The 144,179-nt window shown below is 36.3% G+C and overlaps 3 protein-coding genes and 1 long non-coding RNA gene across 4 annotated transcripts; 2 read left to right on the top strand and 2 right to left on the bottom strand.

Annotated features, from left to right (window-relative positions):
* Window positions 1–36,472: 36,472 nt before the first annotated feature.
* On the top strand, window positions 36,473–37,346 carry LOC133829816 (uncharacterized). The gene is made up of 4 exons (XR_009891878.1): window positions 36,473–36,671; window positions 36,764–36,794; window positions 36,881–36,928; window positions 37,286–37,346. It is a non-coding gene; the product is annotated as an uncharacterized LOC133829816 (long non-coding RNA).
* Window positions 37,347–41,043: 3,697 nt separating this feature from the next.
* LOC133829817 (probable glycerol-3-phosphate dehydrogenase [NAD(+)] 1, cytosolic) lies at window positions 41,044–45,638 on the bottom strand. The gene is made up of 6 exons (XM_062259621.1): window positions 45,441–45,638; window positions 44,251–45,097; window positions 43,601–43,822; window positions 41,823–42,070; window positions 41,512–41,651; window positions 41,044–41,396 (listed from the first exon to the last, which is right to left on the bottom strand). The coding sequence occupies exons 2-6, from the start codon at window positions 44,909–44,911 to the stop codon at window positions 41,273–41,275; spliced, it is 1,395 nt and encodes a 464-aa protein (XP_062115605.1). The 5' UTR covers window positions 44,912–45,097; window positions 45,441–45,638; the 3' UTR covers window positions 41,044–41,272.
* Window positions 45,639–60,107: 14,469 nt separating this feature from the next.
* Window positions 60,108–65,022, bottom strand: LOC133828796 (cytokinin dehydrogenase 6-like). The gene is made up of 4 exons (XM_062258895.1): window positions 64,091–65,022; window positions 60,943–61,331; window positions 60,600–60,862; window positions 60,108–60,499 (listed from the first exon to the last, which is right to left on the bottom strand). Exons 1-4 carry the CDS (start codon window positions 64,722–64,724, stop codon window positions 60,172–60,174), a joined length of 1,614 nt encoding a protein of 537 aa, XP_062114879.1. The 5' UTR covers window positions 64,725–65,022; the 3' UTR covers window positions 60,108–60,171.
* A 46,005-nt stretch (window positions 65,023–111,027) lies between these two features.
* Window positions 111,028–112,146, top strand: LOC133831814 (uncharacterized). The gene has a single exon (XM_062262225.1). The coding sequence runs from the start codon at window positions 111,028–111,030 to the stop codon at window positions 112,144–112,146; it is 1,119 nt and encodes a 372-aa protein (XP_062118209.1).
* Window positions 112,147–144,179: the final 32,033 nt, after the last annotated feature.

Genomic DNA, 144,179 nt, shown 5'->3' on the forward strand with positions numbered 1-144,179 from the left:
TATCATAACACATAATACACTTATTATAATGGCCATTATTACTTGGGGTCCCATAGACTAAACAAGCTTATGCCCATGAGATTAGTGGGGTCCTACCAGCTAAATAGGCATATGCCCACAATCTTTTTGGGGTCTTGTTAGTCAAATAGGGCATAAGCCCAAGCCTACAACAAACACATGCACAACATATTCATAACATACTCATATCATATCACAACATAACACATAAGATAACATAAACATAAACATATAGATTCTAGCCTATTTTCCTTACCAAAGTTACCGGGATAAAATGGACTGAGTTGGGACTTTTTGGAACACTCCTAAAACCATAATGAACAAGAGTGAGTCTAAAGAAAGGAGATGAAATGAAAGAGAATAGGAAGACTAAACCATTAAAAGAAAATATGCTTACCACAACTTAAGTGCTTACGAACTTGGATTCCCTAACCAAAATAAGAATGAGGTTAGGAAATTGAGTAGAAGACTAAGAGAAAGGAAACATAATACAGAAAGGAACTAGAGTTTTGGTTACCTCAATGATTTGCAAGATCAATCTAACCTCCACCGAAATACTATAGAACTCACTTCCCAAAGTGTTTGATAAGCTTATGATGTTTAAGCTTATAGTTTTTCCCCAAACCAGGTATTTACACTCTCACACTCACTTAACACTAGCAGCTTCTGAACTTAGAGCAAATGGTGAATAATGGCTGGGTACTAGGTCCTATTTATAGAGTTTGGGAATGAAAGTATCTTGATTTTACTTGAATAAAAATAATGGCTTTTTAGATGAAAATCATTTGAATAATCGTTCAGCAGAGGCTGAAGACTCGTTCAAAAGATGCTGGACTGTTGAAGGAGTTTGAATGGCTGAAAGGAAATGAATTCAAAAACATTTGAAAACATACTGGAGGAGGCGATATATCGCCTGGGCCAGTATGCCCGAGGCGACCGTGCATCGTTTCGTGTTTTCCGTATCTACGTGCTGCGATATATCGCCCCCTATAGCTGCGATATATCGACACATGCTGAATATTTAAACACGAAATTACACATTTTTAGCTAAGTTTGAATGGAGTAAACAGCCTTGACTAAGCCCTCAACGTACTCAAAGCTGCTGACTGACCCTATAACATTCAAACTTTACCCTTATTTAATTTAATCCTCCAAAATACTTAATCCTTAATTACCATTCATAACATGTGCTTAAAATCCTATTGGTTGATGTCTAAACCTTATAATATAATAAATATAATCCTTAATATCAGTCACATAATCAAACCTTAGGTTATATTTAATATTCTTAAACTATAGGTTAAACTTAGAAAATCTATAAGTACTACTATGAGTGTCCAAATAATTCCCGGTCTGAACCAAAAATCCATAGTAACAAAGATAATGCTATAAATACTATCGTACTATTATCTATCTTAGCTAAGTAAAGTTCTTGGACTCTACATGTGTGTGGTAAGCTGAACTTGAAGGTTCTGTATAGTAGTTGGCTTCAGAGGGTTCCGATTGATTTTGCAAAGGTAGTGTGGTGTAGACTTACTATCCCTAAGCATCGTTTTATTCTTTGGCAATCGGTTCTTGGCCATTTGCTGACTAGAGATAATTTGATTCTGTGCCAGATTTCTGTGGACTCTAGTCTGTGTCCGGTTTGTGAGAGAGTCGAGGAAACACATCATCATTTGTTTTTCGACTGTATCTTTTCTCAACAGGTTTGGGAGTTGACTAAACTTTGGTTAGGTTATGGTATATGGCCTAAGCAGTTTGATGAATGGAAGAAGTGATTAGATGGGAAGCCTAAAAATATTATGCATCACATTGCTGTAGCATCCTTGGCAGCTGCTGTCTATGGTATTTAATGTAATAGAAATTCCTGTATTTTTGCTCATTGCTCCTTCACTCCTCATCGATTAGATAGTATGATTAAATTGAGTTTGAAAGCTAGATTACTTGGTAGTTTGAGTCAAAAAGTTATGGACAAGAATAGAGCTCTTGCTGAGTTTGTTAGGAAGATGTAAGCTGGTGTTGTTTTTTGCTCTGTTTTTGAACTTGTTGATGTAATTTTTGTTTCGGTGCAATATATTCTATTTTTTGATAAAAAAAAAAGGTTACCAAACCGAAACCTTCATATCCTATAATATTATAATTTACTATAGTCAAATAAAGGAAAAAAAACATAAATAATAATAAAATGTATATATATTTATATAATACAAAAGAAGAGAAACCGGATAAAAAAATTACATACCAAGTACTTTAATTTCTACAAAATCAGTTACGAATCTTGAAAAATCACCAAGAACATTGAATTTTTTGTCAACCATTGTTGATCCCGATATTGGACATGTCACTACTATAAATATATACTTTCTATGCGCTTTTTTTTTCAACTTTAAATAAAAAGCGCAGAGAAAAGGTCCCTATGAGTCTCAAATACCATTTTATTGCGGTTTTTTAAAAAAAAAACGCAATCTAAAGTTCAAAGATTGGGGAGGCGGAGACTTTTCTCTACGGTTTTTTGTATATAACCGTAGAGAAAAGTACCACTAACCCTACAAGATGAACCCGAGCCTCATTTCCCTCTTTATTTTTCATTTCACAGAGGCGAAGAAAGGAACGGCACAACCTTCGTCCCCAGCCACGGTATGGTCCATTTTCACTATTTTTCATTGTTTTTTTTGTCATTTTCTTGCAAATTAACGCTTTAAATCATGTAAATATACATAATATTGATTTATTTCGAAGTTTTAGGGCAAAAATAAAGAAATATTGTGTGGGTTTAATGAGATTTTAATGTATGTTTATATTGTAGTTTCAAGCTTTTCTATAATGTTTTTGAACGTTTGTGGAAGATTAGAAGACATTTTTATTGTTCAAAATAGGAATTGATCACTAAAACTTGATTTTTTTTTAATATTTAAGATTTTGGGTATTTTTTATATTATTTGCCTAGTTTATTTGTATTTTAATAATGTTAATATTAATTATGTTATATCTTTAAAATGTATTGTATTTTACTTAATTTTTTATATTATAATATTATTTTTTACATAATTTTTTTTATTATTTACATAATGATTTTTAATTAGATAATAATTTATTAAATTATGTTATTATTATATAATATTTTAAAAAAATATATAATCGGAATTGAATAATTGTATATAATCGGAATTGAATTATTGAAAAAAATATATAATTAATAATTAATTTTTTTTAAAAAAGGCTTTCTCTGCGGTTATGTTGAAAGTACCGCAGAAAAAGATTACTTTTCTCAGCAGTAGTATAGAAAAAACCATGGAGAAAATTAATATTTCTCTACGGTTTTTTCAACACAACCGCAGAGAAAGATGTGGCTTTTCTCCGCGATTTTCGCAGCACTTTTCTTTGCGGTCGAATACACTGTGCTTTACACTACTCCCAAAAAACGCAGTGTATTAAGTAAAAAAAATCGCAGAGAAAAGCTTTTTTTTATAGTAGTGTGTAATTTGCTCTAAGAATAATTAGATTAAAAATAAAATTAATAATATATACATATATATAGGTGAATCATGGAAAATATGAATAAATATTTTAAGAAAACAAAATCAAGATAGCAGAACATACCATAATCAACTTTCTTGTGAGAGTCCGTCTTTGAAAAAAAGTAGGAAAATGTACTTAAGAAAATGTTTGTTGAAGCAGTGGCGGAGCCAGCCACAAAGTACAGTGGGGGCAAAACAAAATTTTTGATGTTATAAAAAATATTGAGAAATTCTCCTATAAAAGGGACTATTGGTGTACCATTTGTGCTTTTAGTATATAGATATTTAGAATCTTAATTGTTTTTATATGATTATATATATTGTAGTCATAATATACATTACACAATTTTTTTAGAAATTATGAATAATTTAAGGTACCGAAAACAAGTTTCAAACATTTATGTTAACACACGTGTTTGTTTTTTTTATACATGAGTGCAACAAAATATTTAAAATAAAAAGAAACAACAAAATTAGGTGATATATTTTTTTTATTATTTTGAAGTGTCTCATAATTCAACTTTATACCAACATATAATAATATTGGTTGATCAAAGTTTTTGTTTATATACCAAAAATTAAAATACTTATATATATATGTATTGTACATATATATATAATATATTTTTTAACTTATATGCAAAGTAGATAAAATTATTTATTTGACCCCACTATAATTTATGTATATATTTCAAAATAGGTTCAAATTCCACTTTAAAAAAATTGTAAAAGTTGAGTGGGGGCACATGCCCCCACCTCCCTCCGCCACTGTGTTGAAGAGCCAATTAAGACAACTATAACTGATTTTGTATTATATAGAACGTTGTATGTAAGGTTTGAAATTACTGTACTGACCCTAACTGCATTTACTATTTTACCCGTCACTTTTTGGGCACGAAAATCTATTTATTTAAATTAAGATAAAAGAAAGAGCTAAGCTAGTTATAGCTTGCATAATGCCACCACATGAATGAGTAGTGAACCAGCAATGTTGATTATCAACGTAAAGCATTGTTTTTGTAGTTTTAATTTGTTATACGACTCGTAGTATTAGTTTTCCATTCGATGTTCAAACACTGCCATTTATCATTTAACGTTGTTAAGCCCCGTTGTTTATTATAATTATTTAATATAGGATTCGATCTAATTATACATTACAATTATATGATTGTAATGTATGATTATATGTTATTATAATTATATGATTATATGATTGTAGTCATAATATACATTACATAATTTTTTTAGAAATTATGAATAATTTAGGTTACCGAAAACAAGTTTCAAACATTTATGTTAACACATGTGTTTGTTTTTTTTATACATGAGTGCAACAAAATATTTAAAATAAAAAGAAACAACAAAATTAGGTGATATTTTTTTTTATTATTTTGAAGTGTCTCATAATTCAACTTTATACCAACATATAATAATATTGGTTGATCAAAGATTTTGTTTGTATACCAAAAATTAAAATACTTATATATATATATGTATTGTACATATATATATATAATATATTTTTTAACTTATATGCAAAGTAGATAAAATTATTTATTTGACCTCACTATAATTTATGTGTATATTTCAAAATTGGTTCAAATTCCACTTTAAAAAAATTGTAAAAGTTGAGTGGGGGCACATGCCCCCACCTCTCTCCGCCACTGTGTTGAAGTGCCAATTAAGACAACTATAACTGATTTTGTATTATATAGAACGTTGTATGTAAGGTTTAAAATTACTGTACTGACCCTAAATGCATTTACTATTTTACCTGTCACTTTTTGGGCAGGAAAATCTATTTATTTAAATTAAGATAAAAGAAAGAGCTAAGCTAGTTATAGCTTGCATAATGCCACCACATGAACGAGTAGTGACCAGCAATGTTGATTATCAACCTAAAGTATTGTTTTTGTAGTTTTAATTTGTTATACGACTCGTAGTATTAGTTTTCCATTCGATGTTCAAACACTGCCATTTATCATTTAACGTTGTTAAACCTGTTGTTTATTATAATTATTTAATATAGGATTCGATCTAATTATACATTACAATTATATGATTGTAATGTATGATTATATGTTATTATAATTATATGATTATATGATTGTAGTCATAATATACATTACACAATTTTTTTAGAAATTATGAATAATTTAAGGTACCGAAAACAAGTTTTAAACATTTATGTTAACACACGTGTTTGTTTTATTTTATACATGAGTGCAACAAAATATTTAAAATAAAAAGAAACAACAAAATTAGGTGATATTTTTTTTTATTATTTTGAAGTGTCTCATAATTCAACTTTATACAAACATATAATAATATTGGTTGATCAAAGTTTTTGTTTATATACCAAAAATTAAAATACTTATATATATATATGTATTGTACATATATATAATATATTTTTTAACTTATATGCAAAGTAGATAAAATTATTTATTTGACCTCACTATAATTTATGTGTATATTTCAAAATGGGTTCAAATTCCACTTTAAAAAAATTGTAAACGTTGAGTGGGGGCACATGCCCCCACCTCCCTCCGCCACTGTGTTGAAGAGCCAATTAAGACAACTATAACTGATTTTGTATTATATAGAACGTTGTATGTAAGGTTTGAAATTACTGTACTGACCTTAAATGCATTTACTATTTTACCCGTCACTTTTTGGGCAGGAAAATCTATTTATTTAAATTAAGATAAAAGAAAGAGCTAAGCTAGTTATAGCTTGCATAATGCCACCACATGAACAAGTAGTGAACCAGCAATGTTGATTATCAACGTAAAGCATTGTTTTTGTAGTTTTAATTTGTTATACGACTCGTAGTATTAGTTTTCCATTCGATGTTCAAACACTGTCATTTATCATGTAACGTTGTTAAACCCCGTTGTTTATTATAATTATTTAATATAGGATTCGATCTAATTATACATTACAATTATATGATTGTAATGTATGATTATATGTTATTATAATTATATGATTATATGATTGTAGTCATAATATACATTACACAATTTTTTTAGAAACTATGAATAATTAAAGGTACCAAAAACAAGTTTTAAACATTTATGTTAACACACGTGTTTTTTTTTATACATGAGTGCAACAAAATATTTAAAATAAAAAAAAACAACAAAATTAGGTGATATTTTTATTATTATTTTGAAGTGTCTCATAATTCAACTTTATACCAACATATAATAATATTGGTTAATCAAAGTTTTTGTTTATATACCAAAAATTAAAATACTTATATATATGTATTGTACATATATATATAATATATTTTTTAACTTATATGCAAAATAGATAAAATTATTTATTTGACCCCACTATAATTTATGTGTATATTTCAAAATGGGTTCAAATTCCACTTTAAAAAAATTGTAAAAGTTGAGTGGGGGCACATGCCCCCACCTCCCTCCGCCACTGTGTTGAAGAGCCAATTAAGAAAACTATAACTGATTTTGTATTATATAGAACGTTGTATGTTAGGTGTGAAATTACTGTACTGACCCTAAATGCATTTACTATTTTACCCGTTACTTTTTGGGCAGGAAAATCTATTTATTGAAATTAAGATAAAAGAAAGAGCTAAGCTAGTTACAGCTTGCATAATGCCACCACATGAACGAGTAGTGAACCAGCAATGTTGATTATCAACGTAAAGCATTGTTTTTGTAGTTTTAATTTGTTATACGACTCGTAGTATTAGTTTTCCATTCGATGTTCAAACACTTCCATTTATCATTTAACGTTGTTAAACCCCGTTGTTTATTATAATTATTTAAACAAGTTTTAAACATTTATGTTAACACACGTGTTTGTTTTTTTTTATACATGAGTGCAACAAAATATTTAAAATAAAAAGAAACAACAAAATTAGGTGATATTTTTTTTTATTATTTTGAAGTGTCTCAAAATTCAACTTTATACCAACATATAATAATATTGGTTAATCAAAATTTTTGTTTATATACCAAAAATTAAAATACTTATATATATGTATTGTACATATATATATAATATATTTTTTAACTTATATGCAAAGTAGATAAAATTATTTATTTGACCTCATTATAATTTATGTGTATATTTCAAAATGGGTTCAAATTCCACTTTAAAAAAATTGTAAAAGTTGAGTGGGGGCATATGCCCCCACATGCCCCCACCTCCCTCCGCCACTGTGTTGAAGAGCCAATTAAGACAAGAATAATTGATTTTGTATTATATAGAACGTTGTATGTAAGGTTTGAAATTACTGTACTGACCCTAAATGCATTTACTATTTTACCCGTCACTTTTTGGGCAGGAAAATCTATTTATTTAAATTAAGATAAAAGAAAGAGCTAAGCTAGTTATAGCTTGCATAATGCCACCACATGAACAAGTAGTGAACCAGCAATGTTGATTATCAACGTAAAGCATTGTTTTTGTAGTTTTAATTTGTTATACGACTCGTAGTATTAGTTTTCCATTCGATGTTCAAACACTGCCATTTATCATTTAACGCTGTTAAACCCCGTTGTTTATTATAATTATTTAATATAGGATTCGATCTAATTATACATTACAATTATATGATTGTAATGTATGATTATATGTTATTATAATTATATGATTATATGATTGTAGTCATAATATACATTACACAATTTTTTTTAGAAATTATGAATAATTTAGGATACCGAAAACAAGTTTCAAACATTTATGTTAACACATGTGTTTGTTTTTTTTTTATACATGAGTGCAACAAAATATTTAAAATAAAAAGAAACAACAAAGTTAGGTGATATTTTTTTTTTATTATTTTGAAGTGTCTCATAATTCAACTTTATACCAACATATAATAATATTGGTTGATCAAATTTTTTGTCCATCCAAGGAAGCGCTGCCATTGCGGCTCTAGCACTCGTGCTCTGTACATCGACCATCAGTTCCTCGAACTACATGGCCCTCTCCGCCATCCACATACAGACGATAAGTCCTTACATCAGAGCGGCCCAAATGCCCTGGACTATCCCAGAGTTCCATCCTTAAATGGGTCGCCACCAATTCCGGATACATCCGTTAGTTTAAATTCTCAAAATGAATTATCCAATTCACCAAACCCATTGTTCTACACGGTGGTTACTCTATCAGTCCAAACCAAACTTATAAGTTCACCAGTATCCACAGTTCAAATCATGTCTTTATAACCTCTTCTATCAATCATCATCTGAGTTCTTTTCAGCCCATTAAGCCCGTACTTCAGCCCGAGTACCATTTCCAGGCATCTCCCTGCCTCAACATTTAACACAACCCTCTAATCAGGATATCTCATCCCCTTAACCAAGGGTGGAAATAACTCTGCTCATCTATTGGTAAATTCCTTGTCAACTCGTACCTTCCTCAACACTAGAGGATAACACCCCTTACGCCTTTCATATAATACCCTTATCTGTCCTTACCTCACAGTAAACCAACACTGGTAACCTTACTGTTAAAACATCGAAATCAGCTATTTCCCCAGAGAAATCCGCTGTTCACTTATCCCATCTCAACTAACAAACTCCACAGCTTACTCACACACTAGTGACCCTCTGCTGCTGCTTTCAGGGATAACTGGAGATCTCAACTCCAACTTATATCTAAAAACCCCTCTTTAACACAATATCAGGTCCCCAAACCCTTCTAGGAACCAACAACTCGAGTTCATCCGTCAAAACCGACCAAACTCCTGAACTCAGAGGTTCATACCCTGAACCAACTCACAACTAAATCCAAATATCCACAGGTATAATGCACACACAAGCATATACTAGGTCAAATCCACAATGACATACATTTAGCTACCAAATTTAATCACCACTAAGTATATCCATACTCATCATGCTTTATACAAGCCAATATACAGATATAACATATGAATTTAATTCAGAAAATTAACCACATACGCTCAATATGCGAACCATTATGCCAACATTCATCCACATGCATAATAATATTATTCAGCGTGCATCAATCTCAACATGCAATAATCAAGGGCCCAGCCCAACAGCATCTCATGCATATATCATTTCATTCTTCATGCTCCAAATAGATAAGCAGGCAAACAGGGCATTCAAACATACATTCAGACATGTTAATCAATCATACCAACCAACCCTGAGTCGAGCTTGTCACTGACAGCGAGCGTACATGTTCGGTCGATCTCCAGAACCAATAAACCTTGGCTCGCTCTGATACCAAGTTGTAACGCCCTACTTCCTTAGAGCCGTTACTAAGTGAGTTTTAAGACAAAACAGTGCAATGAACTCGCTAACCGAGGTTTTGAAACAAAAGTGTGACTAATAAAAGTTAAGGCTGTAATCTTTGAAAATGCGTTGACTTAATAAAAACTGCTAGTATTAAACAATTGGGATCCCAAAGTAAGATTTGAAAACTAATTACATCTTGAAATAAGTTTACAGTTGATCAATTCTAAAATCATAGAATTATTACAGCCAATTTCAAATAAACCCCTAACTAAAGCAGTCAGGCAGGCCAAACATGTACGCGTCGCTTCACGCTCTCCGTACTCATGGTTGGTTGACTCAGCCATTGCCCTTACCTGCAACACGGAGCACCCGTGAGCCGAGGCCCAGCAAGAAAACTCATGCAGAGCATAACATATGCAATTTATACAGTTTCTCTTAACAGATAATCCACATATAAACAAGTCAACCATTAGACTAAACAAATACGGCCATGCCGCCCCCGAAGCCTTACCGAAGCCTGGGGTCTCGGTCTTCACCGTAGGGATACCACCCGTATCCCCTGGGTCCTACCCTGACCATAGCATCCCATGTGCTAGGTGTTACTTCCGGCCCCGCTGCCGTTCTCGGCCTTGCCGCCCTCGGCCATAGCCGTTCAATTCACTATAATCATATATAACATAAATCAAACATCATTCAAACAAATATCAATCCATTTAAATCTGCACCCTAACATGTAATGCAATATAGGGCCGTGCCCTGCAATCATCTCATCATGCAACATGCAATATAGGGCCGTGCCCCGCAATCACACTATGGGCCCATGCCCCATCCTACGGGTGTTATAGTTTTCTTACCTGTATTCCGAGCCTCCTGATGCACTAAAGCCGCGAGCACGGTCCTCTAGCACGAGCCTCACCAACAACCTAGTCACAACACACAAGAAACATCCCTCAATACTAATCAAATCAAAAACTGCTTCCCGGGACCAATCCCACACTCTCGGGACTCCAAAATCCCTAAAACAATTCATCGGAAACATCCCCCGAACCCCCGGAGCAAAAGCTCAAAAATCGCCAAAAATGATATCCTGAAATTGGCCTTGTGCCGCGGCACAAATTTCTTGTGCCGCGGCACCCAGCAAGTCAAGGGCTCCTTGCCGCGGCACGCAAAAACTGTGCCGCGGCACGCCTTCGCAGGCCCAGAATTCTGGGTTTTCCTTCGCGTTTTCACCGAGTTAAAACCTTCCCAAATCATACCAAACCAATACCCAAACCCCAAAATCAATTTAAGACTTTATATGGACCATCTAACAACCCATAAACACTAGATTCAAGCTCAAAACACAATCACACTCACAAATCCACCCAATTGATTTCAACTTCAACAACTTAAACCCATAGGCCATAAACACAAACCCAAGCTTGAAAAACCTAAACCATACCTCAAAATCTTAAACCACAACAGATAAAACTCTTAAAATTGTCTAGGATCCTTACCTTTAAGTGGAGAATCCACCCTTTGCTTCCTTGAATCCATCTCCAAGTCTCCAAAATCAGCTCCTTCCCCTCTTCTTCTTCTTCTTCTAGCTTTTTCCCTCTCCTTTTTCTTCTCTTCAAATATCAAAGCATCAAATGACTAAGTCCCCAAACCGTGTACCCCTTAATACCCAGCTGCAAAATGTCAATTGCCCAGCCAAATGACCATTTTACCCCTTCATCAAAACCCTTTGCTAACTACACCTCAAGGGCACTCTAGTCCTTTCTCCTATATTGCAATTCTCCCATTTCTTTCACCTAAACTTGTTACTCTCAGCAGTAACTAATGGTTACCCAGGTTACTAAATCTCCAATAACCATTAACCGCAAATTCTCTACTTAACCATAAAATTCCCGTGGTACCCCTAGGCTCCTCCCGAGCCGGGTATAGAAATCCCGTTGTGACTCTTAAGTTAACTAGCTCTCTAGGACCGTCGCGGCACGTGCATCACAATAATAACACCACACTCACGTGGTACAATTCACAGAATACAATTATCACATATATGCCCTCAGCGGGCTAAAATTACCAATTTACCCCTATCGTGCAAACGGGGTCCACATGCATAATTATTTCACCTAACATGCATACTAACCACGTAGTCATGCATCTCAATGTTCAATTAGTCATATAACATGCTTTAAATCATAACCATGCATTAAACTCATAAAATCACACATAAATCCCATCGTGCCCTCCTGGCACGCTAATCAAGGCCCTTAAGCCTTATTAGCGAATTTGGGTCGTTACATCTCCACTCAAGGCTAGGTGAGTTTTTCTTTCCCTTTACCTGCACCACATAGCACCCATGAGCCAAAGCCCGGCAAGAAAACATAATACTTTTCATAAACATTATCAAATGATTATCATTATAATCACACTGAACATAAAGCTTTCGAACAAACGAGTGAACATCACATGATCTCAGCGGGGGAGAGTGGCTGCTAGGTAAGCCATTAGCCTCCAAGCGCTTATTTCATTCATCGACCCTCGGGGTCGGTCTGGCATTAATGCTCTTTGAGCCATTCAATGCCAATAGTCGATTAGATCTAATCTTTGCTGGCTTGCGTGATCCACGCTAAGGCTGTCCTGACTAATGAGTCAGCGCTATGTGACCAGTGTCCAGTATCACTGCCGAACCTGACTAATAAGTCACAGCCTCATAGCTGATACTAACACCTTTGCCAATTTTGACTGATGAGTCAGTGCAATGTGACCAGTGCCCAGTACCACTGCCGAACCTGACTAATGAGTCATAGCTTCGCAGTTGATACTAACACCTTTGCCAAATCTGACTAACAAGTCAGTGTTATGCTTAAGTGTACAACATATGCTAAGCATTCCATATTCAATCCATGTCCATATTACTCAACCAACATGCCTTACAAATATCCATGCATGTCACACTCGGGGTGCAGTTTTCTTACCTTCGATTCGAGCTAGAATGAACAAAAGAACGACCCTTGAGAACGGTTTAGCTTTTAGTCCTTTAGTGGTTACCTAATCACAACACATATGGGATACCATCAATAATCAAGATAATCAAGGGTTCTCAAACCATTATCTAGCCTCCAAGAGACCAATCCAAACTAATCCAAGTAGTAAGGACACTCCCGAGGCCTAAAACTAGGTTCCCGGGGTCAAAACAAGCAAACGGGGCGAAAATAGGGCAAGGGCTGCGGCCCTAGCACCTTGGGCCACGGCCCCCAGGGTTCCCAGAGGAAAGGGATGCGGCACCCAGCAAGCACAAATTCCTGACACCTGCTTCATCAAACTAGGGTCGCGGCGCTCAAGAACAGGGCCACGACCCCCAACCCTGGGCCATTCCCAACCGCGTTTTTAACACTCCAAAGCCTCCAAAATCATACCTAAACATTCCCCAATCATCAAATCAAAGTTCCAAAGCTTCCCCATGCATCAAAACCCTCAAAACCCAAGGTTTAAACGGATCGAAAACTCAACAATTCGCAAAATCAATTCAAAGCTTAGAAACTCGAAAAAAATCAAAACTTAAACTTCGATTACCTTTAATTGGGTTGTTTTCCGTCGAATCATTCGGTTAAGAAGCTTCTAATCTTTCCTAGGATCGCTATGCCTCGACCCTCGCTTGATTCCGACTCCTAGAACTCAAGTTTTCGTCAAAAAGGCTCAAACGGTAAAACGGACTTTGAAAAGGGAGAACGGGAAGTTTTCTTATCGTACGTTCTATCTGACAGCTACTTCAAGCTTAAGTAACCTAAAATAAAACCTAATGCTCGGGGTCCCGAAAACACCCCCAGGGACATTATAGCCAAAACCTCCAGAATTTCACCCTGATCTCAAATATTCCCAATTTATCATCAAATGAACATTTCTATTACCCCAAAATTGACCCCGTTATGACAAAACCGCTAATCCACTAAAAATAACCGTCTCATGCCAAATAGCTCGAATATATCTCCATAATAATGGAATCTCATTCACAAACCAAGTTATGCACCCAAATACACAAATTACCCTCAACGGGTCAAATTATCATCACACCCCTGTAATTAAAAATATGGACTCACATGCATGCATTTCACATCATATCATAATATATTCAACATATACATGCATTTATCATATAATAACATAATTAAGCAAGTATGGCCCTCCCGGCCTACTATTCACACCGTTAATGTAACGCCCCAAACTCCAGGGACCGTTACAGTGTGCCTTGTAAACAGTGCTAAACTCGCTAATCGAGTCATTTGGCCAAAACCTGTAACTAAGTATGATTAGCGGTTTAGGGTTTAAACATTTTGGTTAAGATGTAACGTTTCACTAGAACGTTTAATATATACATTGGGATCCCGAAAATATAATTTCAGAGTTTATTACAGAAAATATTTACAACAGGCCGTTCTAAGCGGCAAAACAGGGTTCAACCCTAGTTCCACTTTAAACCTCGGCCGTGGCGGACGAGCAGCTGCATATGTACACGTCATCACCTGAGCTCTCCAACTCAAGGATGGTCCAGCTTCCTCTTGCCTTTACCTGCACAACGTAGCACCCGTGAGCCAAAGCCCAGCAAGAAAACACAATAAAGCGTGACATAGTCTTAGCAACGATCATAGTAACCATGTAGGACTATCAGTCCAAACAAATAGGTGACAATAGCCAAAAGTCACAATAGTGAGCATCGCTCCTTCTAGCCATGTGACGATAGGGTCACCAGGGCTTAACTGACAAGTGATCCCTTCAAAAGTTTGGTTAGGACAGGTGCATGGTGAATGGTCACCAACATAACCTTCCTCCTGACCCTAGAGTCGTGCAATGGACAGCGTCCCTTGGCCATGTGACAAACAGTCACCGGGGTCATATACCTTGGCCATAAACATCTGGTCATAGACCAGGCAAGCGCTTATAGTTCTCATTGACCTTCTGGTCGGTCCAGCACTAATACCCCGTATGAGTCATTCAATGCCGACCTCGATTGGATCCAATCTTTATTTGGCCCGGCGTTTACAACGCACTGCCACCTCTGACCCTTGGGTCGGTAAAACACGACCAGTGCTCAGCCCGTGGTGAACTTAACTAATAAGTCACAGCTTCACAGACAGACCTGACACCATTGTCGATTCTGACTAATAAGTCAGCGCCACACACAGGTAAGCCATGCCACCAAACATATATCACATGTCCAATATCCATAAACAAGGTATTCAGCATGCTTACTTAACAGATATCAGTACAATTAGGACTATGCATTAACACAGAGGCTCAAGCTCTGAACAATATCATACCCAGTATACAAAGCATGTCCTAATCACACGTTTCTTATGCATCATATGCAATATATTCAACAATCCATCATGCGCCAATAACAGCCATGCATGTCACGTTTAATAGTCAACTAACATGCACCAAGAATAGCCATGCATGTCATACATAATAATCAACCGACATGCCTCAATAATAACCACGCATGTCATACTCAATAATCAACCAACATGCATCATAGTAGCCATGCATGTCACGTATACACAGGGTGCAGTTTTCTTACCTCAAATCCGAGCTAGAACCAATATAAGAACGACCCTTGAGGACGGTCAACCTTTAAGCCCTTAGCGGTCACCTAATCATAACCAAATATGGAACACCATCAATAACATGATAACCAAAGGTTTTCAAACCAATATCTAGCCTCTAAGAGATCAATCCAAACTAATCCAAGTAGTAGGGACACTCCCGAGGCCCGTAGCTAAGTTCCCGGGGTCAAAACGAGCAAACGGGGTGAAAACAGGGCAAGGGCTGCGGCCCTAGCACCTTGGGCCGCGGCCCCCAGAATTTCCAGAGGCAAGCGCCGCGGCGCCCCACACAAGGGCCATGGCACCCAGCGAAACAGAAAGGCCACCTGCTAACTCGAGCTAGGGCCGCGACGCCCAAGAACAGGGCCGCGGCGCCCAACCCAGAACCATTCTCCAACGTGTTTTCAACACTTCAAAGTCCCCAAAAACACACCTAAACATTCCCCAATCATCAAAACAAAGTTCCAAAGCTTCCCAATACCTCAAAACCCTCAAAACCCAAGGTTCAAACGAACCGAAAACTCAATGATTCACAAAATCAATTCAAAGCTTAGAAACTCGAAATAACTCAAAACTTAAACTTCAATTACCTTTGATTGGGTTATTTTCTGTCAAATCCTTCGGCTAAGAAGCTTCTATTCTTTCCTAGGATCGCTATGCCTTGACCCTCGCTTGATTCCGACTCCTAGAACTCAAGATATCTTCGAAAACGCTCAAACGGTAAAACGGACCGTCGAGAGAGAGAACGAGAGGTTTCCTAACGTACGTTCTTATCTGACAAGCTACTTCAAGCTTAAGTAACCTCAAATAAAACCTAGTGCTCGGGGTCCCGAAAACACCCCCGGGGACATTATAGTCAAAACTTCCAGAATTCCATCCTGATCTCAAATACTCCCAATCCATCACCAAATAAACATTTCTATTACCCCGAAATTGACCCCGTTATGACAAAACCGCTAATCCATTATATATGACCATCTCATGTCGAATAGCTCGAATATATCTCCATAATAATAAAATCTAATTAAAAAATTACATTATGCACCCAATTTACAAATATGCCCTCAACAGGCCAAATTACCAAAATACCCTCACAATAATAAATTCTCCCATATGCATGAATTTACCATCATATAATAATATAATTCACGTAAATATGCATATAATCATTAAATACTATAATAAATCAATTATGGCCCTCCCGGCCTCCTAATCAAGGTCCCAAACCTTATTAGGAAATTTGGGGCATTATAGTTAAACACAACGGAGAATTCGGGGCATTACATGTGTCCACACTCAAGTTTGGTAGGTGGGCACATTTTTCGATAGTGAAGTTCAAAAGTTTCATTCTCAGAGGATTCGAACCAACACTTTTAAGGGGGCAAAATGTTACACCCAAATTTTGAGAATAAATAAATAGCCTCGAAATGTAGGCTGACAAAGGTTAAGCTCGGGATCTACAAGTGTTAGCAATACACTTATATGAATTGTCAAATGGTTCTAGATCTGTTATTAGCACTCGAGCATGAGTCGCATCATTCGAGCCTAAGCTGCAGGCTCGAAGACATCAATCTTCTCCAATGAAGAAGCTCAACCGAATTAGTGAATGAGGAGGAGGCTGTAACTGGAACGGTGAGCTCGAAGCTTGGCTAGTCTTGAAAGCACGTCAGCATAACGATCAAGCTCATCGACGCATTTGTCACACGGAAAGGCTGTTAGGAAATCCCTATTTTGTAGGGATTCATTATTACCATGTACTAAATCCCTTTTATCATAGGATATTATATAAATAACGCATTTAATGTATTTGTTTCAAATTTAAATGCTTGATTGTAACTTCCCTGAATTGGGGGGAGATATTCTTACGACTAGGTCTATAAATAGTTCGGTCTGATTCATTTGTAGAGATGCACAAATTGTACTGGAGAAAACTTTGCCAAATTGCTTACATTCAAAGCTTTGAGAGACTAGTTGCAAGTTGTTGGCAAACTAGATTAAAGGAAGGATCAATGGATGGGGAAGGCCACTAACGGAGGATTTGGGGTCCTCTCACAACATTCTCCACGAAACCGAAGGCCCTCTTAATAGGCTCGAAAAGAAAATGCCCACTAGGGACCTCTTAAGCTTCAGGTGGCAGCACCCAGGCCTCCTCGTATATCCGAAAGTCCGAACATGAATCCTTGATTAATGCCCAAACGTGACTTCCACTAAGCGGTAGTTGTAGTATAGATGGACGGTCGATTCCACAAGGAGGTAAAGAAACAAAGAGACAAGTAAAATGGTTAGAAGGTAAGTAATATAAGAACAGTTTAAAAGAAACAATATTTTTGTAGCTTTGCGTTTGAAGAATAAAAATAAAAAGACAATAAATAATAAAATACTTGGTGAGGCATCAGAGTTCCACAATATATTTTGGTCACCAATTTGCTCTTGCAATTTGCAAATGTATTTGAGTAATGAAATATCATACTTGAAGTACATGCACATGTTATTGTAATGAGAAACCTAGAATCGACATAATACCGTTGACAATATGCAGTAAAAGACTACTCACAAAATAACAAATTAAGAACTCATGTTAATACCATTGCTATGAGAAATCCTATATCGACAATAAACCATTTTGGCAATAGTGTAGCAAATGACATTTCATAAAATAATAAAATTAATATAAATTACTTTTTGTAAAATTACATAGAAAAAACTTGACCGAACCTATATAAAATTAATAATAAATATTAATTACATGAACAAAATAATGAAAGAAATAATAAAACTCAATTATTAGGCTTTAAAAAATATTTATAAAATAAAGAGAGATTAAAAAATACAAAATGTCACCTCTAAAAAGTCATTCTCACAATTTCCATGGGGAATGTGAGAAGACTAGGCTTAGAGAAATATAGAGAAACTAAAGAAAGATTAAGAGGTTTAAGAGAAAGTGTAATGCTCTGGTTAGCCAAGACTGTTACACTGTGTATTTTAAATGGTGATAGGCTTGCTAAACAAGTCGTTTGACCATAAACGTGTACTAAACGTGATTAACGGTTTAGGGTTAAAAGTTTCTGTCAAAAGGAATAGTTATTTCCTTAAAACATTAAGTTGTACATGGGATCCCATAATAAAAGTTTGCAAAGTTGTTTACAATTTCAAAGGAGTAATTACAACTCAAAAATTACATCCAGCTGGCCTACGCGGCAAAAATAGGGTTTAACCCTAGTTCCTTTAAGAAACCTTGGTCGTGGCGGTCAAGTAGATGCATATGTACACATTTCCACCGAAGCTCTCCAACTCATGGCTGGTCCAGCTTTCCCTTTCCCCTTACCTGCACCACATAGCACCCATGAGCCAAGGCGCAATAAGAAAACTTAAACATGCTCATAAGCAGTTAATAACAAATTACCAAATCACAATAAGCATGTCTGGCAGTAATAACCCCACTCATGCATGCATACCATTCATATAAATGAACACAACGTCATATGGGGCTAGAAGCCCTAATTACATGATTAATGAATCATACCGGGGCTTGTTTCCCAAATCACATGATTAATAAATCACACTGGGGGCCCAGCCCTAGGATATTGGACTAATAAGTCACCCCGGGGCCCATTCCCCTATCCTTTGTATAACCAGCCTTGGAGCTGGCCCATCATACGTGGCGCTTAATTTTCCACGACCATTGGGTCGGACAAGCGTATGATGCGCTCTTGATTATTCCTAACCATATCGACCAGCGCTCAGCGCGATGTTTTTGCCCTTGACTTATAAGTCAATGCTTGCGACCAGTGCTTAACACACTATATTGTCGTTCTTGACTCATAAATCAAGTCTTTTCAATCAGATATGCAGACATGCATATATCTTATAGCAAATATCCAAATACAGAGCATTCAGCATGCTTAATTAAACAATCTTAGGCATAGTCATAATCATGCACATTCTCAGGGGCCCAAGCCCTAATCAAGTCTATATTCAACATTCGGGCCAAGCTCTAATCATGTAAATCATGTATTGGGTGCAGTTATCTTACCTCAGGTCCAAGTACAATGCTTATTAAGAACGACCCTCGAGCACGATCCTGATTCCGAGCCCCTAGCGATAATCTAGTCACAACCAAGTATAGAATCTCGTCAATAACGAGCAAACAAAGGCTTCTGGCCCGAGTCCTAGCCTCTAGGACATCGAATTCTACTAAATCAGGTAGTAGGGTCGATCTCGAGCCCTTAGGTTTGAGTTCCCGCACTCAAAACCTTCCTTGGCCAAAATCCTCTATTTGCGTCATGGTGCCCCCAATTAGGGTCGCAACGCCCCCACAATTAAAGTCGTGGCTCTCACAAATAGAGAGCCCAACCCCTAAATCCTCTGGACACGGACCGTAGCGCAACTCTACAAGCATCGCGGCGTGATAACGATTCAGAGAACCGCCTAGGCTCCTGGGTTCATGAGGGTCGCGGAGCAACCCCGCAAACCCAGCTTTCTCTGAACTGAATCCTCCCAAAACTCACCCCAAATCCGCACTAAACCCACAATTCAATCTTTCAACATCCCTAGAGTGTCCCAGGCAACAAAACTTGCCATTCAAATGGATCAAAAACTTGTTGAACCTTATAATCCAAATCAAAACTCAAGAAACATAAGGAAATAGAAACTCATAAATTCAAAGCTTAAATTATCTCTGATTAAGTTGTTTTCCAACTAAATCCTTCGGCTATCAAGCTTTTAATCTTCCCTAGAATCGTTATGACTCTAACCTTGCTTGAATTCGAGCTCTAAAGCTCGAGTTTCCTTCGAATTTGCTAATGAGCGTCAAGTGAGAGAACGGGAGAGAGAAAAAGAATGTTGAACGTATTTTCTATTTATGATAGGTTACTCAGGGCTCAAAAAACCTTAAGCAAATCCCAAGGCTCGCGGTACCCAAAAACGTCTCCGAGGATAAAATAGTCAAAATCCCCATAATTCCCTCCTGGTCTCACTAACGCCAAATATATCCTCGAATATTCATTCACATTACCCAATACCCCGGTAATGTGCTAAATACCCAAAATACACCTAGACTCACCCCGAGTCAAGTATTGCTCTCGTTGTGACTTTCTCGCTAACTTGCTCCCTAGGATCGCCTCGTGCCGAGTAACCCAAATTTATCCACATAATAATGTAGTCTCACACATATATCACATATATGCCAAATATACCCATAACGAGCTAAATTATGAAAATTGCCATTCTGATAAGAAACAGACCCACATGCATATTTAATACACCTAAACATGCATATCAAGTCATATAATAATATAACTCACGTAATCATATAATAATAGTCATTTATATCACATAAATACATAATTTCCATAATTTTCCATCATGACCCCCTAACCAAGGCCCTAAGCCTTATTAGGTAATTTGGAACGTTACAACTATCCCCTCCTTACAGAAATTTCTTCCTTGAAATTTTACCTGAACAGCTCGGGATACTGATTCTGCATATCTGACTCCAGCTCCCAGGTTGCTTCCCCAACCTTGTTGTTCCTCCATAATACCTTAACCAAATGTATAGTTTTGTTCCTCAGGACCTTTTCCTTCCTGTCTAGTATCTGGACTGGCTATTCCTAATAGGAGATATTTGTCTGAATCTCCATATCCTCACAACTCAATACATGAGTCACATCCGACACATATTTCCGAAGGGTCGAAACATGGAACACATTGTATACGGTCGACAGTGCCGGAGGTAAGGCCAATCTAAACGCCACCTGACCAGTCTTCTCTAGGATCTCAAATTGTCCTACAAATCTAGGGCTCAGCTTGCCCTTCTTCCCAAATCTCCTCACCCCTTTCCATGATGAGACTCTAAGGAAGACATAGTCTCCCACTTGGAACTCCACGTTTCTGCGTTTTGGATCAACATAACTTTTCTGACTGCTTTGAGAAGCGAGCATCCGAGCTCTAATCTTCTCAATAGCCTCACTGGTCCTCTGAACTGCCTCAGGATCCAAGTATTTCCTTTCTCATGTCTCATCCCAATGAATGGGTGATCTACATTTCCTACCGTACAACATCTCATAAGGAGCCACTCCAATGGTCGATTGATAGATGTTATTGTAGGAAAACTCTTTCAAAGGAAAAATACTTACTCCAGCACCCTTCAAATTCTAGCACACATGCTCGCAGCATGTCCTCTAATATTTGTGTCATCCTATCAGATTGCCCATTTTTCTAAGGATGATAGGTAGTACTAAACTTTAGTTACGTACCCATAGCCTTCTGCAAACTTCCCCAAAACTTGGAAGTAAATGTGGGATCCTGATCTGACATGATCGACCTTGGAGCCCCATGAAATCGCACTAACTCTCTCACATAGAGATATGCGTGCTAGTCAACTGTATAAGTTGTCCTCACTGATAAGAAGTGAGTTGATTTGGTGTATCGATCCATGATAACCCACACTGAATCATGTTGACCCACGGTCCTGGGTAACCCCACCATGAAATCCATCGTGATGTCCTCCCATTTCCACTCTGGGATGTTCAGAGGCTGTAAAAGCCCTGCTAGTCTCTGATGCTCATCCTTGACCTGTTGACATGTCAAGCACTTAACCACATATTTGTCACATCTGTCTTCATCCTAGGCCACCAATATAGCGATCTCACATCCTGATACATCTTCGTGGTGCATGGATGCAAAGAGTAAAGGGTAGTATGAGATTCATCAAGAATCTCTCGTTTGATAACATTGTCCATCAGAACACAGATCCGACCCTTATACCTCAGCAAACCCATATCTGACACTGTATAATTCCTAGCCACTCCAACTAGAACGTCCCATTTGATCTTTGTCAGTTGTGGATCACCCAACTGACTTTCCTTTATTTACTCCAACGGTGTAGATTCCAGCATAATGTTGGCCAAGTGGCCCACCAGCAACTCTATTTCAGCTCTGATCATATCCACTGCCAACTCCTTGGATATCTGTCTTGCACTGCACAATTGTCTCGGACCTTTTCGGCATAAGGCATCTGCCACCACATTGGCCTTCCCTGGGTAATACATGATTTCATAGTCATAATCCTTCACCAACTCCAGTCAATGCCTCTGTCTCATGTTCAGATCTTTCTGTGTGAAAAAGTACTTCAAGCTCTTATGGTCAGTGTATATCTCACACTTCTCCCCATAAAGGTAATGCCTTCATACCTTTAATGCAAAGACCACTGCCGCCAACTCTAAATCAAGAGTGAGGTATATTTTTTCATATTCTTTCAACTGATGTGATGCATAGGCAACCACATTCCCCAACTGCATAAGAACACAACCCAAAACATGTCTTGAGGCATCACAATACACTAAAAACTTTTCTTGATCTATTGGAAGACTTAGAACTGGAGCGGATTATCGTTGCTTCAACTCTTGGAAGTTGTTCTCACACTAATCTTACCACGCAAACTTCTGATTCTTGCATGCTAGTTCCATCAATGCGGTAGCAATCCTTGAGGACCCTCCCACAAAATGCCTGTAATAACCTGCCAATACAAGGAAACTCCTTATCTCTGGGGCGTTACTTGGCCTTGGGCAATCTCTGGCTGCCTCAATCTTGGCTGGGTCCACCTTGATCCCATCTCTACTGACAATATGACCAAGGAAAGTTACCTGAGGTAACCAGAACTCACATTTCTTGAATTTCACAAACAGTCTGTGTTCCCTCACAGCCTTTGTAGAACCAACCTGAGATGCTGCTCATGTTCTAACCCTGACTAAGAATAAACTAGAATAGCGTTGATGAAGACGATCACAAACCGATCTAGATAATCTTTGAACACCTTATTCATCAGATCCATAAAAGCAGCTTAGGCACTAGTCAACCCAAAGGACATGACTAAAAACTCATAATACACATACCTGGTACGACAGGCAGTCTTCAGTATATCTCCCTCCTTGATCCTCAGCTGATGATAACCAGATCGAAGATCTATCTTTGAGAATAATGTCTTACCCTGCAATTGATCAAACATGTCATCTATCCTTGGCAGAGGATACTTGTTCTTGATTGTTAACTTGTTTAGTTCCATGTAGTCAATGCACATCCTCAGAGAACCATCATTCTTTTTCACAAATAGGACTAGTGCACCCCATGGTGAGAAATTGGGTCTTATAAAACCCAAGTCTAACAGCTCCTGCAACTATACCTTTAGTTCTTTAAATTATGTTGGGGCCATTCTGTACGATGCCCTAGACACTAGCTCTATCTCTGGTGCCAGTTCAATAACAAACTCTATCTCTCTGCGTGGCGGCAACCCTATTAAATCCTCTGGAAACACATCCAGAAACTCACAAACTAGTCTAGTCTCCTCTGGTCCCACTAGCACGACATGAGTGATATTTACCACACTGGCTAAGAACCCTATGCAACCACCTTGAAATAGATCTCTATCCCTCAATACAGATATTATAGGTACACGGGGTCCATGCACAGTGCCAACAAATACAAAAGGGTCCTCACCCTCAGGCTTAAAGGTTACCATCTTCCTCCTGTAGTCTATGGTTGCCCCATACTTCACTAACCATTCCATACCCAGTATCATGTCGAAGTCATTCATAACCAAATCTATCAAATCAACTGACAAATCTCTGCCTTCCACTATCACTGCTAAGGATCTGACCTATATCCCGGATACTAATAACTCCCTAGTGGGCAATAAGGTCTCAAACCCCACAACATAATAATCACATGGTTTAAACATTCTATCAATAATTCTACTAGCAACAAAAGAATGTGTAGCACTAGAATCAATCAAAACAATATAAGAGGTTCCAGCACTAAAAAGTTGACCTATGACTACTAAGGGACAAGCCTCAGCTTCTGCCTGTGTTAGTGCGAACACTCGAGCTGGATCAAGCTGTCTGCCTTTCTTGGTTCTTCCTTTCTCGCTTTCGGGTAATCTTTCTTTAGGTGCCCCACTATCCCGCACAAAAAGTAGGTATTTTCCTGACACTCTCCTATATGGCACATCTACATCTGGCGTACTCTGAAAAGGTCCTCCAGCCCTCATTGCCACCCTGGCGGCCAATCTGAAGACCACGTGGTCTCCTATCAGGGCCTGGAGCTAGAAAGGCATCCAAAGCCTTCCTTTTCTGACCACTGGGGCCTCCGCCCCTACCTGAACTCATAAATGGAGGTCTCATCCTTCTAGTGTCTCTCCTGGCCGCATTCTTGCACCAGATTTTGTTCTCTGCGCTCTCAGCAATAAGGGCCTTCTCTACCACTTGTGCATAAGTCATCACCCCTGGCACGATGGTAATACAAACATCCAGGGCTATCATAGGTTGTAGCCCCTGAATGAATCTTTTCTTCCTTGTCCCATCAGTGGGCACCAAGTTTGCAGCAAACTTGGCTAGTCTATCAAATCTCAGTGCATATTCTGTCACTGACATATTCCCCTGAAGTAGTTTACTGAACTCTTCAGCTTTTGCAACCCTGATGGCATCATTGTAATACTTTTCATTGAGTAGAGTTCTAAACTCTTCCCAATCCAGGGTATTAACGTTTATAGTCTGGGATATCACCTTCCACCAGATTCGAGCATCCTCCCAAAACATGTATGTGGAACATGCTACCCTCTCATTACTAACAACCCTCATGAAGTCCAGGATGGTGGTAACCATGCTCATCCACTGTTCGGCCTTAGCCGGATATGCACTACCCTCAAAAATTGGAAAGTGTTGTTTCATGAACTTTCATAAAGAGGTTCCCATCTGTTCCTAGTCTCTGGTGGTTGTTCTACTGTTGGCACCATCACAGGTGGTGCCTCTGGCAAAATGTTCCATGTAGGAACCCGTTGTTGTCTCAGAAGGCAAATTTCTTCTTCCTTACTCAATAACCTAGCTTGCAAATCAGCAAGCACTTGCTGCCAATTCTCAGGAACTGGCGGAGGGGTCTGACCCTGATCATCATTCTGACCCTGTCTATCATTCTGGCCCTGATCTTCCTAGCCAGCTGATGACTCTATCTGCCATGGAAGCATACTTCCAAGCTTATACCTTGTTGCAATATTCAATTCAGGAAGTTAGGTAATAATAACTAAACCTCTTGCCGTCTCACGGTCCAAGACCAAACAAATGATCATTCACATTCAGCAGTCATGCTAATAAGCATGTCAATTCATGTTCATATCCAAGTATAGTGCTAATAAACACTTTCTTACATTCTTAACCAAATAACAATGTTAATAAACATTTTCTGGCATACATGTATCTATGACAGTGCTAATGAGCGTGTCCTGGCCTACATGTCCATATAACAATGCTAATAAGCATTTCCTTTGCATTCACAAGCAATGTCAATGCTAATAAGCATGTCCTTATCATTCATGCAATAGTTATGGGCCAAGCCCTATCAGAATATCTCACGCTACCTTATAAGGTAGACAGATAAGGCATTTATATCCTTTTTAAGCAGTTAAACACATAACCACATAATTAGTTACCAAACCCTTAGTCGAGCTTGTCTTTAGTGGCGAGTGTACATGCCCAGCCTGTCTTCAAGAACCCTTAACATTGGCACGCTTTTATACCAAGTTGTAACGCTCTGGTTAGCCAAGACTGTTACATTGTGTGTTTTAAATGGTGCTAGGCTTGCTAAACGAGTCGTTTGGCCATAAACGTGATTAATGGTTTAGGGTTAAAAGTTTCTATCAAAAGGAATAGTTATTTCCTTAAAATGTTAAGTTGTACATGGGATCCCATAATAAAAGTTTGCAAAGTTGTTTACAGTTTCAAAAGGGTAATTACAACTCAAAAATTACATCCAGCCGACCTAAGCGGAAAAAATAGGGTTTAACCCTAGTTCCTCTGAGAAACCTTGGTCGTGGCGGTCAAGCAGCTGCATATGTACACATTGCCACCGAAGCTCTCCAACTCATGGATGGTCCAGCTTCCCCTTCCCCTTACCTGCACCATAAAGCACTCGTGAGCCAAAGCTCAACAAGAAAACTTAAACATGCTCATAAGCAGATAATAACAAATTACCAAATTACAATAAGCATGCATAGAAATAATAACTCTAATCATGCATGCATACCATTCATATAAATGACTACAACGTCATATAGGGTCAGCTGCCCTAATTACATGATTAATGAATCATATCGGGGCCCATTTCGGGGCACATGATTAATGAATCACACTGGGGGCCCAGCCCTAGGATATAGGACTAATAAATCACCCCAGGGCCCATTGCCCTATCCTCTGTATAACCATCCTTGGAGTTGGCTCAGTGTATCTGGCACTTAATTTTCCACAACCATTGGGTCGGACAAGCATATGATGCGCTCTTGATTAGGCCTAACCATATCGACCTAACCATATCGACCAGCGCACAGCGCACTATTGCCGCCCTTGACTTATAAGTCAATGCTTTTAACCAGCGCTCAACGCACTATTGTCGTTCTTGACTTATAAGTCAAGTCTTTTCAATTAGATAATACAAACATGCATACATCATATAGCAAATATCCATATGCATAGCATTCAATATGCTTAATTAAACAATCTCAGGCATAACCATAATCATGCACATACTCAGGGGCCCAAGCCTTAATCAAGTCTATATTCAACATTCGGGTGTCCTAATCATGTACGTCGTGTATTGGGTGCAGTTTTCTTACCTCAGGTCCGAGTACAATGTATATTAAGAACAACCCTCGAGCACAATCCTGATTTCAAGCCCCTATTGATAACCTAGCCACAACCAAGTATAGAATCTTGTCAATAACGAGCAAATAAAGGCTTCTGGATCGATTCCTAGCCTCCGAGACATCGAATTCTACTAAATCGGGTAGTAGGGTCGATCCTGAGCCCTTAGGTTTGAGTTCCCGCACTCAAAACCTTCCTTGGCCAAAATCCTATATTTGCTCCACGACGCCCCTAATTAGGGTCGCTACGCCCCCACAATTAGAGTCGCGGATCTCACAAACAGAGAGCGTAGCCTCGAAATCCTTTGGACACGAGCCACAGCGCAGCTCCACAAGCGTCGCGGCGCGATAATGATTTAGAGAACCCCCCAAGCTCCTGGGTTCATGAGGGTCGCGACGCCCAAGAACAAGGCCACGACGCGACCCTGCAAACCCAACTTTCTCTGATCCAAATCCTCCCAAAACTCATCCCAAATCCACACTAAACCAATTCAATCTCACAACATCCCTAGAGTATCCTAGGCAACAAAACCTGCCATTCAAATGGATCAAAAACTTCCCGGACCATAAAATCCAAATCAAAACTCAAGAAACTTAAGGATACAGAAACTCATAAATTCAAAGCTTAAATTATCTCTGATTAAGTTGTTTTCCAGCTAAATCCTTCGGCTATCAAGCTTTTAATCTTCCCTAGAATCGTTATGACTCTAACCTTGCTTGAATCCGAGCTCTAAAACTCGAGTTTCCTTCGAAAATGCTAACAAGCGACAAATGAGAGAACATGAGTGTTGAAAGTGTTTTATGTTTATGACATGTTACTTAGGGCTCAAGTAACCTTAAGCAAATCCCAAGGCTCGGGGTACCCAAAAACGTCCCCGATGGTAAAATGGTCAAAATCCCCAGAATTCCCTCCTAGTCTCACTAACTCCAAATATATCAAAAACTCCAAATATAAAGCCCAACTGGTTGCTCATTAGAGAAAATAAAATAGTGTCTACAGTGAGGGCCCACATACTAAAATAGTGATATGGATCCTAACTGGTGGGACGATCCTGACTCTCCACCTAGGGTGCTGAAAATGACTAAGTGGCTACGTGGAAAGGAAGGGACCTAACGTTGCGAGTTCCTCATCCATGGCTTCGAGGAAATCCCATGAACAAGGAGGCATAACCATGGGAGGTAAATTACGAACCCCATCACCATCACTAGGACCGGGAGAATGACCATAAGTCGATGCTTCACCTGCCATAAAAGCGGCCAATTGTTAGTGGAGGAACTCTCGCCCCTAGGACGACAATGAGATCCAGCCCCACGACTATGAGACTGAGAAAGGCCTTTTTCTACCACACCGGCAACACCTACGTCAGCAAGGTGCACCACTGGGATAATGTCGAACCCCATCCACACAGGATGCTTCTGACGGTTAAGGAACTAGTTAGCACGAAACAACCCGCAATCTTGAAGATGGCTATCAACAAGAAGATATATGTAGGTCCTAAAATCTGCATGCATATTCTACAAATAAGCAAGGCTGCCCTTGTACCCTGTAATAGGACTCGGGTGGTTGAATTTTACTAGCGAAGCCAAAAGCAAGTAAAAAATAAATCCTCAAAAAAACATATATTAATAAAAAAAAGGAGTTTAAATGTGGAGATATTCACTTGGCCTCTGAAAAATACTATGGTGTGCGTTAATGTTCTTGGTAAAATTGGGACATTGTGGTGACCATGCAATAAGTAGAATCCTCAATCTCTCATGTCGGGGTTGAGCCAAATGTCCTAGAAATAATGAATCTCACATGGTGGTGGCTTCCCCCATCCCAAGTTGGGATATAGAACCTTGAGGCCTTTAAAGCTCGATACGCATTGGGTATGATCTGAAAGGATGCCACCCGAAGTATCTGGCGATATCAAGTAGATAAATGTCTAAAGGAAGCAGTGAAGCAGTCTCATAGCTAGTGACAAGGGCTCCAGGCCTGCCAACCCTTGAGAGGATGACTGGGTCGATCTCCAGGTGCGGACAACCGACACTCTATATGGCCTCGCAACTGATGAAATTCTATCATGTGCGCCAACTTAGAGTTAGTCAACTCTGAAGCTGGAATCGCCGACGTACGGGCGCTGGTACCCTTCAAGGCCAAAGGCATTTAATCAAAAATGTGCAAGTGTACATGATAACTCTATAAAAATAGAGTTATTTAAATCTTTTTGTGCATTAAAATAGTTTTGTTCTCAAGTATTTTTAGTTAAATTTAGTGACTTTTAATTAGTTTTTAATAAATATTAATTTTGACATTATTTAGTTTCCTATCTATAATTATTAATCTCAATTTTGTGTATTTTTAGGAGCTTAAATGGAAATATTTAAATTAAATGAGATTAAAGAACAATTGATGCCTCATTCAAAGTCTATGTACTCACCAAAAACCCAAATTGATTAGTGGTTATTTTAATTGGACACATTTCCAATTGGATTGGGCTCATGTAGACTTTATTTGAGATATCTTTAAATCAAAAGAAAGAAGAAGAAAAAAAAGATAAAAGATGAGCCATCACGTATTGGGCTTTGGAAAAGGGAAGTGACAAATGAGACCTTACATCATATATGTGTATATATGTGATGAAGGAAAGCAAATGGGCCACGTGATTAGCCTTGGACATTGCAACCAAGGGTATCATATGCATATGATATATATATCACCAAAGGAAAAGAAGAAGGGGCTGCTACAGAGGGGAGGCCGACAAAAAGAGAACAATGAAGAAAAAGAAGAAGAAAAAGAGAAAAAGAGAAAGTTTATTTGAGTGTTATTTAGGGTTTTAGTTTTGCATTTTAATTTTGAGATTGGCAAATTTTCAACAGAAGAAGAAGAGGAATTTGGAAGAAAAAATTAGAGTCTTGTGACAACTCTAAATTGGGTTTTTATTTCTATCTTTCTCTCTTTTTCAATTTTGTAATTTTTGCACAATTTATGTTGAGCTAAACTTTTGAGACTTGAATGATTAAAGACCCCCTTTTTCATGTATTTCAAGTTTGAATGCATTACTTAAGCTAAATTTCCATTGTTCATTCAAGTGAGCTTCATGTTTATTTACTGTTGTTGTTTGGAAATTAATGGCAGGTTATTAAGCTGGATTTAATACTGGAAAGGTTAAATCTAGTAGTTGGTACTTGAATGATGCAAGAGAACACCCATTTTCTAGGTTGTTCTTAGTAAGTAGAATAGGAATATTTTACTACCTTGCATAACTTTGAGAATTGATGATTAAATTATGTTCTTGAATGTGATTTAATATAAGAATATATTGGGTTAGATGATAGAACTTATTTTATGAGTTTTGGAAAAGTCTCATGGGCTTGTAAGGAATTCTAGTTAACTCTGTGCGTTTTGCTGAAGTAATGCTGTAACAACTGGGCAGATAAAACATAGGGGGGATTTAGCTATTCAAGTCTATCATTCCATAGATACTTTTTCTTGCAGTTAATTTTCTAGCGTTTGTAGCAATATTTTAATCTTGATTCCAGTTTAATCATTTTATTTTAGTTCACAACATCCAATCTATTTATTTTCTTAAAATTCCAAATTATTAAATAATTGGTTTTACATTAAATTTGACTTGCAATCCCTGTGGAGACGATCTTACTTATCACTTTATTACTTGTTTGACGATTGCGTGCACTTGCGTATACAATTTTCACAACAATTTTTTGGCGCCGTTGCCGGGGATTGTTTTTAGTGAAATTTTTCTTGTTAAAATCAATTGCTTTTCAATTTGGTTTTTATTTTTCATCTTTATTTTTCTTGTTCCTTTTTACGTTTTGTTTGTTTGATTGTCTTGCAAGGAGCTTGAGATGTCTCATCGGCAAGTTCTCATGAATTTTGTTTAACACGACTTGGAGCCCTTGTATGAATCATGGTGGAGATACAAGGCATTTCCAATGAGATTTCCATATCATGGGCTGTCCAAAGAGTGTCAATTAGAAGTATTCCTTAATGGGCTGAATTCCACAACAAGGGAATGGGTAAAAAAAGGAGATGGTACCACCAATTTCTACCAATTATCATTGGAGGAAGCCTATTGGATGTTGGAAGATATGGCAACATACAATGAATGGTGTTGTAATTTTCCAAACAATGACCATGTTTGGGAGGACAACTACAACAATTTGGAGCAAAATTTTGACACTTATACTCAAGGACCAAATGATGAGATTTTGGAAGATTTTCAAGAGTTCAACATAGAAGAAGAGCCTCATCAAATGGCTCAACCAAGCTCACTTGAGGTGTTGATGATGGAGTTCATGGCTAAAAATGATGCCTTAATTCAAAGCCAAGCTTCATCCTTGAGGAAATTGGAGAACCAATTTGAGCTTTTGGTCAATGAGTTGTGTGATAAACCCTATGAAACTTTGGGTAGTGATATGGAAAATTCAAAGGAGGAAGAAGAAAGTGAAAATGTCATTTTGAGGAGTGGTGATGAGTTGGAAATTCTTGGGGAAAGTTTTGAGCAATTACAAGAGCCCACTTCAATCCAAAGTAATGAAGAAAAGGATGAGGAAGCAAGCTTTTCAAGTTTGTCAGCATTTGTTGCTGCTCATAATGCTGCAGCATGTTCACAGCAAAATCACCCAGATTTTGACAAAATTCAGCAACAAAAAGATTCCATTCCTCAACCTAGTGAGTCATTAGTCATGGAAGCCTACACCTATAAAGATCCTTTTTGGCCACTACCTCCTCCTCCACCATTGGCATGGTACCTTGGCATCCATCATGTGCATTCATCGAAATCAAGTCAAGTTGAGCATTTGGCCTATTCAATTCCATATCTCGCCAAGCTTGAGGGCATCCACAACAAAGACCCATTTGTGAGGGCATATGCCACTCTCTATGGGCGGAAGCCGCTCTTTGACGAGTGCTTCTCAAAAAGTCAAGCCGACGACTTTAAATTAAGCGCTTTTGGGAGGCAACCCAAGCTTTCTAAACTTTGTCTTTGTTTTGTTTTAAATTCAATAAATATGCAATGTTAAATGGTTTTGACAATTGCATTGTAGTTTTTTCTTTCTTTCTTTTCTTTTTCTCTCTTGTAGGTGCAAGCATAAAGTCAAATGGAATTGGGTGCACTTATGGAGGTTGACACTAGCAAGTTTGCACATCATTGACTAGGGGAGTTCTTCTTTAACTCTTCTTTATTTATTTTTAAACTTGCTCACACATATTTGAGAATTTTGTGCTTAAACATGTTTTGGGAAACTAAATTTTTCTTTTTATTTTATTTTGCTTGTTTGAAAAAAATAAAATAAAATTGAGGCATATGTGCTTTGGTTTGGTGATTTTCCACATTCTAATACATGATTGATAGTGTGCATAGCTTGTTGAAAAATGTAAATATTGTTTGAGCTTGTGACTAGTTCTTGTGTTAGTTTCATTTTGATTGAGATATGTCCAATTTTGAGCACAAATGCCTTGATCTCTAAATTGTGTGTGATTTGGTGAAAGTTTATGTGAATATGTGATTTTGTGATCTCATAAGTCTTAGAATTTGTTTGATTCTCTCTTGAGGCGAAATCCTAGACGAGACTAAACCAAGGACATGATTTAGGCCATCTTTGGATCTTTTGAGCCTTTTAAGCCAACCATGATATAATTTCTATCCCTAGTCACCCCCTTGAGCAATTGATCTTTTTCTTGTTAGCCACATATTAGTCTAGCTTTAAAATAATCTTTCAACTTTTTCACCTTTACCTTAAGCACTTTTTTTTTTAGGCATATTTTGAGTGGTGTCATGTAGGGGAGGGTGAAAAGAAAGTTTGGAGATTTTTTTTATTTGTTTGTATAAAAAAAAAATGATGATGAAAAAAAAAAAAAGAGAAGAAAGAGAGATTTTGGTGAGAGGTTGCATTAGCTTCTTTTCTTGTTTTCAACATTGGGGACAATGTTGATTTTAATTTTGGGGGTGAGGTATATGTTTCTCATGGAGTCACTTCTCTTTGTGTATATATATTTTGTATTTAAAAAAAAAGAAAAAAAAAAGGAAAAAAAATTAAAATAAAGAAAGAAAAGAAGTGCTACACTCAAGTATTTCATAGCAAAAATATAAGTTTGGGTGTAGCATCTTAAAATATATATATATATATATTCAATAAAATGTTTGTGGCAAGAGAAGTGACAATAATTTTTGTGAGGTATCCAAGTAGGGAAGTGATTGTGAGCTCTTTATTTGGTCCTAAAAAGGATAATGTGCTTAAGGTGATTTGAGCTCAAATTTATATCTTTTATCATGCCTTCACCCAAGCCTAACATTACAAGCTTGAAAAAGTCCTATTGATCTTTGGTTTTGTGTTTGTCTACATTAGTGGAGAGAGAGATGAAGAACAAACATATGAGACTTTGTCATTTTAGAGATTTTGTGCTTAATTCATATTTGCATAAATTGATCTAAATTGCATGCAATAATTTGAGAAAAGGCATTTCACACACACACTTGGAGTAATCAAAATTGGAACGAAACTTGTTCTTGAACTTTTCACAATCATCGGACAATCTTTATATTTTTCTCTAAGCTATGTTCACTAATCAATCTCTAAGGGAAATTTGGAGATCACCAACTTTAGTGTCATATTGCCCCTTGCTCTTGTTTTATTTTGTTTATTTTTCTTTTTGCTTGAGGACAAGCAAAGTTTTAAGTTTGGGGTGACAATCAATAAGTAATATGATAAGTTGAGTATCGTCTCCACATGGATTGAATTAGCAAATAATTGTGCACAAATCAATTACCAAACAATTTAATAGTGATGAAAAATAAATTGAAAATGCTTCAAAATAAAATAAGATGACAATCTAAAAGCAATAGAAATTCAATTTGGTGAAATGGGCTTGAATTATTAAATTCCTCTGTGTCAAGTAACTTATCACGTTTGCTGCAGCAAAATTCCCAAAGTTAACAAAAATTCCAAATTATCTCATAGAACTTTCTCAAATCCTATGGTATTAATTCTTTCACCTAATTAACATATTCCTATGAAACCAAGTTTAAGAATTTAATTTCAAGCTTCAATTCACAATTGTTACACAAGGCAAATAACACATTCATATGCTATTCACAAAACATAATCTAACAAGATTATCTACTTGTGTCATTCAAGCTCATCCATTATATTCAGCCTTTCCAGCACAAATATAACTCAACATCTTGCCATTGATAGCCAAACAACAACAAGAATTCATCATTAAGCATACTTGAATGAACAATGGGTATTTTTGCTCAAATAAAGTGCGAGAAATTTAAACACTAAGACAAGAGTTAATTAATAATTCAGGCCTCAAAAGATTTAGTTTATGGCTAAATTCAAGAGCACAAATCCAAAATCAAAATAGCCCATGGGTATTTAAATAGAAAAAACTAAAGAAATTACAAACTTAAATGAGATTAAAGAGGAGAAAATAAGCCAAAGATGATGAATCAATAATCTTATCTTCCTCCTCTTTCTTTTATTCCTTGGATTCTCTTCTTCAAGCTTGTAATTTCTTCTTCTTCTTCTTCTTCTTCTTCTTCTTCTTCTTCTTCTTCTTCTTTTTCTCTCCCCAATGGCAGCTCTAGGATTCTCTTTTCTAAAATGGTGGCTGTCTTCTTTTCACTGATGCTAGGTGCCAATCTTTCTCTAATTAGAAGGCTTGCATCATTGGTCTCTATTTTTGGCCCAATCCTTTTTCTCTCTTCTGGAAAATGCTCCAAAATGTAGCTTTATGCCTCTGATTTTTGCCACCTCATCACTCCTTACCAACTCAATTAATGGCATGTCAAGTGTCTCTTCTTCATATGCTAAAAATCCCCACTTGAATCATGATAAAAATGCTCTAGCAAAATTTCCTTTGTTACAACAAAATCTAAATTTTAGCACAAATAAAACAACTTAGAAATCAATTTTCTTTCCATCTTTTTTCTTGGATAATTCATGCATAAATTCATTGTTTTCACACTTTCAGCTCTTAAAACTAAAAAGACACAATAACACACAACAACACAAAAAAAGAAAAGAAATTAACTAAAAATAACAAAAAGAAAACATCACTCTTCTTAATTCTATACTTATAAGCTTAAAAGTATAAAAAATAACTCTTTATTCAAGAGTTATCACTCATACTTGCTGGCAGACGAGACGATTTCCTCTACAACTCTGCGATGAATGTCGACAGAATCTGACTCCTCTATGATTGGGGGGCGGGCGACTTTCCTCCTCGGTCGGCTCGTGAGCCCGAGAAACATATGAGAACTCATAACGACTACAACTAGAAACGGTCTTGATGAACTCCGTTATCGGGGAACACCTGGAAAATAAAATACAAAAATGGAGAAGACTCAATATAAGATAGGCGCATCATGAAATAAGAGGTGCATACAAGACCGCGGTGTCACCAAGAACAAGCACAGGGCCAATCTTGGGGCGATGAGGTTTCCACAAGATCAAAATTCAACGCGAATCATAGCCCAATGATTGAAATATCAAAGATCAAAATGAAAAATTGTCCTCTCCAATGTTAGGTGGAACCACCACTGACAAACCGGACCACTCGCCAATCGGGGAGTAGCCACTAACCCATACTTCACAGATATGGAATTCACTCCTTACTTAAATGGAAGCTGTAGAGTCCAAGAACTTTACTTAGCTAAGATAGATAGTAGTATGATAGTATTTATAGCATTATCTTTGTAACTGTGGATTTTTGGTTCAGACCGGGAATTATTTGGACACTCATAGTAGTACTTATAGATTTTCTAAGTATAACCTATAATTTAAGAATATTAAGTTTAACCTAAGATTGATTAATATGACTGATATTAAGGATTATATTTATTATATTATAAGGTTTAGATAGACCCAATAAGATAGTAACACTTATGATATGTATGATTATTAAGAAATTATTATTTTAATAAGAGAAATATAAGACTTAGTCTTCACCAAAATCTGATAGGAGCATGACATTTATGACAATTTTATTTATTTGTGGATTAGGTTGATATTTAGATAATTAAATAGATTTTTCGTAACTTTAGGGTACTGTAACTTCCGACCTGTTTTTGACCCAGTTATATTAGGAATTTCGAAAAATAGTATTTCTTAAAAGTTGTAGATAATTTAATGAGCTTTCTAACGGTATAAAGAGAGTCCAAATCGGAGTTCTACAACTCCAAATATGTTGATTTTACTGAAGGGGAGTTTAGAGTTACGAGATTTAAGGAGTTAGAAGTTAAGATTCTATTTGTTTTTATTATTTTAAAATCAAGCTTTGAATCCTTAAATCTCTCTGAAAATTTTGAAAAATTCCTAAGCCTTTGGCTGAAGGATATTCAAATATTTTCAATTAAATTTTTTTTTTTATTCAAAGCCAAAAAAAATATTTTTATTCCTAGAACTCTATAAATAGGACCTAGCACCAAGCATTTTTCATTCATCAAGCTAAGTTCAGAGGCTGCAAGTTGCTAGGTTATTGTGAGAGTGTAAACACTTGGGTTGGGGATTATAAGCTTGATCATCATAAGCTTATCAAACACTTTGGGAAGTGAGGTTCGTTAGTATCTCGGTTGTGGTTAGATTGGTCTTTCAAGTCTTTGAGGTAACCAAAACTCTAGTTCATTTCTGTATTATTTTATTCTCTTTCTCATAGTCTTCTACTCAATCTCTAACCTTAATCTTCATTTTGGTTAGGAAATCTAAGCTCTTGAGCACATAAGTTTTGGTAAGTGTACTTTCAATGGTTTAGTCTTACCATTTTCCTTTTCATCTCTTTTCTTCTTTAGACTCACTCTTTCTAATGGTTATTAGGAGTGTTCCAAAAAGTCCCAACTCAGTCCACATATCCCGGTAACTTTGGTAAGGAAAATAGGCTAGAATCAATATGTTTATGTTTATGTTATCTTATGTGTTATGTTATGATATGTTATGAATATGTTATGATTGTGTATGTTTGTAGGCTTGGGCTTATGCCCTATTTGACTAACAAGACCCCAAAAAGATTGTGGGCATAAGCCTATTTAGCTGGTAGGACCCCACTAATCTCATGGGCATAAGCTTGTTTAGTCTATGGGACCCCAAGTAATAATGGCCATTATAATAAGTGCATTATGTGTTATGATATGTCTTTATGTTTATTACGAAATTTATGTTTATGACTATGTGTTAGATTTTCCTTGCTGGGCATTATGCTCATTCCTTTCTGTTTATGTGCAGGAAAATAAGCTTTAGAGGCGGTAAGATTCGTGACGCTTAGAGGATGTGTGTCGATGGTGGATGGAGTCAAGGAGCCGAGCGTTATTCGATTCGAGGATGTAGTCTTGTTTATGTTTTTATGGTTTTAAATGTATTTTCCACATTTTCTATGTAACTCTTTTTACTTTAAGTTATTTTTGTTTTAAAGACAATGGGTACCCATATCCTATTTATTTTATGAAAGTAACCTTTGTTTCTACAAGTTTCTAATAAAGTATGGTATTTCCGCAAAAATGTAAGTTTTATGTATAGATTTGTTAATGGACCAAATAGTCTAGATTAGTGGGTCATTACAGAAGCATGATAGTTGTTCTTTTTAGTGTTGATTCGGGGCTTGAACATAGAATTATCAATTTCTGTTAGAGAAAAAATCTTCATTCTATAATTCAATTTATAAAACAATGTTCAATAGAGAATTAATGGAACTAATTGATGATAAGACATAATTAGGGAGGTTAATAGACATTAAGACCTACCACTAATTATAAGAACAATTAGCGGGGGGTCATAACTCATGCAATGACTAAATCAATGGATGACTTTATAATTATAGCTTCTAATAATAGGAATATTTGCGGCAAAAATACCTAAGTTTTGCAAATTATGATACTTAAATACCTAACTTTTTTTTTGCGGCTAAAATACTTTCTGTTACACTTTCCTGGCACCCATTGGTACCTTGCCGTTAACTAACAGGTCAGCGCCTACGTGGCAGCTTCTGATTGGTCAAAATAAATAATTTTTATTTAAAAATTAGAAAATATATTAAAAATTAAATTTTATATAATTAAAATTTTTAAAATCACTTTAAAAAATAATATATATAAATTAAATTAAATCTTAAAACAAAATTAAATAAATTAAGATCTGATTTGAACTTTTAACTTAAACTAAATACTAATATAAATTAAATTCTTTCTTAAAAACAATAGTAATTTTTATTTCTCTCCCTCCCGATTCTTCATCTTCGTCACCATTCTTCATTTTTTTTCTTGGGTGCTGGCTTGGAGAAAATAGAGGCAAACTTTTTTTTGTTACATCTCATTCCTCTTCCCCTCTTCATCTTGTTCTTCTTGTTTTTTTTCCCTTTCCGCAGGTGGAGTGCAGATCTGCGTAAGTGGAGGAGGCTAGAACATTGTCGTCGTGCAAATCAGAAAATGTCGTCGGTGGGGGAGATGAGGTGAGAAACAGAATATGGGTTTGACAGAGGTTCTGGAGTCGCCATGCTCAAGGGTGGTCAGAGTTCTGTCTGAAGCTAGCCCCGTCGGCGTCGCGAATCCATCTTCTCCAGCCTAGATGCCGACTGCCGAGCTCCATCCAAGCAAGCCCATATCTGTGCTCTTTGTCCACCTTCGGTTGAAGCAATCCCAGCCTCGACATCCATCTTCTCCAACCGAGCAACCTAGAAAAAAAAAAAGAAGAGGAAGAACGGTGAAGATGAAGAATCGGGAGAGAGAAAGAGAAAAAGTGTATTTATTTTAATTAGATTTTTAGTTTTAGGTATTTTGAATAATGATTTTTTAATTTTAATTTAATTAAAATATGTTTTTTAAATAAAATTCTAATTTTTTATTAGATTTTTAATGAGTTTTATTTAATTTTTAAATATTTAAATGAATTTTTAAATAAAAACTCAATTATTAATAACGTGGACCAATCGGAAATTGACACGTAGGTGCTAACCTGTTAGATAACGGTGAGGTATCAACGGGTGCCAAGAAAGTGTAACGGAAAGTATTTTAGCCGCAAAAAAAAAGAGTTAGATATTTAAGTGTCATAATTTACAAAACTTATGTATTTTCGCCGCAAATATCCTCTAATAATATATGACAACAATTTTGAGAGTTCAACTATGAATTTTCTAGTAGAATAATTCATAGTTAATGAATTAATTAATGGAACTAAGAGTTGGCGAAATTAATTAAATTATTGGAACTTAGAACTACGAGTCCATATAGTCCTTATACTAGCTTGATAACACAGGTAGAATTTTAGTATTGAAATGAAATAATTAAAAATAATAAAGTATTATTTAAAATCTCGCAAAATAATATTATTTGTGAAATAATATTTGAAATATTATTTATGAAATAATATTTAATGGAAAATAAAATTATATTCATTATTTTGTGAAACTAATTTTTATTGAAAAATTAATTTAATCTTATTTAATTTTGTAGTATAATTGTATACTATATAAAATAATATGGTAAATGTCTAAAAAATATCATTTTATAAAGATAAAATACCACAGGACCTAATGTCCTACAAGTTGCGCTAACCACAGTCCAAATAGATTGTGGTCCATGCATAGGCCTGATAAGATTAGGGCGATGTCTTTTTTTTTTATTGTTCTATAATAAGAAGATAACAACAATGAGAGAAGGCAGAAGTGATTTCACATTATCTTACCAAGTGAGAAAAATAGAAAACTTTGTTCTCTCTGCTTTGTGAAAAGAACATTCTATCATATATTGAGATTCAATGTGTGTTCTTGTGTATCCTACCAAATAGCATAGACATCCACATGTGTTCTTCTTTTTATGCGAGACATAGTATGGAAGATGGTTGGTTAGAAGGCTTGAATGCTATTTGATCTACGGTGTTCTACATCTACAAAAATATTCGTAATTTTCAGTTTTATTCAGATTCATGTAGCATGAGAAAGATTTCGTTCTAGTTATGGTTTCATGAGTGATTCGATATCTCGTGCTTTAATAATTATTATTATCGCATATAAATTTATCTCATACTTCTGCTGCACTTTCAAACACATGATCAAAAATCAACAAAGAGATACCTTGCGATGTCAATGAGTACTACTACTATTAGAACTAGTTGTCAATCAGGTGAATGGACAATATATGGGGTTTACTTGTACCATGATGATGGTGATGAAAGGATTCCTACATACATAATTTCGATTGAGCAGTTGGGGATTCTTATTTGCAAAATAAACTTATATAATCATTATGGTATATTATGGATGGAACCGTATGCGATAGGGCCAAGTCCTTGTGTGATGTTGTTTGGCAATCAATGCGCAATTTTGAGCTATAACTTCAATACCAATGAGCTCAAAATTGTGCACAAAACTAGAGTGTGATGATTACAAGATACTTAGCTGCTTCTTACCTATTTTCACCATTCGCACCTGTCTTCTACTTTTTAGAGGGCTGGATAAGTGGAATATAAGGTGTATTCCATTGCATGAGGCATTCTCTAAAGTGTAAGATTTTCTTTTTCTTCTATAATTTGTACTTTTACAATTTTCAATATGCATACATGTAGATTAAAAGACACGTAAAGATGTTCAATAATGCATATATAATTAATAACTATTGACATAATTTTACTTATTACACAATCCTTTGTTTGTAGTCGACAATATCTAATATTATTTATTAAATAATAATTAGAGTGACATGATTTTTAAATTCATCAACTGAACTAATCATACTTATCAACCTATACATGTAGATTAATGATATAAGACAATATAAATTGTCCAATACACAAGAGGTAACATACTATGCGGTTAAATTTAGTACTAAATTTTACTAATTAAATTGTAATTTATTAAATAATGTCAGACACTGCATAAAAAAAAAATTGGACACTTTAACATGCTTTGTAACAATGCTTACTATATGTACATTGTTTGCATATACTTTGTATTCTAAACTATAATCCTGATTTCATCTAAAACTAAAAACTACTTGTATGAAAAGAACAATTTTATTAACCAAATGTTCAAAAACAAAATAATATAATACACTCATTTTTATCAACTCAAAATTTAAGATGGAAAAAATATATAATTCATGAACAGGAGCGTTTCATACTCCTCACAAACTAGCATGTATATATCAAATTTGAACCTAAACTAAAATGGTACATAGCTGCTTAAAATTAAATTTGTTCTTGAGGTGAAAATTGTAATTGATATCAAGGTTGGCCAAGAAGTGATGGCCTGTAGAACACATGAGTTTGAGCAATCTGGATACGATCTCTCGGATCATTCATCGTTTCGTCTCTTAATGTTTGAAGAATAGCTTGTGATGAAAATTCCCTAAATATGTAAATTAAAGAAAAAAGGATTATAAGAACTCACTATATAATGAACACAATTTCACCATTAAAAACTCAAATAAAAGAAAGAAAGAAAAATGCATCAATTAAAGTACCTTTTAATAAGAATTTTATAGAGCATTTTCAGTATAGGACAGAGCTCAACCGGAGCAACGTGCTTGTTTTCTTCGGGGTGTAAAACACTCAAGGATGAATGGCTTAGCAACTCAAAAAATGCTTTCACAGCAGAGACGCCCTGCAAGGTGAGTAAGGTTCAAGCTAATTTGTTCAACCATATATAGAAGCAAATGAAGTTTTAAACAACTAAGCAGTGTGAGTTTGACCAACTTTAAAACATTAGTCCTAATCTCATTTTTAAGTTATATCCACAAATTTCATTCCAGACAATTGGACGAAGATCCTTTACCTGAATCATACCCTTGCCCTTGATGCTATCACCCATTTCAAGGCTCAACTCCTTTTTGGCTAACTTTTGTCCATACCATGCATTACGACCCTTCAACAAGGTCACGTAAGTATCAGCAAGCAAAGGCCCTGCAAGTTTCTCTGGTTCTTCTGCCAAAAGATGTGTGATGAATATCATTTCAGATGTGCAGTGTGCAAAATACACTGATTTGCTGGTGGCACTTTCATTTGTTAGAGCAGCCACCATTCCTGCACAATCAAAATTAGAAAGATGGATAAGCAGACTGATACTTCGATAAGTGTTTATGTAAAGGAATTGAAAAAGATAATGAAATCGGGTAAATGGCGATCATTATTCAAGCAACAGAATAGAAAGCAGTCTATCATACAGAGGGACTAACTCAAGATATGAGATAATACTCTCGCAGAGGTTGATGTGCATACCAACTTGAAATTTGATGTATATTTTGAAGTAATTAATAAATTGACACAAAAAGTCTGAAATTGTAAGAGTGGCAGAAGGTGCAGGCAGTGCTTGTCCACTGATCAGGATTATGGAGCATGTTTTTTAAGGACAGTTTTACTCAGCAGAAACAAGAATATTGCAAGTTTCTAACTAAAGTTTTTATCGAAAATACTTTTCTCAAAGCAAGCAGCACCTTAGATTAATTATTTGAAACACTGGTAATTAATTTGTGATCTAATTTTGCTAAATTTTCAGTGTCTAAGAAATAAATAAAATATAATTAGAGAAAACAAATGAAAGCCTGCAACATCTCAAGTCCATACTCCAAACTTGGTGCGATCTTAACTTGACTTTACAATAGTCAGAACAAAACTAGGGAAGACTTGAAATTAGACCGAATGCCATTTCCTTACTGGCTTATTCTAATTTAATGTAGAAGCCTGTGATGTAAGGTTTCAAAAAAATTTGTCAACACATGCCAAAGGGAATAATGTAAACCATAAAAGTATATTGCCAATTAATTTATTTGGAGATAATTTTCAATAATCATAAACTTGAATATGGTGCAGCAGAAAATAAGGTGATGTTTGGCTAGGAGTAATGAAATGGAAATGAATCAATCTTCATTCAATTTATTTGTTTAGTTGCATTTTAGAGTATTAGAATGTCATTCCAATAGAATGGTTTCTCAGGAAAGACCATTCCAATGCAAGCTTGAAAAAAATTTAATAATTTATTTATCACTTTTTTTTCATATTAATTTTTATTCAGTTTCATTCCATTCCCATTCCTCCATTTCCGTTCCCTCCATCCAAATGGCACCTAAGTGACTTGAACGAACATAGGTGCCCAGTCTTTAAGTTACTGAACATCTAAACTAGTACTGTCTTGAACACTGTTAAAAAATTCACTTACTGACAGGCACATCAGCAGCATTAGAAATACAAAAAACTCCTGAATTATAAAAAAAGTGGTCCTTGAGTACTAACGAAGCATCTTATGCCAAAGCATAAATATTTTTCTCTTCCTTTTACACCCTCTCATGGTCTAAATCTCAAAGGATATTTCAAGCAGATTGATTCCCATATAACGTACCAATGAGATTATAAGCATGTAGATTACACTAAAACAAAACCCAACTCCGAAAAATTGCAAAGGATTGATTTTAATTTTTTTTTTAAAATCGAGTAGAGCACATATCATAGACAGACCATAAAGAAGAGGAGGAAACTGAAGGTTACTGCAAAATCAAATTGATTAGTATATAATTCTATCATGTCCAAGTTTCACAACAAGCTGAAATGGAAGCTTACCAGCTCCAATGGCATAGACGTTTTTTAAACCACCCATTACTTCATGCGTAACTAGATCACCATTGTCCCACACTATAAAATGGGGTTGTCTCAAAAATGTAGCCAATGGTTTTCTCCATTTTTCTGCTCCACATATCCGAGCATTAGCATATTCCTTGTTGTATATTTCTGAGGCAATATTAGGTCCTCCGAGATAGAGAATGTTTTCGATTGGAACTCCAGCTTCAAAGCATAACATAATAAGCAAGTTAAGGAAATCGAAAATATAAAAAGCATATGAATTGCCCCTTCTTTATAAGGAGAACAAGCTCAATTATCATACAGAAATCTAAACTTTACAGTGCTCTAACCAGACAAGAAACTAACATATAAGGTAGATCAACAACACTAAATACATAAAGCTGCCCTGAATTATAAAGAAACGGTGCTTCAGTTACTATGCAAGCATTTTGTTTTAAATAAATACTATGAAAGCATCTTAAGTCGAAACAAAAAAGGCTACATTATCCTCCTGGTGCATCTTTTATAGTATTTATCTCATAAAAAGTTCACATAGATTGTTTTCCAAGTTAGGTATCAAAGAGATTATAAAATTAAAATCATATGCCAGAAAACAAACAATGTTAAAATAACAAATCAGACAGTCTTACTAGCTCGATTGATCATTTGTGTAGGAGTAATAATCCGTGGCTCAAGCTCCAGTTCAGCCTCTACACCTTTAGACAGAGAAATGATAACTGGCATTGCTATTCTCTCTTTCCAATACTTGCTAATCTCTTCAAACACTTCACGAGTTTCTGTTGAGGGCAATCCATTTACCAAAATATCAGCATCCCACACAGCCTCCTGCAAGTTAGTGACAACCTTCAAGGGGCAAAGAGGGGTGTCAATCATATTTACACAAAATCCATCTTTCAATATCTCATCAGCATAGAGCGTTCGATCACCTAGTCTTGCCTCCACATATTTCAAATAAGCACAGCGTCTGATTAGTCTCCTGAGCACATCTTCTCTCGAGTTGATTATTTCAAATAAATGTTCAGCTGTGGCTTTATCAACTGCTCTTCCAGGTCTTCTCCAAATTCTTATCAAAACCTTTTCTCTTAGATGACCATAACAATCCTGCAACATGGCAATAAAGACGCTACCCCAAGCACCAGCACCTACACCAACTATCTTCAGGGGATCACCTTCAGCTTTGCCCAAAAGCCTACGGATCTCATCAATCTTCTCTTCAATTAAACCATTTGAATTATGTACCAATCCATTTGAATACTCATTATGAATCACACCATCAGCAGCCCCAACCATTTTCTTATTCCTTTTGCAAATATCCTCTGCTCAACTAGACTCTTTAAAAATCAACACTATTCAATAGCCACCACAATCAAAAAAGGAAGAATCTTTTCAATGGAGTAGCTCTCCTAAAGAGTTGAACAATAAAAAATTTCCTCCTCAAAGCCCCTGATCTATGCAGCCCACTTCCAACTTTTTCACCTAAAATAAGAAAATGACTTCAAAAACTTCAAAAGAGCTAGAATTATTGTTGGGTTTTCTACCAAAGTCAAAACCCAGCCGCCGTTAGACAGGAACTTAAAACTTTTCGACTATTATTACATAAAATAAAATAAATTTAACAACATGGGCATTACGGTTTCTCATTCAATCACCATTTCCAAACATAGGATTTCACCAAACATGCACATTAAAATTCTTGGAAGTTCAACCCTTTAAGTTGGGTTATCCACTTCCCACCAAATCCAATCGATATAGAAAGTCTTTTTTTAGTAATTAATATCAAAAAATAAACAAAGCGAAGGGAAATTGAAAACATATCTACCTGTGCGGATACTTCAATGTAGTGACATGGATTCCAAGCTTTGATCTTTTCAGTCCAAAACGTGGAGAGTAAGACTTAAGAAGGGTTTTGGCGTGTGTAAATGAGCTTCTTCGCTATGGTCGGTGGCAGCAGCCGGCCGGGCCTCTGGCATTGCTGATGTCAGCTTCTATCAAATCTGGGTCCCAATCTTCAAGTTGCCTGCCACTATAAAAGTTTCCTATTTTACTGATAATAACCTAAATTACCTAATTTGTATCAATTTTTTAGTTTTATCGTCGTTTATCTGAAAGTGTCGTTTGTTTTAAAGTATGTCGTTTTTATGCATTGTGTCGTACTTTGTTGTCGTTTTTACACTGATGTTTAACGTCGTCTGTTCAATTGTGTCGCTTCTTGTATTTCTTTGTAGTTCCCAATAATTGTATCGTATTTTAATTTTATTGTCGTTTATTACTCTGTTATTGACTGTGATTGTTTTTAAAATTATGTCGTTTTATGTGTTTGTTGTCCCGCTCCTGATCGTGCCGTTTGTTGACTTTGTTGTCCTTTACGTAACTTGTCGTGTATATGATTGTGTTCCTTATTAACTCTTTGTCGCTTATGTATAAGTGTGTCGTTTTTTCAACACAGCATGTCAGCATCTGTATATAATTGAGTCATTTTGCCAATTTATTGTAGTTTTTTTTTATATAGAAATGTGTCATTTTTTCAGCTTATTGTCGTTTTTTCAGTCAAGTTATTCTTGCATATAAATTATATTTAACTGCCCAAAATCAAAAAGACATTTTTTTTTCTTATTCTTTATTTTTTCCCCCCATTTGGTTCTAAATTTTGTATTGCATCTTACTATTTCTTTACTAGTTCTGAATATAGATATGGGTTGAATTTAAATATCTATGCATTAATTAGCATAGTGAGCTTGATTAGTTAATACTTTCAGTTTATATTGATTTGAAATTTGTAAAAGAAAAATGATAGTAAATAGCCCAAAATAATGATATCAAAAATTTAATGTCCTCATTTTTTTAATTTTTAGAGAAATAACTATTTTATATTGTTGAATAACTAAATTGTTATTTTTTATCATTTATTTATTTAGGAGCGTATGACTTTAATATAGTGGTATATGTATATTAGTTTTGTTTAATTAGTTTTTATTTTAAAGTTATATTAATTTTTATGGGTTGTTGGTACATTATTTTCCAACTACGGTATATGTTTTTTGTGGTACGGTATATTATTTTTTTATGATATTTAGTTTCTATATTATTATACATAATGGTAGTATATAATTTTGTATCATGGTATATATATTTTAATGGTAGTATATAATTTTGTTAGCATAGTATATACATTTTTAGTAATAATTTTATAAGTTTTGTTGGTATATTATTTTTCAACTCAGTATATATATTTTGTAGTATGTTTTATCATTCAACAATCCATAAAAAACCGGAAAAAAAAATAAAAATTAATTAAACAAAATTAATATACATATGCCATAATACTAAAATATTTAGAATAAAATAGTAATTTACTAAAGGGCATATTTGGTAATATGTAATATTAAAATGTGGTTATACTATTTTACCACAAAATTAAAAATATAGACATTTACTTACTTTCACACACCATTAAATATCATTTTGTACTAAGCCCTAATTTGTCAATGGGAAAATTTACACTTAATACATTTTTTATCTTAATTACAATAATAATGTGGGTTATTATATTTATAATTATATCTTTATTTTATATTGTTTTTAAACTTATTTCCACTTTCTTCTTACTGTTTTTCAAGTTTTTTTTAACGTTGTTTTCTTTCTCATTTTCTCCTTAACTTCAAAAATATTTTTCCAGCTACATCACTATTCGGTTGGGCTCAAGAGTGGTATCATCGTGACCTCCTCTTCAAAGTAATCATTTTGATATGTGGGAATGATATATTTTTTCGCTGTCGTCGGAGAAGATAATCAGAATAAAAAGTAATATTTTAGTTTCTTTTTTATATTTTGTTAACCAAAAAAATAACTAAATTTTAAATTTAAACAAAATTTAATATACTAAAATTTGTATTCTTATTTTACATTTAAATATATCATATGGTATTCTAAACAACTTTAAAGTTATTTTAGAAACATTTCAAGTAACTTTTTTTAAAATAAATACTTTAGGATATTGTTTGATAACTTTTTAAATAGAACATAAGACTTTTTTTTTTTTGTAAGTCACTAAGTTTGTTGGTTACTTTAAATTTGTGGCATACCCAAAAATTTAGTCATGTATCAAAATGTAACCAATTGGTATCTTAAATGATTTTACAAACAACGAAAATATATTTTTTAAAAGTAACTATGCAGTATACTAAATAATATCATTTTCTAATAAGCTATTTATGGTAACTTGAAATTATAGAAGTAATTTTTTATACTATATGATAATTAATTATTTTCTAAAATAGACTTGATAGTACCGTAAAAGTATCTTAAATAATAAGATATGTAAATTACATGAGTAACTAAAATAGTCTATTAAAAGTTATCGTGTAATATATATACAATAAATTATATGGTAACTTATTATACTATATGACAACTCATTAGTTGAAATAAGCTTGAAGGTTACCAAAATCAATTTTAAATAATAAGATACCATAATATAACATAAAAATAATTAATTGATATATTAAGATGTCTACAAATGAGTGTTGAAGGTAACTAAAAATTACAGAAATAATATGATCTAAAAATAAAACTTTTAATAAAAAAAGTGATTAATTGGTATCTTATCGGCATCGTAAGCAACTAAAATGTAACTTTTTAAAATTCTAAAAGCAGGATTTCCCAATTTTTTTCTTCAAAATTCGATATATTATGCTGACGTGGCATTAGTATTTGAGTAAATAATTTGGTTTAAGGCATTTTTGTAAATAATTTAGATTCTAGTATATAATTGTAAAATTCGCCTCAATATATGCTATGTACTTCTATGCATTTATTTGATCCAATTCCACTTATTGCTTTAAACAATTTACTATACCGATCTATTTTATTCGTTTTGGTTCTTTATTATTTGTTTGTATATACTAGTTAAGGTACGTGCTACAGGCACGTGTCACATGGTACATATATGTTTAAATTTGTGTTTGCTAAATAGTACTAATTTTTTTTATATTAAGAATTATGTAATTTGTGATGGTATTTTTATTTTTAAATATTAGTTTTTAATTATTTAAATAATATATTTAATTAGTTAATTAAAATTAAAAAAAACTAAGATTTTTATACTATGTTTTTATTTCAATTTGTGCTCAATTAGTGTTAATTTATTTTTTTGTATTATACATCATGTAATGTTATTTTTAATGGTATTTGTATTCTAAATTATTAGTTCTTTTTTATTATATAGTTGATCACAATTCATTTATAATTGTTAACATATTAATAATAATGACAATAATTAAATAAATATAAATAAAAAAATTAAAAAAGAAGCTTTAATATAGATATATAATTATATTTTAATATGTATGAATGTATAAAAATATTATTTGTATTTAATAATTATTACGTTATTAAAATAGAATATTTAATTAGTTAATTAGAATTAATTAAAATACTGAGATTTTTATACTATTTCTTTTGTTTCAATTTGTGATTTTCAATTAATGTTAGTTTATTTTTTGAATTATGTATTATGTAATTTTTAACGCTATTTTTTTGTATAAATGATCTTAATTTATTATAATTGTTAATAGATTAATTATAATGACGCAAATTAGATAAATATAAATAAAAAGGAGCTTATCATATATATAATTATGTTTTAACATGAACGAGTGTATACAAATATTTGTATATTACATTTAGAGCTGTAATTGTGGGCAGGCCCGGCCCGGCCCACATTTTTGTGCCTCCGATAAATTCGGGTCGGGCCGGGTCGGGCTATTTTTGAAAGAGTAGGCCTAGCACAGCCCATGTCGTGTGTCGGGCCCAAGTCGGGCCGACCCACTTTTCTTATTCGGGCCCAAATTTGGGCTCACGTTTAGGCTCATGTTAACGGTGAAATCTCGTCAACGAAATTAGATCGGAAAACTCAAAGGTAAGTAGGGTGATGTTTAGATAAGAACTTAGAATGGACTTATGGAAGGATAAACACAGATCAACAATGGAGTAAAAACTGTATATTGCTTAATAGCTTTAGTCTACAATGAATTTTCCAACCCCCACTACAACAAAAAAGGCCATTTGCGTCAGTTTAGCACTGCCACAGTTGAGTTTTTGCGTCAGTGTACTATGTGACGCAATTGCCCATGACGCAAACAAGAGTGTCATTTGCGTCAGTGGGGCACTGCCACAAACTGGCATTTGTGGCAGTGCCCCACTGACGCAAATGACACTCTTGTTTGCGTCAGTGGGGCACTGCTACAAATGTTAAAAACGAGTATTTTTTGCGTCAGTTGGGCACTGTCACATAAAGTATTAACCAGGGAAGTTGCAAATGTTTATGCCAATTTCCCTGGCCTGTTTTGATAAAAATAATCAGCAGCAGAAACAGAAAAACAACTGTATGAACAGAAAAACAACAATATAAGTTTTTATAAACATTTATCTAGAGTTAACATTTGTGATCAAAACTATAAAAGTAATTCAAATATCAAAGTTAATATATGTACTCTTGTGTTCTAAATTTCTAAGTGTCAAACCTACTTAAACTAAAATTTCCTCACCCACTTGCTCATTTGCTAATTGAGATACGCCATAATTGATTCAGTCCACTTATCCCGTATCTCGTTGATTTCGTCAGCCGAATATGGACTCGTATTCGTAAACTAATTAGAAAATATTTAAAATAATAAGTTACAAATAATCATCCAAATAAAATCATGAACGATAGTTTAAATGAAAATTAAAAAGCAAAAAAATACCTCATTTTTCAAGTAAGCCTTCGGTTTAGGCTGTGAAATCAAGTCTCTAGCAAATTTCATAACGTAAAAGCCACACTCGGTTGGCCCAGTCTGGTTTCGACACTATTACAACATAGTTATCCAAAGTTAAGAATTATATTTAGTAAGTTATTATAATAGAAATATGTCAAAAAGTTGAATACGATAAGTAATATAATTTACTTACCTTAGGAACACAAACGTCAGTGCCCCACTGACGCAAACGTCCGTTACTGTCAGTGGGCCACTGACGCCGTTAACAGTCCGTTTGTGTCAGTGCCCCACTGACACAAACGGTTCCATTAAACAGCGTCAGTGTACGTTATGACGCAATTGGACCCTCATTTGTGGCAGTGTCCAACTGCCACAAATGCTAATTCTTGGTCAACAGCGTCAGTCAACTGCGTTGACTGACGCGTTTGACTGACAAAATTGCCCTTTTTTGTAGTAGTGCCCCTATTCTGAGGGGTAAAACTCTATTTATAGTTGGGCTCTAATGGCGCCTTATACATGGTGGTCCCTTTGGACAAAATAGTATTGGAGTACATTGTCAGGGTCATGGCACAGGTGGTAGTGGTGTCAGAAGAGTGGTGGTTTGCTCTAGTACGTGTCAGGGGCATGCATATAGTGCTTCCACTTTGGTGCCATATTGTGCCTCCACTACTTGTCGGGTATGGACCTCATAGGCGTGCTGAGGGAGTGCTTGCTATGAACCATTCTTGTACAGCCACTACTTGTCTGGCGTGGACATCGTGTCCGTACTCTAATTCCTCTTGGTTTGCATGTGTATTCCGTACCTGTATGAGCTCCTCGGGCCATACATGCGCTTTCACCCTCACAAGGTACCTTATTCTTCAAGTATTAGAATCCCTACACGTTATCATGGAGGATATGGTTCCAATATGCCTGGGTGGCAAGGTCCTTGCGTGAAGAGGGATGAAACATGCGAGGTTGTGCCTCGCGAGATGGGGCATGTGTGATGGCCTCGTGACACCCTTGGCGCGAAGTGGGACGCAACATGCACAGTTATGCCTCACGAGATGGGGCGTGCGTGATGGCCTCGCGACACCCTTGGCGCGAAGTGGGAGGCAACATGCGCGGTTGTGCCTCGCGAGATGGGGCGTGCGTGATGGCCTCGCGACACCCTTGGCGCGAAGTGGGACATAACATACACGACTGTGCCTCGCGAGATGGGGCGTGTGTGATGGCCTCACGACATCGTTGGCTCGAAGTGGGACGCAACCTGCGCGGCTGTGCCTCACGAGATGGGGCACATGAGATGGCCTCGCGACACCCTTGGCGCGAGGCGAGGCTCGCAATGCAAGGTTGTCCCTCACGAGATGGGGCGCATGAGATGGCCTTGTGACACCCTTGGTGCAAGGCGAGGCTCCCGATGCAAGGTTGTCCCTCGCGAGATAGGGCGCATGAGATGGCCTCGCGACACCCTTGGTGCAAGGCGAGGCTCCCGATGCAAGGTTGTCCCTCGCGAGATAGGGCGCATGAGATGGCCTCACGACACCCTTGGTGCGAGGTGAGGCTCCCGATGCAAGGTTGTCCCTCGCGAGATGGGGCGCATGAGATGGCCTCACGACACCCTTGGCGCGAGGCGAGGCTCCTGATGCCAGGCTGTCCTTCGCGAGATGGGGCGCATGAGATGGCCTCGCGACACCCTTGGCGCGAGGCAAGGTTCCTGATGCAAGGCTGTCCCTCGCGAGGCCTGCAAGGTGCGAGACTCCTCCTGACGCGAGGCACCCTTGGTGCGCGAGATGCCCTTGGCGCGAGACCCTCAGGGCGAGGCTAGGTGCACCTCACTTGGCGCGAGACACATGGCCTCGCTACGCGAGGCTATAGGTGCTTGGGCAGTTAGGCGAGGCGAGCCTCACTATGCGAGGCAAGGTGGGCCTCGCTATGTGAAGCATTGACTTCGGCTGGGCGTGGCCGAGGCTCCTTGATGAGGCCTAGGCGTGAGGCGCTGGGCGTGGCCGAAGCACCTTCACGAGGCCCAGGCGCGAGGCGCTGGGTGTGGTCGAGATGACCTATGCGAGACCCTGGCGCGAGACGCTTGATGTCCCGTGTGATGATCTTGCAATGCGCGTGGGCCTTATGGGAGTTCGGACTTGATTGCTTCGGACTTTTTCCCGGTGTGGAATTCTTGTCCCTCATTTGGCATGAAAGAGACTTTGTGAGGCTTAGGGCCTTGCACATATGTGGCCTCTTGGTGGCACGTGATGACCTTCTGACTCTATAGCGTACTTGGCGCCTTCAGTGCCCCTTAGCCTCTCACTTCAATAAGGGACCTTGCACATATGTGGCCTCTTGGTGGCACGTGATGACCTTCTGACTCTATAGCGTACTTGGCGCCTTCAGTGCCCCTTAGCCTCTCACTTCAATAAGGGACTAGAAATTTTTTCTTTCTTTGTGGATTTTTGATATCCACAGCCCACTTTATTATTGCCAAAAAATGTAAGGATGGAGAATTGAACCCTCCACCTCCTCCTTAACTATCATTGGACATACCACCAAACCAAATACATTTCTTTGTTTAAATTATAATTTTAGATATTTTTATATACTTTTTAACAATATATTACACATAATTATATCAAAGATAATTATTAGAATTTTAATACCTACTAATAAATGCTAAAAAAATTAACTCACAAATCTTAAAATAAATTAATATAATTATAAAAATATAAACATTGAGAAAAATAAGACTTCTATTATCATTTTAATTTATTAATAATTGACAAATAAAAATTTATTATGATCATTAATGTCAAAATATCGGACTTTTTATCGTATCGTGCTTTCGGGATAGTTTGTTCGTGCTTTCGTATTGTGCATTCGGGCTTGTCGTGCCGTGCCGTGCTCAGGCCCATGTCGTGTCGTGCCTGGCCCATGCCCATATTTTTTCGTTCCGTGTCGTGCTCGTGCCTCCCGGGCTCGTACCGGTTTCGTGCCGTGCTAGAAAGCCCGGCCCGTATTTACAACTTTACATTTCTACTACTCTTTTTATTATATATTTGATTTTAGTTAATTATAATTGTTAATATATTATAATAATAATACTAATCAAATAAACATAAATTAATAAAAAAAAATAAAAAAAATGAGCTTTAATGTAATTATCTATGCAAGTGTGCACATATCAAAGGGTAGTTCTCTAATGCACCCCAAAAATGGCTACACTGGTACAACCCCTCTTTAATTTTTGACTTAGAAAGTATTTTCAGTGCAATTTTTTTATGTACGTATATATTGTAGTTGTTTAAAGCATCATACAAATTTTTAAGAAATTCTGAATAATTTACAATGTCAAAAATAATGTTCAAATAATGTATTTTCCATACTCATTAAAAAAAATAATTACGAGTGCAACAAACTATTTAAACTTTGTTTTTGGGCCCGATAAATTATTCAGAATTTTCTGAAAATTTACAACATGTTCTAAATAATTATAATATATACGGTCATAAAAAAAATTGCGTCGAAAATACTTTCTGAACAAAAAACTAGAGAGATAGTGCACTAATGTGCCCCCTTTCGGGGGTGAACCCGAGATTTTTCCAATAAGTATAATTATAATTTATATTTTACAATAATATATATAAGTATATAATATGTGTATATAAAATGCTAAAATATCTGTACTACACTTTTATATATGTTATAGACACATGGCATTAGGTGGGATGTGATACAGGCCAAATATTATATTGTAATCACTTTTCATGGAGTATGACATTTAAGAAAACTAGTGTCGCATTAAATGGACTATACATAACGCTTCTAATTAAGTACTACACATGAATAAAAAGTTATAAATTGTGCTATTGAAATGATAATTTAAGAGAAGATGGAAGAACAGCATAATGTTGGAGTTTTAGGCTTCAGTGTATCTGCATCTACTCGAAGAATATGAAGTATTTGTAGACACATTATGTTTATGGCAACTACTTTTTTTTTTTTAATAAAAGTAAACACATTATGACAAAGAAATTGTTTTTTATGAGAAGTTTAATGAGCAATATTTTAGATAGTGTATGGGAATCTAGAGCAGGTGCAAGTCTCTGAAGAGCTAATTCAAACTCAAATATGTAGCAGAGTTGAAACCCATCATAGTCCACATCATCTGGATATGGTGGTCTATCCCACAAGGAGTATTTTTCTCTTTGCCGACATACTAAATTCTGACAAAAGTGATGGACAATGGAGATTCTCATGTTTGAGAAATTATAAGTTTTGCTCCCTTTTCATTGATTCTTATGATAGAGTAGACAACTATTTCATCAGTATTCACACCATCCCAAATTATGTCGATCCAATAAAAATTTTACACCTCATTCAAATTTTTTAAAACCAAAATCCTTGAACTTACGTTTAGAGTGCCTTTAGTCTATGGTCATTTTAGTTGGGATATTTGAGCTTATATACTTACAAAAAGCACTCTTTATTTCAAATACACCCACCTAGGTAATTATTGGTAAAACATGTCCCAAATGTTCCAAAGTTGTAGTTGGACAGACTAGGTGTAGGCATGGTAGGCATGCCCTTTACCTTTCTCTCACTGTATCAAGACATATTTGACCTCTTACATTGACCAACGTCGACCGATATAGAGAGGAAAAACCAATGTCCCTACCTCATGACGTCGTCGTTTCTACTATAAGAGTGCACATCCACAGTCGCACCAAACCACCGTCGCCTCAAATTTGAGATTAGTAAATGTATAAATTTAAAATAAAAAATCAAAATTGTTGAAATTCAAAAGTTGGCTTGTAGTGTAGTTTATGTTGACACCAGATTTTGTCAACAAATAATAATAATATCAAAATGGTTGTGATTATGATTTGAAGAGGTAGTAGAAAGTATAAACTTCAAGATTTGTAGTGGCTCGACCTAGAATGTGACATTCGCCCACTGTAGTTTTTTTATTGCTTTCTAATGAATCTTATTACAACTTTACAAAAATGTTCTCTCCTACAGAGATATGGGTATTTTTCTTATTCTCCTCTCCCTCTTTTTGTTCGTGTTCCCGTCTTTTTTGTTGATATCCTCCTATTTATAGAGGATGGGGCTTCAATAATAATTTATTAAAAAAAAAACCTAAGAGCATCAGCAATGGTCATGGATAAAAATGATGCTTGTGTTAAAGTGGTCCAAAGTCAACAAAAATAATATATATTTAATTTTAATTTTTGGCAACATTGCCCACTGTTGGCAACATTGCTTTGTTTTTCATTTGTTATTTATGGTCAAAGTTACATTAATTAAATAAAATATTAAATTTTGCATTGTTCCCAAGATTGGCATCGTAGCCCAGTAGTGCAAGCACTGGAGATGCTCTAATAAGTTAAAAAAATGTATAATGCATTTCACTTTTGCAGGTTGTCAGTCAGTCAATGGCAAACAAATCACACACTATTTATTCTTTAGCAGAAGCTTGGGACAGACGCAAGCATGGTAGGTGTGATGATTTTTTTACCAAGGTTTGATTGGTGTCCTCGAATCCAAAGGTTTATAGGCTCTTCTTTCGATGCTTGAGTGATAATCTATTTGAGCTTGACTTGGACCTGGAAATGTAGTGAGCTAGCTCATCCTTTCCCTTATTTGAGCTTGGTGGTTTTGCCCAAAGTTCGAGGGACGATACTCTGTCCACCTTAACTTCACCTTAGTTGCCTGGCTTAATCTGAGCTGTAACTACTTGTGCTTGGAGGTTTGGGACAAACATTTTCCCCCAAATTTGTATTCGTGTATTGCGCAATGGGAACTTCTTAGCCTCTTGAATGATATCCAAGCATTTTCCTGGATGTTCATCTTATGTAGAAATAATGATTTCGAGCATGCATCTCGGTGTTCAACTTTTGGAACACACTTCTAGATGATCGATTCACATCGTGCGCTTGGGTGCTTAACTTCTGGAGCTCTCTTCCCAACATGTTTGGTCCTCAGTCATTGGGCACTTAGCTTTTGGAGTGCCCTTATGGGCTTCATCATTGTGTTGTTTTTATAGGCTGGTTATTGAGCACTCTCTCGTGTTCAGCTTACGGAACATACTCCTAGGTGCTTGGCGCCAATGTCTCATTCTCTGTGGAATAGGTATGAAGATCGATTATGCGCCTAGATACCCACAAGAACTCCAAGCCCTCAAGGTGCCCTTATTAAGTTTCTCGAGCACACTTTGGTTGTTATGCTTTTAGAACAAGCTCTTAGGTGCTCGACTTGTGTGCTTGAGCACTCAGCTTCTAGAGCACCCTTCTAGAGCACCCTTCTGAGCAGGGTGGTTGTCAGCCACTACGCACTTAGCTTTTGGAGTGACCTTTTGGACTTTAATGCCTTTTTGATATGACCTCTGGGCTTTCAACTTCTATGCCCTTCTTGGTGCTCGAGACAACTAAACTTGTTCACAAAATATTAGTAAGCAAGCATTTCATACAAAAAAAATATAAATTAAAAAATTAAAATCGGCTCGTTTACATACGAGCATAATAATGCCAGACTTTGAAAATATAAAATGAAACTCATAATAAACAAGGTTAGCAAATGCTTCGATTTGAGCACAACCTTCTTGAGATTATCATATGATTTTGCCTTCTACAGTCGATGCTCTTCCTTGTAGGGGTTTATTACGTTGTTCTCCTTAGATATACCACCTAAGGTGACCTTTTCAGATAAACAATTAGATACTATCTTTATTGTGTCTGCAGTCATTGGTATTGTGGCCAACGTCTTGGTAGAATTTGCAAAACGGTCAGATCCCGATGTCCTTTCTCATTCTAGATCGATTATTTGGGGTCTTTGGTACAGAAGTTGGCCTATCGATCGTGACAGAGATGTTCTTGTGGGATTTAATCAAGGTGGTGTACGTGGTGAAACAAGATTTTTCTTGTTGGTCTCGTGTCATTTTTTATTCTCGTGTGAAGATTCACCTCTTTTTTTCTTGTTGTTTTGATCCCTTGATTGTAGCTTGTCTTGCACTCGCTTGAGATTCATGAATCATATTCTGCTTGCTTATAAAACTCCTCCATCAGTAGTACACAAAATATATCTATATATTTTGCCAAAAAAAAACCTATCTATATATTATATCTCAATTTAAAAATTTGATAAAGTATAAATACAAATTTATAAATTGCTATAATTAAATGTTTTTTGATCTTTTAGGTGGTGCATGCCCTCATTAGTGCAATACTATTGGAGTATAGTATCCCACGTGGAACAAGTATAAGAATATTGAGTCATTAATAAGAACATGAATAACTCTACTAATCACCAATTGGTTTTTAGATGGAATCCATGATTCTTGTCATGGTATCATGAGTCATATCTCTAGCGAGCATTCGATTCACACCGATCTAAATAGTGAGCCGAATTAAAAAAAAAAGTAAGTTACATGGGATTTGCATAGTGCAACAAGACACGTGAGATCCAAAAAACAAGCTAAGCTGCACGATATCTGCATAGTACAAAAAGACACTTGAGATCCAAAAAATAAGCGAGCTGGAAAAGATCACTTGTGATCCGGTGATTCAAGATTGGTGAGCAAAAAATAGTCACTATCTTAAGGGGATATTGGAGTATAATGTCCCACATGGAACAAGTATAAGAATATTGAGCCATTACTCTTGTCAAATACTAACTAACAATATTTTTATTAAAAAAAATTATACTTTTATACATCTTGTATTATTTTCTTTTCTTGATCTTTTTTTATATGTTGAATAAGCTTCCTTATTAGTGGTCTCAACAGTGTCTAATTAATGATCTTTTGTATTTTAACGAGTTAGAATTTTTAATAGAGGATGTTGAAAGTTTATCATCTAATTTTTCAAGAGTGTCCTTAATCTTATACTCATTATTCAACAAATAAAATTACTCATGATTAGTTATGCATGTTCAACAGATGGACCGAAGAACTTATTTAGTTTGAGGATTTTCCTTCTTCCCGGGAGTTTGTATCACATTTTGATTATTATTCATTAACAACTTCTCATTACTAAAAAAAAACATTATATTAAGAGTGGGACCGAGACTTTGAATGCTTTCTAAAATATGTTTATACATTTTTAGACCATGTGTTTTGTCTCATTACTTGTTTAGACTCTGTGTTTTCATACATTACTTTTTGGATATTTTATTTTCTAAAATAGTTCAAATAGACCCCTAAACTTGATTTTGATCAAAGTTTTTTGAACTAAAATTACAAATAATTTATTAAACTAACAACTCAGAACAAAAATACAGTCATTCTGCCTAAGAACTGTATTGTTATATTCAATTTTTTGTTCATCAAAATAAGTTTTAAGGGCCTATTTGAACTATTTTACAAAATACAAAGTCTAAAAAATAATTTATCAAAATATAGAGTCTAAACAAATAATAAAAAAAATACAAATCTAAAAAAATATAAACCCTTCTAAAATTATTATTATTGGAAGAAAAAGTAAAGAAAACTGGTTAACATACAAAAAGTTATATTATAGACCAACACATTCCTCAAAGGGAGTTGACAGATTTTTGGTTTTAAAAATTGTAAAATGAGGTTTCAAATTTTTATTGGATAGACAAGCTTTTTCTTAGACAGGCCCCTGATTCCTGTGATGTACGAAAGCTTTGTGTTCATGCCATGGAAGGGAGAGACAACACTGTGGAGAAAGTGTGATTAGACAATTTGGTAAAATTTTTATTTTTATTTTTAATTTTTGAATTTTAAAAATAAAAATATGTTTCATAACTAATATTTTTATTTTCTGTATTATTTAATAAAAAATAAAAACATGTTACGTAATTTTTATTTTTATTTTTTAAAATAAAAAATAAAAATAAGTTTGATAACCATTTATTATTTTAAAAATTATGATAAAAAAAAAAAGAACTAATAATTGTTCCAACTTAAAATAAAATGTAACAGAGTAATAACAATTCACAAATTTTTTTTTAATGATTCTCATTATATCATACTAACTTGTCTCGTTATTACGATTTTTTTGAGTGAAGAAACTTAATTAATTAAATTTGTTATTTGAGATTAGTTCCCAAAAGCCCAACATGCAGACATTCCCACACCAATATGTATTAATGTGATCTATCACACTATAACACAATACTTTCAACATTTTTCCTTGTATTTGGAGTAAAATAATTTCAATACATAATAAAGTAGGACAATTAATTTTCATTGCTTCATATTACAAAAAGAAGACCATGTTGAACATAACCAGGTTCAGACAATGCACTGATTTAACTTATATGATTCTCTATGGTACCATGTTATTGTGTTTAAAACTACCATGCTAGTTAGCAAAAGAAAATGTTTCAATATCTAGTTATTTTTCTCACGATCACGTTGGGTTGGGAGAAAATAACATGATCCAAGGTCTCTATTAGCCCCTCCATATTCATAGCATTATCAGATATTTTGAAGTGTGTCAAAACTTGATAGTTTCTTGAGCATTTAAAAAAACTGGGGTAAAATTATTCTTTTGTGTGTGTTCTAGAGCTATTTTCTGTAAGAAGACTTTGTTATTAAAATGAAACTCATTCTCCATGGAAGGTTTGATGTCTTCATTGCCAAGTTCTTATCTGCCATTGAATCTGATTCTAAGCTTGCTATAAGTGCTATTATAAGCACTTTGACCTTTTGTTCTGCTGTATGTATATAATAATCATTGACCAGGAGAATGGTATATAATAATTAAATGTTTCTTCTTCTTCTTCTTCTCTTCTAATTTTATTTATTTATTTATTATTTAGAAAAAGAAATGTCGAATAAGACTTTGGCAGTTATCATGAGAATAGTATATTGTTCCCTTTCTGAAATATTCTTTGGCCAGGAGCAAATATGGCTAAAGGGTCATAAGCTGATTTTCTCTGGGCAAAAACACCCCATTGTGGCCCAAAGTGAGCTCTCCATTCTTCCTGAGTGGCATAATGGGGTAGGTACTGCTTAACTCCAAGATGGGCATTTTCACAAAACTCCAGAATTCTCTTGTTCTGTGTTAGAATATGTTCTAAGCCTTCTGTTCCTGTTGATGAGGGAACAGCTGAGGTAAGGAATGCCACCAAGTAGAAGATATCTTCTTCTGGGATAACCACAGATGTTCTGTTGTCCCACCTAAAATCACAAAAATCAATCAATCAAATGAGGACAAGAAGTGGGATATGTTTATAATTTTTTAATTTTTATAAAAATAATAGAATAAAGACTGTGTTACATTGATTTTTTGACAGGGTAGACGAGGACTGGACCATTGCTTGTCTGAGTTATGATATTGCCAAATACTTCTTCAGCAAAAGTTTGGATTTTGCTTTTGGGTATCAGAAGATTAAGCCATGGATGAGGTACTTCCCACAACCCTTTTGACCTTAATTTGACTTCAGATACATGAACTCTGTCTAGGAAATCCACATAACTAACATCTGATATGAATAGTGTTGATGAGATATAGCTTAGTTTAGCCAACATTTTCTCCACTTCCTGCACATCAGAACAGATTATGAGTAAGTTGAACTCTTATTGTGTTGTGTTTAAAAAATCTACGTGGCCTGCATGCTCACCAGATTCACCATATCTGTGTTGCCCGGGTTGAAGTACTTGACCAATTCTAGACAGAAAAGAGTTTTTCCATCTGAGTTGAACTGGCCAGCCTGAGCAGGGTCCTGGGGATTGAAAGATGATCTCCAATTGTTTAAGAGTCCAGTCCTGTTAATGATCACAAACCCTTCAATATAATCAAAAGTGTTCTCAGCTGATATCAAACTCTCCTGTTCTCTTGTAAATGTTTCAAAATCTGAGTAGAGCACTCTAATCCATTTGACCATTGCTGGAGCTGGCTCCAAAGATATCCTTGCTCGGGTTATGATCCCAAACTGACCAAGTCCACCAAGAACACTGTGAAATAGGTCTTCATTCTCTTCCTTCGAACAATTTACCACGTCTCCTTTACCTTTACACATTTTTAATTAACCAATCTTTATTAGTGAGCAACAAAGGAAAAATAAGCTTAGTGTTTAGTGGGGCAACTTATTGTACCTTGTGACTAAGTGACCTAGGTCAAGTCAATGGCCACAAATGCCTTTTGTTCACTTTTTTATTTTTCTTTACAAATAACTTCTGTTTTTTTTTTATAGTAAAGTTCTCAAATTATTCTTTTTCAATCGTTTAATTATTTCAAACTCGCACTTAAATTTTTTTCTACTTTTATAGTCTCTTAATATTTTATTCAAATAAATTATATTTATTTGTTCACATTTTTAAATATAACTTATTATTGTTCTTCAATTTTTTTCCAAAAATTATGATGAAAAAATTTCTATATCAATTAATACTAATAGTTTTAAATATAATGTTAAGAAAATTTAGAATTTTTTAAAATAAATTATTGCAAAAATAAATTCATTACTTATAATTTCATTTAAAAGAATAAACTCATTAATTATATTTTTGTTATAAAAAAAATTATATTGTCTCTACAAGATATAGATTCATAAATATTTTACTCTTACTTTATAAATTATAAGCTTATTGTTTGCAATTTCATTAAAATAAATAGTAATAGCACAATTTCAAACCAATTTAAATCCACGTTTTAAACTACCCGTTTACTATTTCGAATTTAAATATAATGTAAATAATTTGTTTACACTTTTGAATTTTAAGAAAATAGTAAATTACTGTTCATAATTTTTTTAAATGTAAAAAAATACCTTTTTTATATTAAAATAAAAATAAATTTGAAATCTTAATTCAATAAAAATCAATATATTTTTTTTAATACATTTTTTATATATTAAGGCTATTTTAGTTAAATATTCTAAGAAAAAGTATAGATCTCGTTTTTTTTTAAATAAAAGGTAATTATATGTATTAAGTGTGGAAAAAGTATTTATGTGGTCATTCCAAATAATTAGGGTTAATATTTTCTTTCTTTCTTTATTTAAAAAAATAGATAATACAACATAGAAGTTATCGTGATAATTACATGAGTAACTTCCCAAATTTGTCCTGTCCATCTTCTGTGCAGCCAATTAACATTATGCAAATCATTTAATGAATTGTTTTAATCTCTTATTTATTTACTCATATATTCCTTTGTGTTTTATCAAGTACACCTTTTTTCAGCAAAAAAAATGGAAAAAAAATTACGTATGAATAATAGAAATTCTTAATTCTATATAAAAAAATATATATAGATAATAAATTTTTTTATTTTAACAATTTTTTTTTAAATTTATCAGAATATTACAAATATTTAACAGAATATATCTTTAAAAATTATTAAAAATAAATATTTATTAATTATATTAATATAAATTTAAATAAATATAATAATATTTAATATAAAATTATACATTTAATAATTATATTAATATAAATTTAAATATTATAAAATATCATTACTATAATAATATGTAATACATAATCTTAATTAATTTTTATTAAAAATATTATCATTTATATTTAAATTAGAAAACATTTTTTTATTACTTAATGTAACTTAACTAAATATATATTCATATTATAATTAACAACAAATATTATAAATACATTATGTGTATATTTCGTGTGTGTACAAATAATATGATTGTGTAACTATATAAGAAATTATAATAACATTTATTTTTTATCAAAAATAAACAAATTTTTTCTCCAATCATAAATGTGTAATTTGAATAATATCATAAATATTTTATATATTAAATAGTGTAGTTTATGATCTAAAATATTATCATATATTTTTTTTTGGGAAAAACCATAAACAATGATTAGGTTTAATTTTTTTTTAATATGTTTATGTCATTATTTTATATATAATATTTTTATTTATTTAAAATTAATTTTACAATTATAATTTTTTTAAATATATATTTAATAAAATTTTAAAATAAAATTAAATAAATATACACCTAGTACGGATAGGGGAAAAAGTATGCCGGTTTTTATATATATATATGCACGCATACATAATATATTATATATATGGGAAATTTTCTTTAAGGATTCACTGGAAGCTTACTGGTGGGGCTCTTTTGATTCGTGAACAGTTTTCGGTGTGATTTTTTTTTTATGACTATGTATATTGTAGCTATTTATTGTATTCTGTAAATTTTCAGAAAATTCTGAATAATTTACAGTATCGAAAACTAAGTTCAAATATATTGTTGCACGTGTGACTAATTTTTTTTATGCGCGTAGAAATCAACATGTTTGAACCTAATTTTTGATATTGTAAATTATTCAGAATTTTCTGAAAATTTGCAAGATGCTCTAAATAGCTACAATATACACGGTCATACAAAAAATCGCACCGAAAACTATTCACAGGTCGAGAAACACTTAGAGCCCCACCAATACGACTTAAAGTAAAGCTCTTATAATTTTTTTTTCATGTATATTGATTGATTAAACTTATCATATGTGTAGATTATGCAAAAGAAACTTATAATATTTATAACTTGCACAACTTAAAATCAAATAATAATATTTATATATATATATATATAATATGTGAATATTACAGTTTAAAAAGAAAAGAATAAGCGGGAGTTGGCAAACGGAGTGAGGGGTCAGTCTTTGAAACATTTTATTAAATGATTTGCATATTATATATATATGTTGAGTGTGACCCTTGATTCCAATAGCGACCCCAAGATTTGTTATGTTGTCAACTCACTTTATAATGTATAAATATATTTTTGAACAAACCTGTGACAACTTGTAGCTGATGAACGTTGCTGATCTGAGGACCATGTCGAAATGCCTGTCCACTGATCCCAGCGTTGGACAGTGTTCCACCAACAGTGAGATGAAGATAGTCAGTCCATGATTTTGGTGTTAAACCAAATTTCAAAGTCTCATGCAGTATGTTTATCCAAAGCTCACCACCATAAACATCAACATAAGGGAACTTTCCTCCTTTGTGAATCTGCATATCACGGTTCTTGGTGAGGGACTCCATGTTGATGACCACGCCTCTATGAGCTTGTGACTGGCCTTGGAGAGAGTGGCCATGGCCTCTGGCTGCGACAGTCAGCTCTGAACTGGTGCCCATTTCCCAAATATGCTTGACAGTAATGGCTATATCAGTCACCGATTTGGGATGAAGTACTGCTGCTGGGAGGAACTGAAACCTGTTGCCAAAATCCTTGGCTGCATGATGAACTTCATCAAAACTCAAATGCCCATCAAGCTCAAGTGATTTCAGAGGAAGAATATTAGATAAACAAAGGTTTATCTTGAAAGTTAGGCAGGAGAAGAGTAAGATAATAATATTAAGGCCTGCAATGACAAAGATGTTCATCTTGTGTTTAAAAAGGTTAGCTGTAGATGGGTTTTTCATCTTTTCTTTTATTGCTCTTTTATATATGGGAAATATAAAAAAGAGGTAGTTTATGAAAGAAAAAGAAGTAGTAGTATAGCACAAGTAGTCAGAGTGTGGATGAGAAAAGAAGAACTTGGGAGAGAATTTAAAGGGTGAAGAAGATTTTTGGTGACTTAGTAAACCTACTCACTGCAATAGTCATGAGAATCCGGACAAAGACTGCCCGGTAGAATGAGTAGTTTTAGGATTTTCATTATAGTTCTTTCTTTTCTAGTATGCTTTTTAGCTTAGCTGAAGCCACCACACATATTGCCAAGTTGAACAGAAAAAGTATACATAAAGATGAAAATACAAGTCCACAATAAAAATTAAAAAGAAGATGAAAATCTTGGCATTCGTTGTAACATTTACAACCACAAAACCCCCATCCTTTTCTTTTTTCCATTAAGGACAAACATGTATACAAGAAAAAGAGAAAATAATTGGCGATAAGCCTTGTTAAGGTTACTTTACCATTTTTGGCAAGAAAAAAAAAAACTTTCCGCTTTTGGCTACAATATTGGTGTATGTATTTGTTGGTAATTAGTTATGAGTGCACAAAAGTGTTGGACCAAGTAATATAGTGATAAAATGGATTGTTGAGCACAAAGATGAACTGTTATTAAGTATTTGAACTTCCTAATAAGATTAACAAGGAGAAGCGGCTTGTTGTTATTGTACCTTCCCAAAAGCTCATCTGAAGGACTTTTAACCAAGTATGTACATGAGGCTAGAGATCACTAGTCCGCCCTAATTAGATGGATCAAAGAAGACACTACTAAAATTCAGGGGTTCAACGTCGGTTACAGACCAATGCTTTTGCCAATTGCGTCTGTTGAAGATGATACAATTGACATGGTTAGAAGCGTCGGTCTGTAACCGATGCTCTTGTGCAGATGCGTCGGTATGTAACCGACACTTCTGAGAGGCAGATGCATCGATCTATAACTGACGCTTCTGACCATCAAATGAGTCGTTTACAAACCAACGATCACATTTGCGTCTGTGTAGAACCAACGCTAATAGATTTAAAAAATTGTGTTATGCAATCTGTTTCAGCAATTTTCCCCGTACAGCAAAATAGAAGCAGAAACACATATACATATCAAAATTATATATTTATATGAAACTATATATACAAGGATCGAGATATATGATTCAAAAAATAATATTTATATACTCAAGAGGGAAAATAATGACTAAGTTAATTTCTAATTAATCAAAATCTACTAACTTAACCATTATTTTATAGACAAAATAAGTTAGTATCTAATCTAAGCCCATTTATTAGAGACAAAAATAAGTTAGCTAGTAAACTAATTTAAGTCAAGATTGACATATGACTCAAAAAATAATATTCATACTCGATCGATATATGCAGGAGGTACATACTGGTGAGCACTGGTTCTTATCAATCACTGAGATGAGGTAGAATTGACTCCACCCATTCATCTTGTACGTCATTAACTTCTTCAAGTGGGTACACCATTGTGCTTTTGAACTACAAATGAATTCAAAAAATTAGTTAAAATAAAATTATTTATGATTTTACAATAAAAGTTAATTTACACTACAACAATTTTGACATTTAATGACTCTCTATGATATCTTACACCTATGGTGTAAGACATTAAATGTAGGCTTATTAGGATTCCCCCCCTCCCCCCGAACTATTACCAATCCAAATTGTGCCCCCCGAATTTTTCAACTTGTTAAAAATTCCCCATGAATTATTCACGTTACTGAATGTAGGACTTCCATCCAATTTCGCTAACGGAATGGTGATGTGGCAGTTTGGTGGTCGATGTGGTATTGCCATGTCAATGACTCATTTATAATATAAAGAATAAATATGATTTTTGCCCCTCGAACTATTACCATTATCAAATTGTGCCCCCTAAATTTTAAAAATTTAAAATTAAACAATCTTTTAAATATTAAAAAAAAGGAAAAACCCATTAAAATTAAAAAAAAAAATTGATGGTGACAAAAAATTGGCTTGGGTGTTAGGCATGCGTCAAAATGAGCTTAAAGTTGGTTGGGTAGTGACATCGTCGACAGACTGGACTCATGTGGGTCCCTGGCGACACTTAGCTTTGGTGTCGCCTATGCCTTAAGTTTTTAATTTGTATGATTTAATTTAATGTAAATGAATTTTTAGTTTAATGTTTTTTATATTTTCTTTTCAATATTCAATATATTGTTTAAATTTTAGAATTTGATGGGCATTATTTGGTAACGGCAAAAGTTTGGGGGGTAAAATTCTATTTATTTTTTAAATTATACACGTGGCAATCCACATCAGCACTCCAGTGTCGCCATATCACTATTTTGTTAGAAAAATTAGACGGAAGTCCCACATTTGAGTGACGTGAATAGTTCAGGGGAAATTTTTAACAAGCCAAAAAATTCAAGGAGCACGATTTGGTAGTGGTAATAGTTCGGGCGGAAAAAATCCTAATAAGCCGTAAATGTATTTAGGAATATTTGAAGTCTAAGTGTGTAAGTCATTAAAAGTTCTTCTTTATGACTAAGTGTGTAAGTAATTAAAAGTGGTGGGGGAAGTTAATTACAAAATTCAGAACAAATTAAATAATTAAAAAACTTGCAGCTTATGAAAACCTCTAACGTCTCCCCTCAGTAGACGTGGATGACATCTAACGTCTCCCATGGGGAGACGTCCGATGTGGCACGTCCCCACGTCTTCCGAGGGGAGATGTTAAAGGTCTTCCCCTACTATCTATACACAACTTCCTTCTTCCCCGAGCCAGATGAACTAGAGAGAGATCGGAGGGCGATTTCAGCAGTGTTTTGGGCGATTTTCTGGTGTCATTTTGAGATTTTGAGCTCTAAAAATATCATTTAAGGTATGTTTTTTAGATTAAATGAATGTATTATAGTTAGAATAATAATTTTTGTTTATTTTCTTTAATTATTGGTGGGTTAATATTGGATTTTTAGGGTTTGTATATGTTGCAGTTTTGAGAGAATCTTGGCTTAATAAAATTAATTTCAAGCATATTTGACGTAAGATTTCAAGATTAAAACATTGTATTATTGTTAGAATGATAGAATAAAATGATTTTTGTGCATTATTTTATATGATTTGTGGGTTTATTAGAAATATTTGTTTAAAGTATGAAAATTAATTTTATTGTAGATTTGAGGTACTACATTGTTTACTCTTAAGATGATACAAATATGTTTACCATTTTTAATTTTTGTTTACTATTTAATCCGAAAATATACATTTTAAAATTTTTTTTATTAATTTTTTAGGTTGATTAAGTATATATATGTTTTGCTAAAATTTATCTAATAACTTTGTCTAAAGCAAGGAAAAAAAAATAATTTAGTTTTACATACCAAATTGTATGTATAGATATAAGTATTTCAAGTATATAAGTTTATGGTTTTTTTTAATTTATATTATTATTTAATTAAAAAATTATATATATTTTAAATATTTTATTAACATTTAACTAGGATGGTTATATATAGTTATATTTTTTTTAGTAATATTTTATTTATTAATTAATTTAATTTTGTAGGTTGTGGTTAATTGGAGTGAGATTTTTGGGTGATTCTTGTGAGATTTTTGCCTCAAAATTTCTATTTCAAGCACACAATTGAGGATTTTAAGATTCTAAAATTATAATAAGTTATTGTTAATCCAATTATTTAGTGATATTTGTTTAGCAATATTTTATTTATTAACTAATTTATTTTTTTAGGTTGTGAATTTATAGCAAAGTGTATTGCAAAGTAAAGTAAATTTTTTAGCTAGGATTATTAATTGCAAGAGGTATATACATTATCTTATTTCTTGTTTTAATATTATCAAACTTTTGTTAGAGGAGTTTGAATATCTTAAATATTCATCCATAGTGAAGTAGGTTCTGAGACTAAAATTGTGTGTAGTGGTGATAATAGAAGGTTGAGAACTTTGTGTTTTAGTGAAGTAGGTTTAGGAAAATTTGTTTGTGTACTGCGGAGCTATAAGCACTGCAAGAAAAACATGTTTTAGAGGTGACTTTATTAGGGGCGACAATATACAAGATATTAGGGACGACACGTGGGAGGTCGTCCCTAATATTCTGAAAGTTGTCCTTGATAATGAGATTTTTGTCCAGAAATGAAGAGGGAAGTTTGGGTGGTTTTATTTTTTGTGAAAATTATTAGGGGCGACACGTCGCCCCTAATAGTGGGGTCTGTCGCCCATAATATTGTATTATATGATCGTCCTCTCCGCCCACCTCTCTCTCTCTCTCTCTCTCTCTCTGAAACTTAAGCAAACAAAAAAAAAACTCCAAACCACGATCCTCCCTAACCCCGACCCCTCTCTTTTCTCCCTCCCTCGGACGCCCCATCTTCTCCCCCACTCTCTCTCCTCTCTGTGACTCTCTCTCCTTTCTCCCTCACTCTCTCAATCGCCCCTCTTCTCCCTTACTCTCTCGGCGTCCCCTCTTCTCCCCCATTCTCTTCATGACTCTCTCTCTCTCTCTTCTCCCTCCCAAATCGGCTGCCCCTATTCTCGTCTCCCTCCCTCACTCTCTCTCTTTCTCGCCCGCCCCTTTTCTCCCTGACTTTCTCTGTCTCAGGGAGGCTCCACCACCACCACTGCCGCCCGCGTCCAACACCACCATCGCTGGCCGCCTCTACCACCGTCAGCTGCCTCCCCCACCTCCATGACTCCATCACCAACAATAAGTAAATATATATTATTTATTTTTTTGTATTATATATATTTATATTTTAGTAATTGTTATACTGGGTTTGTGTGTAGAGATTGAAGGAGAAAGGGAAAATTGAAGGTGAAAGGAAGCAAATGTTTTTTTTATTTGATTATGTTTTTTTTTAAAATTTAGTTAATAAAAAATATATTAATATTTGAAATGTTTGAAATATTAGAATTATTAGTGTTAATATGTGTTTAGGTAATATTAGAATTATTAGTGTTGATATGTGTTTAGTTAATATTAGTGTTATTATTATTTATTTAGAAAAAAATAAATTGTGAATGTTTACTAATATATGTTAAGAAAATTTTATTATGAATGTGTGTAGAAAATAATATGTGTTTAGTTTTATTAATATATTTGTAGAAAAATGCGGGACCAGTATCTCGAGTTATTCAGGTTAAATTTTGAGGACGAAATTCCTATAAGGAGGGGATAGTCTGTAACATCCCAAATTCCCTAATGTGGTGTAGTGCCTTGATTAGAAGGTCAAGAGACAATAATTGTTTTAATTGTGTGCTTATATATTATGAGCATGTCATTATGTGAATTATATTATAATAAAATTATGCTTGCATGTTTAGAAATATTAGATATGCATGTGGGCCCGTTTCTTGTAAGAAGGGTATTTTCGTAATTTTGATACGTTGATGGTATAATTGTAAATATGTGTGTGTATAATTGAGACCACATTATTATGTGGATATATTTTGGTTATTCGGCACGAGGCAATCCTAGTAAGCAAGTTAGTGGAAAAGTGACAACGGGGTTAAATACCCGGCTCGGGGTGAGCCTAGGGGTATTTTGGTACCTTAGCACATTACCAGGGTTTATTGGGTAGTGAGAGATTAAAAATTTATTATTTGGAGATAGTTGAGGAAATTGGATGAACACTCGATGATTTGACGGGAAGTGGCAATTGACGAAATTGTCTTTGATGTCACTAGAGGGTTTAAGATAGTCTTGAGGGCATTTTGGACTTTTTGGCAAAAGGGATATGCTTGGTCTTAGGCAGCTGAGACTTTAGAAACACTTAGAAAGAAACAAAATATTTCAACTCTTTCTCCACCTATCTCTTGGCTATCTCTCCCTCTTGTGGTGCTTGGAGGTTTGAGGAAATTTGGAGGATTCTAGACTAAGGGCTTGAAGGATTGGACTGGCTAAGTTTGGGAATTGATTCAGGGTTAAGCATATCTCAGAGGTAAGGGCTTGAACTTAATATTTATATGTCAATTCTATTGATTTCTGTAGGAAGTTTAGAGCTTGCATGTGAGAGGGTTGAAAGATTGAATTTTGGATTTTTGATGAGTTTTCCATCAAGTTTTGAGTTGGGTTTTGTTGCTGGAAAATTGTTTAATCTGTTATTGGATTTGAATTGAGGTTTTAGGTTTGATTTGGGGTGATTTTGATTGGGTTTGGCTAAGGGAAAACCCAAGAATTCTGAGTTCAAATGGTCGGCCCACAACCCTATTCTTGGGGTGTCGCGACCCTCTTGAACCCAGGGGGCCAGGAAAGGGCTCTGTCGTGAGGGTGCGCCACAGTGCCTGTTAGCCATTGTTGTGATGCATGTTTAGTAAAAAGGAAGGCCGAGCCTCTATCTTGGGGCGGGCCGTGGCACAGGGGCTTAAGGCCACGATGCTTAAGGGGTTTTGAACCCCGAGTGGGTTTTTGAGTGCAAGAACTCAACCCTAAGGGCTCGAGATCGATCCTACTACCCGATTTAGTAGAATTTGATGTTCCGGAGGCTAGGACTCGGTCTAGAAGCCTTTATTTACTCGTTATTTATGGGTACCTATATCGTAGTTGTGACTAGGTCGTCGCTAGGGGCTCGAAATAGGGATCGTACTCAAGGGTCGTTCATTGGTAGCCTATACTTGCACCAAAGGTAAGAAAAGTGCACCCAGTATGTGATGTACATGATTAGGTCTTGGCCCGAATGCTGAACATAGTCTTGATTGGGCATTGGCCCTGTAATTGCGCATGATTATGATTATGCCTGTGTATATCTATTTTAATGTATGGTGATGCATTGTATCTGTATGTATGATAAATGTATTATGTGAATGTTTGTTATGGCAAGGAAGCTCGGTTTATAGGCCGAGGATCTATTGTTGTATTTGGTTAAAGATCGACCTGCTAATTGAGGGCATACTTGATTTAAAGGGGCTCGACTTATTAGTCGAGGGTCTCCAAGGCTCGACTCATTAGTCGAGGGTCTTTTAAGGTTCAACTTATAAGTCGGGGGTCTGTAAGGCTTGATTTATAAGTCAAGGATCTGCAAGACTTAGCTTATGAACCGAGACAGCATTATGCGCATTGAGCACAGGCCCTTATGTTGGGCCACCTCGGGAGTGCACTAAGAATTAGACTGGCTCGGATGCCATATGAATAAAAAGGAGTGCGACACGCACTTGTGTAGCCCTATGGCTGCTGATCTTTATAGTGTTTATGTTTAGTTATAGTTATTACTGCTAACCCTGTTGTTTTACTCCGTGAATTGTTTGAATATGTTTTCTTGTTGAGTCTGTTGGCTCACGTGTGCTTTGTGGTGCAGGTAAGGGTAAGGAGAAGCTTGGCCAGCCATGATTTGGAGAGCGATAGCAATGGTGTGTACATATGTAGTCCGCTTGACTGCCACGACCGAGATATCACAGGGAAGCTAGGGTAGGACCCTGTTTTTGCCGCCTAGGTTGACTTATTTTGTAACCTTTGGATTGTAACCAAATTTTAAAATTGTGTTACAGGATCTCGTGTAAAGAATAAATTTGTGTTTAATGGAAAAGTTTACTTCCTGACCAAAATTTTTAATACCTAAACCCTTAGTGGCATAATCACATCTTTTAGCCCAAATGACTCGTCTAGTAAGTCCAGCACTAACTTTAAACACACATGGTAACAGACCCTAATTAGTAGGGTGTTACAGGTTCTTTCCCTTTTTAGAAGTGGAGTGAAAAGGTGGATCAGGACACACACACATATAGTCAATAATGTTTAATTGTTGTTTATTCTTTTATCGTAGATGCCGATCGATAAGAGTTGGATGACATTAAGGAATCGTAACTGTGATGCTTATTGGAATGGTTTCCAAGCCTTCTTGAAAATGGCAAAAGAACACGTAGATTGCGATGGGGGAATTAAATGTCCATCCGTGAGGTGCCTCAATGTTAAACTACAAATTATAGATATGGTGGAGTCTCATGTCTTTGACAAGGGTTTCAACAGAATTATCAACACTGGGTTTACCACGGTGAGGTGGAAGCTAGTATTGTCAATGAGGTAGTTGAGGAGAATGAAAATGTAGATGAGATGGTTGACATCGTTTACAATTTCATCTTATCGACAAATGTAGTCGAATGGGACAGTATTATGACGAGTTGTTCGACGAGATGGAGGCTGAGTTGTATCTGGGTTGTGATTGGATATCATCCCTAAATTTTTTGGCGAAATTGATGCATTTGAAAGTTAGGGGAAGTGGCCAAACAACTATTTTGATGAATTGTTGAAGTTACTAATGTTTGCATTTCCGAAGGATAATAAAATTCCTCCAACACACTACGAGGCCAAAAAGAAGCTGAGTAAGTTAGGATTGAGATATCAATCAATACATGTCTGTAAATATGATTGTTGCTTATTTTATAATGAGCATGCAAGCAAAGATTCATGTCCTGTGTGTGGGAGTAGCAGATGGGTCAATGAAAAGAAGAAAGGGAAAAAGGTTCCACATAAGGTGATGCGCTACTTTCAATTTTTGAAAGGAGTAAAGTTGCCTGATGGTTTTTGTTCTAATCTGAAGAAAAAAGTCACAGACAACAACTTAAACATTGTTGGGTTGAAGTCCCATGATTGTTGTAACGCCCTAGTTACTCCAAGACCGTTATTGTGGCTTTAAATAGTGCTTAACATGCTAAACGAGTCATTAGGTTATAAACGTGCATCTAGGTGTTATTATTAGGCCAGGGTGAAAATATATTGATCAAACGGAATGGATAAATTTTATTTAAAAATTTAAACTGTACATGGGCCCATAAAAGTGTTTACAAAGTTATTTACAATGAAAAATGGTCATTACATTGTAAAAGTTACAACCCACCGACCTAAGCGGCCAAAATAGGGTTAAACCCTAGTTCCTCTGAGAAACACCTTAGCTGTGGTGGTCAAGCAGCCACATATGTACACATCACCACCTAAGCTCTCCACTCAAGGCTGGGTGAGCTTTTCTTTTCCTTTACCTGCACCACATAGCACCCATGAGCAAAGGCTCAGCAAGAAAACTTATTACTGCATGTATACAAGATAATAAATCATTCTGGGCTTGCAGCCCTAATCAAATGATGACTAATAAGTCTTTCTATATAGATGACTCTTAAGTCTCTCTGGATAGGTGACTAATGAGTCACTCTTTGGATAGGTGACTAATGAGTCACTCTCTGAATAGATGACTAATAAGTCATTCTGTTAGGAAAATATGTATTTGTCTCAATGGAAATGTTAAGAAAATTACAACTCTATGAAAAATATTACTGTAACGCCTTGGTTACCCTAGAACAGTTACGGTGAACCGGAAATTTAACTCGCTACTCGAGTCCTTTGGTTAAAAACGTGCTTCTAGGTGTTATTAATAGGTTAAGGTGCAAAACCAATCAAAAGGAAATGATATATTTTATTTAGTATATAAACTGTTCACGGGCCCATCAAAATATTTACAAGTTATTTACAACTCAAAATGGTCATTACTGTTTCAAATATATAACCTGCCGACCTAAGCGGCAAAAATAACGTAAACCCCCTAGTTCCTCAAGCGGCCGCATATGTACACATCACAACCTAAGCTCTCAACTCAGGGCTGGGTGAGCTTTTCTTTCCCTTTACCTGCACCACATAGCACCCATGAGCCAGAGCCCAGCAAGAAAACACAATATAGCATGAATATAATATAAACAATGATTATAATAATCATTTAGGACTTTCAGTCCAAAACAGATGAGTAACAGTCGCAAAAGTCACTAAGGTGGGTTCTGTTCCCATTAGCCATGTGATGATAGGGTCACCGGGGCTCTAAAAATAAGTGATCATTTCACTAGCTTATATAGGATAGGTGCTTGATGACTAGTCATCAACATAACCTATCTTGTGACCATAGAGTCACAACCATGGGATTCCGCTCCCTAGCCACGTGACAAGCTGTCACCTTAGCCTTAGGCCTTGGCTCTGCGTAACTAGTCATAGACTAGACAAGCGCTTATAAGTTTCATCGACCTTAGTGTCAATCCAGCATTAATGTCCATAGAGTCATTCAACGCTGATATCGATTAGATCTAATCTTTTATCGGTCCTGCGTTCACGATGCTATGCTGTAACGCCCTACTACCTTAGAGCCGTTACTAAGTGAGTTTGAAATGTGCAATTAACTCGCTAAACGAGGTTTTTAGAACAAAAATGTGATTAAACAAAAGTCAAGGCTGTAATCTTGGAAAATACTCTATTTCATTGAAAATTTCAAGTGTCTTACATTTGGGATCCCAAAATATGGTTTATAAAATATTTACAACCCAAAATAGGTTTTCAGATAATCAACCATCAAAATCACAGTTTAATACAACCATTTCTCAAAATGCCCCCAACCAAAACAGTCGGACAGGCCAAACATGTATGCGCCGCCTCACGCTCTCCATACTCATGGCTGATTGACTTTTTCCTTGCCTTTACCTGCAACACAGAGCACCCGTAATCCGAAGCCCAGCAAGAAAACTCACACAACACATAACATATGCATATTATATAATCATTATATCAGATAATCCACAGATAAACAGATAGTCCATCAAACTAAATATATACAGCCATGCCGTCCCAGAAGCATTACCAAAGTTTGGGATCTCGGTCCTCACCGTAAGGACATCCCATGTATCCATTGGAGTCTCACCTTAATATCACGCACTCCGCGTGCCAAATGTTACTCTCGGCCCCACTGCCGTTCTCGGCCCTTTGCCGTTCTCAGCTTCTTTGCCGTTCATTCAACTATAATCATATAGCATAATCCAATAAACATTCAACACACAACATTTCAATCAAGGGTTACGCCCTAATATATAATTCAATCTAGGGTCGTGCCCTACAACAACACTATGGGCCCATGCCCTGCTCTACGGGTACTACAGTTTTCTTACATGTATCCCGAGCTTCACAACGCACCAAAGTCACGAGCACGGTCCTCTATCCCGAGCCTCTCTGAAAACCTAGTCACAACACATATAAAACACTCTTTAATACTAACCAATCCAAAACCACTTCCCGGGACCAATCCCGTACTCTCGGAACCTCCAATTTCCCAAAACAATGTAACAGGAACATCCCCCGAGCCCCCGGGGAAAAAGCCCTAAAATGCAAATTCTCCCTACTCAGAAATAGCCTAGTGCCGCGGCACTACCCTTTGAGGGCTGCGACGCCCAGAAACTTCCCTGCTCCTGATGCAACCTTGCGCCGTGGCGCCCCTACGTGAACCCAGAATTTTGGGTTTTCCCCTGCATTTTTCCCGAGACAAAACACTTCCAATTCAACCCAAACACATACCTAAACCCCACAACCAATTTAAAACCACAAATGAACCATCTAACAACCTATAAACACCAACAACAAGCTCAATTGCACAATCACTCTCATAATCCACACTTGGGTTTCAAATTCCAGAAACTTAAACCAAAGCTTTTAAAACTTAAACCAAGGCTTGAAAAATGTAAACCATGCCTCAATATTCTTAAACTACACCAGAAACGAAAATTCAAAGATGCTAATTCGACTTTGAACTCTCTCCAATTCCAGCTTCAAATCAATCCCTCTTGATTACCAAGCTGAAATCCCATGCAAACCAGCACAACTATCTTTCAATTTTCATACTTACTTTCTAGAAATCAAGCTTAAAACTTAAACAAAACAGAGACAAATCCTTACCTCTGAACAATCTTGGTTTATGATCAACTTAATTGCCTTAAACAACCTTGATTCTCCTCATAGGTCTCCCAATTTCAGCTCTCTTCTTCTTTTCCTTTCCTTCTAGTTTCTCTTCCAATTTCAGCAAGAGCAAAATATGACTAAGTGTTAGAACGTGAATCATCTTTTCCCTCAGCTGAAGCTATATAAACCCCTGCCAAAAGACTATTTTACTCATCCAAGTAATTCCTTTCCTAACTAGACCTCAAGGCATTTTTGGCATTTCATCCTTCTAACAAATTTACCATTTTCCTCATCCTAAGTAACTATCTTAATGGTTACCAATGGCCACTCGAGTTACTAAATTACCATTAACCATTAATTCTCAAACTCAATTTGTAAAATTCCCAAAATACCCCTAGGCTCCTCCCGAGCTGGGTATTTAATCCCGTTGTGACTTTTAAACTAATTAGCTCCCTAGGACTGTCTCGGCACGTGCATCACAATTATATCACCACTCACACATGGTACTAATCATATTACACAATTATTATGTTTATGTCGTCAACAGGCTAAAATTACCAATTTACCCCTAACAAACAAACGGGGCCCACATGCATATTTATTCCACCTAAACATGCATTCTAATCACATATTCATTTAAACTCATATATTAACATATTAATTCACTTATTGCCCTCCAGGCACACTAATCAAGGTCCTAAACCTTATTAGCAAATTGGGGATGTTACATATGCCGTTCTTGACTCTCAGGTCAGTAATACGCGACCAGTGCCGAATCCGAATAGTCAGTGCCATACACAAGTAAGCAAGCTCTGCTAAGCATTTAATATGCAATCAATGTCCACATTTAATAACCAACATGCCTCTGTAACAATCACGCATGTCATATACACAGGGTGTAGTTTTCTTACCTTTGATTCGAGCGAGAATGAATAAAAGAACGACCCTTGAGAACGATATGACTTTTAGTCCTTTAGCGGTCACCTAGTCATAACCAAATATGGGACACCATCAATAAAATGAATAACAAAGGTTCTCGAACCAAGATCTAGCCTCCGGGACATCAATCCCCACTAATCCGGGTAGTAGGAACAATCCCGAGGCCTAAAACCAAGTTCCCGAGGCCAAAACACTCAAACGGCCTCAAAACCACTCAAGAGTCACGGCCCTAGAAGCTTGAGCCGCGACCCCCAGCCACACCAGAAGCATGGGCCGCGACGCCCACTACCTACTGTCGTGGAGCCCAGCACGCCCAAAATCCTCCAACTGCTTCTTTGAGCTTGGGCCGCGGCCCCCCACCCAGAACCAGCCATAACTCGACTTTTCTTCATCCTAAACCTTCCAAAAACATACCTAAACACTCCGAAATCCAAAAATCAATGTTCCCAAACTTCCCAATGATTCAAAACCATTAAATCCCGAGGCTCAAACAAACCAAAAACTCAACGATTCACAAAAACCAATTCTAATCTTAGAAACTCCAAAAACTCAAAACTTAAAACTTAGATTACTTTTTATTGGGTTGTTTCTTGTCAAATCCTTCGGTAAAAAAGCTTCTAATATTTCCTAGGATCACTATGCTTCGATCCTCGCTTGATTCCGACTCCTAGAACTCAAGATTTCTTCGAAATTGCCACGAACGGTAAAATGAACTAACGAGAAGAAAGAAAGTGTTTTTCTAACGTACGGTTCTATCTGACAAGCTACTTCAAGCTTAAGTAACCTCAAATAAAACCAAACGCTCGGGGTCCCAAAAACACCCCCGGGAACATTATAGCCAAAACTTCCAGAATTTCCTCCTAATCTCAATAACTCCCAATTTATCATCAATAAACATTCTCATTATCCCAATAAATGACCCCGTTATGAAAAAACCGCTAATTTACATTATAAGACCGTCTCATGCCGAATAGCTCGAATATATCTCCATAATAATGGGATCTCATCCATAAATCACAATATGCACCAAAATACACAAATATGCCATCAACGGGCCAAATTACCAAAATGTCATAATAATCAAATGTGGATCCACATGCATGCATATAACATCATATTATAATATAATTCACATAAACATGCATATTATCAGTTAATGGCATAATTAAACAATTATGGCCCTCTCGGCCTACTAATCCAGTCATTAAACCGCATTAGGGATTTCGGGACATTACAGCTTGACCCAACACAAAACCCCCACTATGTTTCTTTACTTTGATACTAAGTATGGTGTCAACTTCTCCAAGATCTTTCATCTTGAAGGCTGATGATAGAAACCTCCTCGTTTCTTCTATCCCTTTCATGCTATCACTTAGAATAAGCACGTCATCCACATATAAGCAAACAATGATCACATATCCCTTACAAGTTTTGGAATACAAACACTTGTCTCCATTGTTATAACTAAACCCATTAGACATGATGGCTTGATCAAATTTCTCATGCCATTGCTTAGGATCTTGTTTCAATCCATATAAGGATTTTACAAGTCTACATACTTTATGTTCATATTTTGGTAGGACAAACCCTTCGTGTTGTTCCATATAGACCTCCTCATTGAGGTCACCATTAAGGAATGTCGTTTTGATATCCATTTGATGAACATACAAGTTGTGTATAGAAGCTCAAGCGAACAAAATTCTTATAGAAGTTGTTCTTGCAACAGGCGCATAGGTATTGAAATAATCGATATCCTTTTTTTTTCCTAAACCTTTAGCTACTAATCTAGCTTTAAGGGTTTGAATAGTGCCATCAGTGTGGTATTTTCTTCTAAATACCCATTTACACCCAATTGGTTTAGACCTCGGTGGGAGGTCTACCAATTCCCAAGTATTGTTGGAAATAATAGAATCCATCTCATCATTGATGACTTCTTTCCAAAATGCACTATCTCTCGATTGCATAGCTTCTCTATAAGTCTTAGGATCATCCTCAATGATAAGTACAATAGGGATTTTCCTAATGACTTCCTCTATATTTCCTTCTACCATGTAGAATGAAATTCGTTGAGAATCTATCTCATCCACTACTAGACTTTTCTCCTTTTTAAGTCTTTGAATTCTTCTGAGTTCAAAGGGTTGCTTTACATTCTTTTGAGAATTCTCCGCTTGAGAATCAACTTTGGATGCAGAAGCTTGAGAATTATTCTCATATTTCTCCTTTAGAGATGTTGAAGCTTGAGAATTGTTGTTACATAACATATTCTCAAAAAATTCAAATTCTCTAGATTCAATCACAATATTAGACTCTAAGTCTATTAGCCTATAAGCTTTACTATTGTTGGCATAACCAACAAAAGCACACTTTATGGCTCTTGAACCTAACTTTGTTCTATTAGGTTCATTTTTTCTTGCAATATGCAAGACACCCCCACACTTTGAAGTACCCTATGTTGGGTATTCTTCATTTCCATAACTCATATGGAGATATAAATACCATGTGAAAAATTTTCAAGCAAATAATCACTAATTTCACTTTTAGTTGTCTAAATAATCTCAAAATCACTTAAACAACTTTTGTGCAATTTTAAGAGTCTCTTTGAGATTCTTTTTAAAACATCATTTTGACATCCATTGATTTTCTCATCAAAATCAATTTGAGGATGTCAATTTTAAACACTTAAATCAAAAGAAAATAAACCCTCAATGATTTATTTAAACGCTTCGTTTTCTAATGCTTTGGTTTAACATTATCTCCTCATTGAGATTAATTTAAAACATATCACCATCTTTAACAAGAATGAATAAAATTCTCTTCAACCTTATTCACTATTGGTATAAAGATTCAAAATTGTTTCTCCAATTTTGTAATGTCACCTCATTGAGACATTGAATATTTGAGAATTGTTGTTACTAAATAATTCTCAAATGTTTTCTCGTTTGACCACACTTTTAGACTCCAAGCCTATAGGTCAATATGTCATCCCATAATTTTGGAACCCCTTAATCCATTTTCTTGCAATAGCAAGATACATATCAAAAGATGTGACCCCCTTAGGTTCATCTTTTTTTATCTCATAAGTTGAGATGATCAACACTTGAATGAGAAATTTTTAATTTCTCAAATAATATTATTTATTTACCAAATAAATGGTAACTCATCACATTGCAATAATAGAGGATAAAACATATTTATATTATTATCACCTTAATAATCATATTATATGGCACACCATAATAATCTTGATAATTTTCATGTATATATGAAAATACTTTTATATATTAACATAATTATGTCTCAAAGAAATTTCACATGATTTGTCAACATATATACATCATATTAGCATGCATTTTGAATCTCATAATTATATTGTAAGTATATCACAAATATAATACAATAATTCACATATCCACATATTGATATAGACTATTGATTCATAAAATCAATATATATGCATGTCAAAAACTACCTAATTATCACGCTTTATAAAATCTCAAAACATAATTTCATGTCAAATGTATGTACTACTATCTCACATTACATAAGATAAACAATCCCTAGATTATGTAGAGCTTGTCAAAAGTTCACTTTTAAGGATTACACATTATCTTTCACAAGTAGTTGTGTCAACTATGTTATAATGTATCTCATATTTAACATGTTAACGTTTACAAAATTATTCATATATCAACATTTGAAAAACATGCTAAAACATGATATAAAATTTCATCACTATTATATAAAATAGTGAATACATTTACACTTACCTTGCCTTACCACCTAGTTCAATTAGATCCATCAAATCTATGCAACCTCACTAGGTCTTGGTTCATGATCTTGATAGTCTCACATTCCATTGAAACAAACAATGGGATAAGCTTTTGAATGTTAGGAAAATATGTATTTGTCCCAATGGAAATGGTAAGAAAATTACAACTCTATGCAAAATATTACAATAGACAAGGATTGATTAAATAAAGTGTTACAACTCTATAATTGAAAATACAAATGAACAAAAGAAGAAGAAGAAGAAGAAGAGAATAGTGAAATACAACTCTAAGCAAAATATTACAAATAAAGTAAAGTGTTTGAAACAAAAGAAAAGAAAAGAAAAGATTACAACTCTTAAACAAAAATACAAGTAAATAGAGAAGAGGAATATAAAGATGAAAAGTAATAGAATGAAAGAAAGGAATAAGAAACAAAAGATAAATAACTCTAACTCACACTACCAAAGTGAAGAGTGTTGGGGATCACCAACTTGAACAAGGTTTGAAACCTTTTTCCAAAAACTTATTTCCCCCTAACTCAAGCACTAAGGGATCTCTCACAGATTATAGGAAATGTTTTATGGAATTATCAAGCCTCAAGGTGTTTCTAGCCAAGTGCTCTAATGGATAGAAATATTGTGTCTTTCAAGTGAGCTATAGGCTCCTACTTATAGAGTTTAGAGACACCCTTTGAATTTCAAATTCCACCAACCCCCATAGATGTTACCAATGATTAATTGGATTATTATGGAATTAAAAATGAGATTTTGGAGTTCTTTGGATTTTTTGAGCCGTTCAACAAAGATTGAAAAAACTGAAAAAAAATGGTCAGTTTTTGGCCTGTGGCCACGACTAGGGACATTAGTGGGTGCGACCACTGACCATTTTCAGCACAAAATTTTGTGCTGTTTTTCCAAACGGTTCCAAACCCTCCCAAATGATTTTGTAACCCCCAAAACACATTATTGGGGTTAAAATCATATCTCTAACAACCATTTCACATATGGCTTTATGAAATTCATCTCAATATTGTGTAACACCAAATTTACACAATAAAGGGTAATATTTGGAAGTTACAAATTTGTAACACCAAATATGTTACATATTTGGATATATATCTCATATATCTAAATATTGTAACTCTCTATTATATGTTACAATATGTGATACTCTTTGTCACATTTATTTAACTAAAACATTATATTAAAATATAATATAATATTACATTATATTATAAAATAATATAACACTTTCTAGATAGATGACTAATAAGTCACTCTCTGGGGTCTCGCGCCCCCAAGCCATGTGACATTTCAGTCACTTGAACCTTTTGGCTCTGGCTCTAAGTAACTAGCCTTTAGACTAGACAAGCACTTTAATTTTCTTCGACCAATAGGTCGGTCAAGCATTTAATGCTCATGTTGATTAGATCTAATCATTTCGGCCTGTGTTAAACACATTAATGTCGTTCTTGACTCATAAGTCAATACCATGCGACCAGTGCTCAATACTACCACTGATCTTGATTGATAAGTCACAGCTTCACGACCAATACTAAACACCAATGTCGTTTCCTGACTTATAAGTCAGTGCCATTCACAAGTAAGCAAAGCTGCTATGTATTTACAATGCAATAAATGTCCATATATAGAGCACTCAACATGCCTCATCAATAACCCTACATGTCACATACTGGGTGCAGTTTTCTTACCAAAGGCTCGAGCGTAAAATAATTTAAGAACTACCCTTGAACACGATCCTGACCTCAAGCTCTTAGCGGTAACCTAATCATAACCAAATACAATAATCTCATAAGATTCAATCCTTAAAAATAAACTCTGAGACCATTCCCGTGCTCTCAGGACCTCCAATCCACCTAAAGGGGTGGTGGAACCATCAACTGAGCCCCCAAAGTCGTCCCAAGCCCTAAAAATAGGTCTTGCTAAAATAGACATAGCACTGGGGCGCCCATGGGTAGTGCTAAGGTGCTGCCCCAAGTTAGAGAACACCTATGCTCTCCCCTGCCTATCGTTGGGGCGCCAGTTCGACAGGCCAGAATTTTCTGGTTCTTTTCCCTGCACTTTCCCCTAAATTCCAAACTTCAAACCCAACCTAAAAATCATCCAAACTTATAATTTAACCCCAAAACTTCATCTATACCTCAACCCCATCAAAACCCAAGTTCAACCACAATCAAAACACCATTACTACTCAAAATCAACACTTGAGTTTTGAAACTCAAGAACAACCCAAGAACACCACCAGAAAAACTAAAAAACTCAAGGAATCAAAGGTTAAAATCATTACCTTAATAGTTGTAATGGCCTCCTAGCTTCACCCAATCAGTTTCCTAGCTTATATTCTCCCAAAAATGCAAGCTTTTAATCAAAGTCTTCAAGAGATAGACATAGGGTATAAACTGAGAGAGAGAAAAAGGAATACTCTGTTTTGATGTGTGAGGTCCCCTTCTACAGCTTACCAGCCTTAAGTCTATCCCATGCTCAAAAGACCAAAATGCCCATAGGGCCAATTAAACATCTCAAGGCCACCAAGGGTAAAACTGTCATTTCTCATTTTACCCGTTAATCATAATTAACATCCTCCAAATCCCACTACTCCCAATATCCTCAAATAATTACCAAATAATTTCCCCCATTACCCGATCATGTTAATGTACTAAATTACCAAAATACCCCTAGGCTCGCCCCGAGCTCGGTATTTGACCCTGATATGACCAAACTGCTAACTTGCTTCATTGGATCGTCTCAGGCCAAATAATCCAAATATATCCACATAATAATGTGGTCTCACCCATGTATCACATACATGCACATAAATATACAAATATGACCTTAACGGGCCAAAATTGCAAAAATGCCCTTATAATAAGAAGTGGGCCCACATGCATGCAATTATCATCATATAATAATATAACTCACATAATCATGCATATAATCACATAATTTCATATTAAATCAATTATGACCCTCCTGGCCCCCTAATCCAGGCATTAAGCCGCATTAGGGAATTTGGGATGTTACAACTATCCCCTCCTTACAGAAATTTCGTCCTCGAAATTTACCCGAACAACTCGAGATACCGACTCTGCATATTTGACTCCTTCTCCCAGGTCGTTTCCTCGACCTTGTTGTTCCTCCATAATATCTTAACCAAAAGTATAGTTTTATTCCTCAGGACCTTTTCCTTTCTGTCTAGTATCTGGACTAGTTGTTCCTCATAAGAGAGATTTTCCTCAAGCTCCACATCCTCGTAACTCAATACATGAGTCACATCTAATACATACCTCTGAAGAGCTGAAACGTGAAACACGTTATGCACAGCTGACAATGCCAGTGGCAAGGCCAACCTTTAAGCCACCTGACCAATCCTCTCCAGGATCTCAAATGGACCTACAAACCTAAGGCTCAGCTTGCCCTTCTTCCCAAATATTCTCACCCCTTTCCATGGCGAAACTCTAGGGAAGACATAGTCTCCCACTTGGAACTCCACGTTCCTGCGTTTGGGATCTACCTAATTTTTCAGTGTACTTTGAGAAGCGAACATCCGAGCTCTAATCTTCTCACTGGCCTCAATGGTCCTCTGAACTGCCTTTGGACCCAAGTATCTCCTTTCTCCTGTCTCATCCAAATGAATGGGAGATCTGCATTTCCTAACATACAAAATCTCATAAGGAGCCACCCTAATGGTCGACTGATAGCTATTGTTGTAGGAAAACTCTATCAAAGGTAGATATTTACTCCAGGATCCACCAAAGTCCAGCACACATGCTCGCAATATGTCTTCTAATATCTGAATCGTCCTATCAAATTGTCCATATGTCTGAGGATGATAAGCAGTACTGAACTTCAACTGTGTACCCATGTCCCTCTGCAAAGTTCCCCAGAACTTGGAAGTGAATGTGGGGACCCGATCTGACATGATCGACCTCAGTGCCTTATGAAGGTGCATATTCTCTCTCACATAGAGATCTGCGTAGTGGTCAACTGTATAAGTAGTCCTCACTAGTAAGAAATAAGATGAGTTGGTATATCGATCCACAATAACCTATACTGAATCATGTTGACCCACAGTCCTGGGTAATCCCACCACAAAATCCATCGTGATGTCCTCCCATTTCCACTATGGGATATCCAGAGGTTGTCATAGCCATACTGGCCTCTGATGCTCAGACTTAACCTGTTGACATGTCAAGCACTTAGTCACATACTCTACTACATCCATCTTCATCCCAAGCCACCAATACGATGATCTCACATCCGGATACATCTTCGTGGTGCTTGGATGCTGTAGAGTCCAAAGAACTTTACTTAGCTAGTTAGATAGTAGTATAATAGTAATAATAGTATTATCTTTATGACTGTGGATTTTTGTTTCAGACCGGGATTTATTTGGACACTCATAGTAACACTTGTAGATTTCTAAGTTTAACCTATAGTTTAGGAATATTAATTTTAACCTAAGGTTTGATTAATATGACTGATATTGAGGATAATATTTATTATACTATAAGGTTTAGATAAGACCTAATAAGATAATAGCACATGTCATGTATAGATTTAATAATGATTAAGTATTTTGAGGAATAAATTTATTAAGGTTAAAATTTGAATACCCTAAGGTCAGTCAGCAGCTTTGAAAACATTTGAGGGCTTAGTCAAGGCTGTTTACTCAATTCAAATTAAGCTAAAAATGTGTAATTTCGTTTTTAAATATTCAGTGTATGCTAATATATCGCAGCTATAGGGGGAGATATATTGCAGTACGGGGATACAAAAAACACGAAACGTCGCACGATTGCCTCGGGCATGCTGGCCCAGGCGATATATCACCTACAGGGGGCGATATATCGCCTCCTTCAGTGTGTTTTTGAAAGTTTTAAAAAACATTCTCATTCAAATCCTTAACCTCTCGATAAGTCCAGTACCTTTCTGAACGAGTCTTCAGCCTCTGCTGAACGATAATTCAAATGATTTTCACTTAAAAAGCCATTATTTTTATTAAAGTTAAATGAAGATCTTTTCATTCCTAAACTCTATAAATAGGACCTAGTACCCATGTTAGGCTAATTTTAGCCTATCTTTTCAAGTGTCTTTATCAGTGTCTTTCTAATGGTTCTTGTGTTTTTGGAGCGGAATTATGCTTGTTTTTGCTTGATTTCAGGTTAAGCTTATGTTTTGGGCATTTGGAGTGGATTGTGTAGAAATCAAGCATTTGGAATGGATTACGCTGAAAATTCAATTAGGGCCGCGGCGCAGGAATTGGCGCCGCGGCGCTAGTGCGTATTAGAGCCGCGGCGAGCCCCTTTCCAGAGACTCGAGATTTTGCCTTTGCCTATTAGGGCCGCGGCGCAGGAATTGGCGCCGCGGCGCTAGTGCGTATTAGAGCCGCGGCGAGCCCCTTTCCAGAGACTCGAGATTTTGCCTTTGCCTATTAGGGCCGCGGAGCAGGAATTGGCGCCGCGGCGCTATCGGCCGTACACTTCAGAATTTTAAGGGCAATTTCGTCATTATGGGGAGAATATAGAATGAGGTCTTCATTCTGAAAAGGGGATCGCGATTTTGGACGGAAAAACACACAAAAAGGAGAGAAAAGACAAGAGAAGACGGACTTTGGAGCAAGCGTGGGCGATCTCCGACAACTCCCCATCTAGTTTCATCCTCTTTTTCTTTGATTTTCCTATGCTATTGTTTAGTTTGATTATGGATTTGAATTTTAAGATGATGAACTAAACTCTTATTAGGGATTTGATGGATATTGACTGAAATTATCCCATGGTTAATGCTATTTGATTATTTCTTCTCGCTTGTCTATGAAATTTGTTCATATTTATGCTTAATGTATGTTTGAGATTGATCACCTCGAGCATGATTCATGATCCTAATGTGAAATCTGAAAAGTGAATATTAGGAATGCTCTAAGTGAATGAACATAGGTTTTGATGCGAAACGAAAGTATTTGCATAGCTTATGTGACTTATAGATTATTACTTAAAGCTAATTGATTGTTGTGCTATCTCATAAATGCCATAGTTGACAATGCAATTTAGAACCTAAATGATCTGAAAAGAGTTTAGGTAATTTTATAATCTGTCATTTCAGTGAAAGAAGAAGAATAGTCAACTAGCGTTAACAATTGGGTAATCGAAGCAATTGAAATCATATCCCTATCTTCGCATCCATTGTTAAACCCTTAATTTCTTAATTGTTGATTTTGCTTATTTTGTTTCTGCATTATTATTTAAACACCAAATTTTATTGTAGCCAAATAGAAATATAGATCCAATTTTGTTAGTACTTAGCTACAATTCCCTTGGGTTCGACCTCACCTGTGTGAGTACTACTTGTATGATACGTGCACTTGCGTGTATTAAAATATAAGCAACAACCCAGCCATTTATTCATCTATTAAGCTAAGTTCAAAGGCTGCAAGTTGCTAGGTTAGTGTGAGAGTGAAAACACTTGGGTTGGGAATTATAAGCTTGATCATTAATAGCTTACTAAACACTTGGGAAGTAAGGTTCTATTCACATTTCGGTTCAAGGTTTAGATTGGTCATAGAAGTACTCAAGGTATCCCAAACTCTAGTCCAATTATGTATTATTTTCTCTAAAGTTCTCATAGTCTTCTACTCAGTATTCTAACCTTATTCCTATTCTTGGTTAGGAAAATCTAAGTTCTTGAGCACAAGGTTTTTGGTAAGTATATTTTGATAGTATAGTTCCTTCATCACTTTCATCCCTTTTCTTCAATATACTCACCCTATTATAAATGGTTTTTAGGAGTGTTCCAAAGTCCCCAAATCAGTTCTCATATCCCGGTAATTTTGGTAAGGAAAATAGGATAGGATTTATGTGTTATATGATTTTATATGTTATCTTATGATTTTATGTTATGTAATATGCTATCTTAAGTATGCTTGTAGACTTGGGCATATGACCTGTACAACTAACAAGCCCCAAATAGATTATGGGCATATGACTTGCTTAGCTAGCAAGCCCCACTAATCTAATGGGCATATGACTTGTTTAGTTTATGGGACCCCAAGTCATAATGGCCATTATAGTATGTATGTGACATAAGTGTTATGATATGTTTTATGTTTCTTTATGAAATTTATGTATATGGTCTATGTGTTAGATTTTCCTCGCTGGGCATTAGGCTCACTCCTTTTATGTTTATATGTGCAGGAAAATAGCTTTAGTGGCGGGAAAGTTTCTTGGTAGTTTTGGGCATGTGTGTTGAGGCGGAATGGATTCAAAGAGCTGAGAGTTTCGATTCGAGGATGAAGTCTTTATTTATGGTTTATGTGTATTTTTCCGCACTTATTTATGTAATCTCTTTTAATTACAAGTATGTTATGTTTTGATTTTAAAACAATGGGATCCCATATCCTAACTTAAATTTTATGTAAGTTTAACATTTGTTTTTACAAGTTTTAATAAAGTTATGATCTTTTCACTTGTAAGTTCTATTAAGGATTAAGGTCTGTGTGTAGTTTTCGTTAATGGTCCAAAGTCTAGAGTAGTTGGGTCATTACAGATGCAAAGAGTAAGGAGTAGTATGAGATTCATCCAGAATCTTCCGCCTGAAAGCAGTGTCTAACGAAACACATATCCGTCCCTTGTATCTCAACAAGCCCATATCTGACACTGTATAATCTCTGGACACTCCAGCTAAAACATCCTCTCTGATCTTGGTCAGTTGTGGATCACCTAACTGACCTTCCTTTATTATCTCCAACAGCGTGGACTATAGTGTAAAATTGGCCAACTGGCCCACCAATAACTCTATGCCAGCTTTGGTCATATCCTCCACTAATTCTCTAGATATCAGCCTCGCACTGAAAATCTGTCCCAGACCCTTCTAGCTTAAAGCATCTTCTACCACGTTGGTCTTTCCTAGGTGATACAAGATTTCACAATCATAATCTTTTACTAACTCTAGCCAATGCCTTTGTCTTATGTTCAAGTCCTTCTGTGTGAAGAAGTACTTCAGTGTAACACCCTGGTTACTCCAAGACCGTTACTATGAACTTTGAACCGTGCTTAAATCGCTAATCACATCTAGGTGTTATTAATAGGTCAAGGTGAAAAATCAATAAAAAAGGAAATGATATATTTTATTTAAAACATAAAAAATTTCATGGGCCCATAAAAGTGTTTACAAGTTATTTATAATTCAAAATGGTCATTACATTGTAAAAATTACAACCCTCCGACCTATGCAGCAAAAATAGGGTTAACCCCTAGTTCCTCCGAGAAACTCCTTGGCCGTGGTGGTCAAGCGGCCACATATGTACACATCGCCACCTAAGTTCTCCACTCAAGGCTGGGTGAGCTTTTCTTTCCCTTTACCTGCACCACATAGAACCCATGAGCCAAGCCCAGCAAGAAAACTCATTACTGCATGTATATAATATCAAATGATGATCATGATAATCATACAGGACTTATAGCCCTAAAAAAATGAGTAACAGATGTGTAAGTTACTAATGTGGGTTCCGCACCCTTAGCCATGTGACGATGCAGTCACCTAGACCTTCTGGCCCTGGCTCTGAGTGACTAGTCATGGAACTAGACAAGCGCTTTTAGTTTTCATCGAACTTGGGGTCGGTCCGGCATTGGTGCTCATGATGAGTCATTCAATGCTGATGTCAATTAGATCTAATATTTTCGGCTTGCGTTAAACACGCTAAAAGCTGTTCTTGACTCTTAAGCCAACACCATACGACTAGTGCTCAGTACTACTGTCGAACTTGATTAGTAAGTCACAGCTTCACAGTTAATACTGACACCGTTGCCGATTCTGAGTAATAAGTCAGTGCCATTCACAAGTAAGCAAGATTTGCTAAGCATTTGATATGCAATCAATGTCCACGTTCAAACACTCAACATGCCTCATGAATAACCATGCATGACACATATGGTGTGTAGTTTTAATACCTCTGGTTCGCGAGAATTAGTAAAAGAACGACCCTTGAGAATGATCAGCCTTTTAGTTCTTTGATGGACACTTGATCATAACCAATTATGTGATTCCATCAATAAAATGAATAATAGAGGTTCCCGAACCAAGGTCTAGCTTCCAGGATGTTGAATCCTACTAAACTAAGTAGTAGGAGCGATCCCGAGGCCTAAGGTTTGAATCCCTACGACAAAAGCTCATTTCTGGCCAAAATCCCACTAAGAGCCGCGACCCTACACCACCATGCTGTGGCCCGCCTCCTCAAATAGAAGCGGCGACACTCCACCCCCAAACATGTGCCACGGCCCTTCTTCACCATGCCGCGGCCCAACGACCCCTTCAACTCCACCCTTCCTCTTCAACAAGCTTGGGCCGCGTCGCTCAAAAATAGAGCCGCGACCCTACTTGAAACTCAGCCAAAAACCCCTGTTTTCCCCCTCCGAACTCATTTAAAAATCCCATCAAAACACTCCCAATATCACATAGCAAAGCTACCAACAATTACCACAACTTATCCACCATATAACCAACAAAACCTAAGCCTTAAACCAATCAAAACCTCATCAAATTCCCATTTCTATGATCAAAACTCCAATCTCAAAACCAACACAAACACAGAGCAAGGAACCATAAACTTGAACTAAAACCTTACCTTAAGCTTGAATCGAATCCTCTTCAATGGCTGAACACTAGCCTAAGACCTCAAGCTTCAATCTCCAAGTTTGAATCCCCAAACTTGCTTCAAAATTAAAAGGAAGGAGAAGAGAAATGATGAATGTGAGGGAGGTAGGAAATAGCTCTATTTTATTTCTATTTTTTCTACAACCATCCAGTTAATATATATCCTAGGTCAAATGACCAAAACTCCCCCCCATGCCTAATACACCTCTTAACAGCCCCCAAGGGCATAACCGTCATGTCCCGTCTATCTCGTTAATCATTAGTATCATCCTTTAACTCCCTTCATTCTCAAATACTAATTAAATCAAATCCCATTACCCTTTTATTCCCGGTAATGCTCTAATCACCAAATTACCCCGAGAGTCACCCCGAACTAAACCCAATTATGACCAAACTGATTACTTGAATTTAAAGATCATCTCATGACGAATGGCTCAAAAAAATCCACATTATAATGTGGCCTGATCTATTCACCAACATGCATACAAATATACAATTATGCCCTCAACGGGCCAAATTACCAAAATGTCCCTATAATGAAATATGGACCCACATGCATGCATTTACCGTCATATTATAATATAATTCACATAAACATGCATATAATAGTTTAATGACATAATAAATCATTTATGGTCCTCCCAGCCTACTTATCAAACCCTTAAGCTTCATTAGGGATTTTGGGGAATTACAATTATCCCCTCCTTAAAGAAATTTCATCCTCGAAACTTTCCTGAACAGCTCGGGATACTGATTCTGCATGTCTGACTCCAGCTCCCAGGTTGCTTCCTAGACCTTGCTGTTCCTGCACAATACCTTGACCAAAGGTATCGTCTTATTCCTAAAGGCCTTTTCCTTTCTGTCAAGTATCTGGACTGGCTGTTCCTCATATGAGAGATCTGCCTCAAGCTCCAGATCTGCATAGCTCAAAACATGAGTTACATCAGATACATATCCCTGAAGAGCTGAAACGTGAAACACGTTATGCACAACTGACAATGCCGGTGGCAAGGCCAACCTTTAAGCCACCTGACCAATCCTCTCCAAGATCTCAAATGGACCTATGAATCTAGGGCCCAGCTTGCCCTTTTTCCCAAATCTTCTCACCCCTTTCCATGTCGAGACTCTAAGGAAAACATAGTCTCCCACCTAAAACTCCACGTTCCTGCACTTGGGATCTGCATAGCTCATCTGCCTACTCTGAGAAGTGAGCATCCGATCTCTAATCTTCTCAATGGCCTCACTGGTCCTCTGAACTACCTCAGGATCCAAGTATTTCATTTCCCTTGTCTCATCCTGGGAGATCTGCATTTCCTACCATACAACATCTTATAAGGTGCAACCCCAATGGTAGACTAATAACTGTTGTTGTAGGAAAACTCTATCAAAGGTAGATACTTACTCCAGGATCAACCAAAGTCCAGCACACATGCTCGAAGCATGTCTTCTAATATCTGAATCTTCCTCTCAGAATGTCCATTTGTCTGAGGATGATAAGTAGTATTGAACTTCAACTGTTTTCCCATGGCCTTCTATAAACTCCCCCAGAACTTGGAAGTAAAGTGGGGTCCCGATCTGACACGATCGACCTCGGTGCCCCATGGAGGCGCACGTTCTCTCTCAAATAGAGATTTGCGTACTAATCAACTGTACACGTAGTCCTCACTGGCAAGAAGTGAGCTGACTTGGTGTAGCGATCCACAATAACCCAAATAGAATCATGTTGACCAGCAGTCCTGCGTAATCTCACCACGAAATCCATTGTGATGTCTTCCCATTTCCACTCTGGGATATCCAGAGGCTGAAATAGCCCTGTCAACCTCTGATGCTCAGCCTTGACCTGTTGATATGTCAAGCACTTAGCCACAAATTCTACTACATCCATCTTCATCCCAGACCACCAATAACACGATCTCACATCCTGGGACATCTTTGTGGTGCCTGGATGCAAAGAATAAGGTGTAGTATGAGATTCATCCAGAATCTCTCGCTTCAAAGCAGTGTCTAACGAAACACATATCCGACCCTTATATCTCAACAAGCCCAAATCAGACATTGTATAGTCTCTGGATGCTCTAGCCAAAACATCCTTTCTAATCTTGATCAGTTGTGGATCACCCAACTAACCTTCCTTTATCCTTTCCAACAGTGTAAACTGTAGCGTATTATTGGCCAACTTGCCCACCAGCAATTCTATACCAGCTCTGGTCATATCTTCTGCTAACTCTCTGGCTATCAGCCTCGCACTATAAATCTGCCCCAGACCCTTTCGGCTTAAAGCATTAGCTACCACGTTGGCCTTTCCTAGATGGTACAAAATATCACAATCATAATCTTTTACTAACTCCAGCCAACGCCTTTGTCTCATATTCAAATTTTTTTTGTGTGAAGAAGTACTTCAAGCTCTTGTGGTCAATGTAAATCTCACACTTCTCCCCATAAAGGTAATGCCTCCATACCTTTAAAGCAAAGACCACCGCTGCCAACTCTAAATCATGAGTGGGATATCTCTATTCATACTCTTTCAACTGACATGAGACATAAGCGATCACCTTCCCTGACTGCATCAGAACACAACCCAAACCTTGATGCGAGGCATCGCAGTAAATCACAAACTTCTCCCGATATGTTGGAAGGCTCAAAACTGGAGCTGTAATCAACCTCTGCTTCAGTTCCTGGAAGTTGTTCTCACACCTACATGACCACACAAACTTCTGATTCTTGCGCGATAGCTCAATCAATGAAGTAGCAATCTTAGAGAACCCTTCCACGAAATGTCTGTAATAACCTGCCAATCCAAGGAAACTTCTCACCTCAATCTTGGCTGGATCCACTTTAATCCCCTTCTTACTGACAATGTGCCCAAGGAAAGATACATGAGATAACCAGAACACACATTTCTTGAAATTTGCAAACAATCTGTGCTCCCTCAGTCTCTGTAGAACCAATCTCAGATGATGTTCATGCTCTGACTCTGACTGAGAATAAACCAGGATATCATCGATGAAGACAATCACAATCTGGTCCAGATAATCCTTGAACACTCTGTTCATCATATCCATAAAAGCAGCTGGGCATTAGTTAATCCGAAAGACATGACTAAGAACTCATAATGCCCATACCTAGTACAAAAAGCAGTCTTTGGTATGTTTTCCTCCTTGAACCTCAACTGATGATAACCAGAATGAATGTCTATCTTTGATAATACCCTTTTACCTTGTAACTGATCAAACAAATCATCTATCCTTGGCAGATGATACTTGTTCTTGATTGTTAACTTATTCAATTCTCTGTAATCAATAAACATTCTCAAAGAACCATCTTTCTTCTTCACAAATAGAACTAGTGCACCCCAAGGTGAGAAACTAGGTTTGATAAAACCCAAATCTAAAAGCTCCTGCAAATGTACTTTCAATTCTTTTAACTCAGATGGGGCCATTGTGTAAGGTGCTCTAGACACTGGCTCCGTCCCTAGTGCCAGTTCTATCATGAACTCAATTTCTCTGTGAGGTGGAAATCCTGGTAAATCTTTTGGAAACACATCCAGGAATTCACAAACTAGTTTGGTCTCACTGGCATGACCTGAGTGGTGTTAACCACACTGGCTAAGAATCCAATGCTACCTCTTTGTAATAGATCTCTAGCCCTCAGAACAGAAATCATAGGTATACAAGGTCCATGCATAGTACCAACAAACACAAAAGGATCCTCACCTTTAGGCTCAAAGGTGACCATCTTCCTTCTGCAATCAATGGTTGCCCCATACTTTACTAACCAGTCCATACCTAAAATCATGTCGAAGTCAGTTATAACTAATTCTATTAAATCCACTGACAATTCTCTACCCTTCACTATCACTGGCAAATATCTGACCTATCTCCTGGATACTACTAACTCCCAAGTGGGTAATAAAGTTCCAAACCCCACATCATAATAATCACATGGTCTACACAGTCTATCAATAATTCTACTAGCAACAAAAGAATGTGTAGCACCGGAATCAATTAAAACATTATAAGGGGTTCCAGCACTAAGAAGCTGACCTATAACTACTGAAGGAGATGCCTTAGCTTCTGGATGTGTTAATGCAAACACTAGAGCTGTGGCCGAGCTTTTCACTTTTCTGGGTTCTTCCTTTCTTGCCTCGGGGCAATCTTTCTTGAGATGACCCACTCTCCACATAAAAAGCAGGCCATTTCCCTACACTCTCCAAAATGATGCCTCTTTCATCTAGGGCATTCGAGATAAGTTTTCCGGCCTCACTGCCACCCTGACTACCCATTGTAATACCACGGGGTCGCCTATCAGGACCTGGAGCTGGGAAGGTATCAGGAACCTTCCTCTTCTGATCACTGGGGCCTCCACCCCTACCAGAACCCACAAATGGAGAACTTGTCCTCCTAAACTCTTTTCTGGTTGCATTGTCTTGCTAGATCTTGTTCTCTGCGCTCTCAGCTGTGAGCGCCTTCTCAATCACCTGTGCATAAGTAGTAACTCCAACAACAGTGGTGATACAAACATCCCCGGCTAATCTAGGCTGTAGCCCTTGGAGAAACCTCTCTCTTCTGGTCCCATCAGTGGGCACCAGCTCCATGGAAAACTTTGCCAATCGATCAAACCTCAGGGCATACTCAATCACTGATAAACTCCCCTGAAGTAATATGATAATCTCTTCAGCTTTAGCAGCCATGATGACATCATTGTAGTATTTCTCATTAAACAGAATCTGAAACTCTTCCCAACTCAGGGCATTGATGTTTCTGGTCTGGGATATAACTTCCCACCAAATTCGAGCATCCTCCCGAAACATATACGTGGCACAGTCCACCCTCTCATTACCAGTCACCCTCATGAAGTCAAGGATGGTGGTAATCATGCTCATCCACTGCTCAGCTTTAGCAGGATCTGCACAGCCCTCAAATATTGGAGGTTGCTGCTTCCTGTACCTTTCATAAAGAGGCTCCCATTTGTTACCAACCTCAAGAAGATGCTCCACTGTTGGCACCAATACAGGTTGTGCCTCTGGTACACTGGATACTGCAGGAACCTGCTGTTGTCTCAGGAGGCGGAGTTCTTCTCCTTGCCTCAAAACTGTGGCCTGCAGATCATTAAACAATTACTGCCAGTTCTCAGGAGCTGGCTGTGGAATTTGATTCTGGTCATTCTCTTGACCCTGCCTGTTATTCTGGCCTTGATCACTTTGGCCAACTGATGAATCTGTCTGTCTTGAAATCATTCTTATCAACTTAAACCTTGCTGCAATAGTCAATACGGCCAGTTAGGCAGTGATAACTAAACCTCTTGCTGCCTCACGATCCAAGAACAAGCAGATAATTATCATATTCCACAATTATACAAGTATATAGATGGATACATGATTATAGCGTTTAGCATTTAACATGTATCAAATAATAATTCACAATGAACAATACTAAAAAGCATGTTCTAGCAATATCAGTACTAATAAGCACGTTCTTACTGATGATGCAGTAATCAAGGCCCATCCTTATCAATGTATTTCATGTAGACAGGTAAAGCATTTATATTATATTTAAGCAGTTAAATATATAACTACATAAATAGTTACCAAACCATGAGTCGAGCAGGACTTCAGTGACGAGTGTACATGCCCAGCCAGTCTACAGGAACCCTAAACCTTGGCATGCTCTGATACCAAGCTGTAACACACTAGTTACTCCAAGACCGTTACTGTGAACTTTGAACCATGCTTAACTCGCTAATCGAGTTCTTTTGTTATAAACGACATCTATGTGTTATTAATAGGTTAAGGTGAAAAATCAATCAAAAAGGAAATGATATATTTTATTTAAAACATAAAATTGTTCATGGGCCCATAAAAGCGTTTACAAGTTATTTACAATCCAAAATGGTCATTAAAGTGTAAAAATTACAACCCGCCGACCTAAGCGGCAAAAATAGGGTTAACCCCTAGTTCATCCAAGAAACTCCTTGGTCGTGGTGGTCAAGCGGCCGCATATGTACACATCGCCACCCAAGCTCTCCACTCAAGGTTGGGTGAGCTTTTCTTTCCCTTTACCTGCACCACATAGCACCCATGAGCTAAGCCCAACAAGAAAACTCATTACTGCATGTATATATTATCAAATGATGATCATGATAATCATACAGGACTTATAGCCCTAAACAGATGAGTAATAGATGTGTAAGTTACTAATGTGGGTTTCGTACCCTTAGCCATTTGACGATATAGTCACCTAGGCCTTCTGGTCCTAGCTCTGAGTGACTAGTCATGGAACTAGACAAGCTCTTTTATTTTTCATCGAACTTGGAGTCGGTCTGGCATTAATGCACTACAAGAAATTCGGCATTTACCTACCAATTTTTTACCTACATACATTTATTTGTAGCTAAAGAATTCTTTTACCTACGATTATATTTTCGTAGCGACTATTGGTAGGGGATTCCTTAAAAAAACGGGTGGGGCTATAAAATTTATTATTACCTACCATTAGTATTGGTAGGTATTAGATTTACCTACGATTATTTTTGGAGGGGAATTTATTAATGATTCCTGCCGATTTTTTCCTCCCATTTTTACATAATTAAAAAAAAGGTGATGTGGTTGAAAAAAAGTGATGTGGCTGCTGACATCTGATGAATATGGTGACATGTCAAGTGACGGATACATGTGGGTGTATCACTACGTGACGCGTGTCACTGATAATATATTTTAAAAAATAAATTATAAAATTATATAAATTAAATTAAATTAATATTATTTTTAATTTAATATATTTTTTATATAAACCTAATAAAATTTATCTATCCCTAATATCTAACCCTAACATAGCTCTCATTCTCTCTTTCACTCATCTGCCGCCTCCCTCACTCACGATCTACTCTCCATTTCGACTCCCTCCATTTTTAACTCCCTCTCACCAGATCTCTCATCTGCCGCCATTTTGACTCCCTCTCACTAGATCTCTCATCTCCCTCTCACGACCTCTTCTCCATTTTCGGACCTTTCTCCATGGTCGACTAGCATTTTTGGACCTTTTTCCATGGTCATCGATGCTTGCTTTAATCCCTGAGCCGCTGCCATGTTCCTTCGAATATCCGAGCCGCCACCATCGTGGTTCACTTCTTTGAGTTGCTGCCATTGTTGTTGAGTTATCTGAGCTGCCTCCATCGTTGTTGAGATCTCTGAGCTGCCTCCATCTTTGTTGAGTTATCTATGCCACCACCATTGTTGGTTAGTTCTCTTTGGGCAATTTTTCATTTTTCAGATTTGTGTAATTCCTTTAGGTAATGTCTCTGATTTTTTGTTTAAGGTTTGATTTTAGTTTCTTTAGAGGCTTTGATTATTTCGAATTGGGTGGATTGGCCTGACTTTGAGATTTTTCTAGTGACTTTTACGTTGGATTGGTGGTTGTAAAATTTTTGGAAGTTTGATTTTTGGTGGCTTTGAGTTTTGGACAAATTGGCTTGGTGGCTTTGAGGTATAAATCTATGATTTTTTTTATTAAATCCCCACTAATCTAAAATATTAATGATGATTCATTTTCTGAGGCTTTGTTATTGTTGTTCCGAGGCTTTATGAATGTTATGCTTTGAGAAAAATTTGTTTTGATGATTACTGTGTTTCGGGTCTGAGTTGTTTCACTGTTATTTAGTTGTGATTTTGTTTAGAGTTTTTTAGTTATGTGTCATTGTTGTAATCTGGTTTATGTTTTCATTGTTATGCTTTGAGAAAATTCTAGTTTGATTATTACTCTGTTTCAGGTCTGAGTTGTTTCACTGTTATTTAGCTGTGATTTTTTTAGAGTTTTTCAGTTATGTGTCATTGTTGTAATCTGGTTTATGTTTTTCAGTTTTGTTTATGCTCAGAGAGTTCTCCTATGCTTTCTTATTTTGATGAGAAATGCTTCTTACCTTACACTACAACAATTTGTAGTATATATTACATTAAAAAATAGCATATATTTAAAAGTGCTATTGATGGTGGGGGATTAAAAACACACGGAACATATTTTGGCGCCATATGAATAAACCTCAGGCACCAAAATGAATTTTTTTTTTTAGTCTCGTCTGCCAAATTCCCTAAATCTAAGTTACCCGAAAGATTTCTCTCAGCCTCCATCTCTCACTCTCGTCTCGTCTCTCCGCCCTCTCCGCCTCACGAAGTCTCACTCTTGTCTCGTCTCTCCGCCCTCTCCGCCTCACGAAGTCTCACTCTCGTCTCGTCTCTCCACCTCACGAAGTCTCCATCTCTCACTCTCGTCTCGTCTCTCCGCCTCACGAAGTCTTCTCAACTCATCTCTGCCTCACGAAGACACGCTCCAGAGTGGAGCTCTTTCTCCGCCTCATGAAGTCACGCTCTAGAGTGGAGCTTCTCTGCCTCAAGAAGTCATGCCTCACGAAGTCACGCCTTCCAGAGATCTATCTCTGCCTCACGCCCACTATCTCAGGTTCGTTTCTCTCCTCGGCTTACATCTTTTTTAAGGAACGATACCATATGATTCATCCCTCATAATACAAATTGTTGGCTGAATGTTATAATTGATTTGCTTACTTTTGCTCCTCTCCTTTTCTTTTTCATAGCTGTAGTTGATTTGATAAAAACCCATCTTTGATAGAAACTAGATTGATATGCAATTTTACAATATTTTAAGTCATGAGAAACAGCTATGAAGATTATAAGATATTGTTATGTTCAATGGTTTAGCTTTAAACCAATGTATTTTAAAAATTCTCGTATACTTATCCTTAAAAAATCAGCATCTTTTCAATTAGTCAACTACCCTCTTCAGGAATATGATATAACCACTTTAATCTCTAGCTTATGATGATAATGATGACGGAAATAAAATAAAGAGCAAATAAACAAACTCGGGTTTAGGTGTAAAGTACAATTTAGTGGGGTCGTTTTGCTTCTAACATGGAATGATAATATAGCATCATAAATAACCAAGAACACCTACACATCTGATCATAAAATGAATTTTATTCATAACTATGTACATGAGAAATACCAGCTGCATTGGGACAGCTTCAAGCTCTTACTATTCTCAACTTGTCCAACAATGTTCACACTGGGAAAATCCCATCTTCTATAGGTGACTTGAGGCAATTAGAGTCATTCGATTTGTACCTGATTAAGTCAATTCCAACCTCACTAGAGCAACTCACCTTCCTTTCATTCCTAAATCTATCATTTAATCAGCTGGTTGGAAGGATACCAAAGGCTAATCAATTTCAAACATTTTCAGCAGATTCCTTTATTGGTATCAATTAGAGAGCCATCAGCATCTGTTTTTCGAGTGCTGTTTATCCAAGAGTGTTCTATCTTATATCTTTTCCTGGATTGGGTTTCCTACTTGGGCCACTAAGTTCTCGGATTGGACAGTTAGACTTAGTGCTGGGAAAAATGACAGCTTTAGTTTAACTCTGAATATGATTCTTGCTGCAGTGGTTTATAATATTTGGAGGAATAGGAATAGATGCATTTTTGATGGGTTTTCACTGTTAGCTTATTGTATAGCCAAAGAGATTATTACTTTAGTTAAATATAGATTGTATATGGTTCATAGCAGGAAAGATGTCCCTCATCTCAAGCTTTTCTTAAGAAAGCTTCAAATGTATGTAATGTGAGGGTGGGTTCTTGATTGGATTGTATTGGTTCTGTTTGGGCAATTTGCCTTTGTGTATATGCTTGTTTGTTCAATGAAGTATTATTTCTTCTTGATCAAAATAAATAAATAAATAAATAAAAGACTTTGTGGATTCCCTTTGATGACAAAATGCTTGGATGAAGTGGGAATTGAAACTTTGTTGCCTAATACAGTGAAAGACCATAAGAGAATTGATTGGAATCTATTGAGTGTTGAACTTGGATAGAACAGTAATAACTATCAAGAAACTCTATCAACTGTCAAGAAAATATATTAACAACTAAATAGTCTTGGCTTAACTACTAAAACAGAATAAGAGCTGAACTAAAGGAGGTTATTATCCTGCCATACAAAATATAATGAAAATGCGCTTAACTAATTCTTTTATTTCTATTTTCCCTATCCTGCCCAAATCAGCAGAGCAACTTGCAAGCACCACCTACATTTCCAGTGCAAATGACAGTGATGTCTTATGCTTAGAATAGAACAACTTTAGGGGGAACTTTTGATACAGTTCAAGCACGCAATAGCCTTATTCAAAGATGATCACCCAAGAAAGTAATCATTGATTTTTTTTTTATATAGAGGGGAATTGAACCCCTGCCCCCTCCCACACACTCACATACCCAACCACTTGAGCTTGCCCCAAATGGCAAAGTAATCATTGATTATTAATCAGATCTTTCATATACATCCACCTAGGCAACTCTGCTTGCGAGTCTATATGAACATAACAAACAACATTCAAAAAAGCTTCTTTTATGTAAAATTGGGAACCACAAATGATAATAACGTGAATGGATTTGCATATATCTAGTCTTTGGGCAAAAAAAAAAAAAAAAATTTGCAAATCTATTGAGAGAATTGTATGAGGTGCAGATGGTGCCACTGTATAATCTAGTCGCCATATCTGATATATCAAAAGAATACTATATATACAAACATGTACATGCTTTATTGTCTATGGTATAAGGTTTTAGTAGCACAAGAATGTTGATATTTTTTTAATCAATGATCATTTGAGTATGTAAATAATATCTATGTCTTTGTTCATGTAATTTTTATTTTGATCTTATAAGCATGTTGTTCTTTCAATATGAGATAATTGTGACATGACTTTTTGATTTATTGGGTTCTCTACACAAGTTTCTAAATTTCTTTAACTCTTTCAGAAATTCAGAAAAGAAGACAAGCAACTTTAGGGAACTGAGGCATTTATAAAGGGATTTCATATTTTCATCTCAGCTAGGTTTGGTTCATTTGGCTATTTTTTCACTTTCAAGGTATTCATTATTGTAGAGAAAATGCTCAAGATAGAACAAAATTTCATGGATTTATCATTTCCCTTATTTGTATTGATAATAAATCTGATTTTTTCATCCTTTTAAATTGGAATACAAACTGTTTTTGGTTTTTTGTTCTTTCTATGTGTGTTGTGTCTGCTTTTCTTTTTATTGTTGGTTTTATTTCAAACTGTTGCATTATTGTTGGCCTTTGCTATTAGTTTTTCTGCTGCTTTTGCTGCCTCTTGTCGTTGTATTTAAGATTTTTGTTGTTCTTTTTATTTTGTGAGCTCTAGTTTCCAAGGACTCTATAGTGGGTTTGGATAGTTTCTTGGTTGTAAGAGTTGTAATTTTTTTTAATGATGACTCCTAATTAAAGATCAAATGATGTTGATAGTTTATTAATTGGTATGTAATTTTGCTTTCATTTTAGTGGCTTCATTGGATTTCAAATTGGAGGGAACTTTATTTGCAGCAGTTTGCAAGAGCTATGTTTTCTTTTATTTTTGTTAAAATACTTTGCAAATGTTAGAGGAGTTTGAATATCTTAGATATTCATCCATAGTGAAGTAGGTTATGAGATTATTATTATTGTGTGCTGCGGTGATAACGGAAGGTTAAGAACTTGTGTGTATTAGTAAAGTAGGTTCTGAGAAATTTGTGTGCTGCGGCGAGATAAGGAAGAAAACTTGTGTGTTGTTTGAATATTTTAAATTGATAATGATTGATGGTTGATTAATAAATACGGCCAGAAACTATGCTTCATGGGACAAGCTTCAGGATTACGCACCCCGTTAGTATCATCTCTCAAAGCTCAGAGAATGATGGAGAAAGGATGTCAAGCATTCTTAGCCAGCATCACAAATATGGAAAGGGAGACACCACTTAAGGTTGGAGATGTCCGTGTTATACAAGAATTTCCAGAGGTATTTCCTGATGACTTGCCAGGATTGCCACCAACTCGAGAAATAGACTTCACGATAGAATTAGTACCGGGCACCGAGCCTATCTCTAAGGCACCATACCGGATGGCACCTACGGAACTCAAGGAGTTAAAGACACAGCTACAAGAACTCCTAGACTTGGGTTTTATTAGGCCGAGCCATTCGCCATGGGGAGCTCCGGTGCTATTCGTGAAGAAGAAGGACGGAAGTATGCGGATGTGTATAGACTATCGTGAGCTGAACAAAGTAACAATTAAGAACAAGTACCTGCTACCTTGGATCGACGATTTGTTTGATCAACTCCAAGGCGCGACTGTATTTTCAAAGATCGATTTACGGTCCGGTTATCATCAGCTCAAGGTAAAGGGAGAAGATATTCCTAAGACAACCTTTAGGACTTGTTATGGACATTACGAGTTCTTGGTTATGTCCTTTGGTCTTACCAATGCACCAGCCGCGTTTATGGACTTAATGAATAGGGTCTTCAAGGATTACTTAGATAAATTCATCATTGCGTTCATCGATGACATTTTGATATACTCCAAGGATGAAGTAGAGCAAGAGGAACATTTGAGGTTGATTTTGACGCGATTGAAGGAACATCAACTCTACGCCAAGTTCAACAAATGCGAGTTTTGGCTTTGGCAAGTGGCGTTCCTCGGGCACATTATATCGAAAGATGGAGTTGCAGTAAACCCATCAAAGGTAGAGGCCGTGAAGGATTGGCCCAGACCAAAGAACGCATCTGAAGTAAGAAGATTTCTAGGGTTAGCAGGTTATTATAAGAAGTTTGTAGAGGGCTTTTCTAAGATAGCCACTCCACTTACCAACCTGACCCGAAAACAATAGAGATTTAACTTGAATGATAAGTGTGAAGAAAGCTTCCAGTTGCTCAAGGATAAGCTTTGCTCAGCACCAGTACTTAGTGTACCAACACCCAACGATAAGTTCGTAGTCTATTGCGATGCATCAAAACAAGGATTGGGTTGCGTGCTAATGCAAAATGACAAGGTGATAGCCTACGCCTCACGAAAATTGAAGGAGTACGAGCAGCGCTATCCAACTCACGATATGGAGTTGGCAGCGGTGGTCTTTGCATTAAAAATCTGGCGCCATTATCTTTACGGAGAACGGTGCGAGATTTATATGGACCACAAGAGTTTAAAGTACTTCTTTACTCAAAAGGAGCTCAACATGAGGCAGCGCAGGTGGTTGGAGTTAGTAAAGGATTACGACTGCGAAATCCTATACCACCCAGGAAAGGCAAACGTAGTTGCCGATGCGCTTAGTAGGAAAAGTTATGGAAATTTAGCAGCTTTATCTGGAATAGAAAAGCCGCTACAGCAGGAGCTTATTAGTGCCAGAATAGAAGTAGTTGTAGGCAAGCTGGCTAACTTGTCTATCCAATCGAATATACTAGAAGATATATGAAATGGCCAGGTATATGACGACACACTAGCAGCACATATGGGTGCAGTCAGAGAAGGCAAAGCTACAGATTTCTCAATCTCTAGCCAAGGTTTATTGAGATATAAGGATCGGGTATACGTGCCAAATGATCAAGGTATTAAGAAGACGATTCTGGAAGAAGCACATAGTACCCTGTACTCAGTTCACCCAGGGTCTACCAAGATGACTCATGACATCAAGGCAATCTATTGGTGGCCAGGGATGAAGAAGGACATAGCAGAGTATGTATCTAAGTGTCTTATATGCTAGCAAGTGAAAGCAGAGCATCAGCGGCCTGCAGGTTTATTGCAACCGCTTAGCGTACCAGAATGGAAGTGGGACGATATAGCTATGGACTTCGTGACGGGTTTTCCATGGACGAATAAGCAGCATGATTCCGCTTGGATAGTAATAGATAGATTAACCAAGTCAGCTCATTTCCTGCCTGTTAAGACTTCATACACGGCAGACCAATACGCAGACATCTACATCCAAGAGATAGTACGGTTGCATGGAATCCCCGAGACAATAGTATCAGATAGAGGGTCGGTGTTTACATCGAGATTTTGGGGAAGTTTATAGCAAGCTATGGGTACTAAGTTAAGTCTTAGTACAGCTTTTCATCCTCAGACAGATAGGCAGTCCGAGTGTACGATTCAGATTTTAGAAGAAATGCTACACGCGTGTGTACTTGATTTCGGAGGATCATGGAATAAGTACTTGCCGTTGATCGAGTTCTCGTACAACAACAGCTACCAGTCAACGATCGGGATGGCACCTTATGAGTTGCTATATGAAAGAAGGTGTCGATCACCGTTGCACTGGGACGAGGTAGGAGAAAGGCAGCTTCTACGACCCGAAGCTGTTAGACAAGCTCAAGAAGCAGTAACGCTTATTAGATAGCGTATGCTTGCTGCTCAAAGCCGTCAGAAAAGCTATGCGGATGCCAAGCGACGCGATGTGGAATTCCAAGTCAGAGATCAAGTCTTCTTGAAGATATCTCCTATGAAAGGTGTCAAGCGGTTTGGCAAGAAAGGCAAGCTTAGTCCCCGATTCATAGGTCCTTTTGATATATTGGACAAAGTAGGAGCAGTTGCGTATAGACTAGCCCTACCACCAGCACTAGCCGATAGTCACAACGTGTTCCATATCTCGATGCTACGCAAATATGTGTCAAACCCATCTCACATCCTCAAGTACGATACGATAGCACTCCAGAAAGACTTAAGTTACGAGGAACGACCGGTTAGCATCCTGGATAGGGGGATGAAGCAGTTACGGTCCAAGAGCCTTCCTATAGTAAAAGTCCTATGGAGTAATAGTTCTGAACGAGAGGCAACGTGGGAGTTGGAGGAGGGCATGCAAAGCCGGTATCCGGAATTATTTGGTAAGTAAATTTTGAGGAAGAAATTCTTTTTAGTAGGGGAGAATTGTAAAGTCCAAGAACTTTACTTAGCTAAGTTAGATAGTAGTATTATTGTTATGACTATAGATTTTTGGTTCAGACCGGGATTTATTTGGACACTCATAGTAGTACTTGTAGATTTTCTAAGTTTAACCTATAGTTTAAGAATATTAATTTTAACCTAAGGTTTGATTAATATGACTGATATTGAGGGTAATATTTATTATATTATAAGGTTTAGATAAGAACCAATTAGATAATAGCACATGTTATGTATGGGTTATTAATGATTAAGTATTTTGAGGATTAAATTTATTAAGGGTAAAAATTTGAATGCTCTAAGGTCTGTCAGCAGCTTTGAAAACGAAAAAGGGCTTAGTCAAGGCTGTTTACTCAATTCAAATTAAGCTAAAAATCTGTAATTTCGTGTTTAAATAATCAGCGTATGCCGATATATCGCAGCTATAGGGGGCGATATATCACAGCACGAAGATACGAAAAACATGAAACGTTGCACGATTGCCTCGGGCATACTAGCCCAGGCGATATATCGCCTACAGGGGGCGATATATCGCCCCTCTCAGCACATTTTGAAAGTTTTCAAAATCGTTTCCCATTCAAACCTTCAACCTCTTGATAAGTCCAGCACCTTTCTGAACGAGTCTTCAGCCTCTGCTGAACGATAATTCAAATTATTTTCACTTAAAAAGCCATTATTTTTATTCAAGTTAAATGAGATCTTTTCATTCCTAAACTCTATAAATAGGACCTAGTACCTAGCCATTATTCATCTATTACTCTAAGTTCAGAGGCTGCAAGTTGCTAGGTGAGTGTGAGAGTGTAAACACTTGGGTTGGGAATCATAAGCTTATCAAACACTTGGGAAGTAAGGTCTTATAACATTTCGGTTCAAGGTTTAGATTGGTCTTACAAGTCTTCAAGGTATTCCCACACTCTAGTTCATTGGTATTATTTTATTTAAGTTCTCATAGTCTTCTACTCAGCCTTCTAACCTTATTCTTTATTTTAGTTAGGAAATCTAAGAACTTGCACATAAGTTTTGGGTAAGTATTTTCTCAATGGTATAGTCCTTCCATTCTTTTCATCCCTTTTCTTCAATTTACTCACCCTGTAATAAATGGTTTTTAGGAGTGTTCCAAAGTCCCAACTGTGTCCTCATATCTCGGTATTTTGGTAAGGAAAATATGATATAATTTATATGTTATATGTTTTTATATGTTATCTTATGATTTTTATGTTATGAAATATGTTATGTTAAGTATGTTTGTAGGCTTAGGCATATGACCCATATGACTAACAAGCCCCAAATAGATTATGGGCATATGACTTGCTTAGCTAGTAAGACCCCACTAATCTAATGGGCATATGACTTGTTTAGTCTATAGGACCCCAAGTAATAATGGCCATTATAGTATGTATGTGATATAAGTGTTATGTTATGTTTTTATGTTTTTTTATGAAATTTATGTACATGGACTATGTGTTTGATTTTCCTTGCTGGGCATTAGGCTCACTCCTTTTTGTTTATGTGTGCAGGAAAATAGTCTTAGTGGCGGGAAAGGTTCTTGGAAGCTTGGAGAATGTGTATTGAGGCGGAATGGATTTAAGAGCCGAGCGTTTCGATTCGAGGATGTAGTTTTGTTTCTTATGGTTTTTACATGTATTTTTTTTCCGCATTTTATTATGTAAATCTCTTTTTAATTGTCTTGTTTTGATTTTAAAACAATGGGATCCCATATCCTAACTCGAATTTTATGTAAGTTTAACTTTTATTTTTACAAGTTTCTTAATAAATTTATGGTATTTTCACTTGTAAGTTTTATTAAGGATTAGTGTTCATGTATAATTTTTGTTAATGGTCCAAAAGTCTAGAGTAGTTGGGTCATTACATAGCCTTCAATGAAATCCTCTTATTCAAATATATATATATATAAATATAAATATACATTTATATCAAATATATATATATAAATATAAATATATATAATATTTCTTTGAGATTCAATAAGGAAAGTTCATCAAAATTTTTACGTGACAGTTTTTCCCTCTCTCTCTCTCTCCTTCGGTGTTCCACTGGAGCCATGGCGAAATGAGCGAAAGTAGCTGGAAAGACTAAATCGAAAGTGAAATCAAAGAAAAAGGGTCCTTCATTTTCTGATAGGATCATCAAGACACGATCTATGGATGTGATTCTGGGAGTGAAAGAATCGGAAATTGATGAGGAAGTTGGTGATATGAAGCTGGGGGCTGAGGAGATTCTTTCCCCTGCAGATACGGAGGAGAATTACAGGAATCGTGGTGAGATACGCCAGAATTTTTCGGACTGGCTATCTCATTCGAATCGTGTGGCCCAAAATGTGAGCATGGGGGCGAAGACTCCTCCTCCAGTTTTTAGATCTAACATTGTTCAGAACCTGGACTCTCGGTTTACTGGGTCGATTCAAGAGAAGGTTGATCTAGAGGGACAACATGAACAGAGCCCCAAATCTAAAGTGAAGATTGATTTTGATGACATTGAGGAGGAAGTGAGCTACTGGCAACCCTCAATTGTCTGCTTTGTTATGGGAGCTAATCTACCTCTTCATGTTCTTGATGGCTTTGCAAGAAGGATGTGGCAAGATGCAGTAGTTAAAGTGGGAATGATAGCTCGTGGCATTTTCATTATCCGATTCCAGAATATGGAACAATGAGACAGAGTTCTTCAAGGTGGCTATGTGTTTTTTGACCGGAAGCCAGTGGTCATGAAACCATGGAATCCGATTGATGACTTCACCAAGGATGATATTACCAGTGTTCCCACCTGGATACAACTAAAGGGTTTGGATATCAAGTATTGGGGGGAAAAGTCCTTGTTCAAGATTGTTGGCCAGATAGGCACCCCTTTGCAAGTTGACAACGTCACCAAGCATCGAGATAGGCTGATGTATCCGAGAATTTTGATTGAGGTAAGCCTTGGTCAAGATTTTCCTGTTACGGTTTCTTTCATAGATGAATTTAATCATGATGTTGAATTAGAGGTGAAGTATGAATGGTTACCATTAGTATGTTACACATGCTCGGGTCTGGGGCATGAAACCAACAATTGCAGGAAGAAACAGGAAGGGAAGGACACAGTGAAATAGAAATGGATTCCCAAGAAGCAACAGAATGAGGTGAAGCAGAAGTCATCTATAGTGGATGAGGAAGGGTTTCAGAAAGTAGAAAAGAGGAAAAAAGTATCAACAAATGAGAAACCTGCTGTTACAGAAGTGGCAAATCGGTTTGATATGTTGGACAATCAGGAGGAAGAGGTTTTTAATAGTATTACTAGAGAGGGGGGAGGTCCCTCTACTTCCAATGGATAGGATTCTTTGCTGAAATGTGAGAGGGATTAATAGCCAACACAAGCACAATGAAATCAAACAGTTGATTTTTTCAAAAAAAGTTGGTCTAGTTAGTCTCCTCGAAACGAAAATAAAGAATAATAGCATGGGTACTTTATATTCTCGCTTATTTCAGAATTTGTGTTTTACGAATAATAATCCATGGTTGGACAAAGGAAGAATAGTCGTAGCATGGCAGCCAAGTATTTTTGATTTGGATATTCGATTATGTTCTGATCAAATGATCCATGGTATTGGTCATTCTAAGCAATGCAAGGCACGGTTTAGCATTACAATAGTGTATGGGTTCAATGAAGACAGCAAAAGGAAGAAGCTATGGGAGGATTTAAAAGAAGTCTCAGCTCAAGTGCAAGGGCCGTGGTTACTAGTTGGAGACTTCAACGATATCTTGGTTTCTAATGAAAGAGTTGGAAGAAGAAGTACTAAAGCCCCTACTCAAGAATTTAGAGAATGTGTGGATTATTGTCAGCTAGAGGACTTAAAATTCTCTGGTGCTTTCTTCACCTGGAATAATAAGCAACAGCCAGAATTCAGAGTATGTTCTAAGATTGATCGTGCCTTGGTCAATTCTACATGGGCTGATTCCTTTCCTTTTTCTGAGGCAGTCTTCTTACCTGAAGGTATTTTTGATCACAGCCCCATCTTAGTTTCCTTACACCAAGATGTTGTTTGTGGGAAAAAGCCTTTTAGGTACTTTAGTATGTGGAAAGGTGCAGAAAATTTTGATGCAAAAGTAGCTCAAAGCTGGAATGAAGGAGTTGTAGGAACTGAGATGTTTAAACTGACCACGAAATTGAAGAGATTGAAGCAGGTTCTCAAGAGTATTAATAAGGAGGGTTTTAGTGAGCTGCAACAGCAAGCAATTGAAGCCAAGAACGCATTACTGGAGTTGCAGGGCAGAATTAATAATGATCCTCTTAACAGTCACCTCCTGTTAGAGGAACAAACAGCCAGGGAGAAGTTTATTAAGATGTCTAAAGCATATTCTCTTTTTTTAGCCCAAAAAGCTAAAATTACTTGGGCTAAAAATGGAGATGATAATACAGCCATATTTCATGCTTCCTTGAGGGCAAGGAGAATACATAATCGTGTCTCTTCCATAGAAGATGCTCAGGGTAATTGGTGTGATACACCAGATAGTGTCCAACATGCATTTCTGCACTTTTTCCAGCAACTGTTAGGCTCTCAAATGCATCAAAGAATCTCGGTAAATCAAAGTATTATTGATATTGGACCAAAAATCACAGATAGCCACATAAGTATTCTCCAAGCAGATTATACAGTTCAAGAAGTAAAGGAGGCAATCTTTGCTATTCCAGGACTGAAGTCTCCAGGTCCCGATGGCTTTGGTAGCAGTTTCTATCAAGATAACTGGAACCTAGTAGGAGCTGAAGTTGAAAAAGCAGTGCTGTCTTTTTTGAACACAGGAAGACTCCTTAAGGAAATCAATGCTACCACAATCACCATCATTCCAAAGAGTAGTTGCCCACGCAATGTCAGTGATTTCCGCCCTATATCTTGCTGCAATGTCATCTATAAAGCTGCATAAAAAATGATCTGTTCGAGATTGCGGAGAATTCTACCTGACTTAATTGCCGAAAATCAGGGGGGGTTTGTTCATGGACGATATATTGCTCACAACATTATGGTTTGTCACGATTTGGTGAGACTGTATGGGCAGAGAAATTGTAAACCTAGTTGCATGATCAAAATAGACTTAAGGAAAGCATATGATACCATTGAGTGAAGCTTCATAGAAGAGATGCTCAAAGCCTTTGGGTTTCCCCAAAAGTTTACTGAACTGGTTTTGACTTGCATTAGCACTCCTAAGTTTTCATTACTACTTAATGGATCTCTTCATGGATTCTTTGCAGCAAGGAGAGGTCTAAGACAAGGGGATCCTATTTCCCCCTTGTTGTTTGTACTTGATATGGAGTATTTCTCTAGGATATTGACTAAGGTGGGGTCTTGGCCAAGCTTTAAATATCATGACTGATGCTCCACATTAAAGCTGAATCATTTGTGTTTTGCGGATGACCTCTTGCTTTTTTGTCATGGAGACTATCCTTCAATCATTTTGATGCTGAGAGGTTTGAAGCTATTCTCTAAAACTTCAGGTTTATGTCCTAATGCATCTAAGTCTGCGGTTTACTGTCATGGCATGCTTGAATCTGATGTGAATCGGGTACTTGAAACATCTAGCTATACTCGCAGTTATCTTCCATTCCGTTATCTTGGCATACCAATTTTCTCTAAGAAGATTTCTGCAGCTGAATGTACCAGTATCCTTGAGAAAATGACTGGAAAAATTCGGCTATGGAGTACCAGGAACCTTTCTTATATGGGGAGAGCTACGTTGATTAATTCAGTTCTAATCTCCATCCATTCTTACTGGGCACAGCTTATGATTTTACCCAAAAAATTACTTAGAGATGTTGAAGCACTCTGTCGATCTTTCCTTTGGAAAGGGTCCTCGGATACTCATAGTCATGGCCTAATTGCATGGGATCACCTCTGTTTATCAAAAACAGCAGGGGGCTTAGGCTTTAGACGAATTCTTGATTGGAATGAGGCTGCCATAGGGAAATATGTTTGGGATATTGCCAAGAAAAAAGATAATCTATTTGTCAAATGGATTAATAGTGTTTACATAGCAAACAGGAGTTGGTGGGATTATTCTTGCCCTCTGGATTGCAGCTGGTATTGGAAACGTATAGTTGCTGTGAAAGAACGTTTCAAGCATAAAGTTTCACTTGGCTCCTTCTTATCTCAGCAATATAGTATCAAAAGAGGATTAGAGCTGATGAGTGTTCCTGGCAGTAAAGTTTCTTGGAACAAGTTTGTTTGGGATAGACTAATTACTCCTAAACATAGATTCATCATGTGGTTAGTCATGTGGGAGAGATTGAATACAAAGGATCGTATCATCAAATACAACTCATCTCTAGATTCGATATGCCTACTTTGTGGGGAAGCAGATGAATGCATTGAGCATCTTTTTTTCCAGTGCCTGTATAGCAGAAAGTGTCTCAGTGCCATTAAAAATTGGCTCAACTGGCATACACAATCCATTAATCTGGTGCGCTTGCTGAAATGGATTTCCCATGCTAAGGCATCAAGTATATACAAGAGCATGCTGATGACTATACTTGCCGCTACTGTGTATCATATTTGGAGGGCAAGGAATGATGTCCTTTGAAACCAGAAACTCTGGCACTATAATCACACAGTGAGTATGATCCAAAATGAGTGTAAATTGAGATTACTTAGTGTACTACCATGTAAAGCTTCAAGTAAAGATAGAGAGTTCCTGGATAGATTATAGCTGAGAGTGTACAGGGGATTGACTGTATAGGAGTTAACTACTTTAGCTGATACTGTTAATGTTTTGTTCCAAGTCTGTTCCCTTTATTTGGAATTACTTGGTTTGTTTTGTACATGGAAGTTAGAGCAATACAATGACCTTATTCATCAAAAAAATATTTCTTTGAGATGAGGATTGGAAATGCCAAAATTATCTTAAGTTTAGCAATAAGACTAAATAAACAGCTTAAATTCATTTCTGAACTCAAAATCAAGTAATTTTAAAAATAAAATAATATAGTATATTTTGGTTGATACAATTTTGTATTTACCATTACATAGACTTATCAAAATTTTGCTTTTTGTTTGTTAGAACAAGACAACTAAGTTGGTGATCATGTTGGATAAAAATTGGCTACACTTCAATAGGTAATAAGAATTAGGGATTTAATTAGTGCTAGCTTAGTAAAATTAGTAACTTACTATATTTGTTACTAATATATTATAAATATGAACTTGTCTTTGAATTGTAGAGCCTCGGATGAGTATAGAGAAGGCGCTAAGAATTTTGTAGAAATGTCAGAAAAGCTGGCTGGTTATCCAGAAAAGTTATTGTGTCCATGCAAAGTTTGTCGAAACTTAAGTCACCAATGTATTAACATTTTGTAAGAACACTTAGTCATTTATGGGATTGATCCAACATACAAAATCTGGTTTCATCATGGGGAAGAATTATCAAGAGATGATGATGTAGAGACAATGGAAACCTTTGATTCTTACAATTTGTATAGGGCTACAAATATTGATGGTTGTGATTTTGAAAGTCATCTAGAAGGTCATGATGACACTTTTATGGAAAAAATAGAAGATGCAGACACTCCATTATATCCACAATGCACTAAATATACTAAGTTATCGTCAATTGTTGCATTGTATAAGCTTAAAACTACCAATGGATGGTCTGACAAAAGTTTTGATGAATTGTTAAGACTTTTGAATGATATGTTTCCTTTAGATAATATGATCCCCAATTCTATGTACGAGGTTCGAAAATTTCTTCGATTATTTGATTTAGGATATGAAAAGATTCATGCGTGTGTTAATGATTGTTGTTTGTTTAGAAAAGATAAAGAAAACTTGCAAGAATGTCCAACATGTGGAACTTCACGCTGGATGTCAGATAAGCTGACTAAAAAGGTTCGACATGGTGTCCCAGCAAAAGTTTTAAGGTACTTTCCTATAATCCCTAGGATGAAACAGATGTTCATGTCTAAAATAATTTCAAAGGAATTAAGATGGCATCACAACAATAAAAGTTGCGATGGAAAAATGCGTCACCCAGTGGATTCAGCAGCATGGGAGCTAGTCAATGATAAATGGCCATCATTTTCAAATGAAGAGAGAAATATTAGACTTGGCCTTTCCACAGATGGATTTAACCCATTTAGTAATTTAAGTTCTAAGTATAGTGTTTGGCCTGTATTGTTGGTCATGTACAACTTATCCCCATGGTTGTGCATGAAACAAGAGAATATTTTATTATCAATGTTAATTCCAGGACCTAAACAACCTAGGAATGATATTGATATATACTTAGAACCCCTCGTAGAGGACTTGAAAATTATTATGGAATGAGGGTGTTGATGCTCATGATGCATTGGACAATACAAATTTCAAGTTGCAGGCTATTTTGATGTGGACAATCCAAGATTTTCCAGCATACGGGAACCTTGCTGGTTGTTAAAATAAGGGATGTTTCAGTTGTCCCCTATGTGGTTATGGTACTCATTCAGAGTGGCTAAAACATAGTGGGAAGTTTTCATATCGAGGTCATCGGAAATTTCTTAAAGAAGACCATCCATTTCAGAGTAAAAGAAGTTGGTTTGATGGAGAAGTTGAGCATAGAAATCCGCCAAGAATCATGAATGGGACTACAATTGCTGAACACCTTAAAGATTTTGTGAATGTTTGGGGAAAATCCACTTCAAAGAAAAGGAAAAAAAATGATTCAAAAGAAATGTGGAAAAAGCGATCCATATTTTTTCAGTTACCTTATTGGAAGGTTAGCACATTCTTACTACTCTAAAATTTTTTTATGTAAATTATTGTTTTTGGAGGAATTTCATTAGTTATTTCTTTTGCAATTTTTTTAGGAATTGTATGTTCGTCACTAATCTAGACTTTTTGGACCATTAACGAAACTATACATAAACTTACATTCTTACGAAAATACCATAATTTTATTGAGTAACTTGTAAAATAAGAGTTACTTATAAATAAATACTAAGAAGGATATGGGATCCCATTGTCTTTAAAAACAAAACATGATTTAAATGAAAAGAATTACAAAAGAAATGCGGAAAATACATATAAAACCATAAAAGATAAAATGAGACTACATCCTCGAATCGAATAACGCTCGACCCCTTGACTCCATTCACCATCGATACACATCCTCTAAGCGTCACGAATCTTACCGCCTCTAAAGCTATTTTCCTGCACATAAAACATAAAGGAATGAGCCTAATTCCCAGCAAGGAAAATCTAACACATAGTCATAAACATAAATTTCATAATAAACGTAAAGACATATCATAACACTTAATACATACACTTATTATAATGGCCATTATTACTTGGGGTCCCATAGACTAAACAAGCTTATGCCCATGAGATTAGTGGGGTCCTACTAGCTAAGTAGGCATATGCCCATAATCTTTTTGGGGTCTTGTTAGTCAAATAGGGCATAAGCCCAAGCCTACAAACATACACATTCATAACATATCATATTTCATAACATAACACATAAGCAATACACATATAGTTTCTATCCTATTTTCCTTACCAAAGTTACCGGGATATGATGGACTGAGTTGGGACTTTTGGAACACTCCTAAAACCATATGAGAAAGAGTGAGTCTTATGAAGAAGAAGAAATGAAAATGAATAGGAAGACTAAACCATTGAGAAATATGCTTACCACAACTTATGTGCTTAAGAACTTGGATTCCCTAACCAATCTAACCACAACCGAAATACTAAAGAACCTTACTTCCCAAAGTGTTTGATAAGCTAAAGATGATTAAGCTTATGACTTTCCCACCCAAGTGTTTAACTCTCACACTCTCCTAGCATTTGCAGCTTCTGAACTTAGAGCAAAAGGTGAATAATGGCTGGGTACTAGGTCCTATTTATAGAGTTTGGGAATGAAAGTATCTTGATTTTACTTGAATAAAAATAATGGCTTTTTAGGTGAAAATAATTTGAATAATCGTTTAGCAGAGGCTGAAGACTCGTTCAAAAGATGCTGGACTTATGAAGGAGTTTGAATGGCTGAAAGGAAAAGAACTCAAAAACGTTTGAACATATGCTGGAGGAGGCGATATATCGCCCCCTATAGGCGATATATCGCCTGGACCATTGTTCCCGAGGCGACCGTGCATCGATTCGTGTTTTCCGTATCTACGTGCTGCGATATATCGCCCCCTATAGCTGCGATATATCGGCACACGCTGAATATTTAAACACGAAATTACACATTTTTAGCTAAGTTTGAATGGAGTAAACAGCCTTGACTAAGCCCTCAACGTATTCAAAGCTGCTGACTGACCCTATAACATTCAAACTTTACTCCTTATTAAATTTAATCCTCAAAAATACTTAATCCTTAATCACCATTCATAACATGTGCTTAAAATCCTATTGGTTGATATCTAAACCTTATAGTACAATAAATATAATCCTTAATATCAGTCATATTAATCAACCTTAGGTTAAAATTAATATTCTTAAACTATAGGTTAAACTTAGAAAATCTACAAGTACTACTATGAGTGTCCAAATAATTCCTGGTCTGAACCAAAAATCCACAGTTACAAAGATAATACTAAACATACTATAATACTACTAAACAATTAGCTAAGTAAATTTCTTGGACTCTACAATTTGTTAAAGCATCTGTAATACATTGCTAGATGTTGTTGGAAAAAGTAAAGATGGACTAAAATCTCGCTTGGATTTGCAACATATGGGTATTAGGAGTGCATTAAACCCACAAGAGAAGGGGACTAGAACCTATCTTCCTGCAGCTTTACACACACTATCAAAACTTGAGAAAGAATTATTTTGTAAAAGGTTGTTCTCATTGAAAGTACCTGATGGATATAGCTCAAATATTCAAAATTGTGTTTCAATGGAACAATGCAAGCTCATGGGACTTAAGTCACACGATTGCCACATTTTGATGCAACAATTACTACCGGTGGGTATAAAAGGATTGATGCCATTGGGTCCAAGAGATGCTATAATAACATTATGCACATTCTTTAATTGAATATGTCAACGTGTTCTTGATAGAGAAAGCATAGTGGCATTAGAAAATGATGTTATTGAAACTTTATGCTTACTGGAGAGATTCTTTCCACCATCATTTTTTGATATCATGATTCACTTAGTGGTTCATATCGGACGAGAAGCACGACTATGTGGACCAGTCCAATTTTGATGGATGTATCCATTTGAGAGGTGAATCACTAAGACTTAATTGTTTTGTTTATTCTTATTAGTTTATGTGAACATTATATTAATGATGAGCAATTGTGTGATTAATAGACGCATGAAGATATTGAAAGATTATGTCAGAAATCGAGCAAGGCCTAAAGGTTGTATTGCAGAGTGTTATCTTGCAGATGAGTGTGTGAGCTTTTGTAATGAATTCACTGACTATTCAATTGAACTAAACACAAAAGAAGGTCGAAATGAAGAGTGGTCAAATGATGTGATACTTGAAGGTCGTCCAATTTCTAGGAGGAAAGAAATTATATTGACAGATGAGTTGTTAGAAATTGCACATCGATACATTCTGTTAAATACATCTGTTGTGGAGCCTTTTCTAGAGTAAGTGTCTGATATTAGAAATTATTATTTTTTATATTAAAAATGTAGTAATACTAACTCATTGGTCCTATAAATTAGGATTCACTTAGAGGAGTTTAAAAAAACAAACAAAATATATGAGAGAAATAGTGGATTACTTTGGAAGAAACATATACAAACTTTTTCAACATGGATGAAGGAAAAGGTAAATTAATGCAAACTAACTGGTTCATATCAGTTGTTTTAAATATCATTAAGAAAATTAACAATGTCATACTATTATTTGTTAGGTTCCTATGCATTCCTCAACTTGTGATGAAACTGATTTGTTGAAATGGCTAGCATATGGACCCAGAAAACATGCTGCTTCTTACACTGGATATATTATCAATGGTCAAAGATTCCGTGTACATGACATTGAGAAGTCCACACAGAATAGTGGTGTCTTAATTGAAGCTACAACCATGTGTAGATCTAGTGCCAAAGATGTATCTCAAGTTCCTAATTTAGTTTCATACTATGGGGTTATAAGGGAGATAATCTTGTTAGATTACTATATAGTTCAGATTCCAATTTTCAAATGTGATTGGGCAAATGTCCCTAACAGTGTTAGGGTGGAGGATAGTCTTACTTGAGTTAATCTACCCCAAAGTCAATGGTATATTGGTAGAGACCCTCTTATTTTAGCCTCACAAGCTAAACAAGTCTTCTACTCAAGAGAACATGATTCTTCCAATTGGTATGTGGTGATTAGGGCACCCCCTAGAGGTTTTTATGACATGGAAAATTATGATGAGCAAGAATTCATGCCTATAATGTCTGAAGTTACTGAATCTAGGTTATATAATGTAGTGGAAGATGAACAATATGTTAGAGATGATTGTGAAGGTATATTAGTTTGATTATTGTTGTGTTTTTTGTAAATTGTAGAAGATGTTGCACTTGACATTTAAAGTTGTAATCAATGGAAATTTCAGTTTATACTTCAGCTCATTAATTGGTTGTTTCTTATTTGTGTATTTTTAGCGAAGAACTCTTGAAAACATATGTCTTTTATTTATTTACTTAGTTTTTGCTGGCAGTGGCTAGACTGTAATACGGATGATTTCCCATCATCTCTTTGTAATACAATCTGGTTTCTTATAATAAAAAATAAATCTTAATAAATACCTAATAGCATACACTCAACATCATAACAGCCAAATAACGGAAAAAAAAATAGTACCATAAATCAACAAAAACGATTGAATTTAATTCAGCGATAAATTCTAGATCAGTTCTCAACACAAACACCTAAACTTGCAAGAATTAGCTGACCAATTAGCAGTAGACATCAAAACTGCCAAAGCCCTCAAGCTTAAACGGCTAGTACATATTCTTCTCTATTTTTCATAAAAGCAATGTATGATCTCCCTCATTCTACAACTATTTCGTTGATCAATAAATGCTGTGTTTGTGTCCTAGGTAGGCATGTTCATTCCTCAAATACATATTGCTGGATACATGCATATATGGACTTTGTGTTGAAAACATATACCCACAAATACAAATACTTTACATTTATAGCACATTCCTAAAGGTGTTTGATATAACATTTATTACTGTTTCTCTCTATCTTTCGGGAAGTTGAAAACAATATCTTCTATCCATAGCAATGGAGTTTTGTTTTTCTTATTTTTGGAAGGCTCCAAAACATAGTTTTTGCCTTTCTTATAAGCTGCAATTTATAGTATCCAGGCATGTTTCAATTTTTTTAAACCAAAATCATGTCTGTTCTAGACTTTCAGGGTGCAAAAAAATAATTATGTTACCAAGCAAGACGACCTAAAAAGTGCAGTCATTTGAAAACAGTTTAAGCTGGAATGTGTATGAAAACAAACATTTAAAAACAAAACAAAATTATACATGCATGATAGCAACCAAATAAAGAAATGATACGCTTCTATAAAATATTGAACAGTTAACAGAAAAGTTGCCAAAATAAAAGTCTTAACCAAGCCTACCCAAAAGAGTGTTCTGAACCTTTGAATCATTATCAACCACCTCTTGCTCCTCTTCAATTTCTTCATCATAATTTTCATCGTCAAATATAGATGCAGTAGGCTTCAAAGTAGCCAATGAATTAGAAATGTATGCCTTTTTGGGCAAAAGATAGTCCTCCTCAGTGGCCGCTTGAACCTCTGGTCCTTCATATTGCTCATCAAAGTCTTCATAATCAACAGCATCTTCAGCCTTCTCATCATAATCTATGTGTGAGAGAAACACAATGAACATAATCAGAAAGTTTGACAAAATGAAATGAGCTAAACCATAGACTTTAGAAAACATATTATTTAGACATTATTTTATTTTGTTTAATAAGAACTAGACCCTACTACTGTCAAAGACAAAATATAAAGGAGATGAAAAGTCCACTGAAATCCAAATAACAAAAAATGCTCAATCTCTTGAAAAACCAAAAATACAATTCCTGAATTCTTTTTAAACAAATCACTGAGATGCCTACTTTAGCCCAAATAATATCAATCTCTTTTTCAATATTAAAAAATTTATCTTGTCCCTTTCTAAGCACAATGACCAACAAATAGCCATCACAGCAGAATCCCACAGCTACTTTCTATTTTCCTTACCCACTCCTAAAAATTGAAACTTAACAAATTCACAGAGTACTGTAAAGTAATCCAAAAAGCCTCAAACTATAAATACTTTTACATTTTTCCACAATCTTTCAAAAAAAGGCAATGAATAAATAAATGATTGACTGTCTCATTGCTGGTTTTGTGCAAAACACCAGCTCTGAGACAGAGCAGAATGATCCTTTCCAATAGACATAGTGAGTTCCATTCATGTAGAAAGTAAACAGCTAAAATCTTATAATTTAAAGTTGTCCTTTAAAAGTACTTCCTCAATTTCACAATCATCCCAAAATCCAAGTCTTATTTCTATTTCTACCTTAACCCTCACCTGAATATGAAAATATTGTATAGTGAAGAATCATGTTGCTTCTAGGTTCTCCAAGCAAGAGTTTTCTATGACAACTATTGTGATGTAATACTAGTGATCTACTTATGGGTTCAAATCAAACCATTACACTAAAGAAACTGAGAAATGCCAGGGTCCTCCAAAAGAATAAAGAAACTCTTCAAGAGGAGTATAGCAATTTGGCATTCTATACTTGTCAGATATACACTTATTGGAACCAAAAATTCTACAAAGAAGTAAATAGGATATGTAAAGCTACCTCACATATATATATATATATTCTCTTAGTCACTAAGTAGACTAAGTGCTGGCACTAAGAATATTCTCTTAGTCAACATATGTCTTTTATTTATTTATTTTTTGCTGGCAGTGGCTACTAAAACAGTCTTATGTAATGTAAAAATTCTACATTTTTATGGAGTGGAAAAAGTAAATATAAAATAATATGAGGATAAAAGTGGCAAAAATGGACCAAGAGATGCTTATCCGATCTTTTACTATTAGTATGACACTTTGAATTTTTATTTCTTTGATGCAAAGAATGACTGTTTATTTATTTCTTTCTGACTTTTATTATAAGTTTTTTTTTTTGTGATAATTGATAATATGTTGTTATATATGATTTTTGTAACTCATCAAAATTCGTACTAATTATACAAACGGTTGATCAGAAACTAGTCAAAGAGTTTGCCAAGTACAAGATATGTCACCTCCATCTACAAAAGGAAAGAGGCCAAAACACATACCTACAGGAAAATTAGTTAAAATCCTCAATGAAAAGAGGAAGAGCTTTAGAATAAATTTGGAAATGGATAAGGTTGTTGAAGAGAGATATACTAAGGATGTGTCTCCAAAGAAAAAGACACGTAGAGTGATTGTAAGAAATGACTCTTCTGATGAAGAAGAAATACCCATCTCCCCTGTGACAAGGGGATCTCTTAAAAATCTATTTGAGGTTGAACAACCAAAAGGCTCTCTTGAAAAAATAGCGAGACCACCTACTAATGACCTGATTTCTCCATTCTTAGCTTCAATGACAGCCACTAGGGGATCTATTAAAAGAGTGGTTGAAGTAGAAATTAGTCCTTCAAATGACCATGCCATCTCACCAATAGCCACAAGAAAATCACAACGCCTACAAATCCCAGTAAACCCAAATGAAACAATTGTTGAAAACTTGCTAGACGCAATTGTTGAAAATTTGCCTGACGAACAAGAACTACCTGAAGAAGTTGTTGCACCTATTACCCAAAAGAGAACTAGAGGCCCTATGTAGAGTACAAGAACTTTACTTTGCTAAGTTAGATAGTAGTATAATAGTAATAATAGTATTATCTTTATGACTGTGGATTTTTGGTTCAGACCGGGATTTATTTGGACACTCATAGTAGCACTTGTAGATTTTGTAAGTTTAACCTATAGTTTAAGACTATTAATTTTAACCTAAGGTTTGATTAATATGACTGATATTGTGGATAATATTTAGTATACTATAAGGTTTAAATAAGAACCAATAGGATTATAGCACATGTTATGTATGGGTTATTAATGATTAAGTATTTTGAGGATTAAATTTATTAAGGGTAAAGTTTGAATGCTCTAAGGTTAGCCAGCAGCTTTGAAAACGTTTGAGGGCTTAGTCAAGGCTGTTTACTCATTTCAAATTAAGCTAAAAATGTGTAATTTCGTGTTTAAATAATCAGCGTATGCCGATATATCGCAGCTATAAGGGGCGATATATCGCAGCACGAAGATACGAAAAACACGAAACGATGCACGAGTGCCTCAGGCATACTGGCCCAGGCGATATATCACCTACAGGGGGTGATATATCGCCCCTCTCAGCATAATTTGAAAGATTTTGAATTCATTTTCCATTCAAACCTTCAACCTCTTGATAAGTCCAGCACCTTTCTGAACGAGTCTTCAGCCTCTGCTGAACGATAATGCAAATGATTTTCACTTAAAAAGCCATTATTTTTATTCAAGTTAAATGAGATCTTTTCATTCCTAAACTCTATAAATAGAACCTAGTACCCAACCATTATTCATCTATTACTCTAAGTTCAGAGGCTGCAAGTTGCTAGGTGAGTGTGAGAGTGTAAACACTTGGGTTGGGAATCATAAGCTTGATCATCATAAGCTTATCGAACACTTGGGAAGTAAGGTCTTATAGCATTTCGGTTCAAGGTTTAGATTGGTCTTACAAGTCTTCAAGGTATTCCCACACTCTAATTCATTGGTATTATTTTATTTAAGTTCTCATAGTCTTCTACTCTGCCTTCTAACCTTATTCTTTATTTTAGTTAGGAAATCTAAGAACTTGCACATAAGTTTTAGGTAAGTATTTTCTCAATGGTATAGTCCTTCCATTCTTTTCATCCCTTTTCTTCAATTTACTCACCCTGTTATAAATGGTTTTTAGGAGTGTTCCAAAGTCCCAACTGTGTCCTCATATCCCGGTATTTTGGTAAGGAAAATATGATAGAATTTATATGTTATATGTTTTTATATGTTATCTTATGATTTTTATGTTATGAAATGTGTTATGATAAGTATGTTTGTAGACTTGGGCATATGACCCATATGAATAACAAGCCCCAAATAGATTATGGGCATATGACTTGCTTAGCTAGCAGGACCCCACTAATCTAATGGGCATATGACTTGTTTAGTTTTTGGGACCCCAAGTAATAATGGCCATTATAGTATGTATGTGACATAAGTGTTATAGTATGTATGTGACATAAGTGTTATGGTATGTTTTTATGTTGCATTATGAATTTTTATGTATATGGATTATGTGTTAGATTTTCCTTGCTGGGCATTAGGCTCACTCCTTTTTGTTTATATGTGCAGGAAAATAGTCTTAGTGGCGAAAAGGTTCTTGGAAGCTTGGAGAATGTGTATTGAGGTGGAATGGATTCAAGAGCCGAGCGTTTCGATTCAAGGATGTAGTTTTGTTTTTATGGTTTTTACATGTATTTTTCCGCATTTTATTATGTAAATCTCTTTTTAATTATGTCATATTTTGATTTTAAAACAATGGGATCCCATATCCTACTTGATATTTTATGTAAGTTTAACTTTTATTTTTACAAGTTTCTTAATAAAGTTATGGTCTTTTCACTTGTAAAGATTTATTAAGGATTAATGTTTATGTATAGTTTTCGTTAATGGTTCAAAAGTCTAGAGTAGTGGGTCATTACACCCTAGTAAAATGAAGTCTATTGCAATAGACAGTGATGGTCGTTTGGAAGTTAAGTTTAAATCAAAGGGACAACCAATAGGTGCAACATCAATATCTCTGTCTTCATTTTTGGGTGCACTTGTTAGAGAAATTGTACCAGTAACGATAAAATATTGGAGGAAGATTCCTCTAGGAATGAAAGAGGTCTAATGGAAATCTATTCAGGTATATATACTCGGGTTTTATGCATTGAACATGAAATTTGTTGAAATTCATTTACATTAATACTAACCTATTATTATTTTTACTAGGCAAGATATAAGGTTGACAAAGATTGGCAAAAGAACTATATATTCAAAAGTATGGAAGATCTTTGGAGAGCTTCAAAATCAAGGCTAGTTACTAAAATAACAAAGGCACCAAATGAAGAAGCAAGATTGAAACTAAAGCCTGATAATATTAAATCTATGAATGAGTGGAAAAGTTTTGTTAAGGAAAAAAATAGTGTTGAGTTTAAGGTATTTTATTCTTATCATCTTATAACCAAATATATTTATGATTAAAATTTATAGTTTAATGTCTCTATTGACTTTATATTCTTAGGCTACAAGCGAGAAATTCAAAAAAATACGGACAAAGCAACTACCCCACACTTGTAGTCGCAAAGGTTATGCAAGATTGATTGATGAATTGGTAAAGCCAAACATATTTACAGTTGTTTTATTATAGAATTTGGTTTAGATATTTTTTTAATTTATTTTCTTATTTTGATAGATGAACCATAGTGAAACCAAAACACCACCTTCTAGAGTTGATGTTTGGACCAAAGCACATAAGAAGAAAAATGGCGAACCAGTAAATTCAGAAGTGGCTGAAGCTTTTGTATACACCTTGCCCTTTCAAAATCATGTGACTTTAGTTTTAACTTACTCATTTGTTTGAATACATTTATTGATACTATTTATTTTTGAAGGATTTGGTTGAAGAATATAAGAAAGATCCTGCTATGTCTTCAACTACAAACGTTAATGAAGACATCCTCACAAAAGTCCTTGGTCCTGAAAAAAATACATACATGAGAGCTTTCGGAAGAGGAGTTACTGGGTCAAAGTTGCAAATTGTTTAAGAAAGAGATGACCATTTGATGAAGATAGAAGGTCAATGCAAAAATTTGAAAGACAAAATGCAACACATGGAGCAACTCATTGTTTCTTTAATGAAAAATCAAGTAAGTATTTTTATGCTGAAACTATATTTTCATGAGACTGAATTGCAATAATAACTAAGATTCATGTTTAATTTTTTGGTTAGTCTTTACTTTTGTATTTTTTTTAAATTTTTCTGTTGAATTCATGTCTTTCTATCTTACTTGTAAATAGAATACATCTACTCAGAGTGAGGAGCAATCAAATGTCAATGTTCAATCAAATTCTCATGTTCAGTCCACTCAGGTAATTATGATACTAATTATATGAAAATGATAAAATCTAAAACATATAATATTCAATATAAAATCATTTACTGCTGTTGAATTTGTTATATTGATATATTGTTAGAGTGTCAAGAACCACACATTTGGCTCAAAATGCAAAATATTAGATTGGATTGGATCTGGAGAAATTATTGCAGAAGGTTATTTGATCTCAAGTGACCCAAAGGATGAGGTTCACCATGTTCCTCTTAGGCCTAGTGCTATGAAAGTGGGGATATATCTTGTGAGAAAGAATGATGCATTTCTATGGAGGCCTTCAACAATTATGTCTACTATAGAAGATGTTGTAGGTAGTATAATTTCATGGCCAACTGATAAAGTTATAATTAGGTAATTAACTTTTTTTGTGTACTCTTTTAGTTTACTATAACTTTAAGTTGAAGCATTACTTATTTAAATTTTGTTGTAGCTAAACAAATGGACTCACAACAAAGACAAGTGCACAAAGGATGATGAATTGAAGGATGGAGCAAGTTTCACGCATGGTTTACTTTTGTGTATCTTGTAATGTTTCTATTTTTCATTTTTGAAGTAAAAATTGTTCAAGATTATAAAACTTTATTATGTTATGCTTTCAAACTTATGTTAGAACTAAGATCTCATGAAGTAGACACATTCATGGTTTTAATTAGTTATTGTTTAATGTAATACTTATGGTTTATCAATCTATTGAGAATTACATTTTATGATTAATTTTGAATTTTTTTTTATCAAAATACAATAATGAAAATCTTTTAATTAAAAAAAAACCATATAAGTATACTTATCAAAATAAAATTTAAAATTTTATTACTATAAGTTATGATTTAAAAACATATTATAAGCGTAAAAAATCGTTATGGTTTATATAATATAACAAACTAAAAATGTTATCAAAATAATCAAATGTAAGTGTTGAAAAGTGTTATGAAACAAAATACAAGATTAAACTTCAAATTTATAACCAAAAACTTTATCTAAATGTTATTATTTGAATATTATAGCACCTAAAAATGTGTTATTGAATAGTTTAAGATAACACCGAACATAACATTCAAAAACTGTTATAGAAAATACTGGACTTTTAATAACAGGGGCTATGTTAGCATTTTCAGAAGTGTTATCAATAGTCCCGGTTAGCAGTTTTTAAGTGTTATGAATACTGTTTTTTCTTGTAGTGTTACTTTCTGTATATAATTCTTGTTTATTGTTTCTGAACAAAATTTTGAACATTTATTTATACTTGTATAAATTTTGCATCTTTGTCTATTCAGTTAGTAATTTTTTAGGTACTTAGTTATTTATTTTGCTAGTTTTTCCATTCTTATAAAAAAAAAAGGGAATTAAATTGGAAATCTATCTTCCTTGTTTGCTATGTTCAAAATCTGCATTTTTTTTTATATGTCTTGATTTATATATATTTTTTATCTATCTTGTTTTAATTTTTTATTTGGCCTATGATATTTAAAAATGATTATGATTGTTATGTTTGGTGATTATGTGGCTTCTTGTGCCCATAAATATATATATGCTGGTATACCAAGTCATGTAAATGCCCTTAATAATTCATATTATATAAATTTCTGAAATCTGTGTGATGATCAAAGTGGGGATATTTTATTTGTATTAACTTACTATAATGATGTAATATTGAATTAAGTTTTGAAGAATGACAAGTATAAATATTCAGACTGTACAAATAAGCCAACATATGATGAGCTATCCCAACGTCTTGATGAAGCAAACAATTGACTTGATTCTACAAATGACCAACTAAGTATTGTTGTGGAAATACTAAGGTAAAAAAATATGATCCCACCACCTCCGTCAGATCAATGTTCTGATGTAAATGTCAGAAATTCTCCCGTCCCTTCAATTTTAGAGGAACAAAATGATTCGTAGTTTTTTTTTATGTTTTTAATTCAAAACGTTAAAGATAAATTATTATGGACATTTTATCTTTTATGTTTGTTTGTTTGAACATTTTATAATATATGTTTATTTTATGTTATAAAAGTTGTTTGTTTTTTAATTAATGAAATTAATTTATCATCTATAAATAATTAATTTTAAATATTTTCTAAAATAATAATTCAATACTACCTACCAATAAATATACTATTGCCTACACATATTTAAGTGTAGGTAAATGTCAGAACCTAATACACAACCACATGGCCCAATAAGCTACTGCCATATGTAATACCTACCAATAAATTAAATTATTGCCTACACATATTTAAGTGTAGGTAAATATCCGAACCTAATATACTGCCACGTGGCCCAATAAGCTACTGTCACGTGCCACATCATCTACCACGGTGGAAGACACGTCATTTTCTAAGTCATCTTTTCTGACACATAATTGCCTCATCATGTGCCACGTGGAGTGCCACATCACTTGCAACGTATAATGCCACATCAAACACTAGGTCAATAACGCTTACTCATTTTTTGTGGGGTCCACACGATTTTTACCTACCAATATACTAATCGTAGGTAATAATACCTTTCTCGACTAACTATTACCTACCATTAGGTTATTGGTCAAAATTGGTAGGTAATGGATTTACCTACCAATGCACCATTTTTACCCACAAATAAAATTGGTAGGTAAAGGCCAAATTTCTTATTGTGATGTTCATGATGAGTCATTCAATCCTGATGTCGATTAGATCTAATCTTTTTGGCTTGCGTTAAACACGCTAAAAACCATTCTTGACTCTTAAGCCAACACCATACGGCCAGTGCTCAGTACTACTGTTGAACTTGACTAGTAAGTCACAGCTTCACAGTTAATACCGACACCATTGTCGATTCTGACTAATAAGTCAATGCCATTCACAAGTAAGCAAGATTTGCTAAGAATTTGATATGCGATCAATGTCCATATTCAAACACTCAACATGCCTCATGAATAACCATGCATGTCACATATAGGGTGCGGTTTTCTTACCTCTAGTTCGAGCGAGAATTAGTAAAAGAAAAACCATTGGGAACGATCAGCCTTTTAGTTCTTTGACGGTCACTTGGTTATAACCAATTATGGGATTCCATCAATAAAATGAATAATAGAGGTTCCCAGACCAAGACCTAGCTTTCGAGATGTCAAATCCTCCAAAACCGAGTTGTAGGAACAATCCCGAGGCCTAAGGTTTGAATCCCCACGACAAAAGCTCATTTCTGGCCAAAATTCCACTAAGGGACACGTCCCTACACCACCATGTTGCAGCCCGCCTCCTCAAACAAAAGCGGTCACACTCCAACCCCAAATATGCGCCGCGACCCTCCTTCACCATGTCGTGGCCTAACGGCCCTTCAGCTCCACCCTTCCTCTTCAACAAGCTTGGGCCGCGGTGCTCTAGAACAGAGTCACGACCCCACTTGAAACTCAGCCAAATACCCCTGCTTTTCCCCTCCAAACTCATTTCAAAAACCCATTAAAACACTCCCAATATCACAAAGCAAAGCTACCAACTTTACCACAACTTATCCACAATATAACCAACAAAACCTAAGCCTTAAACCAATCAAAACCTCATCAAATTCCAATTTCTATGATCAAAACTCCAATCTCAAAACCAACACAAAAACAGAGCAAGGAACCATAAACTTGAACTAAAACCTTACCTTAAGCTTGAATCGAATCCTCTTCAATGGCTGAACACTAGCCTAAGACCTCAAGCTTCAATCTCCAAGTTTGAATCCCCAAACTTGCTTCAAAATTCAAAGGAAGGAGAAGAGAAATGATGACCGTGAGGGAGGTAGGAAAGAGCTCTCTTTTAGTTCTATTTTTTCTATAGTCATCCACTTAATATATATCCTAGGTCAAATGACCAAAATGCCCCCATGCCTAATTTACCTCTTAACAGCCCCCCAAGGGCAAATCCGTCCTTTCCCGTCTATCTCGTTAATCATAATTAACATCCTCCAATTCCCTTCATTCTCAAATACTAATTAAATCAAATCCCTATACCCTTTTATTCCCGGTACTGCACTAATCACCAAATTACCCTGAGACTCACCCCGAGCCCCGAACTAAACCAAGTTATGACCAAACCGATAACTTGAATTCAAAGATTGTCTCATGTCAAATGGCTTGAACAAATCCTCATTATAATGTGGCCTCATCAATTCACCAACATGCATACAAATATACAATTACGCCCTCAACGGGCCAAATTACCAAAATGTCCCTATAATGAAATGTGGACCCACATGCATGCATTTACCATCATATTATAATATAATTCACATAAACATGCATATATAGTTTAATGACATAATAAATCAATTATGGCCCTCCCAGCCTACTTATCAAACCCTTAAGCTTCATTAGGGATTTTGGGGCATTACATTCAGGCTATTGTGGTCAATATAAATCTCACATTTCTCTCCATAAAGATAATGCATCCATACCTTTAATGCAAAGGCCACAACTTCTAACTCTAAATCATGGGTGGGGTATCTCTGTTCATACTCCTTCAGCTGACGTCAGGCATAAGCAATCACCTTCCCTAGCTGCAATAGAAAACAACCCAAACTATGATGTGAGGCATCATAGTATATCACAAACTTCTCCTGATCTGTTGGAAGACTCAGGACTGGAGCTGTAATCAATCTCTGCTTCAATTCCTGGAAGTTGTTCTCACACTTGTCTGACCACACAATCTTCTGATTCTTGTCTGTCAGCTTAGTTAATGAAGTAGCAATCTTTGAGAACCCTTCCACGAAACATCTGTAATAACATGCTAACCCAAGAAAACTCCTAACCTCTGAAGCATTCTTTGGCCTTGGTCAATCTCTAACCGCCTCAATCTTAGCTGGGTCCACCTTAATCCCCTCCTTACTGACAATGTGCCCAAGGAAAGTAACTTGAGATAACCAAAACTCACACTTTTTGAATTTTATAAACAATTTGTGTTCCCTTGGTCTCTGTAGAACCAACCTCACAAGTTGCTCATATTCTGACTCTTACTAGGAATAAACCAAAATAGCATCGATGAAAACAATCACAAACAGATCCAAATAATCCTTGAACACTCTGTTCATCAAATCCATAAAAGAGACAGGGGCATTAGTCAATCAAAAGGACATAACTAAGAACTCATAATGCCCATATCTGGTGCGAAAAGCAGTCTTTGGTATATCTCCCTCCTTGACCCTCAGCTGATGATAACCAGATCAAAGGTCTGTCTTTGAGAATACCCTTTTACCTTGCAACTAGTCAAACGGATCATCTATTGTAACGCCCTACCACCTTAGAGCCGTTACTAAGTGAGTTTAAAACTTGCATTTAACTCGCTAATCGAGGTTTAAAGATAAATGTGTAACCAAAACATAAACATATACATAAACTTTGAAAATAATTCCATTTACTGAAAATCGTAAAATGTTTGACATTTGGGATCCCAAAGTACAGTTTAGAAATATTTACAACTCAAAATGTAATCTCAGTCAACTAAACGACAAAATCTAGTTTATACATTCATCTCCCAAAAATGCCCCTGACCGTGGCAGTCAGGCTAACCAAACATGTACACACCGCCTCACGCTCGCTATACTCATGATTGGTTGACTTTCTCCTTGCCCTTACCTGCAACACAGAGCACCCGTGAGCCAAAGCCCAGCAAGAAAACTCACAAACAGACAACATATGCATATCAAACACTTATCAGTTAAACAGGCCATCAACTGGCTAAACACATACGGCCATGCCATCCCAGGCGCTTTACCATGCCCTGGATTCGCGGTCCATACCGTGAGGATATTCCAGGTATCCTTTAGGATCTAAGCTAGCAAATCTCACTCCACGTGCTAAACACTACTTCTGGCCCTGACCTCTTGCCGCACTCGGCCTTGCACTCCACGTGTCTAACGCCGTTCCTGGCCCATTGTCGTTCTCGGCCTTCGCCGTTATCGGTCTTCACCGTTCGCGGCTCATGCCGCTCAATTAACACATTCACATAAAATAAAGCTAACAAACAAGCTAAGCATACATAAACTCAATCAAAGGGTCAAACCCTACAACACAATCATATAGGGCCGAGCCCCACAACTCATGCTCTATGGGAAGCAGTAGTTTTGTTACATGTGTCCCGAGCTTCTTATGCACCAAAGTCATGAGCAAGATTCTCTAACCCGAGCCTCTCCGAAAACCTAGTCACAACACATTTAAAACATTCTTTAATACTAACCAATCCAAAACCATTTCCCGGGAACAATCTCGTACTCTCGGGACCTCCAATTTCCCAAAACAAAGTAGTGGAAACATCCCCCGAGCCCCTTGGGCAAAAGCCCTAAAATGGAAAATTTTCCCTGCCCAAAAATAGCCTAGTGCCGCGGCGCTATCCATTGAGGGTCGCGGTGCCCAGAAGGTTCCCTGCTACTTGATGCAGCCTTGCGCCACGGCACCAAAAAATAGGGCCGCGACGCCCCTACGCGAACCAAGAATTCTAGGTTTTCCCCCTGCATTTCCCTGAGCCAAAACACTCCCAATTCAACCCCAAAGCATACCCAAACCCCAAAATCAATCCAAAATCTCAAATAAACCATCTAGCAACCTATAATCACCAACAACAAGCACAAACACATAATCACACCCATAATTCACACTTTGGTTTCAAATTTCAGAAGTTTAAACCAGTAAACCAAAAACTTAAACCAAAGCTTATAAAACCTAAACCATGCTTCAAAATTCTTAAACCACACCAGAAATAAACCTTAAAATTGCATAGAATTCCTACCTCAGGTGGAGAATTCAACCATAATTTTCCTTCAATTCCAGCCTCAAGCTAAATCCTCTTGTTTCTCAAACTGAATTCCCACACAAACCAGCCACAAACCAACTTTCAATTTTCATGCTCACACTCTAAAAATCAAGCTTGGAAACTTAAACAAAACAAAGATGAGTTCCTACCTCTGTATAACCTTGGCCTTAGCTTGATTCCACAACCTTAAGCTCTTTCCTAGCCTCAAAGAAACTCAACTCACTTCCTCTTCCACTTTGCCTTCTAGCCCTTAGTTTTCCCTTTAGTTTCAGCCAAAACAATTGCCTAAGTATAAAAACGTGAATGACTTTTTCATCTCAACCAACTTATCTAAATCTCTGCCAAAAGACCATTTTACCCTTCCATCTAATTCCCTTTCTAACTAAACCTCAAGGGCATCCTAGACATCACATTCCTTACATATCAACCATTTTCCTCACCTAGAATAGTTATACTTAATGGTTACAAATGGTCACTCAAGTTACTAAAATACCATTAACCATTAACAATTAATTCTTAAACTCAGTTTATAGAATTCCCAAAATACCCCTAGGCTCCTCCCGAGCCGGGTATTTAATCCCGTTGTGACTTTTAAACTAGTTAGCTCCCTAGGACCGTCTCGGCATGTGCATCACAATTATACCACCACTCACACGTGGTATTAGTCATATTACACAATTATTACATTTACGCCCTCAGCGGGCCAAAATTACCAATTTACCCCTAACAATCAAACGGGGCCCACATGCATATTTATTCCACCTAAACATGCATTCTAATCACATACTCATTTAAATTCATATATTATCATGTTAAATCATTTATTGCCCTCCAGGCATGCTAATCAAGGCCTTAAACCTTATTAGCAAATTGGGGATGTTACATCTATCCTTGGCAGAGGATACTTGTTCTTGATTGTTAACATGTTCAGTTCTCTGTAATCAATACACATCCTCAGAGAACCATCAGTAGTGTCCCAGAATTTTACTTAGCTAGATAGTAGTAGTAGTTAGTAGTATGTTAGTTTCCATGGATTTTGGTTCAAGCCGAAACTTAGTTGGAAACTCATAGCAACAGTTATGGATTTTATAAGTTTAACCTACAGTATAGAAAAAATAAATTATAACATAAGGTTTGATTAATATTGCTGGTCCTAGAAATATTATTTATTATAACCCAAGGTTTAGATAGAATTAATAAGAATGTGACACTTGTCATAATCATGTTTATTAAGGATTTAAGTATCATTGATGAATAGATTAATTAAAAGAAAGATCTAGAAGCTCTAGAATCTTCTAGCAGCTGTTAGGATCACGTTTTGACTTAGTCAAAGCTGTTTAATCAATTAAAAATATACTGAAAAAGTGCAAATACGTGTTTGATATATCAACGTATGCCGATATATCGCAGCTATAGGGGCCAATATGTTGCCTACGGGAGATATGGAAAACACGTCGACTTCGCACGAACGGACGAACGAGGCTCGAGATATAGGTCTAGGTGATATATCACCTACGGTAGGCGATATATCACCCCTGACACACATTTTTGAATGCTTGAGGATTTTAATTTAAAAAAAACAGCCTTAACCACTTGGACCTGCCCTTGAACGATTTTGACCAAGTTCTGGGCATCTGCTGAACGAAAATTCAAATATTTTTCATTTTATATTCATTTATTTATTCAAATTAAAAGGGGTTAGTTTCACTCCTTGAACTCTATAAATAGGACCTAGTACTTTGCTATTTCCTTCATTCTTCAAGCATTGTTCAGAGTCTCCAAGCTGCTAAGATTACTATAGAGAGAAACACTTGGGTTTTAGGATAAAAGCTTTTCCAATCTAAGCTTTTCTAAACACTTGGGAAGTAAGATATAGTGTTATTTTGGTATCGAGGTGTAGATCAAAGTCATAGTTCATGTAAGGTACTCCTATCCTTAAGTTCAGTTCTTCATGGTTCTTTAGTTTTCTTTTATTTTCTTTCAGATCCTAACTCTTGTTTATAATTCTTGATTAGGTGTTTAAGTTTCTTGAAACTTAAGGTTCTTTTCGGTAAGTTTCTACTTGGATGGTTTAATTTTTTTTTCATCTCCTTTTCTTTAGAAACTCACCATTCTTATTGTTGGTTTTACGAGTGTTCCAAATCCCGTTCTTGTTCCCAAATATCCCAGTTTTTGGTAAGGAAAATAGGTTAGATTATATGTGTTTATATGTTTATGTTTATGTTATGATATGTATATGTATAAATATGTTTATAGTCTTATGCTTATGATTTATGACATATATGTTGTTAGTAGATTTTCCTTGCTGGGCATTAGGCTCATTCCTTTCTTTTTAGCTTGATGCAGGGAAATGAACATGGAAGGCAGGAAAGATTCGTGGCAGCTTGGCATGTGTGTTGAGGATGAATGGACTGCTGGAAGATCGAGGATGACGTTGTTTAAAGTCTTTTAAATTATGTTTTTATGTATTTCCGCACTTAGTATTTAAATAATTAATTTAAAGTTTATGTTTTATGTTTTATAACAATGGGATCCTATACCATATTTTGTATTAGGTACAATATTTTGGGTTTTAGATAAACTTATGTTATTTCATACTTATGTATTTCAAATTAGTAGTTATGTTTAGTAGTTTTTAATGGTCCGAGGTCTAGAATTATTCGGGTCATTACACCATCTTTCTTCTTCACAAACAGTATTAGTGCACCCCACGATGAGAAACTAGGTTTGATAAAACCTCAGTCCAACAGCTCCTGTAGATGTACTTTCATTTCTTTTAACTCTACTGGGGTCATTCTGTAAGATGCTCTAGACACTATCTCTGTCCCTGGTGCTAGTTCTATCACAAATTCAATCTCTTTGTGTGGTGGCAGCCCTAGTAAATCTTCTGGAAACACATCCAAAAACTCACAGACTAGTCTGGTCTCCTCTGGTCCCACTGGCATGGCCTGAGTGGTATCAACCACGCTGGCTAAGAATCCTATGCAACCTCCTTGCAATAGATCTCTAGCCCTCAGAACAGATATCATAGGTATGCGAGGACCATGCACAGTGCCAACAAACACAAAAGGATCTTCACCTTCAGGCTCAAAGGTTACCATCTTCCTTCTGTAGTCTATGGTTGCCCCATACCTCACTAACCAATTAATCCATACCAAGAATCATGTCAAAGTCAGTCATAACCAACTCTATCAAATCAACTGATATCTCTCTGCCCTCCATTGTCACTAGCAAAGATATGACCCATATCTTGGATACTACTAACTCTCCAGTGGGTATTAGGTTCCAAACCCCACAGCATAATAATCATATGGTCTACACAGTCTATCAATAATTCTAATAGCAGTAAAAGAATGTCTAGCACCAGAATCAATCAAAACAGTATAAGGGTTCCAGCACTAAAAAACTGACCTGTAACTACTGAGGGACAAGCCTCAGCTTCTGCCTGTGTCAATGGGAACACTCGAGCTGGGGTTGAGCTATCTGCCTTTCTTGGTTCTTCCTTTCTTGCCTTCGGGCAATCTTTCTTGAAATGTCCCACGACTCTACATAAGAAGCAGGCTTTTTCCCTACACTCCCCTATATGGCGCCCCTTACACCTAGGGCACTCTAGATAAGTCCTCCAGGCCTCACTGCCCCTCCTAGCGGCCCATTGAAATACCACGTGGTCGCCTATCAAGGCCTGGAGCTGGGAAGGCATTAGAAGCCTTCCTCTTTTGATCATTGGGGCCTTTGCCCCTACCTGAACCCATAAATGGAGGGCCTGTCCTCCTAACATCTCTTTTGGCTGCATTATCCCGCCAAATCTTATTCTCTACGCTCTCAGCTATGAGCGCCTTCTCAACCACCTGTGCATTAGTAACTCTAGCCACAGTGGTAGTACGAACGTCACAGGCTATTCTAGGTTGTAGCCCCTGGAGAAACTTCTCCCTCCTGGTCCCATCAGTGGGCATCAATCCCATTGCAAACTTGGCTAGGCTATCAAACTTTAAAGGATACTCAGTCATTGACAGACTCCCCTGAAGTAATCTGCTGAACTCTTCAGCATTTGCAGCCCTAATGGCATCATTATAATACTTTTCATTAAACAGAGCTTGAAACTCTTCCTAACTCAGGGCATTAACATTTCTGGTCTGGGATATCACTTCCCACCAAATTCGGGCATCCTCTTGAAACATATATGTGGTACAAGCCACCCTTTCCTTAACAGACACCCTCATAAAGTCAAGGATGGTGGTAACCATGCTCACCCACTGCTCTGCCTTAGCTGGATCTGCACTACCCTCAAAGACTGGAGGGTGCTATTTCCTAAACCTTTCATAAAGAGCTTCCCATTTACTTTCAGGCTCTGGAAACTGATCAACTGTTGGCACCGCTTCAGGTGGTGCCTCTGGTAAAATGGTCCCTGCAGGTGTATCGTCCCCTTCCCTCCCTTTCCCCAATTTTTCTTTGGTTTCACTAGTTTTCTCCGCCAGCCACCGCCAGTCTCGCCCTTGCCTTGCCTCCAGCCTCCGCAAGCCATCACCCTTGACATTGTCTTCATGTATGTCTATTATGTATATATGTATATATATTTATGTTAATTAATTTAAAAAAAAAAATTGGTTTCGCAACCACCTCTCCTCCTCTCCATTGTATTTTTGGTGTTCTACTCTCCAACAATCTCGAGGCACACTTTTAATTTTGGTTTTGGTTTTGATTTTTTTTTCTCAGTTGTGTATATATGTGTGTGAATATATATATGTCCTTGTATATATATATTTGTGTGTGTCTGTCTATGCATATATATATGTATATATATGTGTATGTATGTTTATATATATGTGTATGTGTTAAATTTAATTTTAGTTATGGTTTTTTTATTTCTTTTGATTTTTTGGGTCCGTGTGAATATATGTGTATGTATGCTTATATATCTCTTCTATATAAAAGTGTGTAGATAACAAAAATTCTTGGTTTTAATGGTTTTTTTTTTCTTCGTTAACTTTAACAAAATATTCTTATATTTAACGTAATATTCTTATATTCAACGCTAGATTGTAAACATGACTTAAAATTAAATAAATAAATAATTAAACAAATTAATATATAATATTTTTTTTAGATATTTTTTAGAATGATAATTATTTAAAAATAATAAAATAGAATGTTTTATAATTTAAATAAAATTTAATCAAACTTAAGCTTAAACTTCACGTACTAAAATAATATCATGTTAAACATACAATATGATATAATATACTATCAACTAGCAACAAATTAAAAAAAAAAAAAATAGCAACCAACTTAAATTTAAAATCTCTGTGTAATATTTATATTATAATAAACATATAATATATAATCTCTTGTTGTCACTGCCAAATTAAAAAACTAGAACAAACATAAGCTTAAACAAAAATTAATTAATTAAAATATAATATTTTAAAGATATTTTATGAAAATATAAATAATTAAATCATATTTATTTAAAAGTAATAAATTCATACGTATCATTTTTTTATCATATAAATTTGTGTGTATTATCCCCAAAATTTGAAAACGATGACGTGGCAATAGAAGTGACAAATGGCAATGAATGGTTGGGTAATCTGGCTTAGGAGTGACCCGGTAGACCAGTGAAGATTTTTAACTAGCCAGTCAAGTGTCATGACCGACCAGTCATGACCTTGGCCGACCAGCACATGCTTGTCTGCCTAGGCATGATCTTGGCCGACCAGTCACATGCTTGTCTGCCCAAACATGACCTTGGCCGACTAGTCATGACCTTGGCCGACCAGTCACATGCTTGTCTGCCCAGGCATGACCTTGGCCGACCAGTCACATGCTTTTCCACCCAGGCATGACCTTGGCTGACTAGTCATGACTTTGTCCGACTAGTGAGGTGTTTGTCCGATCAGTCAAGTGTCATGTTAGACCAGAGATGTCCCATGATAGACCAGAGATGTGTCATGTTAGACCAGAGATATGCCATGTCTGCCCAGTCAGGTGCTTGTCCCCCCAGTCAGGTGCTTGTCCGACCAAACATGTGTTGGCCGACCAGTCAAGTGTTTGGCCGACCAGTGGAGTGCTTTGGCCCTTCATTTTTCCTCCTGGGTGTGATGTGGACTTACTAAACAGAGCAGGGCTACGCAAAAGATCCCAGCAACGGCATCAACAAGAATCGATCATACCTGCGCGGGAATCTCTCAAATATCCCAGAATAATAGCCATATTGTTGTAATATTAGATTTATTTATATTTTATTAATTAAGGTCTGTTGAAAGAACAAATGACTTGGGAAAAGGGAGATATTTATGTACGATCCATGAGCCTATAAATAAATGACTCATGGCATCATTTGGGGGATCTGATCTTTTTGGGCTGAGAAAACTCTCTCGTTTTGAGATTTTGGGGACTGTTACTTGGGGCATTCTTGGGGCATTTTCTGAGAGGTTAGAGAGATAAAGTTTGTATTCTCTAGAGAGAAACTCTATATTTTTCTACTTGCACTTAAGAAACTCAGTTGGCTTAAGTTCATCTGATCTTAAGTGTAGGCTAAATATATCACAACTCCAAGTGGATTAGGCTATTACCAACAAATTGGGGCTGAACCACTATAAAATTGTTTGTGTCGTATTTTTCTCTTGAAGGTTCATTGTAGTTTTGACGTCTACTCGTCGTTGGCCAAAATCGTGGTCAACATTTTGGTGCTTTCATTGAGAGCCTGAAGAGAAGAAACACACGACTATCGTATCAAGATGGCGCCCAAGAATACCAGTGTAGCATCTAAAAAGTCAGGCACGTCAAAAGATCCTGCTAGATCAGAAGGTCCCGGACCGCAGAACCCAGAGACTGAGCCCAGGGTCTTTCTCGAGGAGACCACTCCAGAAGTTGGAACAACTCCAGGATGCAATAGGCGCTTTCCAAGAGGAGATGATGCAATTCAATGCTCGGCAGGAGTCTTTCGCTGAAGAGATGACCAAGCAAAGAGCTGTGTTAGAGCAGCAAAGGCACGATATGGAGGCCAGGAACGAAGAGCTCAGACAACGACAGGAGGAAGTCGACCGGAGACATCATGAAGCAGCACTTTCTCTAGAAGCGGCTACCCAATTGGCCCAAGCCGCAGCACGAGCAGCCTCCCAGGGAGAAAGAAATAATAATGCTGATCGGAGGACCACTGACAGAGTCAATTCTCATGGACCAGACAGAAGCAGGAGTAACCCCCTGGTCGGGAAGATGATGGGGACCGATCTAGAATTGCCTCGACGCAAAGGGAGAACTCAAGAACCCCCTCCAGGAGCCAACGATCAGAAACTTCGAGGTCAGGAAGTCACCGATCAGCCAGTAAAAGGATTCCACCCAGTCAGGATCAGACCAGGACTCCTCGAGATAAGAGGACTTCACAATTCAAAGATGGGCATGGTCGTGATGAGGGTGATAGTCATCACATCGACCAGTCAAAGGAAAAGGAGGGCAACGACCAACAAGGAGGAAAAGACTGTCCGGGACATACCGAAAAGCCTCCACTGCACCCCAGCCAGCAGCGTAGTAGGAGAGAGCATGTCCCGCGTAGTAAGCCCTCTGAAAAATCAAAGAGTACGGTGTTCGATCGGGCAGGAGAGCATGCTTCCCGGAAGGATCTGAGGGACGTTATCACCAACAAGGGAAGGACCGTCCCGGTCGAAGGGTAAAATATGAACCGCCCTACCAGTCAAGTAGAAATACTTGACGACAGAGCACCAGATGATAATGCCCGACCAGGCGGTCAAGACTTTGGAACTTCGACAGTTGCACCACCATCAAAGCCCAACTTGATGTACTAGTAGCTGCAGTGCAAGGTTTGTCAAAACGACCTTCCGGGATAGATGCGATAGACCACCGAAGTGGTAGCCCATTTTGTGCTCGGATTAGAGCAGCCCAGCCACCGACAAAATATAAAGCACCAGATCTGCCAGTATATACAGAAAAGGCAGATCCCATCAGACATATTGGGAAGTTTGAGGACCAGATGGAATTTCTAGGAGTAAGTGACGATTATCGATGTAGAGTTTTCCCGACTACATTATTAGATACTGCCCAGGAATGGTATTGGAAGTTTAAGCCGAATTCCATAACCTCTTGGGAAGCATTCAGGAAGGAGTTTTGTAGAAAATTCAACACTGCCCGGACTCCACCAGTTTATGCCAATCACTTGGCATATATCAAACAAGGAAAAGATGAATCTTTAAAGAATTATATACAGAGATTCATGAGATAAGCCAATAGAGCAATTGTTGTAGGAGACGAGGGGAAGATGGTTGCCATCTTCGCTGGGATAACTTATCAGAGCCCTTTGTGGGACAGTACACATAGAAATCCAATTTCAACACTTCAACAATTTCTTGACTGAGCAGACAAGTATATGAAATTGGATGATGTAATCGAGAAAAAGGAGAATGGCATAAACAATCCAGGTGGATCAACTGACTCTCCTAAGGATGGTGGAAAGAAACGTGGAAATAACGGGTCTGACCACCATGCGGAAAAGAAAGCAAAGTTGAGTTCAAATGAAAATCCAACCAAGTATGAGCCTCAGTTCACTAATTACACCACTCTCTCGGTCAGCCGAGCGGAAATATATCTTGCTAGTCACGAAGAGGTTCCCTACAAGAAACCTCCACCCATCAGGAAAGAGATGAGGAAAAGAGATATGAATAAGTTTTGTCATTTCTATGGGGATTATGGTCACAACACAAATGAATGCAATCACCTCAAGGAAGAGATAGAATTTCTTCTCCGGTCGGGCAAGTTGAGGAAGTACCGGGCAGAGACACCCAAAGGAGAAGGAGGCAGTAGTAATCCTGGTTTCAAACGACAAAGATCTCCACCCTTGCAACCCGGGCCTGTGGACTTTACCTTAGACACTATATGTGGAGGTCCACACTTAGCTGAGGATAGCAAGGAAACAAGGGAGAGGTATGCTGAGCGGGAGTGCTAGGATCAGAAACCACTGGAGTGGCGAGCATCGGGGGATATATTATTTCTAAATACTGCTTTTAGAGTGGTAGCTTGATTTCGAGTTGTTTGACTTGTTATTTAAGTTTGGTTTATGAGCTGGTTATTTGCTAACCAGTCATTTTATTTTTGAACAATTTTGGTTGTTTAAGACTCGTTATTAGACATGTTTTGTCCTTTTCAATTTACGAGTAATAAAAGAGATTACGCGTAGCGTGGTCGATTCTTGCAACAAATGTGCATGTGTGTTAATTATTCGAACAATGTTCAACTGGTCGGTAAGATTGGACAGTGTTCAACTGGTCGATACATTCAAGCAGTGTTCAACTGCTCGAATATTTTCCATATATTCTATGTGTTTCACGAGTAATTAACTGGTCGAACAGATTCGGTCAAGTAGCAAGTGATTAAGGATCTTTCAACCCTCGATCACCTGGGGGGCACATGGGGTATACTGGTATATAATTTAACACATGTAATAAGAGCACGAGTTAATATATCTGTTTTTAGGCTGACTTGTAAATTTTGAAGTCAAAAAAGGCCATTAAGCTAACTTGTTTGACAAAGCTTAAGTAACTTGGAATTTTTCAAAATTTCAAGTTAGAAGCAAATATTCGTGTGACAATAAACATTATACTCATAAAATATTAGAGCAATAAGAGTGTGAGAAAGTATACTTAGTATGGACTTATGAAATGTCTAGAATTTCTAAGTTAGAAAACTAAGTACTCATGCGAAAATATAAGGCATACACTAGAGTAACTTTGCTATTCACAAAAAACCTATAACTTTTTAAGTCTAAAAAAGACTTAGAATGTTTTAAGTTAACAAAGAAAAGTAAAGTATAAATGCCAACAACTCGGTTGTAAGAGAAAAATATCAAAGCTGCTAAGCAACAATTGTCTTCACAAGAATAAAGAGCAAACTACTAGCCGAGTACAAGGTTTAGCTGATCAGGTGCAAAGTTTTCCTGGTCGGGGGAGCAGATACAACTTCCCTAGTCAGCTAAGCATGTATCACTGATCGAGTAGGAAACTCTGTTGTTTAGCATGAATAACATCGATGAGTCCCTGGAGTGAATCAAACAAACATGAACAAATTCATGCAAAGTAAATACTACAAGGTGTTTTGATGGTTTTTGGAGAGAAGTTTTAGGCATATGCTTGAGTAGCTTTGCCATATGCCCGATCGGTTGGGTGATGACCAAGCGAATGCCGAGTGTGCTGAAGCAGGCCCCCGCGCACATCCGAAGGCTGCATCCGAGCAGCTGGGGGCTGCATCCGAGCAGTGTCCGAGCAGCTAGGTTGCATCCACGCGTTTCCGAAGGCTGCGTCCAAGCAGCTGGGGGCGACATCCGAACGGCTGGTTGGGCATCCGAAGGGGAGAGGCGTTCGAAGGCTGTGTCTGAGCAGCTAGGCCCATGCCCGAGCGGACGGTGGCATTCGTCCGAGCAGCTGGGGTGCGCCTTCAATGAGTTGTCGTTTGTGACTGAGGGGATGCTAGCTGGCCATTCGAGGAGCCTAGTGCTTCCAAGGTTCTGCGTCCGAGGGCTGCTATCCGAGTAGCCAGTGAAAGGTGTCTGATCGGCTAGATGCTTGTCTGAGTATTGGGGAGCATGTCCAAAAATCTAGGCAAGCATCTGAGCATCAGGAAACAAAACACCCAAGGGTCAGTAGTTAAGAAAGTATTTGGGTCCCCGAGGACCAAATAGGCATTTCCAATCAGCTAAGCAAGCACAAGTTTACTAAAAAACGTGGAGCAAACATATTTTCTTACTCATGGGATACTACAACAAGATCAAAAAATGGAATTTAAAGAATTTAAAAGAAAAGTTCAATCGTGGGTTTACTACACAAGTGAGAGTTACTGACCGGATGGAAGCTTTTGGATGACCTCAAAAACATTTTGCTAGAAGAAAAGTTTATCATAAGAGAAAATCATATAATAAACTTGGGGGGAAAATGTTATCCCCAAAATTTGAAAATGATGACATGGCAATAGAAGTGAAAAATGGCAAGGAATAGTTGGGTAATCTGGCTTAGGAGTGACCGGTAGACCAGTGAAGATTTTTGACTGGCCAGTCAAGTGTCATGACCGACCAGTCATGACCTTGGCTGACCAATCACATGCTTGCCTGCCCAGGCATGACCTTGGCCGACCAGTCACATGCTTGTCTGCCCAGGCATGATCTTGGCTGACCAGTCACATGCTTGTCTGCCCAGGCATGACCTTGGCCGACTAGTCACATGCTTGTCCGCCCAGGCATGACCTTGGCCGACCAGTCATGACTTTGTCTGACTAGTGAGGTGTTTGTCTGACCAGTCAAGTGTCATGTTAGACCCGAGATATGCCATGTTAGACCAGAGATGTGCCATGATAGACCAGAGATGTGTCATGTTAGACCAGAGATATGCCATGTGTGCCCAGTCAGGTGCTTGTCCCCTCAATCAAGTGCTTGTCCGACCAGACATGTGTTGGCCGACCAGTCAATTGTTTGGCTGACCAGTGGAGTGCTTTGGCCCTTCAGTTTTCCTCCTGGGTGTGATGTGGACTTACTAAACAGAGCAGGGCTACGCAAAAGATCCCAGCAACGGCATCAACAAGAATCGGGCATACCTGCTCGGGAATCTCTCAGATATCCCATAATAATAGCCATATTGTTGTAATATTAGATTTATTTATATTTTATTAATTAAGGTCTGTTGAAAGAACAAATGACCCGATAAAAGGGAGATATTTATGTACGATCCATGAACCTATAAATAAATGGCTCATGGCATCATTTGGGGGATCTTATCTTTTTGGGCTGAGAAAACTCTCTCGTTTTGAGATTTTGGGGACTGTTACTTGGGGCATTCTTTGCAATGACCCACCTACTCTAGACTTTTGGACCATTAATGAAACTATACATACAAATCCTTAATAAAACTTACATTTGCGAAAATACCATAACTTTATTAGAAACTTGTAGAAATAAGAGTTACTTTCATAAAATATCAAGTAGGATATGGGATCCCATTGTCTTAAAAACAAAACATAATTTAAGATAAAAGGAGTTACATAGCAAGTGCGGAAAAATACATGTAAAACCATAAAACAAGACTACATCCTCGAAAATCGAACTCTCGACTCCTTGAATCCATTCACCACCGATACACATTCCCCAAGCATCCACGAATCTTATCGCCACTATAGCTATTTTCCTGCACATAAAAACAAAAAGGAATGAGCCTAATGCTCAGCAAGGAAAATCTACCACATAGTTCATATACATAAATTTCATAAGAAACATAAAATCATAACATAACATACATTACACTTATATCATACACATACTATAATGGCCATTTTTACTTAGGATCCCATAGACTAAACAAGTCATATGCCCATGAGATTAGTGGGGTCCTACTAGCTAAGTAGGTCATATGCCCATAATCTATTTGGGGTCTTGTTAGTCATATGGGTCATATGCCCAAGCCTACAAACATACATATCATAACACTTATCATAACATAAGAAACATAAGATAACATGTAAAACATATAACATATGAATTTCTATCCTATTTTCCTTACCAAAATACCGGGATAAGAGGACAGCACTGGGACTTTGGAACACCCCTAAAACCATTATGAAAGGGTGAGTTTAATGAAGAAAAGGAAATGAAA

Source organism: Humulus lupulus, chromosome 4, assembly GCF_963169125.1.
Source record: "Humulus lupulus chromosome 4, drHumLupu1.1, whole genome shotgun sequence".
Lineage (NCBI taxonomy): Eukaryota > Viridiplantae > Streptophyta > Magnoliopsida > Rosales > Cannabaceae > Humulus > Humulus lupulus.

What these genes read in the sequence shown, in the direction of transcription:
- LOC133831814 (XM_062262225.1), top strand. Translation starts at nt 111,028, where the DNA reads ATGCTGAGAGGTTTGAAGCTATTCTCTAAAACTTCAGGTTTATGTCCT.
- LOC133828796 (XM_062258895.1), bottom strand. Translation starts at nt 64,724, where the DNA reads ATGAAAAACCCATCTACAGCTAACCTTTTTAAACACAAGATGAACATC. An exon ending in TCAGCTACAAGTTGTCACAG is followed by an intron (nt 61,332 to 64,090) that starts GTTTGTTCAAAA and finishes AAATGTGTAAAG; the next exon opens with GTAAAGGAGACGTGGTAAAT. An exon ending in ACACAGATATGGTGAATCTG is followed by an intron (nt 60,863 to 60,942) that starts GTGAGCATGCAG and finishes TCTGATGTGCAG; the next exon opens with GAAGTGGAGAAAATGTTGGC.
- LOC133829817 (XM_062259621.1), bottom strand. Translation starts at nt 44,911, where the DNA reads ATGGTTGGGGCTGCTGATGGTGTGATTCATAATGAGTATTCAAATGGA. An exon ending in CGTCTATGCCATTGGAGCTG is followed by an intron (nt 42,071 to 43,600) that starts GTAAGCTTCCAT and finishes TTGATTGTGCAG; the next exon opens with GAATGGTGGCTGCTCTAACA. An exon ending in TATAAAATTCTTATTAAAAG is followed by an intron (nt 41,397 to 41,511) that starts GTACTTTAATTG and finishes TTACATATTTAG; the next exon opens with GGAATTTTCATCACAAGCTA.